The sequence below is a fragment of the Denticeps clupeoides genome, chromosome 20 (genome assembly GCF_900700375.1).
Source record: "Denticeps clupeoides chromosome 20, fDenClu1.1, whole genome shotgun sequence".
NCBI classification, from domain to species: domain Eukaryota; kingdom Metazoa; phylum Chordata; class Actinopteri; order Clupeiformes; family Denticipitidae; genus Denticeps; species Denticeps clupeoides.
This window is the reverse complement of record NC_041726.1, coordinates 8,980,280-9,092,359: the sequence shown is the minus strand read 5'-3', so window position 1 is coordinate 9,092,359 and position 112,080 is coordinate 8,980,280. Positions and strand designations below refer to the sequence as shown.

Sequence of the window (112,080 nt, the reverse complement as noted above, 5' to 3'; positions counted from 1 at the left end):
TCGTTTCTCCGTGAGCCGGCGCGTCTCCTTCGGAAGATCGCGGGAATCTTCAGGTGGGTCTCCTCCCGGACCCGCCGTCGGTGCGTCCATTCATATTCGTACACACCCATTCATATTCATTCACAGCCGAGCGCCAGCGGACGCGCTTTGGGGACTTCGGAGCAAAAAAAAAAAAAAAAAAAAAAAACGCGTCTCCATGGTGGCCGCTGCGGAGGGACTCTATAAATAACGCGTCCGTCCGTCCGTCCGCCGAACTTCTGTCGCTTTTCGACGCAGTTCTGTCGAGCGAGATAACAGGTTTCCTTAGAAAAAAAAATCATCGTCTCCAAATCATCCGCGCGCTAAAAATAGAACCATAGACACAATCTAAGAACAACACACACACACACACACACACACACACACACTCCAGTCCGGAACAGGGATCCCCCGCCTGCTTCCCGATCTCATTTCACACGAGACCTTCTAAGATCTGTGACATGGCCGACCTCCATGGACCGTCCTATTTGGCCCTCTGCTGACCCCGTCTGATAGTCACCTGCTGGGACTCTTAACACGCTACCCGGATGGTAATTCATTATGCACAGGTGCACTGCAATAACCTTCATGTGCCATCATTTTATTTCGTCCCGATCCAGTACTGACCGGAGGAGAATGGGTTCCTCTCGAGGTTGTCTTTCTGCTAGAAGGAGTTTCTTCTTGCCACAGTTGCCTCTGGCTTGCTCGCCTGGGGCTTTGAGTACATGTGACAATGTGCATTGTTAAAAAAAAAAAAGTGGCATATAAATAAAGACTGATTGTTTGATTGAGCTCGATCACGCTTGAGGGAACGTTCTAAAGGGAGCGGGGTTAATGTCACAAAATCCTGCACAAATCAGTGAATTCAACAAAGTGATTTACAACATTTTGGGGTGGTAGGAGCATATTGGCCCAGAAGACCGGGGTTCAAACCCCACTTACTACCATTGTGTCAGGACACTTAACCCCCAGCATCTCCATGTAAATGTATTGACTAAACAGAAATGCCAGATAACTTAGTTTGTTTAGTTGTGAGGCAGCATGGATATTTTACAAATACATTTTTGTTAAATTCCCTGTGCAAAACCTTTACCTGCAGGTGTATTTTGTGTGTGTGTTGCTTTGCAGGAGAGTGGAGACCACATCGCCCCACCCCACCCCGTCTCTGTCCTGCTGCCATGGCGTCTCCTGAGCAGACAGGTATGGCGTGAGAGGGCGGAGCAGGTGGGGACAAGAGGGTCAGAGGTCAAAGTTCTTGTTCCAGAAGGTTATGCTGGGTTTCACAGTTCTCGCTGAGAAAACATTCATATCCCATTTGCCCTTTAGGACCTTAATGGTTTGTAATGCTTTTGTCAGCAGGGATGATTCTGGTGGATTCTGGAAGATTCCCATGTTTCTGGACAAAAATGACCAGGTGACACGTGGGTCACATGCGTTTTAGTGACTGACGTTGTCTTGCCTCCGCGTGTGGATCAGGGAGGACACTTTGAATAAGGGCATGATTTCAGGTAGAAGGCCCCCCCAAGGTGATGCGGTGTTCTGATTGGTTGGTCTCTTCTAGCCCTGCACATCTCAGTAGAGGCAATGTGTCACAGCACAAGAAGTGTACTGTGTTTCGGAGTAGAGCAGTCCTACCTGGGTGGGTAGTACAGTGGGGGTGGTAGTAGCCTAGTGCGTAACACACTCGCCTATGAACCAAAAGACCCAGGTTCAAATCCCACTTACTACCATTGTGTCCCTGAGCAAGACACTTAACCCTAAGTTGCTCCAGGGGGGGACTGTCCCTGTAACTACTGATTGTAAGTCGCTCTGGATAAGGGCGTCTGATAAATGCTGTAAATGTAAATGTACCTGAGGTGGCCAGGGTCGGGGGTTAGAGTTCGGGTGACCAGTAGGGGCCGCTGTTGCTCTGCCTGATGGATGTCTGAGGGCCAATCAGGACGTCACACCTCCCTTTGAACGTTTAACCATGACTGGCCGACAATCTGAAGGATTTGCCCCCTCGCCCCGGGTGCAGGGGTGGGTGCTGATGAGAAAAACTGCACCAGGGACCAACTGCTTTAGCAGCTGGCGCTCAGCTTTTGACGAACTCTGCCTGGAATTAACGAGAATTCCTGTTATAATTTTAAAAAATTGAACTGGTTTTCAAATAGAATCTGGTGAAGTGAGTGATTTGGGTTCTGGAAAGTGGATTCTTCTTTCTTTGCGCGTGTGTTTTTGTTTATTTTTAGCTGTGCCAGAGGTGGCCCTGGTTTCCTCAGACAGCGTCCCTTTGCCATCAGATGCAGACTTTTGTTCCTGACCTATTTCTGTAATGTCTGGAGGGAAGACCGGCAGAACTGTGTGCGTCTGTGTGCGAGTGTGCTTTTTGGGGTATGTCTGCACTGAGAAATAAAGGAAGTCTGCGCTCCCATGAGGATCACTCTTTATCCAGCGACACTCTGCTATTAACTGCAGCTGTGTGTGTGTGTGTGTGTGTGTGTGTGTCGGTGGATGTTTCATGTTAACCCCACCACTTTGTGTGTCTGACGCTGACCTTTAAACAGAAAATCCATAAGATCCTACAGAGGGCCTCCAAAAACAGATCAATCAGATGGCGGTGGATCGAATAGTATATATATGTGTGTGTGTGTTGGTATGTGCTGGTTTGACCCACTTCACGACTGTTGCTCTGCTAGAGAGTTTGTGTTTTTTTAGTTGGTGTGTGTGAGACTGTGTGTGTGTATAGAATGAAGTGTCATTGAGGTGAGGATGAGAACCTCTTGACAGTTTCGGGTTTCTGTGTGTGTATGTGTATGTGTGTGTGTGTGCACAGAAACGCACGCCCATGTAGCATCCCTCCTCTGTAATCTGGGGCAGAACCCTGGTCCTGGTTTTGGGTGGGAATCCACGTCGCTGATGTGGTGTGTGTGTGTGTGTGGTGTTAGAGATGATATAAAACAGAATGAGCCGAGTGCAGGGGCAAGAGAACCCAGAATAAACCCGAGCCCTGCAGAAAGGGAGGAAGTCGACATGAGAAATGTGAGCCGCGAGGAGGAATAAAAACGGAGCACGAATAAGAACGGCCGAGAGAGAGAGAGAAAGGGAGGGAGGGAGAGCACGGGGACGGACAGCTGTGTTTTCGTGTTTCTATTTCGGTCGCGTTATTTCTGTCCTGCGCAGCGCTGCGGTGGGCGGGGCCTGCTATTCCTGCCACCTGAGACTCGGTTGCTGCACTTTCACATGTTAATGAGTCGCACAGCCGCGCCGCCCGTCAGCAGCAGCTCCCCGAGCTGAGGAGAAGAGAAGCAGGGATTCACAGCAGCTAGAAGAGGGAGAGACGTTAGAGGAGAGAGTGGAGAAAGACCAGAGCGGAGAGAGACTGCAGGGACCGAGGCAGATAGAGAAAGAGGAGAGAGACGGGGAGGAGGACCTGCCTGTGGGGTAGAACATGTTACAGACTGTTTATGAAGGCGAGATGCGTATCAGCCCAGACTGGCGGCAGAAGGTCCTGGATGACGATGGTGTGTCCAGGGAGCTGAACGGATCAGGTACAGGGTGTCGCTCCGTCTGCCTGTGGTCTAAGATGAGGGTGGTTTGGTTTTGGGGCGGTGGTCACTGAGTTGGTCTGAGGCTGCGGTGTGTTTTGGTCGGTCATGAATGAAGCAGGAGTGGCATAAATGAGTGTAGATGTGTGTGTGTGTGTTTAGAATGAGAATATCTCTGGATTCATGTATGGTAGGTCTATGTGTGTGTGTATGTGTGTTGTGTGTCGGTGTAGGGCACTGTGCTCATCCTCTTAATCAACACCATCAGTCTATTTTTCGCTCCTGTCTTCCCTACTTATTTATCTCTTAACCTGCTTCTGTCATTGGCTCTGCTGGGGATTTCTGTACTTACACCGGCCATGCTGTACTTTACTGAACCGTGGACTATACTGAATGGTGGACTAAACTAAATGCTGGACTAAACTGTATGGTGGAATATACTGAACACTAAATAAAGGATCATCTTATCTTAATAAACCCTGTAATATACAGAACAGTGGACTATACTGAACGCTGTACTAAACTAAATGCTGGACTATACTGAATGGTGGACTATAATAAACACTGTAATATACAGATCAGTGAACTATGCTGAACGCTGTACTGTACTATACTGAACGTTGGACTAAACTAAATGCTGGACTACTGAAGTTTGGAATATAATGAACACTGTACTATGCTAAATGCTAGACTATACTGAATGGTGGAATATACTGAACGCTGTACTATAATAAACACAGGACTATAATGAATAATGGACTATACTGAACACTGTAATATACAGAACAGTGCCCTATACTGAACTCTGTATTAAACTAAATGCTGGACAATACTTAATGGTGGACTATAATAAACACTGTAATATACAGAACAGTGAACTATGCTGAACGCTGTACTATACTGAACGCTGGACTAAATTAAATGCTGGACTATACTGAATGGTGGGCTAATAAACACTGTAATATAGAGAAAGCTGTACTATACTAAACGCTTAACTATAATAAATGCTAAATTATACTGAATTGTGGAATATAATGAACACTGTAATATACAGAACAGGAGACTATACTGAATAATGTTCTATACCAAACACTTGATTATATTGAATCCTGTACTACACTGGCCATGTTGTACTATACTGAACAGTGGACTATACTGAAGGCTGTACTATACTAAACACTGGACTATAATGAACACTGTAATATACAGAACAGTGGACTACATTGGACATATATCTAACTCTTTACTATATACCAAATGCTGTGCTGAATGCTGTACTATACTGTACTCAGCACTGTCCCAAATGCTTTTCTATAATGAGAGGTATACTGAGCATTGATTGCTGTAGAATACTGTAATATATGATTGCTGTATTACACAGAATGCATAAACTGCACATTGTACTAAACACTGTACAATACTGAACTGAAATGCTGTACTATTATAAATGCTATACTACACTGAACTGTACAATACTGAGCACTGATCTATACAGGGTGCTCTACTAGGTTAAATTTCGCTCTGTACTATGCACAACAATGTTCTACATTAAACACTGTATGGGATGCTGTACTCAATACTGATTGCAGGGCTGAATAGTGGTGCTGCATGAGATGCTGGTTCTGTTGGGGGTGTTCGGTCTCTTCCTTTATTTTCATTCTACTTGTGCTTTGAGAACTGAAGTGTTCATCTGCAGCTGATCCTTCCAGTATCTGTCTGCTGTAGGAACGGTCCTTTGTTCTGGTTCTGTTCTCAGATCTGGCACTTTAAGACAGGGTTTAGTCTAAGATTAGAAGAAGTCTGTGTTCCGTTTATAGAACCTTTAAGCATCAATTAGCAGTGAGACCCAGAGGAAGTGGAGGTGAGTGTGTGTGTGTGTGTGTGTGTGTGTGTGTGTGTACCTGGGAACACACCCCTGCTGTATCCGTGTGCATTTAACAGGGATCATCGTTAATTATCACATCTTATCTGGGTTTCTGGCTCAGTCTGTCCACTTCCCAGAATGGGTCAGAGGTCACGGGAAAACTGTGGGTACAGTACGGCTGGGAGCAGATGAAGGAGGGCCGGACGTTCTGCTGGTTTCTGATGGATGGGGCTCTGACCACCACTCTTTCTTCCACAGAACCCCGGTTCTGTTTATCTCTTGGGCCCTGTGTACGTGGCCAGAATTGCGCTGCGCTCTCTGCTGAGCCACAGCTATTCCTGTCTGGTTATTTTTGGCTGAAGGCTTTAGGGTCTAAGATTATCCCGCTGTCGCTCCGACTGAGGGAACAGCGAATCTAATGCGCAGCCGGAAGAGTTATTTATAATCTCCGCCTACAGCACACAGCCCAGGGAGATCTAATCAGCAGACAGGGATGTGTGTGTGTTGTAAATGTACATTTTTTTTCCCCTTCAAGTGTATTTACCTGCTAATTGGAATGCCTGCCCTCTAGAGATGTGTGTGTGTCTGCATATCTTCATTTGTCTTTACTCATTTGTGTGACCTGTGTGTAAACTTGTGTTAAATTGCCTTTATTAGAGACATGGGTCCGCGTCCCTGTTGTTGTATTTAAATGGTTTTTTTTGGAGCTTCGTCGTTTTGTTTTTCTCAGCAGGTGTACCAGGAGCCACGCGGCGCCGCAGGCGGTGATATTTCACGCATGTTAAAATAGATGCTGGCATGACCCTCGCACGGCATCTGTCTTTAGACGCCTCTAAATCAGAGTGCCGTTGTAGATGTTAGGAATACCTGAGCGCTGGTGGAGTTCAGGGTTCAGTCTCTCAGGCCGTCCTCGGCGCTGTGGGTGGGACCCTCTCGTATTTTTGGCTTGAGATTAACGAGGGAACCGGAGATATAAAACAACAGGGCTGGGATTTGTGATCAGGTTCAGCTCTGTGCACAAAGGAGGGCCTGATTTCATATCCTTATAACATCTAGTCTCTAGCAACTCTAGTCATTCCTCACAAAGGGCCTATGAACAGGAATCTTTTTTGTGTGTGTATAAAGCACTTTTCCAAACATGTTCATAATAGACAAGAAATAAAATAAAGTCTGCAAAACATGAATGTGGATTGATTAAATGTTTTTTATATGAGCTGCTATGTGTTGTTGTGCATTGGTGTGTGTGTTGTAGGTTGGTGGTTGTTGTTTTATGTTTGTCTTTGATGTTTTTGTGACATTTTTGTTGCTTGTAGTTCATGTGTTGCTGTTATTTGTAGCTGGTGTAGCTGATGTGTGTTTGTTATTTGTAGTTGATGTGTGGTTGTTATTTGTAATTGAGGTTGTTGATGTGTGTCTTTTTTTGTTGATGTGTTGGAATTGTTCATGTGCGGTTTGTAGTTGATGTATACCATCCCGTTGCATTTACACCCATCATGATGAAGTGTTTTGAGAGGCTGGTCATGAAACATAAGAAGAAGTTGCTGCCCTCCACCTTGGACCAACTGCAATCGTCCAAACGGACAATGCCATCGCCACCACCCTGCATCTTACTCTCACCTTCCTGGGAAATAAGGACTAATATGTACAAATGCTGTACTTCAGTTCAGCATTCAATACCATCATTCCTCAGCACCTGGATGTGAAGCTGAGCCCCCTGGGCCTGAACACCTCCCTCTGCAACTGGATCTTGAAGTGGATCTTGGAGACCTCAGTTTGTCCAGATTGGGAACAGCATCTCCAGCAGGGAGCACTGGAGCTCCTCAGGGCTGTGTGCTCAGTATAATGCTGTTCACCCTGCTAACCCACAACTCATCAAGCCACATCATCAAGTTCACCGATAACACAGCAAGAACGATGAGGCAGTGTACAGAGAGGAGGTGCAATGACAAACTGGTGTAAGGTCAAGAATCTGTTTCTGAACGTGGATAAAACTAAAGAGATGATTGTTGACTTCATAAGAGAACGGAGGGACCAATGAACATCAATGGATCTTGTGTGTGGAAAGGAGAGCCTCTCCTGGGCTCTCAACACCACCTCAACAGCCAAGAAAGCCCAGCAGCATTTCTACTTCCTGCGGAGGCTGAGGAAAGCCCATCTCTCACCACCCATCCTCACCACCTTCTATAGGGGGGCTATTGAGAGCATTCTGGCTTGCTGCATCACTGTCTGATTTTGGGAACTGCACTGCATTGGACCGCAAGACCCTGCAGTGGATAGTGAGGACAGCTGAGAAGAGAAGATCATTTCAAGATCATGTGAAGATCTCTTCCCTCCATAATGGACATTTACCACACGCTGCATCAGATAAGCCACCAGCATTGTGAAGAACTCTACACTCCACTCACATGTACTTTTCACCCTCCTGCCATCCGGAAGAAGGTACCGAAGCATCCGGGCCCTCCCTGCCAGACTATGCAATATCTTCTTTCCACAGGCCATCAGACATTTAAACACTCAGGGAATTTGTTGATGGATGTTATTTGTAGTTGATGTGTCTGTATTGTCGATGTGTGGATTTTATTTGTAGTTTATGCTTTGGTGTTGTTGATGTTATTGTAGTTGCTGTGTGGGTGTTGTTGATGTGTGGATTTTATTTGTAGTTGATGTTGGTGTTGTTGATATGTGGATATTATTTGTAGTTGGTGTGTTGTTGATGTCTGGATGTTATTTGTAGTTGGTGTGTTGTTGATGCGTGGATGTTATTTGTAGTTGGTGTGTTGGTTTTTTGATGTGTGGATGTTATTTGTAATTAATTTCCTGGTGATGTGTTTGTGTTGTTGGTGCATCTGTAGGTGTGAGTACGGCAGCTGGCGGAGCTGCAGTGCAGTCTGGGATGCGCTGCTGGGAGCGGGAATCAGACGACTGGGAGTGGCAGCTGCAGAAGGAGCTGGCACTGATCCAGCGGCAGCAGCACATCCAGAAACAGCTGCTGATCTCCGAGTTCCACAAGCAGCACCAGAACCTGCTGCGGCAGCACCAGGCCCAGCTGCAGGAGCACGTCAAGGTCAGTCCACCTGCCAGACGGACACTTGCATGACTGGTCAAATGAATGTGTCATTGATGGTGAGCATGTGATCAACTGGCAAATTTATACTGAGACCATTTAAAACCAGTAACATCTCCACATATGGAGACTGTCGAGGTGGTTTTTATGTCATCTGTTCTCTCTTGTCTCAGGCTCTGCTGGCTTTACGGCAGCAGCAGGAGGTCTTGTCGGAGTCGCACCGGCTGGAGGTTGAGGAGGAGCCGGGGCAGGAGGAGCATGAGCATGTGGAAGAACAGGAGCACCAGATGAATGAGCAGCCGCCGCTCCTCACAAATCGAAAGAACGAGCGCAGCAGAGAGAGTAAGGACCAATCAGAGCTGTCTCTCTGTGAACAAATATGATGTGGTATAACCTTGCAGAATTGTTACCATATGAAGTGTGCCCCTCACTGCTGATGTCTCAGACATCATACGTCTCACCATGTACCTTTCCATCATTCCAATCAGTCCAAATCTGGCCTTTTGCCAGTTCTGGGGTCAGTGGGACTGTTGAAGTTGAGTCCTGCTGATCAGATCAGTCTGATCTATTGGAAAAAATGGGAATCAGGTCACAGCAGCGTTGGAGTAAATCTGGCTTTAGGTGTTTGTCCGACCAAGACCTAATTTCTCCTCACCACCCTCATCTGTCCACTGGGTGGGGCCATTTCATCATTTCAGATGAAGCCTGTTTGCTCACTGCATTTTGGTCTTTGTGAGGCAGATCAAACAAGAGGTTTTCTTTTCAGGTGCGACGGCCAGTACTGAGGTCAGACAGAAGCTTCATGACTTTCTGCTGAGTAAACTGGCCAAAGACCCAAGCGTCGGCAGCCCAGGTCAACCTCTGCCCCATCCGTCCAAAATCTGGTACATGTATGTAGCCTCACTTACACCCTCTCTAACATTTTAATGGTAATTAATTTCAATCTCTGGTTGCCCCCTTGCTTATTTTACAGACTAAATTATTGAATTGTATTGAGAGACAATTAAACCTGTTAATGAAAACAAACAGAAAGAACCCTGAGAGCAACCAGGATGGTTTTACTCTTTACTTACTTGACTAGCCTGCTGAACTGGCATTAAAAGCTTAAAAACTAGCGGGGGGCCTTAAATCAGGTCTGAGAGCAGCAGGTAGCCTGGCCTCGTTTCGTTTGAACAATCTCACATTCAGTTCATGAAGCTTCTATGTTTAAATGGTGTTACACGTTCACTTCATCAGGGAGAAATTGCGTAAAAGAAACTATACACTGGCGGTCACTGCCAAGACGACAAAAAAATTACTGGACCAAGGATGGGTACCTGAGGGACTGTTGTGTGATGTAAAAGCTTTATGAGTTGCACCTGAAAATGAAAGATGCATCAGCCTGATGCCTTTTCTCACACAGGGCCACCCAGCACATGTCCATGGAGCAGAGCTCTCCGCCCTTAGGGGAGACCCCCCCTACTTTCAAATCGCCCCTGCCCAGCAGCCCCGAGACAAGGGGTGACTTCCCACTCAGGAAGACCGGTGAGTCAAAGGTCAAAGGTTGCACATAGGAGTGAGACATTGCATTTCAGCAAGGGAACAAAAAGGCATTTGAGTCCATGCTGACTGGTGTTGACTTGATTATCAGCCGTCAGGTTTTGTAGGTTGTAAGGTAAAGGCAATTTATGAAAAATTGGGTATTCAGAGAACCAAAATATTCAGATAAAACTTTTTTTTTTCCCTTTTATCATCACCGATGACCCACAACAGTGATGACTCTGCCTAAATGTTTGCAGATGAGTCCCGACAATATTTAATCACGGAGGTCAGAGTTTGTCCGTGTCACGGCACGTGCTGACCGTGGGTGAACTCTAATGAGCCTGTGTTTACCTTCAGGGGTGAGGATGCCAGCGCTGCATCCCCTCAGACCCTCGGGGCACCCATACCCACTTTTGCAATCAATTATGAGGAGGAGAGGTTAACGGGACGGGGTGCCAAGGGGTAGTGAGGGGGCAGAGACCGTTTCCCCTCATCAGGGAGGGGGAGAAGGGTCACCCTGTCCCCAAAATGGCCACAGCAGGGGTGTTGCTGTGGGCTGTGTGCTGCGTCATTGCGTCTCCTGTGCTCTAAAACTGAGCTGGTTAATGCCGTCAGTTGAACTTTGACCCCCGCTGCGCCCCGGGCCGACTTGCCATGTGCAGCTGATGTTTTGGATTTTTAAACGTGGTGTCTGTCCGATAAGACATGAGCTTTTCTGGTCTTTCTCAGTTGATAAGAGCCTTAGATGCAGCAGGCATGGACATCAAAGCAGAGCAACGTTTCCACATAACTTCATAAATACAGCAGATTTACAGAGAAACACAATACAGCCGAGGTGCAGTGGAAGGAGAAAAGGCCGGGTCCTTTTCAAGGGAAGTTTTAAAAATAGGTCTGGTATCCATCCAGCCTGAGTTTTTATGGAATTTCGGCTGTGGTCTCGGGTTCCTGCTGGAATACCACTGCATCCCCCAACCCATGGGGACGGGGGGGGTCCGTCTCTCCTTTTTGCTTTTTATCCATCTGCTGTAGCTCGGCTGGTTTCGTCCAGACGTCCACTATGGCGTCGCCACAGGAACTCACGAGAAACATCAGCGTTGGTACCATCATGTTCAAATTAAAGTCGCTCACACCTGGTCAGTGTAGAGATGGGTATCAACGTGACCATATGTGCAACCTTTCTTACAAAATCGAGAGTAAACTGTGGAATGGCATATTCTGCACCCTAACACTATTAAAAATTCAATTTCATAATTTGACATTAAAATCCTCTTGAATCTCTCAAATTAATTGTGCTGCATGTCTTTAGATGATCATCATCTGATATTAATAAGAACATGGGTGGGGGTTTAAAATGCAGCTCTGAGACGAGGGCCATATATTGTCCAGATCTGAAGGATTATTCTAATCCTGGTGCTCAGATAAACTGGCTCCTGACTGGCGGCCCTGGGACGGGTTCTTGAGAACCGCTTATGACATCAAGATGGTTCTATAATGACATTACGCACATTTTCTTTCAAACCATGGCGTGCAGGACTGTAATATAGAACAAACGAATTAAAGAAAAAAGAATGGGTAATTTAACGACGTAAGAAAATTAATTCATTAATTAATATTGAGGTGATCTGGCACCCGACTGTGTGTGTCACACGGGCCGGTTGAACTTTAACCCTGCCACTCTCTGGCTCGGCATATGTAAAACCGTACAGGTGTGTTTGCGTAGGGAAGTCGGCCCTTTAATGACCCCGCTCAACATAAACACCACGCCCGGCCGCGTATTTTCCCTCTGAGTTAAAGTCGTGTAAATCCTGCCCGCTAATGGCTGCGTCAATATTTATGTGGTATCCTCACCCCCCAAAACGGTTTTATTTGTCCAGAGTGGGAAGGGCCTGAAACCCGAACAGAAGCTGATCGACGGATCTCGCATCGTCCGTTCAACGTTCCCCGCTCTGCGCACTGACAGCCAGTGAAAAAGGGGGCCGTCCTTCAGTAATCTGCGAATAAAGAGGAACACTAATGATGAAAACAGATTCTAATGTACAATTTCAGCTCCGCCTTTCTTTTGAGTGTGTTTGGTTGGGGTTCATCTCAGCAGTGCTGATTAATATCCTCCACATCTGTGTGTGTGTGTGTGTGTGTATTACTTCGCTTTCATCACTTCAGATTAATGCCTGTGTGTGTGTGTTTGCATCTGTCCTGTAATCATGCTGCTGTGTGTTAAGTGATGTCTATGCTGTTGTTGGAAGTGTGTGTGTGTGTGTGTGTATGGGTGGGTGGGATACACTCCTGTGCCTGTGTCAGTTCATTTCAACTGCTGCCCCTGTGCTGTGCTGTGATTGGCTGACCCTAACTAGAGACTCACCTTCCCAAGCATTGTTGGGTCCTGGCTGATAGAAGTGTGTGTGTGTGTGTGTGTTTCTGCAGCCTCTGAGCCGAATCTGAAGGTGCGCTCCAGGCTGAAGCAGAAGGTGTCGGAACGTCGGAGCGGCCCGATCCAAAGGAGGCGAGACGGCAGCGTTCTGGTCGCGCCACACCGGATCCGCGGACTGGAGCCGAGCGGTGCGACACTCTGCCCAAAAATATATAAATACATTCACATAACACAGCAAATCTTAAATCTGAACAAGGCAGAACATCCTGAAAAGGACTTTTTATTTCAAGAACAGCTGACTTGGGCACATTTGCAAGTGTACGATAAATAATCCTGTTTTAGAAACGTTGCGCACACAAACAGTTTTTTGTAGAATGCTTGCTTGCAGTGACTTTTTTGTATTATCGTTATAAAAAAATTATCACTGCGCGTCTAATTGGTTATTTGGATCTGACCAATTACAGACACTTCAGCCAATGACAGCACACCGGGGTCCGGGTCCAGCTCTCCCATTGGCTTCTGCAGCACAGAAAATGTGACATCACACCGTCCGAGCACCATTCATCTTGAGGTATGGGACAGAATAGTCCTGCTGTGTGATGTGTGTGTGTGTGTGTTTGGCTGGCTGGCTACTGGTGGGGGTTGGAGGATTGGAGGCAGGGAGGAGGAGCCTGTGCCGTTTGGTCGTCTCTGTTCTGTGATGTTCTGCCCAGGCATTTCCTCTCCACAACCCCCAACTCCACAGAGCCGCACAGCTCCCCGGCTCTCGCTCCTCCACCTCCTGTGCTTTTATTCTCTCTCCAATGAAATTATGCAGCTACACAACACCGTTTTTGCATTGCACATATGTGTGTGCATGACTGTGAGTGTGTGTGTGTGTGTGTGTTATGTATGTGTGTGCACGGGTGTGTGTGTATTCCAGCATAATTACTATCACAGCTGTTGGTCACAGTCGGACCCCCCCATGTGGTCCTGGAATTCACACACAAGGAAACAAACAAACACACACTGGTGTTATTATTTTTTGTGTTTTTTTCTGCCATTGTTGCTTTCTTATCACCAGAGGACCTTTCAGGTGCATTATGGGTCTGCAGTTTAATATGCAATAGGATAAGAGCACACACACACACACACACACACAAAGATGATATCATATCAAAGTCTCACACACACATCAAGCAGCTCTCCTCTAGGCGGGGTGGAGACTGCAGTGCAGGCAGCTAAATCCGTACCGTTACCTCTGTTCTAAATCGGTGGCAGGGTCACGTTACAGTGGGTTATGTCACACACACACACACACACACACACATACACACCTCTGAGCTGAAAATTCTGCAGAACTCCAGTGCCAAGCACTGTTCTCAACAGAGTAGCACAGAGCCAGACTAACCCCGATGTGGCACTAAATCCCCCTTAAAGGCCCAGCAGCACATGTCTGGTGTAGAACTGGATCAGAATCACAATTATGCTTATTGGCCAAGTATGTTAGCGCACCCTCAAGGAATTTGTCTCTGGCCAGTGATTTAGAATACAATACAACATACAGTAGAGAGCCATATATACAACAGCCACGGTATCAGTTATATACCATATATCCATATCTATCAACAGAAATACATTTTTTTTCGTTAAGACGGGGTCTAGCCTCAGTATTGCAGCCAGCTTGTTTTGAATCCATTAATCTAATACAAGGCTATTTTTTGCCTATTTTGCGTCATTGCTCACCATCCAGGCATTCAGATCAATTTCAGCCTAATTAGATGTGGCTATAAACACACACAGGATCTGTCTTGATCACATTGGTGTTTCTTTACACAAGATTAAAACGACAGGAAACTGCAACTATTTTTCATTCTTGAAGAGCTACATTTAAGGCATTTGGCCTTATCCAGAACGACTTACAAAGTACTTTCATGTTCTGATCACCCTTAGTGAGCAGTGGGTAGCCATGACAGGCGCCCAGGGAGCAGTGTGGGGGACGGTGCTTTATTCAGTGGCACCTCAGCAGCTCGGGATTCTAACCGGCTACCTTCTGATTACGGGGCCGCTTCCTTAACCACTAGGCCACCACTGCATTATACTAATCTTCATTTCTCATTCTCTTATCGTTCCAGCCGAGGCTCCTGAAGTCGGAGGGTTCTCTGGCGCTGCTGACCCTCTACTCCTCACCCTCTCTGCCCAACCTGACCCTTGGGCTGCAGTCCGCCGCCTCGCCGCCCACTGTGAGTGAGTCATGTGACCAGTACTGATGATGAACGGCCAAACCAGCACTGACAAGTCCTGTCAATTTAGTGCAATTCTAACAAATTTTAACAACTTCAACAGAGTTCACTGTTTGAAAATGGATTTTTCTTTATTTATTTTGCACCTTTCCTGCTGATTTCAATAGACACCAAACAATGCAATAAAATAATAATAAAATTAAATAGAAATGAAAGCATTTAAGTGTTATAAGCCATAAAATAAGAGTTGAAAAATACACACAAAAAAGGCTTAAAATACTAATTGAAAATACTAAACTGGTTTCAGATAAATAAGTTAACATTAAGATAACAAGGTATATATTGATTATTTTATTTTATAATATATTTCTATGATTTGAATTAATTATTGAAATATTGAAATATTTTAACTATTTCAGCAGCCTTTGAGTGGTACTCAATTAGATAACTCTGTGCTTTCTATATCTGACAGCTTGGCTCTCCTGCGGTGGATTAATGTGCAGCCCAGAGGCCTGTGAACTTTGACCTGAGAGTGTTTTAGGCCAGGAGTTTTGGGTTTCAGAACAGGCTCTTTATCACTTCATGTATCAGAGCGCAGTAGTAAATTAGTATGGATAATTACAGACCGTATTTATAAAGCGCGTGATCGAGCATGGCGATCACGTTGTCCAGTTATTATTACCATCGTCTGACGAGGTAATAATCAGTTGAAACCTCCTTCTCTCCTCTGATGCTGCAGGCCGCCACTGCGCTGAAGGAGAGGCCTGGAAAGCCGACGCCGCGCCAGTCGCTGGGTGCCGTGCCGCCTGTTTCCTTGGAAACCAAAGTCAACAACAGTCAGCAGGCACTGCTGCAGCACATCCTGATGAAGGATCACATGAGGCAGCAGAAGATGCTGCCGCCTGGTGGGCCCCATGTCTTATTCTGAAGAGAGGCTGTTAGTGTCATCTGCCTGCCGCTGACACTAACTGCCCCCCTCTCTCACCACCAGGTAACAGTGCTGTCCCCGCCCTCCCCGTGTCGCCGCTGGTGCTGAAGGATCGCTCCACCTCCTCTTCACGGCCCAGGCTGCCGCGTCAGCACCGGCCGCTCAACCGGACCCAGTCGGCGCCATTGCCCCACAGCACTCTAGCCCACCTGGTTCTGCAGCAGCAGCACCACAGCTTTGTGGAAAAACAGAAGCAGCTCCACCAGCAGGTCCACCTGAGCCAGGTAGCCCCACAGTTGGTGCTAAATGATAATGGTGGCAGGCCCACCATCCAGGGCTCTAAAGACTAAAGACACCAGTGGCACTAAATGCTAATTCTGGGTAGGTCCATCCACCAGGGTTCTGAGAAGAAGATGCATCAAGAAGATGAGCCAGGTAGCCCCACCTACTGTGGCTCTGGGAAAAAACACACCACGGTACCAAATCTAATCCTAGTGTACCCCACCTGTACCCCACCTTCCATGGCTCTAAAGACAAAGGTCACGAGTGCCACTAAATGCTAATGCTAATTCCAGGTAGGCCCGTCAACCAGGGTTCTGAGAAGTAAATACTCCAGTGGCACTGTGTGCTATTTATTTAGGCCCCATAACCATATTTATTGTAGCCCTTTTTTTAGGTTGCCCCGCCCACCTAGGAAAGGTGCTAAATCCAGTGGCACATGCTAATGCTAATCCAGCCAACAACAGTACAGTTTGGTTAGAAAGAAGAGGGGGGTGAAGGCTCCTGGTTTCTGTAGCCACTGGGGAAAGTTCTGGGTAATCAGCAGCTGTAAAAAATGAGGCTTTCCAGAGAAAACAACCTATGACCTCTGGGGTTAGTCTGAGTGGTCATTCGCTGTGGAAGCAGTGTGACCCCATGGTGGCGGAGCCGCGGCTCACGGTGCTTTATGGGAGCCTTGAGGTCTTTAGGGCGTCCATTAAAGGCCCCTCGCCGGTGCCGCCGGTGCACAGGAAGTGGACAAATCCCAGCAGGATGTTTACTTAGTCTCCGCCCCCATCGCTCCGTCTCACGTTCCTTTCTCCTCTCCTGGGCTCCTGGGCTTTGATCTCGGCTCTCTTGGGCAACATCACTTTCGCTCCTTCTCTTATTCCCTCCATCCTCCTCCTGCATTCACCCCACCCTTCACAACACCTTCACCCCTGCTCTGCTCGTCTGACATTTTTCTTCATCCCTCTCTCGCCATTCCCACCCTCCCCGAGCCCCTCAGCTCTGTTTCATTTCCTGAGAGCTTTAGCATCGAGCCATTGGGCTTTGACTCCGCCTAAATCTGTTTTTTTTTTTTTTTTTTACTGAAATATTTTACTTCCAGGCTCTAAAACTTGACGCTTTTACTGCCAGTTTTTTCCTCTAGAGCATCGAGAGGTTTGGGGCCATCAGACTGATGAGCCAATCATCATCTTTGCAAGTTAGAATGAACAGTCATGTGTCAGCCAGCTACTGAACAGTATCTTCATCAGTGGTCTGTTCACACAGGGCGGAGTCTAATAATGTGGACACTTTTTTTTTTTTCTTTCTTTTCAGATCCTGCGTCAGCCCAGCACTCACCTGACAGAGGACGATGACAAGGCCACCATGGGAGATGTGCTGCCCCCTGGTGGAGTCATCCGACACCACGGCCTGAGCAGCACTGGTGGAGGGAACAGAGGCCACACCCTCATTGAAACCCAGTTCACTGGCATCAAGGTGAAAGAAAGAGCACCTGTCTGACTCCGACGCAGAGATGGAGGAGGGAGGGAGGAGGAAGGATGGCGAGAATTGCAGGCTCCTGACAGAGATGAAGTCAGAGGCAGAGGAGGGAGGGGCCATGACAGAGGACTGAATGAAAACATGTCTCCACCCATTTTCTTTTCTGACCTTTCCTCTTCTTCTTCTCTTCTTATGTGCAGTAAAGTTCATCATCTTCATCGCCCTGCTCCGCATCTCCAGCACCGCTTTGTCTGTCGCCCATTTCACGTTGAAACTTGTAAATTGCTGTTGTTCCGTTATCCAATCAGTGTCATCCATGCACTTGTTAAGTGTTTCCTGTGAGCACCCATGTGTGTGTTTGAGCGTGACGACCACCAGCATCCAATCGCACGCCTGGTTTACAGCCCCACCCTCCATGTGCATTAAAGCCCCGCCCTGTCTGTGGGCATATTCCGAAGAATGTCTGTCACCCTGCTGTCTCTACCTGTGTGGTTTGGTTCTTCAGCAATGAGGTTCTTCCTTACAGACCCGTGTTGAAAGCACACTCTAACACAAACACAGTTTTACACACACTCATGCTTGTTTAGGCACTGCGGTGGTTCCGGTGGTATTAGTGCAGTTCTCCATGTGTTCGTATTGTCTGTTGGTTCTTGATGTTCCTTCTTCTTTTATAAATAAACTTCAGCTCAGTGTTGCAGAACAACAGAGAGTCCGTGGTTTACTCAAGATTGTGTATGTGTGTCTGGTTAATGTCCTATTCACACCTATAATACACAGGTTATTATTATTATTGTCTGTGTGTGATTTCCATGTTCCCATCTGTGACATCAGACCATCATCTCAATCCAATTATTATTATTATTATTATTATGTCTTTGTGTGATTTCCGTGGTCCCATCTGTGACATCATCTCAACCCAGCAGGTGGACAAAAGCTTCACAGCCTGGTAGGTCTGGGTAGCGCAACAATAAAATTCCCATTAAATTTTAATATTTACAGCATTTGTCAGACTTACCACCTTATCCAAGGTGACTTACAGTCAGTATTTCCAGGGACAGTCCCCCTGAGACACTCAGGGTTAAGTGTCTTGCTTAGGGGATTTGGAAGTTGGGACTTTGTTCTTCTGGTTTATAAGTGAGTGTCCTACCCACTAGGCTACTACCACCCTATAAGACATCATGAACAAATCTCAGACCTTGAAGAAAACTGTAGTATTTGTCGTTTAAGGAGAAAGTGAAGTATGTTTGATGAATCTGTTTTTTCAGAGTTGCCTCTTTTTACCTTATCGGCTGCTTTGTTCTCTATTGTCATCAGCTTGATGAGATGCTCATTATTATGAGTGAACGATAAGAAAGTGTACAGTATAAACCTTCATGACTGTTGAAAACTGTCCCCATTGTCCAACTTAAGGTGTGAAATTGTGCCATCACGGCAAAAGCTCCCTGATTTGGAGAGATGCAAATATTCAACTTTTTGTTTATTACATAACCTCACATTTTATTTCATAGTCCTGCATCTTCAGTTTTGTTAAAAATGAAAAAACACAAGACCCATAAATGAGTAGGTGTGTCCAAACATTTAACACATCCTAGAAATTAAAATATGGTGAAAAAATTATTAATTTACACGCAGGACCGAAGGTCTTTTTGAAATTAATGTTTTTAAACCAAACAACCTTTCACCATCTGCAAAATTTCTTGACTCTTGAGAAGTAGAGAACCATTCTGAACACAAGCGTGTGACACTATACAATCCAGGGTCCTGGTCTATTATTTACGGTTTTGCCTGCACCCCTTAATGCTGGGATTCCAACGGGTCGCATGTGAAGCAATGGGCACTGGGGAGACGCCATTACACTTCCATCATGTCACCATCTTACAACAACCGCTTGTAATTTATGTCCTTTTTGCAAAGGATCCCCTGGTCTCATCATCAAAAACTCCTGATTTAGTTACGCAAAAAGGGGAAATTCTCGGATTTTTTGTATCATGTCTCTGCTGGATCTTGATTAAGCTGGGTCATAATAAATGATGCACAAGATGGGGAGCTTTACTGGCACATTTCAACCAGGAAAGCCTCTTGTTTTTGTATTTTTGTCATTTGTGTGTGTGTGTGTGGATATATATTTAAATATATGTATATATGTTAGTACTTTTGCCAGGACATATATATAAAAACCCCTCCACATCTCAGCGGTGACCTCCTCTCTCCTGCCGCCGAGTTTCCCACAGCTCTCCCAGCTCACCGTTACGCCGGGGAGCGCAGGGTTAACCCCGCAGCATTAGCAGGGATCATGGATCAGGTTAACCCTTGAAGTGTGCTTTGGGCGTCTCGGGCTGCTCTGCGGCATGAACGGGGAGGGTGTGGAGTCGGAGAGTCGGAGAAAACACTCAATACGGCTGACGGAGGCCTGCACTGTGAGAAAAGACTGTCTCAGGCTGCCAGATAGAACAGCGTTTGTTGTTTCTACTGTATTTTTTGTGTTAGTGTGTGTGTGTGTGTGTGTGTGTGCAGGGTAGGTGCAGCTCAGCTGAAGTTTTAGGTTTCTTCCCTCCTGTCAGCCTCCTCGTCTGGAACAGAAAGTGGGCCAGTGCTCAAGACGACAGTTCTTGTGCAGTGCTGGCGCAACAAACTTGGAAAAAACTCCTTTCCTCATTGCCTGGTGCCCCTTGCCTGGTTCCTGGAATGGCAGAACCCGTAGGGTGACCCTCAGGGCCACCTGCAGAACCTGTGCCAGCTGTTATAGCAGAGCTGTGCACACAGGGACAGAGTGTGTGTGTGTATGTTCATTCATGTCAGCATTCCTTTGTAAAAATGTATATTTTTGTGTGCACGGAACCATGTGATTTTGTGTAAGTGTGTGTGTGTGTATGAGATTGTGTGGCCCCAGCAGAGGAAAACCCATTTCCTGTCATTTATTTTAATTGGGCCTCACATAGAGGCCAAGTAGTCCGAACACAGTTTCTAGCTTCACTGTGTGTGTGTGTGTGTGTGTGTGTGTGTATTGTTTTGTGGCATGTAGTCTCTGTGCTCTGTGTGTGTAAGACTCTCTGACCAGCCACGGCAGTCAGGTGAGCTGCGTGACCCTCATTCCACGCACCACGCAAAAGGTGTGACTTTTTTTTTTTTTTATCCAATTGGGATGGTACAGCGGTTTCGAATTCCAATTTGAGTTTAATTTGAGTTTGAAATAAAACGGGGGGCTAAAATACAGAATCGATATGCAAATGTTTATGGACGTGTGAAATATAAACAACAGAAGTGATCCTGTAACTTTTGTTTTATCACCGATTGGTATAATTGGCATCACATTTATGCCCAATTGTCAACCATAATCTCATCCTTCTTAATGACACACTCGGAAAAAATGAGAAAAAGGGGCATTTTCAAAAGTAAATCCCTATTCATTGAACAGAAAGCTTCAAGTGATTTATGTTGATTGATAGAATTAAAGCATGTATTCAAATTAAAAATATTTGGTGGTGGAAAGGTTGTGGGCAGCGGTGCTTCTGGCCTGAATGGCGCCATTTCGCGCCAATGTTCTGGTCGTCCAAAAAAACGACCAACTGCCCACTTTTTTTTTTTTTTTTTTACAAGATATTCATTTTTAAATGTACACATGGTTTGGTTTTTATACATTTTTTACCGGGATTTGGAACATTTTGTTGCGCCCTATGTCTCTTGTGCGCGTCCAGCAGCGGAAAACGCACTGACGCATCCCCCGCGTTCTTTTTACGCGCGCCATTACGCACGCTGGCAGCGAGAGTAAAAGGACCACCCCAGACTGAAAAACACAACGTCCTAGCCGCGGTTTCTCTGGCCAAGCTGGACGGGTCCTGAAGGGCCGTAAAACGCGCGAAGGCCTCGGCATGACGCAACGCCTGCCGCTGCAGAACCGGCCCCAGAACCGTTCCACAGAACGTTCCGGCCTTTTCTCGACATTCCGCTCATTCCCCGCTGCAGCAGGAAGGGGATGAAAGGAATTTGTGAGGGTGGGGGACCCACATCTGCAGCAGGGCGGGTTGATGGAGGTGTTGGGTGTGATGGGCTCCCTGTTATCTAAGCCTCTTGGCAGGATCAGTGCTCCTCTTCAGACCGCAGATAAAACAGCGGCAGCCCTCACCTCTGGGGGGTTCAAAGGGAGGCGGCTTATCTCCCCGCCGGACGGGTTCGCTGCTCCTCTCCTCTCTTTATGACGCGGTGACTTAAGAGTCCTGTCCCGGTGCCCCCCCCCCGGCCTACGGGGCCCCGAGCGCCGAGCCGCCACCCAGCCGCCGCCACCCGCTCGGCTGGATGGGACTCCGGAGGGCGATTAAAACCTCACCCCTCATCTCCACTCCGCCCTCCTAGCAACTGCGAGCCAAGCACACGGGCCCCTCCCGGTTCTGGGGCCGAGAAAGTAACAGAACACGGCAGACTTTTTTAACCTTTAAGAGGCCTGTGAGTGTAAACACAGAGAATGACTCACTAAATGGGGGTCTTGAATTCACACAAATATTATTGAAAGTCGCCGTAATTTAATAACGTCCCGAATCCAGGTCGTCGGCGTATCTCTTGGCGAATCAGACGGGCCGGCGTTTTCGCATTGTTTATTTTTCCTTCCTGGCCGGGCCCACATCAAAAAAGAGCAACTTTTCTCCCCTCCCGCCGGGCCCGAGGCGGGCCGGGCTTAACTCAATATCTAGCGCAAATAGCCGCGGGCCAGCGGCGTGGTGTGGCGCTGATATAACTAATCTTATGGGCCTCGGCGACCCGAGTCTCGGGACCCAACCTCCCTGCCGGGAGGAGGCCTTTTTTTTCCTTCTTTTTACTGCGACTCGCCGCGGGCCGCTTCCTGTTTCTCCTCCGCCTCGGTTTTTGTTCCCCTCCCTGTTCTGATGGAGAGATGAGTACGTTGAAAAGCGCCTAAACCGGGTCTTAAAGGGCCAGTCTGGTGTAAAGTGAAACCTGAGACATATTGGTACCGGAATGTAAAGTCAGTTCGGTTCTGACCACTCTGGACCAGTAACCGGGATTCGGATCGTGACTAGATAAGGCTGTTATAAACGGTGTTACTTGGTCAAGATCTGTGGTGGATTACACAGAATTATACTGAGGGGCTGGTCAGCGCGGGTCGGCGGTGTGACGCGGGCCAAGGTGTTCAGCCCCGCTGGATCAGAGGACACAGTGGCTGTCTGGGAAGTTTGACCCCTCACTTCCTCCAGGTCAGACGATCCTTTAAAGGTCCCCTAGTATGATTTTTTTTTTTGCTTTTATATAGGTTTAGTGATGTCCTGTTACTGTATCTGAAGTCAGCCGTGGTGCAGAATTACAGCCACTTTGATCCAGTCCCACAGTGAGATTTCCACAGGACGCACCATTCCGGTGTCTGTAGCTTTAAATACTATTGAGGAGGAGTCAGGCGGGACGAGGAGGTGAGCGGCCCATAGAAGTGACATCATCAACTCCATTCACCAACCGCAATGTTTGCCACTGACAGGAAGTCGTGTCTGCGTCTTTTCAGAAAAAAATTTAATGAAACCACTGGTTCTTCACAGTCTTATGTGACAGAACTAAAAAAAAATTACATCCAATCATCAAGCAACTGCAAAGCTTTGCACATTTAGAAGCCATGATGGTCGGTGGAGATAACATTTTAGGGGAGGGGTGGAAAATTCTCTGGGTAGAAAAAGCATGAGAAAGGGGAGGTAACCTTTGATGACATAGGGGACAAATTCCAAATCTGATCGTCTGAGCTGCGGTTCTCTGAACGACGAAGCAGAATGACCAAAGCGCTCTTTACACCTATTGCCATTTCACTGCAGGACCATAGACAGGCCAGGGGAACTCGTATTAATGTTAAATAATCTCACAAAGTGAAAAATTCATAATAGGGGACCTTTGAGGGCCCAAATCTAGACGTTGGGATCAGTTTGAGAGAACCTGCTTATCTTACTGCATTTATTTTATCACAGAGTGATACGTCCACTTCTATCGGAATGAAATACAGTAGTTACAGGGACAGTCCCCCCTGGAGACACTCGGGGTTCAGTGTCTTGCTCATGGACACAATGGTAAAAAGTGGGGTTTGAACCTGCCCAATGTATTAAGGTGCCTTGAACTCTGCCGGCAGATGCTAATCAGGTCTGTCTGCTTCTAGATGTTGGAGTGTGTGTGTGTGTCGGTGTGTGTGTGTGTGTGTGTGTAATGACAGGGCTTTCTAATCAGAGCACTGGAACTGTTTTTTTTTTATGAGGCCACAAACCTCCACAGCGGCACAGAACTGAGTGTGTGTGTGTGTGTGTGTGTGTGTGTGTGTGCAGGGAAGGGTGTATTACAGTCACTGCCATTCCCTGTTATGATATTGTCTCAGTATCAGTATCTCCCATATTTCATACTCAGTCCAGCAGGTATTAGTGGCTTCTGTTTATTTTCTTTATAATCATATAAAAATATGTCGAGAATCAGGACATTTACAGGAGAATTATCATTCCAAACAGAGACCCTCCGTGCAGTCTGAATATAGAACCACTGCCAGCGTGGTGTCGGACGGGCTTTTGTTTTCAGTTCTGGAGCCGAGATGCACATGAAGAGCTTATGGAATGTGGCTTTCGTTTGGACCGTGGCTTGTTAGCAACTGAATAAAAAAAAAAAAAAACGCAGTCTAAATATAAAGTGAGTTTTAAAAAAAAAAAAAAAAGAAGTTGAGTTTTTGTTGGGTTCGTCCTCGGGCCGCAGAAACAGACCGTACTAATGATGGAGCTGCTGTGTCCTGACAAAATGAAGGCGTGGAAGAGTGGAGCAGAAGTGCAGTTCTCCAGCAGCACGTTTCTCTTGGCCTCTTCTCCCTTGTCCTGAATTTGAGAACAGAGAGGGAGCAGAACGTCGCTGTGCAGTTTGTGTGTGTAAAAAGAAAAAATTCATTCTACGCACACAACGTGGAATGAATTTCTTTTTTTTTTTTATCTGAAGCTGAATCATGCAGTGCAGTTGCATTTTTCCAGGTCTTCCTCATAGTAAATCGGATCCATCATGTGACGGGGAGGCGGAGCTCCCCTCTTCTCATGTTTTTTTACGTGAGAAGCGATGGGTCCCGCCATTCTGCGGCGGCCGCTGGGCTCTTTGTGTTGTGGTGGTGTCGCCGTCCGCCCCGGAAACCGAGAAAAATCCCTGAAAGTGGAGAAGAGGCCTGTCCCTGATGGAGCTGTCACCAGCTGGGCGACTTCTGAAGACCCCTACGGGTTCTGCTGTCATTTCCCTGGCGGGGGAGTCGGGTTCGGCTGAAATTGATAACAGATTGAGTGATGGTCCTCAACTGGAACCCCCCCCCCTTCAGAACAATCTGGAAAACGCTGGGCAAGAGTGAAAATTACCACCACTGGTCCACCCACCTAGGAGCTCTGGAACAATAAGCTGAAGGCCGCAGTCCAGGACTCAACACGCACAAAGGCGCCCATTGTGACGCCTGGCAGAAACTCAGCAGCAATGGACGGCCTGAGGGTACTGAGAGAGCTGCTTCCATCATCCATCCATTCGTTCGTTCGTTCGTTCATAAAATCGTTCATTCATTCATGGGTGAATATGTTACTTTCATTTATATATTTGCTGGTTTAGTCATGGGTGGTAGTAACCTAGTCTGTAACACTCTGGATAAAAAAAAATCCCAGGTTCAAACCCCACTTACGTACCTGAGAGAGACACTTAACCGTGAGTGTCTCCAAGGGGACTGTCCCTATCACTACTGATTGTAAGGCACTCTTGATAAGGGTGTCTGATAAAAGCTGTAAATGTAAACTTTCATTTCTTTATTTATTGTTGTTTGTCTGTCGTTTGTTTGTTCATTCATTCATTTGTTCCTGAATTAATTGGCCTATCATACAGTCACTCATTTGTTCATTTATTCATTGTTTGGCTCACTGTGGGACATTTATTCATTGTCATTTATTGGTTCATCCAATAGTCATTCATTCGTTCATGAAACTTAATTCCAAAATTCACAATTTTTTTCATTCATTATTCCTTCTTTGTTTGTTCATTAATTAGTTGTTTTGTTTCTTGTTTAATTAATTTATTCATCAATTTGTTTGCTGGTTTGTTGTAACTGAAACATAAAAATGAATGACCATCCCAGGCTTTCAGGTACTGCACAAATCTTTAGTTCTGAGGTTCTGCAGGGTTCTGCATGAGTGTCCAAACTCCCATCAATCGTGAGTGTGACCAGTGGGCGTGGTCGCAGACCATGGTGATCCAGGTCCTGTTTAGTCTGGCCTGTGGCTGGACACAGACTGGCCTGGCACTGTCGTGGGGTTCATGAACAAGAATACAAACATGGCATGACCGGAATGTGTTTCCATTGGAGATGGGTGCTTCCAGAGAGGGAATGTGGAGAAAGACTCTCTATCTCCCAGTCCCCATCCGCCTCCACATCCAGGATTCAGATTCACCCTCCGCAGGTCTCAACATCTAGCTCCGACCCCAAGATACACTGTATGACAACTCATCGATTGTGTTGTTCTATAACTCATTTTTTGCTCATTAATTATTATTATTATAAGTCATTAGTGCTACTAATTTTGCTATAATAATTTTAATAGCATTAAAATTGCTGATATTATTGTAGTTTTTTTAAACCTCAACATGTTAATTGTTTAAACTAAAACAAAGTATCTTTGGCGCTTTCTGTCTTTTCCATTTTTGTCTTTTACTGGTGTCTCTGCCTCTTCCTCCTGTCACTCCCGCTCCTCACACTCCTTCTTCATTCCCGGCGTTCCTCCTGTTCCTCCTCCTTTCCCCATAGCTCTTATCTTTCCTATGTACTGTTTGCTCAGGTGGGCATTCAGGCTTAACAGCACACACACACACACACACACACACACACACACACACATTTATCACATTAATGCATATTTATACAGGACAAATGGGGCTCAACACACACATACACACACACACACACACATAAGTGGTTGTTTTATAGGACATTTCTGATGAGCGAAGTTGATTGATTTGGGCGAGACACTCGTTATCAGCATGTCGGCGACGGTGCGTCACAGGAAGTGCCTGATTAACATGTGACCCGTGCTGGGCACCGCGTCGGCGCGGCCCGGTTTGATTGGGAAACCCGAGACGGGGCTGCACACCTGCGGAGCGCCGCGTTGCCTTTGCCCACAACCCCCCTCTGAGCTGCCGAGATGCTCGGGGCCCTTGGACAGGAAATGAACCCGGGCAGCGGCAGGAACCGGCGCACACCTGGAACCAATCAGCCGCCTTCTCGCCCCGCTGCTGCCGCCGGGCCGAGACTTAAGGGCCCTTTTGTCTCCCTCTGTCCACCAAGCGATGTGGAGGTGCATGATGGGACAGCAGGTCATGGGCGTGGCCTTCTAATAACCTCTAATACCTTTTGTATTAAAACTGAATCAAATGTTAAATGTGTGTTTTATTGATCTGCTTGTGTGTGTGTGTGTAGGTGAGTGTGTAAAGTGTGTTACACCTGTTCATGTTCTCTGTCATGGTGCAGTTATGATCAATCTTGGGTTCACCAACAGCACCGGTTCTTCTTGAAGAACCCAGGAACTCAACTAGTTACCCACTTACTCATTAAGACCCAGTTTAAAGTTCCTCGAATTTAATTCATATTTTAATGTCATGTTCTTATAACTGGAACGGTGGCCATTCAAAATGTATTTGATCACTTAGCAACTTAGGAAACAAAATAACTTTTTCAAACTACGGTGACCATCGTGAAAATGTGGGGTGGAGAGAATTGAACAGTTCTAAAAGGCCCAGTAGTTTTGACAAATTCCATGAGTTATTCCATGAGTTAAAAGCTTAATCCTCCTATGTTTCCAAAGAAAATATTTTTTTTTAGCCCGGAGGTGCCCTTTAATTGAGCTGGTGCTGCTCCTCAGAGATCCTCGGAAGGTTCTGGATGGATGTTGTGTATTTTGACTCTCATTCTTCGGTTTTTATGGGCATCTTTCACACCTGGGTGTTAAAACTCAGTAAAACACTTCCTGGGTTCTCTCGCAGGATAAGGGTCTTTAGGGGGCGACTTGGCACGTTTCATCGCCAGCCACGCCGCAGTTTATGGGCATTGCTTGGCGCGGGCGTGCGAGGGTATAAATGCTGGTGGACTAACCATCCAAACAAGTTTTGTGTTCCAGCACTGGAGCAGATCCGGGGTTTTTACTGATAACGACACACGCACCTAATCTGACTTTCATGTCACATAGCAGAAGTATGTTTACAGTGCAGCATGGCGGCGGGTTAAACATGACGGCAGGGTCATGTGACGTGGTTCTGCATGTTTAACTGGCTACAACTAACTGAGTGTGTAGTACACATCAACGTGTGTGTTTCACTGTGTATGTAGGTATTCTGTGTGTGCGTCTGGACCGCAGCACCCCTGTGGGCCAGTCGTGAGATGAAACAGATAAGTTAATTGGTTCTAATGAATCCCAGACCATTGGAGATGAAGCTCCGCCCCCTCTCTCTCCAGTGGAAGCGGTGTCTCTAATTCAAACCAGGTACCACGCTCCGGAAGCCCCGCCCACACCGGGGCTCCTGTTTGAAGACCCGACTGAGCACGCTCACAGTGCTGCCGACATGCAGGGCCCGTTGCCACAGCAACCCTAATTACCATCCTTTACTGTTGCAGCTTTACAGCACAGGAAAGGAATCATTATGTGTTCTATCCATATTTGCTTCCCGCTTTTTTTTTTTAAGGACGAGGGGGGGTAATGGGGTTAAAGGTCATCTGAGGGAAACAGGATAAAATAAAAGACTTCAAGCCTGCTGAAAAACAAAGGCTATGAATTTACAAAAAAGCGTCGTTTCGGATTTCTGGCAGTCTAGTGCACTAACAACTTTTGCGGACAATAAAGATTGTGCATGAGCTGAAAATTCCGACGTTAGCAGAAATAATTTAAAAGTGTAATGTGTTTGCATTCTGTAAAAAGGTATCAAAGAAATGAGAAACATTCGGAGATATTTATTGAGGTCAGCATGCTAACCAGGTAATATATTACTGTTGCATCAAGTCAAACACCAAAGATTCAGGAGAGGAAAAAAAAAGTGCATTCTGATATTAGACATATATATATATATTATATATGGCAGTATCTAGGGTTTTGTGTGTGCAGGAAAAACATACAAATCAAACATGTTTAATTTGTATTCTCTGGCTACATATATGACATATTGCCATCTGTGCAGTTCTATGTCATTTTTAAATGAAACAGCACCTGGAAGAGTGAAGGTTTCTCCTCCTGGCCCTGATCGGACGTTCTCATGGAAGGTCCTACTTGAGGATGGGATCTGTGTCCAGGTGAGAATACTGTTTCTGCATCCTGTTGGTGCTGAACTACTACCTGCGGGAGAGGGAAGCCAAAAAGAGAGGAAGGACGAGAGTGGCGGGGTAAATTGGAAGAGATTGGAACTCCATCACTACACAAGTATGAAGAGCGACAGGGTCAGAGTGACGGTGCCAACATCCTGAAGTGAAAGCGACGTGGTTGTTATTGTGAAACACTGCAGCAATGAAATGTGTCCTCTTCATTTAACCATCACCCTTAGTGAACAGCCATGACAGGGGACGGTGTGGGGACGGTGATTTGCTCAGTGGCACCTTGGCGGTTTGGGGATTCAAACCGGCAACCTTCTGACTACCTTAACCGCTTCCTTAACCGCTGGGCCACCCCTGCCACTGTCCTGTTGTCGTGGTAACCAAACCAGAAGCCTGAATATCTGCACAAACAGTGTGACGGGTGATTCAGCATTTTGCCAGCATGCGTCAGCAGTCTAATAATTTCCTGAGGTTCTGCCAAAAGGAAAAGGACAGGCTGTGTGGGGTGTGTGTGTGTGTCATGTTTGAATACACCATTTATACACACCTCTACTTAAAGCTTTCTGGACTTTTGAGGTGTCACATGCAGACACCTCCTTTACACACACAACTCAAACAATACACTTAACACAAGGCTGTATTACACACCCACAGCCACCAACATACACACACTCAAACAGCACGATCAACAGTGCACATGCCATTTCACGTGAGTGTGAGGCATTCAGTGTGGGGTTTGCTGCTTAGGGATCCCCAGAGGCCTTCGGGGAGGAAAATAAATGAGGAGGAGGAGGAGCCGGAGGAGGAGGAAGATCTGCCTTTCATCAGCCGGTGGCGTGGAGTGGCGTTGTGTTCTCTCACGTTGCTTTCTGATCGTCTGTTTATTTTCAGACTCGGACTGGTGCCGTGACGAGCCAACAGCAGTCCGGGGTTCCTGTGCGTCAACCCGGCCGCAGCGTGTGAGACCTCGACCGGGTTCTGTCAGCTATGTTTTTAACGATTATCCCATTTTTTTACTCTCTCAGTGTGGCTAAAAAATGAATTATGAAAAAATCTGTTGATTTACCAATAAGAGAATTCACATTTGGTATTATTCCGTGATAATAACAGAAATATGGACATGAACAATTCTAAATTCATATGTTTGAGTGTGTGTTGGCAACAGCATCCTGAGTGTCCTGACTCAGCACCATTCAGAGTCGTGAAAGGCGTGGGATTGGCTGCCGATGCTCTGTGGAGGTCAGGAGGTGGTGGACATTTTAAATAAACGCCACTTCTGGGGAAAAGACGGTGGCCGGCAAAAGTCAAAGTGAAAATTTCCCTGGAGGAGCAGAGAACCCAGGCAGAACCGCGCCATCTGGGAGGGATTCAGGACGACCAGAGGAGCCAGATGATTTAGTTCCCCTCTCTCCTCTTTCAGCTATGGCCATGTGGTCATGTGACGCAGGCCAGAGGGGTCACAACTCAGACTAGAGAAGGACTTCGATCAATTCTCCTCTATTCCATCCAGCAGAGGTGGAGAAATGGGAGGCCGCAAAACATCTGCCTGCTTATTTACAGACAACCGTGAACTTGACATAAAAAAAATCGAACTTTAGAGGAACCTGGTTCTCTGCCTCCTACATCCTTTCATCGTAGAATAGCAATACCACCGACGTAAACACGCACACAAGGACAGCAGGAGCTTCAGCTCTGTCGTCACGTGACGCGAAAATTAATATTCATATTCTTAACAGCGCACGAATATCTCCCTATTATATCCTGTATGGCGTTTAGCTGCTTTTTCTGCAGCTTGTGCTTTTTTTTTTTAATCACGTCGTTTAAACGCGACCTATATATTTTTTTCTGTACATTTTGACGTGACTGAAGGTACGTGTGACGTCACGTCGCGTCTTTCCTGGGTTGTTTCTGGCGCTGAATTCGGTTGCCGCTGCTTTGAAATTTTATTGATTTATTTATTTCGTACCGCACATTAATTAAAATACTCCGGGGTGTTAATACCTCAAACTCGATGAATAAATGTGATCTTAAAATTAAAAACGTCATGGAATTTTTTTATTTTTTTATTTTTATAATACTTTCCTTCATTTGATTATTTTAATTGGTATTATTCTAAATATTGTCACTGTTTTTGTCATTAGGTCTATAACAGTATTTTCTTTATTACATTACATTGCATTATTATTATCATCACTTTTTTTACTGTTGTCGCTTTTATTCTTATTATTTTCTGACTTAATCCAGATTCGTTAAAAAGTTTTTGTGTGTTTGAATTTGGATTATTGTGCGAGTGTGTGTGTGTGTGTATGTGTGTGTGTGTGTGTGTGTGTGTATTCCAGATTTAAAGGCTTGAAAACTCGCCATTCGGCCGCTTCGTCACACCAGAACAAAATCCGAAATATTTCCGCAGGGAGGGTGAAGGCCCACAGGCCTAAAGCCTGTCCACACACACACACACACACACACACACACACACACACACACACACACCATACACCACCATCGCCAAGACCAAGTCCGAGCTCGACACCCCGCACATTCACATTCGCATGCATTTAATTTCATTTAATTTCATTCCGTTTCGTGTCGTTCCACCTTTCTTTCCGGCGCCACTCCGCTTCTCCTCGTCCCGAAAAGTTCCAGAACCGGGACATAAATCCGGGCAGTCGCTCCCAGCCGCGCTCCGCGCGTCTCTGTCCCTGCGCGTCCCGAGGACGACTCTCCACATCTGTCCGCTTCACGTGACTCTCGCGAAAAATACTGAGAACATCTGGAAAAAATGGGCTTCGTCCAGAGGCCAGAGAGCCCCCGATTCGATTCGCTCCAAAACAGACTTTGTTCAATTCAAAATAAACGCAAAAGTAGCTGTAAATTCGATTCAAATTCTTCCAGACACTTTTGCCTTTTCACAAAATGTAAAAAGCGTTTTTAAAGTGTTGGTTTCGTTGATCATTCGATGCAGCGAATAAAAAAGGCCGGAATAGAACAGAATTGAATAGAATTGAAATGCATGAGAACGAAATTTAATTTTTAAATTTTATTTATATCTTTCTTTCAAGAAACGAGTGGGGAAAATTGGGGGTATCTTTTGCAGAAAACCTGCGGCGCACTTTGACCCCTGTGCGCCTCCCGTTGACCCCCGGAGAACGCGCGCGCCCCGTCGCTGCCATCTGGGAATTCCGCGCGCGCCTTCCTCGGATGGATCCGCGCTTTTGATTCCCAAACGTTTTACCAGACCCCCGAACTTCCAAAAAAATAAAATGAAAAAATCGTTCCGCAGATTGTTATACGTCTCTTAAAAAAAAACATTAGCACAGCGAAATGATAAAAAAAAAAAACACGTCACACGAGACGTTTCCAAGATGACCGAACCAGAAAAATACAAAATAAAAAATCCCCGAGGAACCCAGAACCCGGACGTTCTGCAGCCAAACTCAGGTCTACAGGTTTAAAATTCATCATCGTTTTTATTGCAGGTCATTTACAAATATTTACAGCATGGTCTATATAAAATGCACGTAGACACCAGATCTATTCCGCAGTCAATAAATAAATAAATGTAGGAAGGACCATGAAAATGTAAAAAAAAAGTCTCATTTGTGGAGTCTCTGTGAACGCAGTCTTTTGCAAAAAAAAAAAAAATATATAGATAGATATATAAATATGAAATCTGGAGTCCCCCGGTCCGCAGGTCCGACTGGATTCCCGCCACGGTCCCAGCCGAGGACAGGAGCGCGGTTCGAGCCGACGGCTCAGTGGGACGCGGACATGGACCACGCCCCCCTCCATCCGCCACACCGAGAAGGCGTAGCTCAGGCGCTCGTGCGCCGCGTAGCTGCAGCTGGCCGCGCGCGAGTCCAGCTCGTCGCTCTGCAGCACGTGGCACAGGAAGTCGATGTAGCGCGCGGCGAGCTTCAGCGTCTGGATCTTGCTCAGCTTGTCGGACGGCAGCGTCGGGATGATCTTGCGCAGCGACGCGAACGCCTCGTTCAGCGACTGCGTGCGCTGGCGCTCGCGCACGTTGGCCATGGCGCGCTGCGCGTGCAGCTCCTCGTGCGACGGCGGCGGCTGCGACGACGGCGGCGGCGGCGGCGGTCGGGCTCGCGCTCGCCCGCCGGCACCCGCGCTTGGAGCCGGGACTCGCGCCGCCGTCCGTCCTCCCGCGCCGCGGCGCCCCCGCTTCCTCCTCCTCCTCCTCCGGCGGCCGCCGCCGCCGCCGCGCCGGGGCCGCCGCTCCGCCCTCCTCCGCGCCGCTGCCGCTGCCGCTGCCGTCCGCCTGCGAGCCCGGCGAGCTGCACTCCTCCTCGTCCTCCCGCATCGCGTCCTCCGCGAACATGGACTCCGCAGCGTCCGCCACGGAGGAGCCGCGCAGCCTGCGGCTTCTTATAGTCCGCGGCGCGCGGGGCGTGACGTGGGAGGGACGGGTCCCGTTACTCAAAGGCGGAGGAAGAATGACAAGAGATGCGCGCGTGCACTTACAAATGTCCACGACACTTAGCCTGGACTTCCAGAACACACATTTCCCCAACTTTTCTTTAACAGTGTTAAAAAAAATGTCCAGATTAAATAAAAATTGTCCAGATTATTTCACACTACGCAATATCTAAGCGCATCAGCACATGGCGATTACATTTACAGCGTTTACCAGACGCCCTTATCCAGAGCGACTTATAATCAGTAGTTACAGGGACAGTCCCCCCCCCTGGAGACAGTTAGGGATACGTGTCTTGCTCAGGGACACAATGGTAGTAAGTGGGATTTGAACCCGGGTCTCTGGTTCATAGGCGAGTGTGTTTACCCGCTAGGCTGCTACCACCCACATCCTCCTTTCAGACTCCCTCAGTGAATATTATCATTCCTTTTTCTGCCCTTTTATTCCATGGAAAAGCAAAGGGATTTCTTTTGAACGGTTAAAAGAAAAAAAGTCAAAGTGAAGTGACTGTCGTTGTGAAACGCTGCAGCACAGCACACGGCGACACAGTGAAATGTGTCCTCTGCATTATCCCTTAATGTGGGCAGTCCGCGCATGAGAGAGCGACAGTTGTGTATGTGGGTCCAAAAAAATAGATTTCAATGCATGGACATGAATCTAATAGAGCGGTAAATAAAATATGACGTCGCGTCAAGATCGTGAATAATCGTTACTAGATAGCAATGACTGCGAACAGGTAAATAAGATGACGTCACGCGGCGTCACGTGACACCGTCCTCATTATCCAGTTGATTACGGCTCGGACCCCAGGCCGGGTCACGGCCGAAGGTTTTATCTGGAATTTTAACTTGAAATGATATTAATGACGACAACAGCAGCAAATGAACAATAATAACAATTTATTACTGTTATTATTACACGTCGGCAGCAGCACTACCTGCAATTCCACACGCGGTACAGAAGCCGCGTAACTACCGCAGGGGGGCGCCCTGACCCCGAACACACACACACACACACATACACCTGTAATCCCACAGCAGGCCGGGCTCCTGATTCACGCCACACACACCTGTATTCAAATACGGATTTTGATCTTAAATCGAATTAAGATTAACATTCATTTAAAGTACTTCATTTGCCTTCTGGGCTGTGATGAAATCCCGTTAAAAGCCATTTGGAGGCTAAAAATGAGAAGATAATAATATAAAAATTAATAATGTATATATATATAATCTATGTTCCTTTTTTTAAAATCCGTCGTAACATAATAAGATCAACATTACGATGCACGATTACTAAACGGAACAAGTTAGTTGAATATTTATTATGGCGACAATTGTGTATGTAGAGCCATATTTCCGGCCACGACAGTCATTCTCCAGCAGGTCCACCATGAAGGAGATGTAGATGATGGCCAGGCGCAGCGTCTTCGATCCTCGACAGCCGCTTCTCGTAGGCGAACGTCGGCCACGCGCTTCCGCAGCTCGTCGAACGCCTCGTTCAGGCTGAACATCCGCCTGCGCTCCCCGGATGTTGGCGGCGTGCCTCTGCACGGTGCTGATACACCCGCTTCCGCCTGGACCGGGCCGCCTTGCCCGCGGGGTTCGCGCGTCGTTCCCGCGCCCCGGCCTGGGATAGAGCTGCAGCGTGGGGTGGACCTCCACGACGTCCACCTCGCCGACCAAGCCGAAGAGCACGGGCTCCATCAGGGCTCCTTGCATGCTGGCCTGCGGCGTGGTGGGCTTCGGCATGCGGACCGCCGGTCGCCCCAGTAATGAAGCCCTCACCGAGGGTCCGGGTGGCGAAATTTATATCCAGGACACGGTGGTGAAAGAGAGGGGAGGCGACGCGTGGATCCCAACAGGCTCGGAAATCCTGTTAAGGCGCAGAATCCAGTTCCTCTTGGCACCGGTCCATGCGTCCAGAACCCGCTGGTTTAATAAGTCACTTAATTCCGCCCGCTTTTCATGTCTCGGTGTCGGCCAAATCCATTCTGGAGACGGAATCTCACCCCTGGCCGGCGCAGAGCAGCTTCTGCCCGCGTGATTCTCCGAGCTCTCTGGGGCCTTTAATGATGTTCCGGAGGAGGAGAGCCTCTTGACAAAGGGTCACCGTGCCCTGTTTGCTCGGTATCCCGGTGCAATGGGGGGCTAAGTGCTGGGACTTCTATTATTTAAAGAGGGGACAAACGCAGGAAGACCAAATATAACGTTCCCAACAGTCTCAATACTTCAGCTGCCTTTCTTTTGCAAATAAGAGCAAATAACTGGCCGTTCCCATGGAAAGGGGCGTTCCGGCTGGTGGCCTTTCAGTGCTCAGACCTCTCGTGCTTGCCCATCACGGGTCCGGGGGTGTAAAGTGAGGGCGGGGACCACGGTATTCCCTCCAAAGGCATGTACGCTAGACGGACTGGCGAATATGAACTGTCCGTGGTGTGAGTGAACGGTGCGTCCCCAGTTGCCCGGGGATGTGCTCCCACTGCCACGACCCCGAGCAGTGGGGGCAGTGGTGGCCTAGCGGTTAAGGAAGCGGCCCCGCAATCAGAAGGTTGCCGGTTCGAATCCCATCCAAGGTGCACTAGGTGCCACTGAAGCAAAGCACCGTCCCCCACACGCTGCTCCCCGGGCGTCTGTCATGGTGCCCACTGCTCAACCGAGGGTGATGGGTTAAATGCAGAGGACACATTTCACTGTGTGCACCCTGTGCTGTGCTGCTGTGTATCACGTGTGACAATCACTTCACTAAAGAAAAAACTAAAGAGCGGGACTGAGAGATTGTATGGAAAGTGAGTGACTTTTTAATAACGTTACATGGTGATTGTGCGTGGAACTCCGTTTTCCCCGAGAGTGGGCGGGCCCACTGAATTACTGGCTCAGCCCCGGTGCAGTGGTTGGCTGTTGTTTTCTTTTAAGGTGTCCATTTCCAGTGTTCCGGGCACAACAGGGGTTTGGGGAGGCGCCTGGAAGTCGGTGTGGGGCAGTTGCGGAGCAGAGTAGTAGTGCGTGGTTTCGTTTGAGTATTGTGTGCTGTGTGTCGGTCCTGGTCTTGTTTGTCTAATCACCTTCTTGCTAGATTACATCATTCCAACTTTCATTTGTCCATGTCCCTACCCTAGATGAGGACGTGACTATAATTTGACTGCCAGTATGGCCCCTCCCTCGCATTGGATAATGTATAATGGCAGCAGTCCCAGGGGGAACCCCTGTCCAGTTGGAAGTTCTCGGAAAACGCAGGTCACTGAAATCCTTCAGTCTGTCAGTTTCAGGGGCAGTGCCTGGAATGTGGATGTGCGGGCCGTGGTCCTTGCGGCGAAGTCGGCGTCCGGCGTCCGTAGCGTCCGCCGGGACGAGGCCCTGGCGGCGGTGATAGATGAGGTAACGGGGACGCGTCGAGGATAAGGGCCGCAACCCGACGCCACCCCGCTGATAGGAGCCGTCGAGGAATGGCCCCGGAGCGGCGCTTCCTTTGGCGGGAGGTTGCGTTGCGGGTGAAGTGCGTCGCGGCGGCGAGTGCGTCCTGATTTATACGAGGGGAGGATCCTGGCACTGGAGTCAGGAGAAAAGCAGAAATCCGAGCGTTTCGGGGGTGAAGAGTCGGAGAGGGGAAACGACAGAAAATCCACGACCTCTATCACCTCTCCTTTCTCAGACAAGTGTGTGTGTGTTTTTATAGTAATGAAGTGTTTTTCCACTGGAACAGCTCCCATGAATAAATGATCAGTGACAGCTGGGGGAGATGCTTCACGTATCGGGACGTTTCCTGCAGCACCTGCTACAGTCCAGGCACATCAGTCCTGTCTTGCATGCATGCACACACACACACACACACACACACTCACATTATAGGTTTGTAGGTGAGTGTGTTTTAAGCCCCGGGACCCTGGTCTCCGTGTCAACTTCACTGCTTTCCTGCAGGAGGATAAACATGATGTGCACATTCCTGCTGTTGCCATGGTGACGCTGAGAAAGCACAGCTGGACGGGGAGAATATGAGGTAATCCTCAACCCTGGGGGCTGCTGGGTAAATATTGATCTTAAATAAAGAAATAAAACAGAGGGGGAAGAGAAATGGCAAAGAAACAGTAAAAGAGTCTCACACACGCACACACACACACACCACACACACACAACATACACACATATACACACACATATTCTCAGTTCTGTTCTCCCACCTGTCAGACTTTTAGAACCATGATCTAATCCCAAGGACTGTTTGAGGGCTCCTGCTGTGTGAGTCAAACTGTTTTATTCCGTTCCGGGGACTTTTATTTTGTCAGGGCGTGGGACAGGACGCATCCTGTTCTGTTCGTTTCCCACTGGACGCGTCCATCTGGACGGTCATAAAGCACCTCTGAGCTGCACTGTTGGTCTTGGATCTGGGCTCCGCTGTGATCCCGGTGTTCCGCTACTCGGATGCTCCGTGCACAGGAGTGAGGAGGTGGGAGTGGCGCGTGGGGTTCCCTGCGGCTCCGAACGTTACGGACCAACTGTCCTTCATCAGCTGTGCAAACAAAGTGCTTTGGGGTAGCAGAGCAATCGCCAGGTAGTGACCTGCAAAAACAGAACAATTGTTCCACGTGTTCTAGACACACAAGTCTGTGGAACCCCTCTTCTCCTCACTGGGGAGCGTTCAGTGAAAGTGACGTGATCATCATTGTGAAACACTGCAGCACAGCACATGGTGACACAACAAAATGTGTCCTCTGCTTTTAATCCACCCTCCTTGGTGAGCACTGGGCAGCCATGACAGGCACTCAGGGAGCAGTCTGGGACGGTGCTTCGATCAAGGGGACCAGGGGCAGTGATGGCCTATCGGTTAAGGAAGCGGACACGTAATATGAAGGTCGCTGGTTCGAATCCCGAACCGCCAAGGTGCCACTCACGTGGCATCATCTTCACACACTGTTCCCCGGGCGCCTGTCATGGCTGACCACTGCTCCATGGCGGTTGGGGATTCGAACCAGCAACCTGCCGATTATGGGCCCTATTACTTATCAGCTAGGCCTTGTCATGATACGGTCCAGAAGGGGTTACTCCGGGTCTGGGATGTTGTCCAGGAGTTTCCAGACCGGAGTTTCATGTTCGTCCTGTGTAATGTTTCCTGATCGTGTTCACCTGTGTCTGATCGTATAAAGCTGCCCTGTTTGTGTCTGTTCACCATCGGGTCATTGTTAAGTGTTAAGAATTAAGTGTTACATGTTACTTGTTCCTGGATGTCTCTCCGGTCATGTTCATCAAGTATTTTGTGACCTTGTGCGTAAACGTCCTTCTTCATCGTCATGTCCAGTCATCATTTCAGATCACCTGCCTCGCACTGCCAAACCAGCGTGACAGGCCTCCACTCCCCAATTTCAGGTTATCCCTCATTCCTCACTACAACAAATACAACTATTTTACAATCTGAGAGCTGTGTGCTTTCTTTTTTTTGGTTAAAAATATCGATTTCAAAATAAAAAAAACGCTACTCCCTTGAAGAAACAAGGAGTAGGAGGAAAATCTCCTCAACCTGGCTGATTGTTTTGTGCAAGAACTTCTGTGCCAGACCCCGTGGTTCGGAGGGTCAGAGGTCAGCATATAAACAGCATATAGATCAGAAAAACAGGGCCCAGAGTTTCTACTTCCACTTCATGACGAGAGTGAAATGTCTCTCCTGCCGTGGGGGGAGTTGGAGTCATTCCTCCGATAAGAACTACGAGTTTCCCCCTCACCCCTCTTCTCCACAGCCCCTCCACCCCGGTCGGGGATCATTTCCTCTCGCTTTGTTGTAACGATGGACGGATAAGTTGAAGGATGGCTCATTATTCGACTCAGCGGCGGGGAGAGATAATCTAAAGAACACAGTGGCGGCGAGTGGCGTAAAACGATGTCTCGGGGCGAGATGGGCGATATCCATGAGAACAGCCGGAGTGTGAACGGACGCACTGACCCCCGGCTTCCACCATGGCCGGCAATTCCAAAAATCACAGAAATACAAGTTGTTACAGGCATGCGTAAAAATTCTGTTGATTAGCAGGAGCCGCTCAGGAATCGAGTCGTGTCCCTGCTGTGTTAGAAGTTAGAAGAACTGCGGCTGAACACAGACGTCTTGTATGCGGCATCTTGCTCTGGGTCTCCTCCAGACCCGGTCAGTAGCGTCCCCCCAAACTCCAATAAATCTGGAGTAATATATCGCTTTTCTTCTCCCTCCCTCTCTCTCTCTCTCTCACACACACACACACACACACACACACACACACAATTATGACTGATGACTCTCCCTGTGCTGAAACTGTGTGACTGCGTTGGTGTTCTGGGCTTTGGCTCCAACATTAAAATTGTATTTTTTTTCTGTGTGTGTGTGTGTGTGTGTGTGTGTGTGTGTAATTGAGAGACGGAGACGACTGTCTGCCAGGACCAAGGCTCCACGTGTGAAAAAGCGACCCAGTAAAAACCAGAAGGACCAGTAAAATGTCCACAAATTGGCTGACACAGACACAGAGGCTCGAAAGAGGCAGAGTAGCCAACGCACACACATACTTTTACACACACACACAACACACACACACACACCACACACACACCACACACACACACACATTTGGGCAGACTTCCTATCAGAGCCTGAGAAATGAGGGGAGTTCAGGAAGGCAGTGAGGTGTCAGGAGAATGAATACTCTGGCGTTGTATACATGTGTGTGAGAAGGAGAGAGAGGGGCTTCTGCTCCGCTGAGCAAGTCACCTGTCCTGCTGTGTTGTGTGACGGCTCCCTGGGACCTTGGTTAAGCCAGAAATATACTTGTGAGCTACGTATGCGTATCCCTACACAGTTGCGTTCTTAAACTTTCTGCTAACTTTGTGTCCGTACTCCCTTACGATTCTATACGATGCTAAATATATTTCCATATCTGAGAAACCTCCCCAAATACTTGCAATGCCCTTTTCAATATATAATCTAATTTAATGTAGTATATATAATAACTTAATAGTTATATATTATATATACTACAATAACTATAATAAAATTTTTCGGTTTATATAATAATATATTAAATTGTATAACAATGTATTTATTCAATATTTGTTTAATGAAAACGGCAATATATTTTCATATATCCTATTTCATATATATATATTACTTACATATAAAATACATTATTATAGAATATCTGAACATATATTTGTACCATTCACAATATATGAATACACACAAAATATATTGTCACATAATATATTGAGAAATCTATTTTTGTTGCGTATGGGCTGTGCGTTGTTATTTGTCGTTTGTACTCCTTACCACCAGGGTTCAGTGTCCAGGCCGCAAACCAAATAAATGAGTGAATACCTATATCTGTTGAGTGCGTCATCTGGTCTTGCAATGCTGCCCCTACAAATTTATTGGCCAGTGGTGGCCTAACGGTTAAGGAAGCGGCCCCATAATCAGAAGTATCACAAGGAAAATCGCTTCATTTATTTCTTAAATTTACGCAGGTATTGCATCCGTATCCATAAACATTCTGTTAATTTTTGAGTATGTTTACAAAAACCGATGCAGTGAAGGCAGGATAAGGACCGTGGCTGTATTTATGTAGTTAACATCAAGTATATTTCTGCCTTAAGAGTAACAATGACCTGCGTCTCTACCTTGTTCTCACTGAGGGCATCACAGCCATGTTTTCACGTTATTCCATCCACGTGACCGGGAGCAAACACGGAGATGAGGCAACGTGACTCTCATAAATTGGCATGATGGCCACTGCAGCTGCTCAGTCATTGATTGCTCAAGTTTGCCACCGACTAGGCAGAATCACCTCTTACCAACTAAGAAATATCCAGTTTTGTCTCCTCACCTGTCAGCTCTTTCCTCTTGCCTGTCCCTTCCCCAACCCTGCCTAAAACGCGAACGTCAACATCCGTGGGCCGTTGCGGCTCACGCCAGCTCCCGTTCGCATATTAAACCAGTGGAAACTTACCTGCCTCCTTGCGTCCAATCGCTCCGGGGTTCCTTCCCACACACGCTGTGACACCCATGGAACCAGAAGACCACAAATACCACTGCTCTGGTTCCTGTGCCGGTTCCCAATTATGGAACCAGTGCCACTCTGAAAAATCGAAGAAAAGGGAAAAGAAGAAAGGGGGTAAAGTAAATGTGGCAGTGGTGGAGGCCCAAAAGATTACGATAAAATGGCTTTGGTGCTGGATTTCTGTTTAGTGGGCATGGCCTGTGACGTGCAGCTTGTGCTGAGCTCTGGTCTAGTGTAAACGGGACCAGTTCTCGGTTGTTATCAAGTTCAGCACCAGCCAAGCACCAAAATCGGTACCTGGCACCAGCACTAGTTTAGTGAGGTATCAGTCCCAGGTTCAAACTCCACTTTCTACCATTGTGTCCCTGAGCAAGACAGTCTCCAGTCGGGACTGTCCCTGTAACTACGGATTGTAAGTCCTTCTATTCTCAATATACACTTTAGTGGGCATGGCCTGTGACGTGCAGCTTGTGCTGAGCTCTGGTCTAGTGTAAACGGGACCAGTTCTCAGTTGTTATCAAGTTCAGCACCAGCCAAGCACCAAAATCGGTACCTGGCACCAGCACTAGTTTAGTGAGGTATCAGTCCCAGGTTCAAACTCCACTTTCTACCATTGTGTCCCTGAGCAAGACAGTCTCCAGTCGGGACTGTCCCTGTAACTACGGATTGTAAGCCCTTCTATTCTCAATATACACTCGCTCACTTGGTCACATCATCCAATCACATGGCTTCTCCTATCACTCTTATGCTGATGACACCCAGCTCTATCTGTCATTCCCACCAGAAGATGCTACTATAGCAACAAAAATTTCGGCCTGCCTCTCAGACATATCGGCATGGATGTCTGAGCGACACCTCCAACTCAACCTATCCAAAACCGAGATTCTGATCTTTCCGGGCAACAATTTTCCTCAGCAAAACCTTTCAATTCAAATTGGATCGCTATTGTTAACACCCACGGCATCTGCAAAAAGCCTTGGGGTTTGGATAGATAACAAACTGAGTTTGAACCATCATGTTGCTGCGATCTCCAGATCCTGCAGGTTCACTCTCTACAACATTCGCAAGATTCGGCCTTTTCTCTCACAACAGGCTACGCAGCTCCTCGTCCAGGCAATGGTCATCTCCAAACTCGACTACTGTAACTCTCTCCTGGCTGGAGCCTCTGCAGTCACCATAAAACCACTCCAGATGATCCAAAATATGGCAGCCCGTCTCATTTTCAATCAGCCAAAATACACCCATGTTACACCTCTTCTTACCTCCCTCCACTGGCTCCCGGTAGCTGCTCGCATTGAGTTCAAATCCTTGATGCTGCCTACAGGGCTGTAAATGGAACTGCGCCCTCCTACATCAACACACTACTACCTAGCTATACTCCTGCACGCTCTCTCAGATCGGCAAACGAAAGGAGACTAAAAATCCTTCTTCACGGGGTCTCCGATTCCAATCATGTCTGTTCTCCGTTGTTGTCCCTGGCTGGTGGAACAACCTGCCCTCCTCCACACGACTAGCCGAGACTATCACCACTTTTAAGAAGAAGGTGAAAACCCTCTTATTCCAAAAATATTACAGACAAATTTAACACATACACATGCATACACATTGAACAAACAAATACAAAATGTATAAATACATTATAATTTTTCTTAGTCTAGCACCCAACACTCTCCGAGCATGTTCTTCAATGACAAGTCTAAGCCTTATCAGGGCTCTTAGTTTGTATACTTGATATTCTATAGAAATCGAACGAGAATTGCTGGTGTCTTCCCATTGTAAGTCGCTTTGGATAAAAGCGTCTGCCAAATAAAGTAAAGTAAAGTAAAGTAAGTCGCATTAAATGTCCATCATTACTCTTCCTCACACCCTTCACCAATACAAGCATTATTGTGTTGAAGAAGATCATTGCGTGAAAAGGATGACTTATTGACAAAAATCCAAAAGCACAGCCATCACAAAAATGACCAATTTCTGGCCAAAACATTTCTAGTCGTTTTAAATAAATTGTAAAGCAACAGCATTTTCAGATGTATTTCTCCACCGTGCCTCCTGATTTAGAAGGCAGGAGTTCTTCTTCGACTGCCTGATATGATAAGGAGAGTCAGGGATCATGCTGTTGATGATAAGAGTGGGTAGGCAGAGCCAAACTATCCGTCATATTAATACAATTTAATATCTGATTAATGTTAGGTAGAACGCAACCAGAGTAAGAGGAATAAGAGACACCCTGTTTACCATCGTCACCATTGTGCATCACATTTGTTGTCTTGCTGTTAAAGATAGATGCACAACTGGGATTGTGTGTTGATGTACGTGCTTGTAAGACCCCTCCTGTTTGGCTGAAACCAGCCTAGACGTCATTGATGTCCTCATCGTACCCAGTGATTATAATGAATAATTATAATGAGAGATTAAAACCTTGTTTTATCTCGTAACCAAATGGTTGTGGGTTCAAACTGCCAAGGTGCCACTAATGTCCCCAGAATTAAGGTATCATCTCCACACACTGCTCCCCGGGGCCTGTCATGGCTGCCACTGCTCACTAAGGGTGATGAGTTCAATGCAGAAGACATATTTCGCTGTGTCACCGTGTGCTGTGCTGCAGTGTTTTACCATGACAATCGCTTCACTTTCATCTCGGACCAGTATCCGGTGACACGAACACAGCGTGCCTGTTTCTTTGAGACAGATTTCATCTCCTGGTGACAGTGTGGCTTGTTCATTCTTGTAAAAAATGAAACTTGGCGGCAGAAACAAAAAAAAACCCACAAAGATTTACTGGACATCACCCACGGAACACCCATAAGCCAGCAGACCGGAGCCCCAATCAGACTAACTCAGGGCCCTGCCAATCCCAAAAGCCAATAAACACTCGTAGCGAGCCAGCGCTGGCTCCGCCCCTCGCACGGCATGTTTTTGCCCTTCAGCCGCGGCGCCGTGCGTGCCTGGATAGTGTGGGGGCGGTGTCTGTTCAACGCCGGAGAGCTGCGTCGTGCCACAATTCTGCCGAAGAAAAATAAACGAGTCCCGTACGGCATCAACACGGTGCTCCAGACGCGCCACATCTTAAGAATTATTTTCCTAAGGGCCCTCGAGAGACGAGGAGAGAGAGATCACGTCGAACGGGGCATAAATAAATACGCGGCTCTGTTTTTATGGGTTATAAGGGCTCTAAAGAGGTTCCTAAACAGGACTAAAATCCCTATTGGAGGTCCAGTGTGGTGAGAACTTAAGGGTCCACCTGCAGATGATCACCCACTGCACGTCTGGTGTAGAAATGGACCTCTGTTCTGGAACAGAATCCAGGTGCCAGGGCCCTTTGTGACTGGTTGTAGTCTCAGATGAGACTAGTCTGGGGTCTAGAACCCCTCTCTTTGAGATCTGTGGTTTTATTAATATCATTCTTTTATATGGTGGGATGAAACCGTTTGACAGGTTTGACACACACACACGCACACACATGTTGTGTGTTTTGTCAGAGGGGGAGAGAGAGGTATAGAAATCTCTCTTTTTGACTCTTGGCTCTTCTCTCCATGGTGTTTCCGGCCTCTGCGATTCGGGCCCCGAGGCCCCGGGTGCTCGTGCTGGATCGGGCCCTGGCTCTGTCCGGGGAATTGTGGGTCACTGGCAGTGCTCCACGACTCGCCCTTATTGGCCACCTCTCACTGACAAAGCCCTGCGTCTGTTTGCACAGCTGGGGAGAAGCAGAGGGAGGAGGAGGACGAAGGAATCCCATCATACCCTGTACCACCCCCTCCACGTCCAAAGCTCCGCCCCCTCCCCAGTCCCTGGCTTGCAGTGGAGCTATTTCTCTTTCGAGCACCGGAGTGCTGTCATCATCTGTGTTTAGTTTTGGTTTAATGGATTAAAGTTAAATGATTCTGTAGACAGAACATAGGCCACGCCCACCACCAATGGGAACAGAGTCAGGCCCCCAAATGCACAGCAGTCAGCATGATGTCTGAAGAAAGCTGGTGTGGGTGTGTCTCATAGTATTTCAGTGAATATGATAAAGAAGCTCCTTTCCATTGGCCCTCGTCAGAACGGAGTGATGGTAGCATTTGCTCTAGAACCTGCACACCCCTACGCGAAAGCTAGTTGCTCTTCCATAAACAACTCCTGCGGTTCCTGCGGAACGGGTCCTGTTCCAGAGCGCGGACCCTGGAAAAACTAGCGGTAGAAAATCCTGAACAGATGTCCGTTTGCCCTCACGTCCATAACCCACTTCCCAGCGGCCCCCCCCAGCTAATGTTAGGAAGTATTACATCAGCTCAAAATAAACTGGCCGGGTTTAAATATGTTTACGTGGGTGGGTAATAGCCTAAAAATAAACTGCAAATAAATAAATAAAATATAAATAGACTTGAGTTATTAATAAACTGAAACTCGAAAACCGGCGATTCAGGGACCAAGAACGGGTATTTTTGTAATCGGGTTCCAGAGTGAATTTCTCTTTTCTGCATATCCGTGTGGATAGCTGAACCGCTTTTTTGTATCAGTCAAACCTCCAACCTGACCTATAAACCCAAACATGTCATACACAGAACAATGGCGAATAACACATTCAACTGCAAGAAACCTTCCCTACACTGCACATTTCTAATGAAAAGACAAGGCAGGAGACCAACGACATGTTCTCCTCACCACGGAGGAGAACTAAACGCCAAAGAAGGAGAGCGGGCCCAACCTACAGGTGTGGAGGGGGTTAAAACAGCGTTTGAGACATTCCTTGCGTCTCCATGTGGACAACAACATTTCAGATAACGCTCTCATGTGGACGCAGGAGTTTTAGAAACCGAAAATCCATTTTAGAGAAAAGCGTACTCGTGAGGGCGGAGCCTTGGTTGAGTTAGAACCTGCAACTACCCACCAAGCACTTCTTTTTCTGCCACCCAGAAGATGAACTGATGTTTTTATAATATAAGTTAAAAAGGGGAGGAGCTTGTAATTATGAGTGACAGCCCTCACTCACCCTACTTCCTTATCCTGTCCATACGTGAACACACCCAGGTGTAGTGCAGCATCCATCTCCTCCCTTTCTCCTGTTTCCCTCCGTTGCTGCACTCCTAATACCCCTTGTACACAAATGTGACCACGCCCACTACCAACACCAATATGTAGATTATCAGTGCATTAATTCCAGCGTCCTAATGTGAATGTGATTTAGTGAACACACCATGTGTTATGTTTAATATACAAATATGGATTTTTTTAGATTATTTTATTAAACTGAAATGAAATCATTACAGTTTAATCTACTGAAACAGTTTTGGGAGAAAAAAAAGTGCATACAAATCATAATTTTTATAGTGCTGCTGCTGGGATTTGTCATTTTTCCCGTCTGCCGGTCAGATTGTCAGTTTCTCTGGATCGTGTGTTTTGATTTGCATCAGTGGGCCTTGCTGCGGTGACGTAAACGCGGTTCCAAGTATCTCTGCCAATCGATGTTCAGGTTGTTGGGGTTTTTTTGGTGGGAGGGGGCTGTGAAGACAGGAGGAATAAACAGGGGGCAGGGGAGCGATATTTCCAGCTCGAGTGGAGAGAGGGAGACAGGAGAGCGGCCAGCTGTCGAGCCTCACGACCGACTCAGCACCGACCACATCGCTGCCAGCCTGTCAGGCAGCAGGAAATGTTGTTTTGGGCCGAAGCCCCGCCCATCTCCCTCTCCTCTGTCCCAAAACCATTCAGTCGCTCCAACCCCTCTTGCCTCATTCGCCAACACAAACCCCCAAAAGCCACAGGCGCTTCTCTGCTGACGGGACCAAATGAATTGTGAAGGTCGGACACGCTGCAATTTATCATCGGCCACTCAACCTCTGCCGCATGGGAACCTCCAGAAGCCTCCAAGAGGAACAGGGTCTCTACTGGCTCGGGTTTTGGGTTGGGAGAAGCCATGGGAACGCCGTGGAGCACACTGAATAAAGAACTCAACCTCACTCGGCCACGTAACAGCAAGGAGCAGGCCGGACGAGATCTTTGGCCCTCTGTGATCCTCGCTTCTCATCCTCGATCTCTGTGGCCATCTAGAACCCAGTAGTGTTCTAATTAAAACCCACTATAGCAAATTTTCAAAATGTTTCTGATGTTCTGCTGTCCAGGGTTGGATATGTGACCATGGTGGGTCAGCCATGGTTGGTCTGGATGCGGATTTGGTTTGGTCAGGTGTCAGTCGTTGGCTCAGTACATACCGCAGACTGACACTCCTTTAAACAGAAACCTGTCGGAACGCTGCGTTCCTGGTCATCTCTTTCCACCAGGTGTGTTCCCGGCCGTGGCCTTCGAAGGGCCCCAGTTAAACCCCGCCGTCCGCAGGGAGGGGGGTGGGGGTCGCATACACGATCGCGGCCCCCTCCGCTGCTTCCTGTACAGGTGTTGGCTGCGCAGAGCACCCGGTTTCGAGCAAGGACCCATAAATACACTCAATACACTCGGCTCTGGGCTGCAATTTGAACGACGGCAGAGAAATGAAACAGAATTAACAAGAGGAATAAATCCCACCATGTGCATGTGGCACCTGGGCCAGGGCCTGAGGGAGAAATGAACTCAAATGGGAAATGAGGGAGGAAGGAAATTGCTTGAATTAAGCCGTATTCGCAGTTGTTGTGTGGTCGGTGCAGGTTCCTTAGAAAACGACACCTTTAATGTTATATAATTAGAACCAGACAATATGCTACGGGTGGCGACTGGCATTTCTGTGAATATATATTACCGTGGCTAGTCACGGTCAAGATTGAAAGGGGGCCGCTGCTAAAATACAAACAGTGTGTGTGTGTGTGTAGGGGCGGGTGAGGTATGCCAGGTCACTTAAGATGAGAGTAGGGCGAGAACTGATATACCAGCCACCTCCACACACACACACAGACACGCAATCTGGAGAGCTCATTATGACGGCTCTTTAGCGTTGATGTGATCCCCACACAGAAATATTTGGAATAGTTTGAATGTGTCCATCAGTAAGAGCGATAAAAAGTGACCTTATGTTCTGGATCTGTTGTTGTGACCTAGACAGTGAGAGACCCACATCCCCCCTCGCCAATCCACCCCCTCGCAGGGTGACAGTGTCGCGTGTTCCAGCCTGTTTACTTAATTTAAACATGATCTCTATGGTGTTAGCACTTCAACATCATTCTCCAGAGGTCTGGTGCTCATAAGGAGCTGCTGATGGAGGAGATTCACACTCCACTTGACACACACCCTCACACAGTGAAGGACCTGGACAGTGTTGGGACATTGGTAGAATGGTGTTTGGAATGATGGGACAGTGTTGGAATGGTGGTGGAATGATGTGTGGAATGATGGGACAGTTTTGGAATGGTGGTGGAATGATGGGACAGTGTTGGGATGGTGGTGGAATGGTGTGTGGAATGGTGGGACAGTGTTGGGATGGTGTGTGGAATGATGGGATAGTGTTGGGACGATGGTGGAATGGTGTGTGGAATGATTGGACAGTGTTGGGATGGTGGCGGATTAATGTGTGGAATGATAGGACAGTGTTGGGATGGTTGTGGAACAGTGAGTCGAATGATGGGACATTGTTGGGATAATGGTGGAATAGTGTGTGGAATGATGGGAAAGTGTTGGGATGGTGGTGGAATGGTGTGTGGAATGGTGGGACAGTGTTGGGATGGTGTGTGGAATGATGGGATAGTGTTGGGACGATGGTGGAATGGTGTGTGGAATGATTGGACAGTGTTGGATGGTGGTGGATTAATGTGTGGAATGATAGGACAGTGTTGGGATGGTCGTGGAACAGTGAGTTGAATGATGGGACATTGTTGGGATAATGGTGGAATGGTGTGTGAAATGATAAGAGACTGTTGGAAAGGAGTTGGAATAATGTGTGGAATGATGGGAAAGTGTTGGGATGATGGTGGAATGGTGTGTGGAATGATTGGACAGTGTTGGGATGGTCGTGGAACAGTGAGTCGAATGATGGGACATTGTTGGGATAATGGTGGAATAGTGTGTGGAATGATGGGAAAGTGTTGGGATGGTGGTGGAATGGTGTGTGAAATGATAAGAGACTGTTGGAAAGGAGTTGGAATAATGTGTGGAATGATGGGAAAGTGTTGGGATGATGGTGGAATGGTGTGTGGAATGATAGGACAGTGTCGGGATGGTGTTGGAACAGTGAGTCGAATGATGGGACAGCGTTGGGATGGTGGTGGAACGGTGTTTGGAATGATGGGACAGTGTTGGGATGGTGGTGGAATGATGTGTGGAATGATGGGACAGTGTTGGAATGGTGATGGAACGGTGTGTGGAATGATGGGACAGTGTTGGGATGGTGGTGGACTGGTGATGGAACGGTGTGTGGAATGATGGGACAGTGTTGGGATGGTGGTGGAACGGTGTGTGGAATGATGGGACAGTGTTGGGATGGTGGTGGACTGGTGATGGAACGGTGTGTGGAATGATGGGACAGTGTTGGGATGGTGGTGGAAGACATTATTTGACCCTGACGGGCTGCAGACTACAGCTGTAGACTCTCACCAATCATAGTAGAGAGAATGTGCGTGTGAAGGAAAACGTGTGTGTGTGAGGGGGAGGGAAACCGTGTGTGTGTGTGTGTGTGTGTCTTCCCCTGCGGAGTGTAAGCTGAGAGGAGCTCTGGGCTGAAGCCCCTGGGTGTTTTTGTTCTCTCACTAAATCACCTCTAATGAATTAAGGGCCAAACGACCCCGTGGCCCCAGCGTTCATCATCGAGTTCATCTGCAGGAGCCGAACTCACCTTCTTCCAACGTTCCTGGTGCTCCGGGAATCCCTTCATCTTCAGCAAACAGGAATTACGGCCACATTTTAGTTCCTTTAACAGAGGCTTCAGCCTATAAACATTCCTGGAACATCCTTTGAACATTTTTACATACATGCCAATACAATCCACACACCCATACAACTAATTATAATTATTTCAGGTCATCAAATGTTGTTCAGGTCATCAAAAAGTTTATACTCGTGCATCTAAAAGATTAATATTGTAAAATCTGTAAATGAATTGAAGAATGCTACATAGTCACATAATTACAGATGAAGTGAGCTGATGTCTCAAGAAAGTCACAGATCAAGTAGCCCAAATAAAAAAAAAAAGATCCAAAATAGCTAAACTTCTGAAAAGTATCTTCATTAACATACCGAATACCATGTTTTTTTTTTAAATATTAAATTAAGAAAAGAAATTCCTTTTTTCCACCGGATTCTCATTTTTGAGACTGAACATTCTGCAGAACACTGTCAAAAGGTGTCAGAAACGAAGTGTGTGTTAGTGGTTTTATGACACACTCTTCTTTTCCAACACCTACCATGCAGCGTTTTTATGAAGGAGTATTTTTAGGCAGGACGCCGCTGCCGCTTCCCTCTCTGACAAAATTAAGCTTCGTCTAGACGTGTTTAAAGCTGCCGAATTCCCGCAGATTAGAAAGAGCGATTAATCTGCTCGCTGGCCGCCGTACAGGAGTCAGGGGGAGGAGGAGCCGCACTAAAACAGACAGGAACAGGAACATTAAAAGTGCGTTGGGAAACTGCAGCGGGTCTCCTGTTTATTTTCCCGAGCTCTGAGCCGGGGGCTGCTGCAGGGTAACGTTACACTCGGGGGCCTTCGCTCAACCGCTCGGGGGCCCCTGGTGGCCGGGACCTGGAGGTGACAGCAGACAAGCCAAGGCGTAGGCAACGCCCCCCGTCGGTCAAGGAAAACGGGCCCCGGCGGGGCTCTGGGCTCCAGAAGTGCTGCGCTCAGCACCTCGGGGTCCAGGGATCCTGCTGCCCATCCCATGGATTTACGGGCCGAAATGGTGCACTTTCGCGCGGCGCTCCTAAAAGCACATTCACGCCCCCTCGTGAATGGGCCACGGCACTAAAATCGCACTTCCTGCGTGGGGCTCGCTTGTCCAGCAGGCCGTGGGTGAGTCTGGGAAGGGCCAGATCCCGTTCGGAACCCGGACCTGAGCAGAGGAGACCAGAATCGGATGAGCTGAAAACCAGAGGTGCCAACGGCTCCATAAATTTCCCAGCAGCGCCTTTGAAAAGAACCGTAAAAGAGATTTCATGGACGTCAGTAAGCGGCGGGAGGGGCCTTTGATACGGCTCCGCGCCGGCGTTTGAAAGCGGCAGAACGCAGGTCGGCCTGCTAGAGCACTTAAGGGGTTTTTTAACGGCTTTCCAGCATTCGAGGCCTTGAGCAGCAGGCCTGCTGCCGCCCAATTACTAATTGGTATGCGTGTGTGTCATCGTGCTCTCAGGTCGGACGCACACGTCAGGAGCGACGCCCATTTCCCATAAATCCCTGGTCCTTTCATGTTTTTGGTTCAAAGCTCGCCCTGTCTGGAAAATTTGACACAGGATACGCGGGAGAGCCAGAGCCAATTAGCACAGTCATCCCCGCAGAGGAGCGGCGGGCGGAGCTACGCGCGAATCCGGGGCCTGAGGCCTCCTCCCTCGGATTTCTCCTCACCGGCCCCCTGTGTGCCCTGGCTTCGGCTCCGCTGTCCCCGCAGGACGCTTCCCTCTCCGCGGTTTTCTCCCGCCGTCCCACCTACGTCCCGCTGGCTGTTTTGTTTAGACGATCCGTTGCCCGTGTAACCGAGCGCTTGATGTGTGGTGCCTGGAATGTTTGTGTGGCGAGTGGAGAAATAAATTCTGCGTGTGTAAGCACCTGGCGGGGAGTGCGTTGGCGTGAAGAATGTGTGCTTTTATCCGCTCCTCTGGTGCAAGTCGAGAGTCACCTCATGAGAACCGTGATGTCACTTCCTCTATTCACAGACGTTTAATTGCAGCCTCCGTCCACTTGGATGCAGTGCTGCTTCCACAGAAGCATAAAAGTCTGGAATAAACCTGCACGTCCGTCACTGTTAAAATACGCATTCGAAACGTGCAATCTCAACGTGAACACTACGGGCACCAGTGCAAGCATGACAGCGAGGTCACCTGAAGTGGCCCCGTAATCAGAAGGTTGCCGGTTCGAATCCCGATCCGCCAAGGTGCCACTGAGCAAAGCACCATCCCCACACACTGCTCCCGGGCGCCCACTGCTCACCAATGGTGATGGGTTAAATGCAGAGGACACATTTCACTGTGTGCACCATGTGCTGTGCTGCTGTGTATCACAAGTGACAATCACTTCACTTTTTTAGAGCAAGAGTCTAATGGTGCAATGACGGCCATGATTTAGGGAGGGCAAATACCACGCACTAGCTTCATTGACATAGCTTCATTTACAGATGCGTTGAGAACAGCACATCCTTCTAGTCGTGGAGATGCATCAGGTAAGATGAATTCAGGACACAAGTTTCAGCCGATTCATGGATTTTTATTCACGAATGAATGATCACTTTGTCTGGTGGATCCGTTACTCAGTCCAGACAGAACGTTTTCTCAAACATATCGAGGCTGGTAGAACATCGAGGCCTTCGAACAATGAGGCCTGGGAAGCTGTGGGAACGTCTCCTTACAGGTCGAACCAGGAGCCTCAAACGGAACACCTGCCAGCGGTCTGTTTTCCCCACTGTGCTGTTCTTGGTCTGCAGTCAAGGAACATTTCTGAGGTCTGGAGCAGCGCCGTGCGTTTCCTGTTCATGTAAAAATAGAAACGCTACACCTCCATGATGCCAAAGTGTGCGGCCGACATTTACTGGGGGAAACCCCTCATGCTCTGGACTACCTTCACGGTTCCTCAAAGACCTCAGTCACGAACTGCACCACCATTGATGCAACCTATATGACTCTTAGCGTCAAGGGAACATCCAGGGCTTTCTTGTGATGTCACAGGCATAGGGGGCGTGGCCAGCACAGCTCATGCACATTTGTGACAACGGTTACCGCTGCATCTTTAACATTTCACATGGTGGATGAAGGATAATTTTGCACGTATTATTTCTGTATCTGAATCGCTGACATGCCAAATCTGAATCGCTGAAACAAGCAGGTTCAAGTGATTCATTCCCTTACTTTCTTTTAAAAGGCGATTCAAACACGTCAGTTGATTCACAGCTGTCGATTTGGCAATACTGAATCAAATGACTCACGCACCTGGATCAGTTTACTGAGTGACTCAGAGGGAGCCGGATCCTAAAAAGTACCAGAGTATTACAGCTCTAATTAATATGAGAAATAAATCCTTTTAAGAATCAAACACAAAACCCAGTCCTAGCCTCACTCTGCATCTCACATAAACCCAGCTAGAGGTAAAAATGTTGAGGACTTCTCTAAACAACATACACAAAGACTTTCATAAAGAATATTTCATTGATTATTGATGTGTAATTACATGTGAGTTGGTGCTGACTGTCACCAACTCACGAACACTAGAGAGCAGGAGAGAGACTTGGTTCAGGCTGTCCATTACAATATGTCCTCTAGGACGCACCATACAAAAAAATAAGACTAATATTAGAAAGAAGCAGCTCACAAATGCACCTCAGATTTTTTTTTTTATTTTTCATATATTAAAGAGTCACTGTCCCTTTCTTTGTCAAAAGTCACATTCTTGAGAGGAAACATGTATGTCCTGGAAACCTATACATATTTGGAAAAATATTTCACAATTTTTTTTTTTTTTTACATGTTGGGTAGAACCATGCAAACATAGCACTGATGAAGGAACAGAAGATGCAGGACTGGAGTCTAATAAATCCTGCAGCGCCACCTCACTGCCGTTTAAAATGCCATGCTGCCCCCTGCTGCCAAAACCCTTTTATTACACAACATTGACAAATAAAGGGACGTTCAGGGTTACGGTCCCATCCAGAAGTCTTTTACTGGGTAGATGTTAACACTTCTTCTTCTTCTTCTTCTTCACGTTCAGTGTTTCTGCATTGTCGGTCACATCGTCCCTCTCCACCTCCTTCCTCTTCCTGCTGCTCTTTTCGCTGAGGTATCCGCTGGAGTCGCTGCCCTCCACCTTCCGCCTCTTCTCCTTTTTCCGCTTCTTTTTCTCCTGGACAACCGACTCGTCCATCTGACTGACCTCCAGACCTGAGTCGGCCAGTTCCTCCTCTTCCTCGTCCTGTCGCTCGTGCTTTTCCGGCCTTTTGTCCTTTTTCTTCTTGTGCTTCTTCACGCCTTCGACAGTTTCTATCTGTGGTTCTACTGGTTCTGGAGCCTCTGCTGCAGACAGGAGCTCCTCGATCCTGAAGACAGAACAGCAGGTGCTGGATTAGATGAGTGGTCCTTAAATTTTCAGAAGCAAAACTACTTTTTTATTACAATATTTAGGTTTTTAAGGTCCCATGACATTAATATATATATATTTTTTACTGTATCTGAAGTCTCTTTCTGAATTTCAGCCTTGGTGCAGAATTTGGTCCCACAATGAGATTTCCCCACGACGCGGCATTTCTGTAGCTTTAAATGGTAATGAAGAGGAAAGAGGTGGGACGGGGAGGAGCGCAGCCTAAAGAAGTAGAGGGGGCATTCGCAGAAATGACGTCATCACCACTAGGGCTGGACGATTATGGCCAAAATGATAATCCAGATAATTTTGTTTAATATTGTAATCATGATTAATCACGGTTATTCTATAGATTTTTCAGATTGTTGGCGACTAAACCAGCCTGTCAACATTTTCTGGAGAGATGACCGAAGGCAGGTCACTATGAAAATACTTTTATTTTTGTTTATATTTAATATGAAAGATGAGCATCAATTTACTTGTTTATTTGGAAAAATAACTATAGACAGGGCAAATCCACACACAGAGGCTTTTTGTATAGATTTGGTAAGAACTATAGACAATGAACAAACTATGCAATATATTGAGGTGTCAGAACAGAAACTGTGCCTTTCCTGTGGGGTGGGGGGTGGGATAACAGATGATCTGTAACATGAATAACATTTGTTGAACACAACATTTTGTAACATACAAGATGATAAATTAAAACCATACTTATGCATTGATTCTTCATTTGCTCGTTATTATAGTCATATATGGCGCAATGAGCCGTGATTGAATGAGCTTGGAACCCTGTCCAAATATGAGGCCGGTGGCAACTTTTTCCAACCCCAGATGAGGGACACTTTCTTGCTGGTGAACGTGCAGCCGCGCAAGTCTCACTGTCACTATTTTAGTCTATGCTTTCGTTCGCCCCCCCCCAGTGGTTGGTTATTTAAATGTAAATATTGACGACAATCATTTAATTGTGGCAGCCATAATTGGAATCGTGATTAAAATTTGATTAATTGTGCAGCCCTAATCAATACCATTAACCAAACACAATGTTTGGCACTGACAGCATGTCATACATTTTTCCAGAAAAAAAAAAACCCACTGGTTCTTCCGCGTCTCGCATGACTGAACAAAAAATAAATGTGCGCTCATTTTTGCATCCAATCACCAAGCAACTCCAATGCTTCACACATTTAAAAGCCATGACGGTCGGTGGAGTTACTTTTTTATGGGAGGGAAATTCTCTGGGCGGACAAAGCATGAGAAACAGGAGGTGACATTTCCCCTTCTGACGTCATAAGGGGACAAATTCCAACGTGAACGTGAAGTAGAATGACCAAAGCACTCTTTTCACATATCGGCATTTCTAGCCACTGCAGGACCAGACAGGCTCGGGGAATTCGTTTTAATGTTAAATATTTCTGTATTAGAAGAACCTGATTCAGCAGGATCTCAGTACCTGGACTTAGTCAGACGGCCCCGGATCAGGAGAACCCCGGCTGCGTCGGCGTCCAGGTTCGCCACCTCAAACTCCAGGTCGTCCCCGACCTTTAACCCTGAATCCCTCCATGCCTCCACGCTGAGGGAACCGGGCTTCAGCACAGAGGCATTAAAGCAGCCGTGCACCAGGCAGCCCACGTGGGTCTGGCCCAGTTTGTTTACTACGCCCTATGAGAGAGAACCAATCAGGACACAAGATTATAAAAAAATCATTTAACAGATTGATAGCCATGCAAAAATACACACATACAGACCTTGAGTTTCTGTCCTCTCTTGGGTTTGAAGACCACGAACGTGGCCTCGATGTTCATGTGGACATACCCCTGGTCGTCCAGAATGTCTGCGTGTGGCCCGACCACTTTGATGTCATCAAACGCGAGAGGGACACCCTTCATACTAACACACACACAGGCGCCGCGATCAAACACCAACAGGGTCCTCACACACATTTACAAAAGAATTTCCATGACTTTTCAATTTCTCTAAGGCAGATTTTCATGATTAAATGTCATTTCTGTGCAAATGTAGGAAACAAAAAAAAGTTTGCGCAGCCCGAGTAAAATGGGCACCATCAGGTTCGGGTGTAGATCATAAACAGCAAAGTTAGCAGTGAGTTCTGTATCTGAAATATTCCCAGGTCAAACATCCGAGAAATCTCCACTTTCACAAAACCAAGTATGTGAACTAACACACACACACTGCCTCAAATTTAAGGCACTTGCTGCGCTTTTGACAGTATGTATCATTTCAAAGTAAAAGTCTAAAATGGAAAGACAGGGAAAGATTTAAAAAAATATTAATATAGTGCCTTTTGACTGGGGTCAAATTGTAAACAAATTATGCACTTTCACACTCGTGAAAGCCGTAGATAGTAGTGAAAGTGAAGTGTCATTGTGAAACACAGAACAGTGACAAAACGAAATGTGTCCTCTGCTTTTAACCATCACCCTTGGTGAGTAGTGGGCAGCCATTACAAGCGCCCGGGTGAGCAGTGTCTGGGGACGGTGCTTTGATCAAGGGGACCTCAGTGGCACCGTGGCGGTTCAGGATTCGAACCCGCATCCTCCCAATTATGAGTCTGTTTTCTTACCTCCTAGACCACCACACCTTTGAATACAATCAAAAGCGCAGCGAGTGGACAAGCGGCTGTATTATTTCGCATTTTCACAATTGATTGGCTGCAGCAATTAAAAAAAAAAAAAAAAAAAAAAAAAGTGAAGTGATTGTCACATGTGATACACAGCAGCACAGCACACGGTGCACACAGTGAAATTTGTCCTCTGCATTTAACCCATCACCCTGAGTGAGCAGTGGGCAGCCATGACCAGCGCCCGGGGAGCAGTGTGTGGGGACGGTGCTTTGCTCAGTGGCACCTCAGTGGCACCTTGGCAGATCGGGATTCGAACCGGCAACCTTCTGATTACGGGGCCGCTTCCTTAACCGCTAGGCCACCACTGACTGTGTGCCTGTAAGTTCACCGACATACACGACTTTGTGAAAGTGGAGATGTCGAGGTTTTTGTTTAATGAGTAAGAGGAAATCCAGCAAAGCTCTACGAAAAATCTGGAATATGGAAGCAAGGCCCGCGTAATAGGAATCGCCAGAGCACCGTCCCCACACACTGCTCCCCGGCGCCTGTCATGGCTGCACACTGCTCACCCAGGGTGATGGTTAAAAGCAGAGGACACGTTTCGCGAGAACGTGTGCTGTGTTTCACAACGACAATCACCTCACTTTCACTCACTCATTCTCTTTTCAGGCTTTCGACGACAACAGAAGCCAGCGTGAGGACGGAGGTCAGGGGTCACAGACGGGAGGTGAGCGGAAGCGTGTTTCCCTGCGAGTTACTCACCTGTCGGAATACTTGAGCAGCTCGGCGCTCAGCTCCTCCCGGATCCCCCGCTTCTTCTTCCTCAGGTAGACGGGCGGCAGCGCCACGTGTCTCCGGTGGCCGTCCAGCACCAGGCACGAGTAGGGGGCGTCCAGCAGCGCGCAGGCCTCCGCGAACGCCGGGATGACGCACGGGGCCGGGACCGGGACCGGGGTCGGGGTCGGAGCGGCGGGCCCCGCGTTGTCCGGACACTTCTCCTGCAGGCTCGCCATGCTGACGGGGACCAGGAATCGAGGTGCGGAGGGAAGGGGAGAAGAAGCGCGTCTCTGCGGGTTTCTCGGACCGCGCAGCTGCCCCGTGTGGCGGGGAGGAGGAACGGCGCTCGAAATTAAAACCAGATTTAATGACTGACGTGTAAATTCAACAAATAAATAAATTTTTTTATCAAACAAATAAATAACAGTCCAATTGCCTTTATTGTGTAATAAGATGTCTTTGATATATATAATCTATAAATCTATGCATTTACAGATTTTTCTATTTGAAAATAAATCTGAGACCTAATTGGGTTATGAGACTGTCATCTCCAGTCACTACAACAGCCGCCATAATAACGATGATGGTGATCGTACAATAAAGAAGAAACCATGTAAAGAAATACATTTCTGAAATGTCCATGTTAAATGTAATGCAGTTCGGTGTCCAGCAGGGGGCAGACGTTCCCAACGGAAACCGGCCAATCGGCTCCTGCAGCTGGACAGAGAGCCCAGAGATGACACCTGCTGACCTGGTGACGCCTGGAGACGGAGCTGGTGGACGTCACCGGCCAAGATCAAGTGAAGTGAAAGTGAAGTGATTGTCATTGTGATACACAGTACAGCACACTATGACGCGACGAAATGTGTCTGCTTTTAACCATCACCCTTGGTGAGCAGCAGGCAGTCATGACAGGCGCCCGGGGAGCAGTGTGTGGGGACGGTGCTTTGCTCAGTGGCACCTCAGTGGCACCTTTGTGGATCGGGATTCGAACAGGCAACCTTCTGATTATGGGGCCGCTTCCTTAACCGCTAGGCCACCACTGCCAAAATACTCAACTCAAGGGTTGCAGACGATTCAGCAAAGATCAGCAGGACTATAACCACGCCTCGTCTCCACATCCCTGCACGGAGGCGAAGGTCGTGTGGACGGTGGGAGTCCACTTTTGGCCGTGCGAGTTCAGTGTTGTGCAGATGGTGAGGCCTGCCTGCAGGCGACGTGCTGATGAGTCGACATTTCGCCCGAGTCAGCAAGAGCCTCCGAGTTTCTGCTACATGGACAGGTCTCACACTGTACAGGACTCACATGCAACAGAATCCGTAATAACTGTGTGTGTGTGTGTGTGTGTGTGTGTGTATGTAATAAAGAGAGGAACGTTTCAGTCCAGTACATCATTTTATTTATTTTCATACCGAGCCTCTATATAAAAATACAGTTCATTCATATCCAGGCGTTCTAGGCGGTGCAGTTAAATAAAGCATTCAGTTTACATGTCAGCAGAGATGAGGTCAGACAGACAGGCTTCACGGAGGGAGGAAGAAGGTTCTCATGCTCATAAAATGTGCTTCTCAGGTGAGCCGGTCCAGGTCGTCATGGCGATATGCTCCCGCTGTAGGAGATCTGTGGGATCCCGTTACTGGAGTTGTCCAGAACCTCCTGGTGGAACAGAGGCACCATCAATGATCAAAGACCAGGAAGTTCTAGGCATGGAGGGTTTAGTAGCCTAGTGGGTAACACACTCACCTATGAACCAAAAAACCCAGGTTCAACCCTCACTCACAACCATTGTGTCCCCGAGCAAGACACTGAGTGTCTCCAGGGGGACTGTTCCTGTAACTGCTGATAAATGCTGTACAATGTAAATGGAGGGACTGTTACAGGAAAAAAACTTGTTTGATTTGCTGAGAACCTTCACATCCATCGCAGCTGCAGTGTTGCCAGATTGAGCAAAAATACATCAAATTCTAGCTCCAAGACGCCAAGGAAGACAACTTTCCATCTTAAGCCTGGGCGAAAGTGTGAGTTCTGTCTATTTAGAGGTTTTATTAAGAGTCTGGGTTGGGGTCATGGGGTCATGAGGTCATGAGAAATACCAGAACGGGGTTGAGAAGAGCAAATGCAGCCAGGAAGCTGCCGGCTCGGCTGATTTGGCTGCATTTTGCAGGAGTGTAGCCGTAGCGCCATGCCCAGACTCCTTGTCCCAACATCCACTGCCGTGATGAATGTCCTGCAGCTGAGTACGGAACCAGCTGCAGCACTGCAGCACCACACCATCCCTAACGACACTGAGCTCGTTAATCTGCTCTAAAGCTAATCCATATGTGCTGCTGCACATGCAGGAGTTACACCATCGATCCCTTGAAATTGCAACTGTTCTGTGCATCTCTCGCTGAGGGCGTGGTCCACTACCGGTCAGCCCGTGTCCAGCTATCCTGGCCCCCCTCACTCACCTTCTCGGCCATCTCGTGCGAGTGGTGCAGCGAGTGCTCGCGCTCCAGGAACATGCGCTGCTGCTCACTGCTGGCCAGTCGGCAGGTCAGCCAGGTGGACAGGGTGCAGCTGCTGATGCCCAGGCAGGCCAGAGACATGGCCGCCACGTGAAGCGGGCGGGGCGAGCCGGGCCGCCGCACCAGCGCCCGCACAAACTGGAAGTTCAGGATCCCGGAGATCAGACCGCAGATGCAGCAGGCAGAGAACAGAATCATCTGAGTGGGGCAAGAGAAGAGGAGATTCACATTCTTCAGAGAGATTCAGCGAGACTTTTCTGTCTGAGAAATAGATGGACGTATGTCTACGTGATAGAACTGTCACTATTTAGCCAATCATTGAGTCTGAGCGTTATTTCAATTAATCGATTAGTTGGACAGGTTTAGAATGGATATCTATCAAATGCAAATGTTTCTAGATGTATATATATGTGTATATGTGTGTGTGTATGTATATGTATATATATATATGTATATATGTGTGTGTGTGTGTGTGTATATATATAGGTTTAGAATGGATATGTATCAAATGCAAATGTTTCTAGATGCAAAGTCTAGATTTTATATATATATATATATATATATATATATATATGTGTGTGTGTGTGTGTGTGTGTGTGTGTGTGTGTGTGTGTGTGTGTGTATATATATATATTTTAAACAAATTAATAGGGCTGCCCAAATTAATGCATGATTTGCTGCAATACATTTTTAAATACATGAATACTAATTGCATAAAAATATTTTCGGTCGGTGCATGTTTTCGCACGCTTATTTACAGTATTGTCATGGCGACAGGGTGCATGCAAGGATGCATTCACACAGCTTCACAAAACAGGTACATGCATCAGAACAGCACATATAGTCTAAGGGCCAGACAGTGAAGTGATCTGATGTTGCTGTTGGTGGATTCTCACATGAGTTTAGGTTCCTGTTCTCACTGTTTTGTTGCTTTTTATTTTACATGCAAGGTGTTGTGTGAAGTGATTGTCGTTGTGAAACACTGCAGCAGAGCACACGGTGACACAATGAAATGTGTCCTCTGCACATAACAGTCAGCCTCAGTGAGCAGTGGGCAGCCATGGCAGGCGCCCGGGGAGCAGTGTGTGGGTACCTTGATCAAGGGGAGCACGGTGGCACCTTGGCGGTTCGGAATACACCACTGGTGTAGATGTTAAGAGTGTCAGTCCAGCGCTGGTTTGAGTTTTCCACCAACACTGTCCTCTGCAGGAGTGACTGTGGACCAGGTTCATCATTTACTGCACACACCATTAAAAAAGCGGACAAGGTGGCACCAGCACCTCGTCCAAACACCCACAAGCATCAAATTGCGTCACGCTGGTCCTGCCGGCCACTGAAATTCACCCACTCGCCATCCCGAAATAACGGCCAGGGGCGGTCCAGCATCAATCCCACCGACGGGCAAGTGTCAAGCCGCCGTCACACAGGGGATGCAACCGACCACAATCATTACACAAAAGAAACAACACTGATCACTTCAGTCTGAATCGACCCGAAAAACCTGGGGTGGAATTTCACAGAGCACACGCAGGATCCCATCAGAGTAAATCCAATCATCCGGGGGAGAATGGAGGAATGCGGGGAGACACGGGATGGCTGACAAATGGGAAGACACGGGCAGGGGGACAGCCATGAACAGGGGGATAGAGAGAGAGATGCGATGTGATGGGATGATGGCAGGGAGAGCGCTCAGGCCAGGTTTCACTTCACTATTGATTTGCCATTAACACCCCCTGTCTGCTCCATTTCCAGCTGCTTAACCAACAACGGCATCAGCTTCACTCAGACTCTAAATCTCCTGGTGCTGGAGACCGAGTCACGCTTACTTAACCCATCATTACACACGCGCACACATAAGTACACAGACTGACTACTATCAAACTATTTACACACTACCAGTAAAAAGTGGTCATACCTATTCCATAATGACTCTTTATTGCATTATTTTACAGTTCAAGAAAACATTTGCAGGGCTGCCAGTATTTAGGGTTTTCTTTCATGCTTAGTAGCCATCTAATGAAGCCGCTTATATGGGTGTGTGTGTGTGTGTATATATACATATATATATATATATATTGATTATATAGTGATTATTTAAAAATATGTAAGGTGTTCAAATAAAAGTCATGGTTAGGCAGTAGTGTCCTAGTGGGTCAGGAAATGGACCCGTAATTGGAGGGTTGTGTGTCCAAATCCCGAACCGCCAAGGTGCCACTGAGGTCCCCTTGATCTACCGCCCCTACACACTGCTCCCCGACACATTTCGTTGTGTCACCGTGTGCTGTGCTGCAGTGTCTCACAATGACAATCCCTTCACTTTCACTTTTAATGGTGGACGGGCCTGCAGGGACGGCAACCAGTCATTATTTGCGGCTTGAGACACCATAGCTGCGTAACTGCAATGAACTGATCAGCCAAATTGGATTTTATTTGATTAAGTTTGATTGGCTGCCACTGGCTCTGCACTTGAAAACTACAAAAAAAAATTTTTTACATTTTTGAAAGCACCACATACCAACAATTCAATTCAGCGTTGACGTCATTCCATTAAAAGTGGAAGGGAAGCACCTCAGATGATCACTTCAGCAATTAATCAAGATTACTCATTATTAAATTGAACTAATTAGCCATGTATCAAGCTAAATTAAAAAAAAAATCTATTGACAGGTCTAATAAAATTCCAATTTCAAGAGTAATGGGTTCGTTTCATTTTACTGTGATGCGTACAGGAAAACTCCAACTCCAATGTACTGGAGGTGACACACATTTCCTTCTGTATTTATAGAAGCTGCTTTTACTCACAACTGGTCCGCTCCTCTTCCTCGCACACAGCATCCCGCAGAGTCCGCAGACAAAGAACTGGGAGAGACGGCAGGACAAAGTCCTCATTAGTGGCTGAAAAGCTTCAGTGGCAACGATTTTCACATTAAAACCGGATCACTTTATCTTCGAGGCATGTTCAGACGTCAGGTTAGCTACACACTGAATGGAACAATTGTGTATTTCAACTCACAGCTGCTTTACATCATGTGCATCTATGCCACTTTGCTTGCTGTATGCTCTATACACTACACATCTAGATCGTTTTTTGAAAATTTGCAGGCTCTCCTGACAAAAATGAGACCGAAGGAGGCAGGAGTGTCCAGTGTGGGTGGACAATGCCCATCCTGCAGGAAGACCAGGTTAACAACACTCACACAAGTACACACAACTCTTGTAGTTCCAGAAAGCCTCTCGGGGCTCCACCTACTCCAGGTTCATCCAATCGGAAGCCTACCGACCATCTAATTGTTGTTCACTCCATATGAAAAATCATCTCCATCTTCACACATCAGGGGTGAAAGGGTGTGTGTTTTAGTCGCACAATAACGATGGTGAGTACACACACACACTGCACTAAATCACATCAGTACACACACAGACACTGCAAAACAATACACAGAAGAAGACAATTTATTTCTGCTTTACAAGCAAAAATTAAATCTGATCGAATTCGTTGTGATAAATGAATTATTTGCCAATTACCGCAAAAGCCATTAAATGGTGCTGAAGGGTGATTAAGAGACCGATTAATGAAGTATTGATCTTGGGAAAAGGCAGTCAACTTTCTTAGGAATATAAGAGGAACGTACACACACCCCGCTCCACACCGGAGACGCGTCCCCCTGCTGCGTCTTCTGGCCGGCCGGGACCCGGCTGACGCCCACCGCCCCCAGCGCGACGCTGGCGACCCCCAGCCCGACCTCCAGCACCGACAGCACCAGCAGACTCCAGATGATCTTCCGGCTGCTGCACATGCTGCCGCGGGCATCGTTCCCGGCTGCGGAGAAGGGGGAGGTTCACCGCATCCCCCCCCCCTCGCTGCGGAACGTCCCTCCGACCGCCGCGCAACTCCTGGAGAAGCGGAGAAGTTCTGCAGGAGCGAAGACGCGCTGCGCGCCGCCGCTGTCCACGGTGCCGAAACTAGCGCGCGCTCTCCATGGCACGCGCGCGCGCGCGCGCACACACACACACACACACACACGCACACACACACACACACACTTCTACAGAATGTGCAGCGTATCCGAGAGACTTTCCGCTGCTCCACGTGACACGTCTCTCCAGTTACACACACTCACACACACACACACGCAAACACTGACCCGTCCGGGGTGGGTCAGATCTTCCCGCTTCTCCGTCTGGATTTATCGTTCGGGGATCCGGGCTTTGCTGCTTCAGCGGTTATATTGTCTCAGATTCGCTGATTTATAGCAGAGGGACGTTTTGTCTTTGCGTTTTAAAAAAAACAACAACTTCTGTTCTGTTTTTCCCATTGCGCGTTAAAAGTCGGAGAATCCCTGTGTTCGTTCCGTCCTCCTTCTGCTGTCCTGCACAGAACCTGATGCTCACGTTCTCCCAGCAGAGTGTAAGGTGATGCCGTGATGTTGTACTATCTGTGGATCTTCACAAATGTGATCCGATAGACTGGAGGCCACAGGAGGAGGATTCTGTTTCAGGTGAAGGTGTGACTGGTCTGCTCTCCCCAGTCCTGTAACACGTCCCTCGGCCACACTGTTAAAAGGGTCCGGATTTCCTTTCCTCGTTAACCTCCATGTGTCGTTTTACAGCGGTGATTTATCGCTGGGCCCTTCCGAGCCCCCCCCGGGGCTCAGATGAAGAGATAAAGAGAGCCCTGCATTGACTGAAGTAACACGTTACCACAGCTCTCTCACGCACTCTGCACGCTGGCCAATCTGCCTCACAGGTCAGAGGTCAAGTGCTTTAATTGGCTGAGAGTTGGCATTAGATCAACGAGCTGATGTGATTGAGGACGCAGGGCCTCGGGGGGAAACTGCGGAACAGCGATCGGAAGCGCCTGCGTCGCGGGGTCAGCAGCTTCACCCTCCAGGTCTGGTTGCCTTCGGGCGTTTAGAAGGGCCGGCCGAGCGCCATTCGGTCTCATCGTATTTCGGGAAGTCCGCCGGGCACTAATGATGCTGGCGCAGCAGCCGGAGCTGTGTTAGTGGGTTGACCCCAGAACGGGGATAAATCAGGATCCACGTTGTTGTCCCTGGGTAGGCCCACCAGTTCCCATCGACTGCATCGCACGAGTCTCCCGTTCGCAGGAACACGCAACGTTTTGTAAAGGTTATCGAAGCGACGCGGTGGTTGAAATCGGGTGAATCAGCATGTGTGTTGTTTATAGTTAAGATGAGATGAATCTTTATTGTCATTGTCACATTTCAAGGAACAACAAAATTTGGATTAGATGGACTGCTTTTATACTTTTAATATCACATGGTGTTCCATGCAATTTGTGACCGATTTCGATTGGAGATGTAACGTAAATGTAATTCCTCTGAAAATCAGCAATTCATCAGTAAATGTGCAACTCCGGACCTACAACTTTTGCAAGTTGAATTCATCAAAAGTGTAAAATTATGAAAAAAATCGTCCAAACCAATGAACATGTTCAGTGTCTGCCATACTCCCCTTTATAATCCTCCAAATCTCAGAAACTGCACACCAGTCACATTAACTCGAATCCAAGAGCCCGATGTGCCTCACCGCTGAATGCTGGTCGTTGTCTCTTGGATTCTGGAGACAGCGAGTAGTTCTGGGAGGTGGGTGAAGGTGTCATGTTGCCGCTCCCGTCTGCGTTTGATGACGGGGAGAAAGTCACTTAACCTGAGACGGCAGCATCTGAGAGGATGAAGGCAGCAGAGCCTGGGATCGATAGCTGGTCCTCAGCTCTGATCTCTACAGGGGAGGCAATCGATCGAAGCCCATGCCAGTCCCCACACCCGACCGCGCCCGACCAAATTGGATTTCAGGCACCAGAGCGACCGGTTCATCCCACCGCGCCACAAACCTGCAGCCATAACCCAGAGAAAAAGCTGGGACCAGCTGATGACCAGGAGCATCTGGATAGTCTTAACTCACCCAACACCACTGATTAGAGCATCGTCTCAATATAGAACGTGCTCATGATTCCGAACGGAAAAGGTCACGGCAATGAACACAAATCCCATGCTCAGTGGTTTGGGTTCTCGCACAATGCTGATACCTGTGACGACAGGGTGCATGAAGGTGAGAGCAGAACGTTCTATGGAGCCGCCGGGGCCAGAAACTCTGAGCGGCACCACTTGCTGACTGCGGCGGAGGACGACCTTGTCACCAGAGACGTGACAAAAAGTGTGCTGCTGTCCTGCAGACACGGCGACGCTGGGTGACGTGACAGACACACCACAGTTTCATCCGTACTGATGCCGCAGAACCTAATGATCCGAACAGTGCTGGCCTTTGACCTCTGACCTGTTGCTTAACGATTCTCCACGATCGGTACTACCTCCCCTTAACCCATAAACAATTCTCAGGCGTGCGCGCTCTCTCATTATACTATTGTTGTTTTTAATACGGCGAATGCATGCGGTGTTTATTTCGGCTCGAGGGCAGAGGGGGCCATGCCCGCCCGTCCCCGCTCGATCGGCAGCACCGGCATAAACGTCCGGCTCTGATCAGCAGAAAACGAGCCCGAGTGTTTTCACAGTGCCTGCTCATCAGAGCCGGGCCGCCAGGAAAGCGCCCCAGGCCGGGATTTGGCTCGGATCCGCCAATCTGGAGCCCCCACCCCAACCCCTGCCAACAGCAGTCATCTGGGTGGAGGGCTTCCTGGGGGACGCAAAACTGGAGATTCAGCTCTCAAGTGCAGGTTATTAATAATCGCGCGAGTGCTTGTAAAAGCATTCCTTACAGAACTGGCAGAATTTATATCTCTTTTCAGGGTTGGGAAGAGGGGACATGAGGGTGTGGGTCTCGAGTAAAGTGGCCAGTGGGTGAGTAGATCTATTGAAACAAAAGCCATCAATAGCTTCATAGAGACTATTGATGGACGACACGCCATTAGCGGTACCACAGGGACAAGCGACACAAGCGACGGGCAACAGATTCGCCATCGATTCCAGGCTCTGCAACAGTACTGTGGTCCTGTAATTTGGACCCTGAAAGCACCTTGCTGCGCGGCCCTCAGCTGTGAAGTGTCCGGGTCAGGCCTGATTTCAGCAGAAAGGAGTGGGTGGCGGCAATCGGCTGTAATAGTCTGCGCCTCTGGACGAGAAGAACTTGTTCCTATCTGTTATTCCACAAGATTCTTCTTACATCAAACACATGGTGGTTTTCCGGGCCTATAATAGAATCAATTGACAGTGGAGTGAAGCAGCAGCGGCGCTTTGGCTCTACTATCAGATCAATGGGTTTGAAAAAATCTTGTCAATAGGTTAGATTAGCAAGGGAATGTAGGGTTTCTTCCAGGAAGCACCAACTGTTTGGGTTTTTAGCAGAAGTTTCCTTCTTTCATGTCTCAGGCAAATTGTACTAACAAACCCAAACTATGCTCCCAAGCAAAGATGATCAAAGATGGTGGTTCGAAATCAGCCCAAACCATCATGGTTAATCGTCCAAGGCAAACCCATGCTAGCCCTATATCTATGATGGTACGACTCCCTCAGCAGCATTTACGGTCTGATTCATGAAGGTGGAAAACCTGACCAACCCATAATGGCCTGAAGCATTTGCCAGACCAAGCCATGATGCTCTCACTCATAATGCAATTCATTCTTTAGAATCTTTGATCTTTGATGGTTCAGTCTCCAAGAAGGTCTTACAGTTGATGCAATGACCATCCAGACCCTTCTCATCCAATACAGAATTATCCAGCCCATGATGTTGCTACTAAAAATGCTTTTCTTGATCAAGCCATTATGAAAACCTCATGGTTTACAAATATTTGTCATTGGAATGCTGGCAGTACTTGGCTCAGCAACTGAGCAACCTGGACATTTGGCCAAAGCGTGCCAGACCAATGAAAAATTAATGACTCGGCCAAGTGGTTTCTGTAGATTCTATTTTCACTTCTTTTTTTTTTTATGTGTTTTGTCAAATTTGTTAACTGTGACTTTCGCTTAACACGGCAGGATGTTTTCAGACCCAGGAACCCATGTCAGGTTTGAAAGTGTTTTCACAGTGGAGAAGGACTGTACCTACTGATCTAAAATTCTGAAGAAAGTGTTGGCGACTTTATTATAGAAGTCCAACCTCTCTTTAACCCAGGATCTCTTTCTCAGTGACTTTTCAGATCAACGTCATGTCGGGGCTGTTGATAGCCTGTTGCCTGTTGGGAATTCCAGGTTGAAATGTAATTAAGGATTTAAAATGGTTTGACCACAATTCAGACCAATTTGCTTTAGTTTACTTATAATTCAGGACTACATTTTGTACCTACCTGGAAAATGAGTCTCCATTCTGCACTAAATAATGTTTTCGTAATTAACAATCATTCCGAAACCATTTCATCATTTGCAATGAAGCAGCATCCTTATAACAATGAATCATTGCTGTTACTTAAACACACACACACACACACACACACACACTCCTGCTTCCTCCTGCACCCTCTACAATGACAAACACCCTCTGTGTTGGCCGGCGCTCAGAAGACTTCATTAAATGGACAGCAGTTCTGTGGGACGGACGGTTCTCACGGCGGCTTTTAGGGGGGAAACAGCAGCGTTCGTACACTAAAGGGAATAACCTGGAACCCGGAATAACCTGGCACCCGAATCTCCTCTGTTCCACCTGTGGGATCCGAGATCTTCCAGGATCCGTTTTTTTTAAAGCGCTCCCTTTCTCTCGCGATGTCCACACCACAAATGTGTATTCAATGGCGCGCCGTGAGCAATCCGAGGCTCAGCGGATTCACAGAAATGAACAGGAACAGGAAGGAGATGCTTGCTGGTTATCACTATGTTGGAGAGGAGGAACTAACTACAAACCCAGAACTTTTGCTTGGGGTAAAATTATCATCCAGAAGTTGAACTTTATGATTTCAAAAAGTTGAGGAGCCTGTAGGCCTGATTGACATTCTGGATGATTTAAGCCCCTTCCTGTTCATACGTGACACAACCAGGTGTAGCGCAGCATCCATCTCCTCCGTTTCCCTCCGTTCTCTACACTCATAATACCACTGTGTCCTTGAGGCATGCCGATGTGCAGATGACGCCATCTAGAGGCAGCAGGAGAAACAGTTACATTTACAGCATTTACAAGACGCCCTTATCCAGAGCGCCTCACAATCAGCAGTGAGAGGGACAGTCCCCCCCGGGAGACACTCAGTGTTAAGCGTCTTGCTCAGGGACACGATGGTAGTTAAGTGGGGTTGAACCTGGCACTTCTGGTCTTCTGAATCTTAGGTGTGTATTTTACTCACTAGGCGACACACCCATAATGTCTTCTTATCAAGCAAAAGGAATTACACTCATAGACTCTATACACTAGACAAATTTCCACCACCAACTCTACCCTACCATGAATCATGTTCCACTGCATGGTGGAATCAGCAGACTCACAGGGTTTTCAGAGGAACTATTAACCACCTTGGCTTCTGACTTCTAAATTACAGCCACACTGGCGGCCTGTAGGGGGTGCGGTGTCGGAGTTTTTAAAAAGTCTGTTTGAGGAATCGGATTGCTTTTAGGAGGACCTCTTTTTAACCTTCATGTCTGCTCTGCTGCCATGAGCGGCGCTGGTTTCCAGCAGTTTAAACTTAAAAACAGAGCAGGGTCAGACTGGACAGAGGGTACACAGATCACACATTGTCGACAAAGCAGACATAGACCACACCAAAAAGACATGTGAACATGGAGAAACTTGTGTTTGGTCAAGGGAGATCCATCTTTGTCAATCTTTTCTTCAATCTCATCACCTGACTTTGTAAGTTCGAATCATCTCAAGAACAGGAACAAACCTGAACTCTCCATGTCTCCTGTCCAATGATGATGATGATGAATGATGTCTGTGTCTTATGTTCCCCTTGAAAAACACAAGTGAGATTTTACAGGAGATGATCTAGCATTGCTGGGAGTTACCACAGTGCCATGCCAGTCTTTGCTGTTTTAACCTCTTTGTTTGGTGGTGGGGACTGGATTCGAACCCATGCATCCTCAGATATATTTATAGAGAGAGTGTTTTAATCCACTAGCCCATCACCACCAAACAATTATTATAATTATTTTGAATGCTTTAAAAGTTAAAGAAATAAATAAAGAATTCTCAGTAATTGAGTCTAATGCTGAATGTAAGTGAACCTGCTCTCAGAGACTCTGCAAGTAGATTTATCTCTGAGAGTTGATTGTAATAAACTTTTTTCTAATTTTATGATTTGAACCTCTTCAGGAATTTGTTCAGGACTTTTCATGTTAATGTTCAATCAAAAATTACAGGTGTTTTTTTTTTTTTTGCAAGATTATCCATCTCCACAAACCCTGCACAGACTTAAAACCAAAAATCTTGTAACTTAGACAAGCGCTTTATTTGCGGTGTAACCAGGATCATCAAAAAACACAAGCGAGATTTTACAGGAGATGATCTAGCATTGCCAGGAGTTACCACAGTGCCATGCCAGTCTTTGCCGTTTTAACCTCTTTGTTTGGTGGTGGGGACCAGATTTGAACCCATGCATCCTCAGATATATTTATAGAGAGAGAGTTTTAATCCACTAGACCGTCATCACCAAGCAATGATCATAATTACTTTGAATGCTTTAAAAGTTAAAAAAGTAGTTAAAGAATTCTCAGTAAATGAGTCTAATGCTGAATGTAAGTGAACCTGCTCTCAGAGACTCTGCAAGTAGATTTATCTCTGAGAGTTGATTGTAATAAACTTTTTTCTAATTTTATGATTTGAACCTCTTCAGGAATTTGTTCAGGACTTTTCATGTTAATGTTCAATCAAAAATTACAGGTGTTTTTTTTTTGCAAGGTGATCCATCTACATAAACCCTGCACAGACTTAAAACCAAAAAATCTTTTAACTTAGACAAGCGTTTTATTTGGGGTGTGATCTGAATCATCAAAAAACACAAGTGAGATTTTACAGGAGATGATCTAGCATTGCTGGGAGTTACCACAGTGCCATGCCAGTCTTTGCTGTTTTAACCTCTTTGTTTGGTGGTGGGGACCGGATTTGAACCCATGCATCCTCAGATATATTTATAGAGAGAGTGTTTTAATCCACTAGTCCGTCACCACCAAACAATTTAAGTGATTGTTTTGAATTCTTTAAATGTTGAATAAAAAGTTAAAGAATTCTCAGTAAATGAGTCTAATGCTTAATGTAAGTGAACCTGCTGCTCAGAGACTCTGCAAGTAGCTTTATCTCTGAGAGATGAATGTAATAAACTTTTTTCAAATTTTATGATTTGAACCTCTTCAGGAATTTGTTCAGGACTTTTCATGTTGATGTTCAATCAAAAATTACAGGTGCTTTTTTTTTTGCAAGATGATCCATCAACATAAACCCTGCACAGACTTAAAACCAAAAGATCTTGTAACTTAGACAAGTGTTTTATTGGCGGGGTGACCAGAATCATCAAAAAACACAAGCGAGATTTTACAGCAGATGATCTAGCATTGCTGGGAGTTACCAGAGTGCCATGCCAGTCTTTGCCGTTTTAACCTCTTTGCTTGGTGGTGGGGACTGGATTCGAACCCATGCATCCTCAGATATATTTATAGAGAGAGTGTTTTAATCCACTAGTCCATCACCACCAAACAATTATTATAATTATTTTGAATGCTTTAAAACTTAAAGATAAAATAAATAAAGAATTCTCAGTAAATTAGTCTAATGCTGAATGTAAGTGAACCTGCTCTCAGAGACTCTGCAAGTAGATTTATCTCTGAGAGTTGATTGTAATAAACTTTTTTCTAATTTTATGATTTGAACCTCTTCAGGAATTTGTTCAGGACTTTTCATGTTAATGTTCAATCAAAAATTACAGGTGTTTTTTTTAGCAAGGTGATCCATCTACATAAACCCTGCACAGACTTAAAACCAAAAAATCTTTTAACTTAGACAAGCGTTTTATTTGGGGTGTGATCTGAATCATCAAAAAACACAAGTGAGATTTTACAGGAGATGATCTAGCATTGCTGGGAGTTACCACAGTGCCATGCCAGTCTTTGCTGTTTTTAACCTCTTTGTTTGGTGGTGGGGACCGGATTTGAACCCATGCATCCTCAGATATATTTATAGAGAGAGTGTTTTAATCCACTAGTCCGTCACCACCAAACAATTTAAGTGATTGTTTTGAATTCTTTAAATGTTGAATAAAAAGTTAAAGAATTCTCAGTAAATGAGTCTAATGCTTAATGTAAGTGAACCTGCTGCTCAGAGACTCTGCAAGTAGCTTTATCTCTGAGAGATGAATGTAATAAACTTTTTTCAAATTTTATGATTTGAACCTCTTCAGGAATTTGTTCAGGACTTTTCATGTTGATGTTCAATCAAAAATTACAGGTGCTTTTTTTTTTGCAAGATGATCCATCAACATAAACCCTGCACAGACTTAAAACCAAAAGATCTTGTAACTTAGACAAGTGTTTTATTGGCGGGGTGACCAGAATCATCAAAAAACACAAGCGAGATTTTACAGCAGATGATCTAGCATTGCTGGGAGTTACCAGAGTGCCATGCCAGTCTTTGCCGTTTTAACCTCTTTGCTTGGTGGTGGGGACTGGATTCGAACCCATGCATCCTCAGATATATTTATAGAGAGAGTGTTTTAATCCACTAGTCCATCACCACCAAACAATTATTATAATTATTTTGAATGCTTTAAAACTTAAAGATAAAATAAATAAAGAATTCTCAGTAAATTAGTCTAATGCTGAATGTAAGTGAACCTGCTCTCAGAGACTCTGCAAGTAGATTTATCTCTGAGAGTTGATTGTAATAAACTTTTTTCTAATTTTATGATTTGAACCTCTTCAGGAATTTGTTCAGGACTTTTCATGTTAATGTTCAATCAAAAATTACAGGTGTTTTTTTTTAGCAAGGTGATCCATCTACATAAACCCTGCACAGACTTAAAACCAAAAAATCTTTTAACTTAGACAAGCGTTTTATTTGGGGTGTGATCTGAATCATCAAAAAACACAAGTGAGATTTTACAGGAGATGATCTAGCATTGCTGGGAGTTACCACAGTGCCATGCCAGTCTTTGCTGTTTTAACCTCTTTGTTTGGTGGTGGGGACCGGATTTGAACCCATGCATCCTCAGATATATTTATAGAGAGAGTGTTTTAATCCACTAGTCCGTCACCACCAAACAATTTAAGTGATTGTTTTGAATTCTTTAAATGTTGAATAAAAAGTTAAAGAATTCTCAGTAAATGAGTCTAATGCTTAATGTAAGTGAACCTGCTGCTCAGAGACTCTGCAAGTAGCTTTATCTCTGAGAGATGAATGTAATAAACTTTTTTCAAATTTTATGATTTGAACCTCTTCAGGAATTTGTTCAGGACTTTTCATGTTGATGTTCAATCAAAAATTACAGGTGCTTTTTTTTTTTGCAAGATGATCCATCAACATAAACCCTGCACAGACTTAAAACCAAAAGATCTTGAAACTTAGACAAGTGTTTTATTGGCGGGGTGACCAGAATCATCAAAAAACACAAGCGAGATTTTACAGCAGATGATCTAGCATTGCTGGGAGTTACCAGAGTGCCATGCCAGTCTTTGCCATTTTAACCTCTTTGCTTGGTGGTGGGGACTGGATTCGAACCCATGCATCCTCAGATATATTTATAGAGAGAGTGTTTTAATCCACTAGTCCATCACCACCAAACAATTATTATAATTATTTTGAATGCTTTAAAACTTAAAGATAAAATAAATAAAGAATTCTCAGTAAATTAGTCTAATGCTGAATGTAAGTGAACCTGCTCTCAGAGACTCTGCAAGTAGATTTATCTCTGAGAGTTGATTGTAATAAACTTTTTTCTAATTTTATGATTTGAACCTCTTCAGGAATTTGTTCAGGACTTTTCATGTTAATGTTCAATCAAAAATTACAGGTGTTTTTTTTTAGCAAGGTGATCCATCTACATAAACCCTGCACAGACTTAAAACCAAAAATCTTTTAACTTAGACAAGCGTTTTATTTGGGGTGTGATCTGAATCATCAAAAAACACAAGTGAGATTTTACAGGAGATGATCTAGCATTGCTGGGAGTTACCACAGTGCCATGCCAGTCTTTGCTGTTTTAACCTCTTTGTTTGGTGGTGGGGACCGGATTTGAACCCATGCATCCTCAGATATATTTATAGAGAGAGTGTTTTAATCCACTAGTCCGTCACCACCAAACAATTTAAGTGATTGTTTTGAATTCTTTAAATGTTGAATAAAAGTTAAAGAATTCTCAGTAAATGAGTCTAATGCTTAATGTAAGTGAACCTGCTGCTCAGAGACTCTGCAAGTAGCTTTATCTCTGAGAGATGAATGTAATAAACTTTTTTCAAATTTTATGATTTGAACCTCTTCAGGAATTTGTTCAGGACTTTTCATGTTGATGTTCAATCAAAAATTACAGGCGCTTTTTTTTTTGCAAGATGATCCATCAACATAAACCCTGCACAGACTTAAAACCAAAAGATCTTGAAACTTAGACAAGTGTTTTATTGGCGGGGTGACCAGAATCATCAAAAAACACAAGCGAGATTTTACAGCAGATGATCTAGCATTGCTGGGAGTTACCACAGTGCCATGCCAGTCTTTGCCATTTTAACCTCTTTGCTTGGTGGTGGGGACTGGATTCGAACCCATGCATCCTCAGATATATTTATAGAGAGAGTGTTTTAATCCACTAGTCCATCACCACCAAACAATTATTATAATTATTTTGAATGCTTTAAAACTTAAAGATAAAATAAATAAAGAATTCTCAGTAAATTAGTCTAATGCTGAATGTAAGTGAACCTGCTCTCAGAGACTCTGCAACTAGATGTATCTCTGAGAGTTGAATGTAATAAACTTTTTTCTAATTTTATGATTTGAACCTCTTCAGGAATTTGTTCAGGACTTTTCATGTTAATGTTCAATCAAAAATTATCCACTAGTTTTTAGTCCACTAGTCCGTCACCACCAAACAACTATCATAACTAGAAGCCAAAATTCCAGGGGAAATTTTGATGGGTCTGTCCAGGCATTGGTCACAGCTGCGGGCATGGGATTTGTAAAATGGGGCTTCTTTACTGTGGTACTGCAGTATCACTTCAAAGAAGTTTTATTTTACAAATCCGTTGTTTCTTTACGTTTGACGGTCTTCGCGTGGCGGTCTTTAACGTAAGACATGTTCTTTTTTGCCATTCATAGCACAATAATAAATGGTCTGTCTTCCTGACAGACCCAATTACTTTGAATAATTACTTTGTTAAAGAATTAGTTAATGAATTCTCAGTATTATTAATCTAATGCTGAATTTAAGTGAACCTGCTGTTCAAAGATTCTACAAATCTTAGAATTTAATCATTTAAAAAAAAATTTCATTCAGCTTTTCAAATGTAATGATTTTAACATCTTCAGGAATTTGTAAATGATTAATCAAGTTTAACCTAAGATGAAACTGTTATTAATGTTATTAATAAATGTGAGGTTGTTCTGTTGTTTGTTTTTGTTTCCAGATATATTTTTCACTTCTGCAGCATGAGAAGCGAGCAGAGCTTTTTTGCTGTAATAAGATAATGTTTACAATTAATATTTTAAAAGTTCCTTTTTTTTCTCCCCCTGTATTATCGAAAATACTATACAGTACCAACATTAGTGTCCCTATCGAGTTTCAGTATTGTGAATAGAATGTAGATAACGAATGATCATTGGCTGTAGGGTTTACTGTCCTTGTTTGTTGCAGTTCCAGGCTCATGGAGCAGCACCCGGAATCTCCAATACCAAATTCAGGAGGAGACCTTGTCCTGTTGGTCAGCAAAATACATGAAAGGAATAAATAAATTATCCCAAACCCTCTCTGCTCTCTGATCAGTTCTAAAATGTAATGTGTGCTGCGTTGTGCTAAGCTCACTTTCATGAAAAATGTATCTTTATTTTTTATTTTATCATTTATAGATTTATGTATCAAGTCTGTATTTAATCTTCATTTTTGTGTTTTCTCTGCATCTCCTCCAGCAGGTGCACTTGTTCTGCCACATGAGAGCGCTGCTGCATTTTAGGCATCCACTGAATTAAATAATAATAATTATGCTTTTTATTTATATAGAGGTTTTTATGAACCCAGAGAGGCCTACAAAAGTCAAACGCACATTTTTGAAAAGCATTTTTTTATCAACATGAACTTAAATTTCCTGTTTTCTATTTTCTTATTTCATTCCCTTTAATTTCCCTCCTTTTGTTTTTGAAACAGTGAAGCTCCACAGCTTCTGGTAACTTCATCCCTGAACTTTCAAAATCCTGCTTTTTCTCACGTTATTGCACTCACTGGCAGACGTGTTCTGATATCTGATTATCTGATATTACTGAATCAGGAATAGTGAGCAGGGAAAAGTATGTTCTTACATTTATTTTTCTAAATTCAAATCAATACTTAACCATAAATTGCTCCAGGTAACTATTTGTAAGTCGCTCTGGATAAGGGCGTCTGATAAATGCTGTAAATGAAAATGTAGGATGGCACATCAATGCAAGCTGTACCAGAGCATGGAGCCATTACCAGGAGACAGGCCAATACATCAGGAGACGTGGAGGAGCCCATAGGAGGCCAGCGTCCCAGCAGCAGGACCACTACATCCGCCTTTGTGCAACACACAACATCGTGCAGCACGTTTGCCATTTTCCAGAGAACACCAAGATTGATAATTTCTCCACTGGCAGCCTGTGCTCTTTACAGATGAAAGCAGGTTCACAGACCTGACAGACCTGAATCCAATTGAGCACATCTGGGACATCATGTCTCGCTTCATCCACAAACACCACGTTGAACCTCACACTGTCCATGCAAGTTGTCGGATGCTTTAGTCCAGTTTTGGGAGGAGATCCCTCTGAGGACCAACCGCCACCTCATCAGGAGCATGCCAAGACATTGTATGGAGGTCATACACGCACGTGGAGGCCACACTCATATTTTGACTTTGTTTTAAGGACATTACATCAAAGTTGAATCAACCTGTAGAGTTTTTTTCCACTTTATTTTTGAGTGTGACTCCAAATCCAGACCTCCATGGGTTGATAAATTGGATTTCCATTGACAATTTTTGTTTGATTTTGTTGTCAACACATTCAATTATGTAAAGAACAAAGTATTTAATAAGAATATTTCATTCATTCAGATCTAGGATGTCTTATTTTTGTGTTCCCTTTATTTTTTGAGCAGTGTATGAGGGGGCACACGGATATCTGAAAGGGCCTCATGGTGGCAACAGAGGACAAACCCTCCTGACCATGACAAGTTGGCAATTCCTCAGGGGGAAAACTAACAATTTTAATTTCCTCATCAGATTATAATTTAACAGGTGTTAAACATCTGCTTGCTGGTTATCACTATGTTGGAGAGGAGGAACTAACTACCCACCCAGAATTTTTACTTGGGGTATAATTATCACCCAGAAGTTGAACTTTATGATTTCAAAAATTGGAGGAGCCTGTAGGAATGATTGACAGCTCTCACACCCCCTACTTCCTCATTCTGGATAATTTAAACCCCTCCCTGTTCATTCATGACACCCCCAGGTGTAGTGCAGTTCCCTTTCTCCTCCATTCTCTACACTCCTAATACCACTTGTACACAAACGTGACCATGCCCACTACATACACCACCATGTAGGTCAGGCACTTTAATTCAAGCACCCTGGTATGTGATTATGTTGAAAAAAGAAGTAGATACTTCTGTGTCCTTGAGGCCTGCAGATGTGCAGACGATGCCATCTAGAGGCAGCAGGAGAAACATTTAAATTTACAGCATTCAAATTTTATTTGTCACATACATACACGGTATGATATGCAGTGAAATGCTTTTAGCGACTGCTACAGACCACAGGATTGGAAATGTTGCAAGTATACAAGGAAAAACAAAATGCAAATATTGCTAACATAACCAAATATTACACTTTCACGTCATTAATATAAAATATGTGTAGCAGGTAGGGTGAAGGTGTGCAAATGAGTGAAAGTCAATGTATAAGATTAAAAAAAGCAACAAAAAAAAGAGTAAAAAGAGCAGAGATTTTGTGCAAAGAGTACAGAGTGACTGAAAGTGAAAGTGCTGGAGTGTAATGGAGTTATCAGACGCCCTTATTTATCAGACACCCTTATCCAGAGCGCCTTACAATCAGCACAGTCCCCCTGAAGATGCTCAGGGTTAAGTGTCTTGCTCAGGGACACAATGGTAGTAAGTGGGGTTTGAACCTTGAACCAGAGGCGAGTCTGTTACCCACAAGACTACTAACACCCTAATAGTCAAAACTTCACTGAGCAAGCGAAGACTTTTCTTCCATTGCGTTCAGTTCAGCACGTGGCGTAACCTTGTTTTTTTTTTTTTTTTATTTTGTTGACGTCTGAGAAGCGAAGTCTCCACCACCAGGCTGCTGAGTCAGCAGACGGGTATTTTTCGATGGGAAAGACACGGCCGAGTTCCTGATTTTGCTGTGTACGAGGTCTCAGGCGGACGCGGTCCAACCACATGCAACTTAATCCCACACATGCAGAATAGGCCTCGCCTTGCCTCAGTGTCGCAAGGAAGGAGCCAAACGCGAGACTCCCCCATCGCAGAGCTGCACATTTCCTGCATGGTAACCAGGCCGGGGAGGGACGACCACTAATCATGGTGTTTGTCAGCGAGGGCCGGGCGTCTTTGGTCGCACTAAGGTAGTGGGTTCGGGAGAAGTTTCTTGTAGCTCCGTGTGAGGGTAAAAGCCATCATGCAGCCTCCCACCTCTTCGGCGCTTCAGAGACAAGGAGGAGACACTCTGTCCTTTTCCGTGGTTGTGGCTCGATAGAGCTGAGCCTGGGGCGGCCTTGCTGAAAATAGGCTCACCTGAGCGAGTAACGTCAACCCGCTGACCCCTGTGCTGACCCCCGAGCTAACCCCTGCTCACCAATATGGTGACGTTACTCATCTGGCCACAGCATCGCCGGGGACTTTCTCTCTTCGCTGCCAGACGGAAGAAGTTGTGGTTTGTTTGTAATGTCTGGATGTGTGTGTGTGTGTGTGTGTGTGTGTGTGTGTATATGTGTGTGCGTAAGTTACTTTACATCATGCGCTCAGGTCAGTGTGTTTGTTGCAGTGTGTGACTTTGGCTTTGAATGACGTGCTGCTGGGGTCGGTGTGTGGGAGAGGTTCTGCTGAATTCAACAGAATTCTCAGCAATGAAAGCTCTGCGGTTGTGTGTGTGCTCACTGGGGGAATTCAGTGGTAAATAAATCAGATTCTCTCTGGTCCGGGACTCCTGGGTCGTGTCACTGATGACATCGTGGCCTCTTTTTTCTGGTTTTCCAGGCCCACGTACAGTTCTAAAGTTCCCGCTGCCATCGTAGAGCGTAGCTGCCTTCCGTGGGTGGGGACTTTATGACCTTGTAATGATAATTTCACTTCACACAGCGGATCCACAGCTGAAAACAGACAAAGAGCGACAAAGAACAGAGAGACCGGGCTCGAGTTATGGCCGAGTGTTTTCTTCTTTTCCTGATAGGAGAGGCCCTAGAAGGCCCTGACTACCTCCAGTGTCCAGCGTTGACCAATAATCATGCTGTCCCATTACACACTCAACAGAACCGCACAATACCTAACATCAGTTCCTAGCTCACTATTGAAGAGTCGAGCGGACGGGCGCCTTCTTCCATACAAACCGCCTTCTGGTTCCGTCTGATGTTGTTATGGTGCAGGATTAGAGAAGGTCACGCCCGGGTTCCGTGTTTAATAAACAGTGCTTATGTCAGGTGGACTGCTGAGGAGTAGCTGTCAGGGTGGAGTCACGCCGGCGGCGGCCCCCATTGATGACCTTTGACCCCCAAGGACACGCAATGGACTGCAGGAATGTGGACAGTAACCCGCAAGTTCTCTCATCCTTTTCCACACCAACAAAACTGAATGAATGAGCGTAGCACTCTCACTTTCGGTAGGAAAACACCAAACACTGACCTTGTGTGCATTTCACAAGACAAACTGAGCGTGTGTGTGTGAGTGCAGGACAAAGGGAGGAGGGGTTTCTGGTTGATTAGGACTGAGAGCCAAATGTGACGGACTGGAAGGGAATTTAGACCAAGCGGGCTGAGCAGAAAAACAAACACAAAGAGCCGAGACAAAAAGAGATTTTTTTTGGTGCTCAGCTCCCCACCCCCACCCCCAAACTCCAACTTCAGTTTACAAAATGTACACAAGTCTCACGGCTCACGTTACAGATCTTTACTGTTCAAGACAGTGATGGAGGCCAGAAAAAGACATTTCCATTTGACACATTCCCAGCCCAGCCTGTTTCCTGCACCCCCAGCAGCAGTACGAGTGTTTTCGGTGTCCCAAAAACCCAATATCAGCACTCTCAATAAAATGGGAGATCAAGCGATCAAACGTATTAAAAGCTGCTTTGGTTGACGGATTTAAACTTCCTGAGGAGTTCTGATTGCATCAGGCAAATGTAATGCCTGGAATCCCTGGATTAGGACATGCATTTCAACACTCCTGTACACAAAAAAGGCCTATTCCTTTACTCACGCTTTTATTTGTTGTTTTGGGGAGGGGGGGAATCCAAATATACTAGTAAGCAATTTCTTTATCTGTATTAAAGTCATCAACCATAGCCTGAAGGATGTTTCTTCCCTGACACATGGAACACAGAGTTTTTGCAAACTTTACTTTGATGCTTAGAATAATATTTTTTAAAGAGCTTTAAGTTTCTCCCATCGCCTCAGTCACTGCCGCCGATCAAAACATGGCACATGGTATTACGATCCATCCAATCATCATCAGCTCTTTCTTTGTGGCCATGACACCCCATTCCAAAGAAACGAAAAAAAGCAGGATAAAAAGTGAACAATTAAACTTTTTTTTTAAAGTTTCCCTCAATGATGGGTCATTTCGAGGTCATTGGGGGAAGTGTTTACATTTTACTACTTTTTATGTCTGGTGTCTGGTGGCATTTTGACTGCTTGTAATGTCACCAGCAAGCAACGGGAATCAAAAATATCAAATGTCGAAACTTGGATTTATCGGTCAACCACCAGAAATGCATATGTAAATGGAGATCAGATAAGGAATAAATGTCTTTTTTCTTAGAGGAATATTTTCTCAGCATCGAGTTCCATTCATGATCTTTCTGCCAGGGGGTTGTTTCGGGTTTTTTTCTGGCTCCAGGCTGGAATTTGTGGGAAATAAAACCCTGCAGCGTCTTTTTCTCACGTTATCCGCCATTCACGGCCGGCCGTCACCCTGAAGGCCCCCACTGCCGCAGAACCTTCTGGTCTGGACCGAGTTCCTCTCATCCTGGGGAACAGGGAACCGCATTGTTCCATTATGAGCTTGGTTTGGTTTATAAAAGTGAAAGTGAAGTGATTGTCATTGTGAAACACAGCAGCACAGCACACGGTGACACAACGAAATGTGTTCTCTGCTTTTAACCATCACTCCTGTTGAGCAGTGGGCAGCCATGACAGGCTGGGCAGCTGAGTGGCTGAACGGACTGTGGCCCTTACTTGGCGCCCCGGGAGAGAAATTCCTCAAGGGCCGCACACGCAGGGTTGCCAGATACAGCTGGTTGTTCCCGACCAATATGTGTTCGAAATATTGCCAGAACACATTTGCGTTTCCTTCTATATACACACATATATAAAGCGTCGTGAAAACAATTTATTCAACTGTATTATCTCTTTGCTCGCCATTACAATCCGCCCAATCTGGAAACGCTGGAAGCGAACTGGCCAATCAGAGCGGTCCCCAGCGCGTCCGTCGTCATGGCGACCTAGCGTGCTGGTATCGGCTTCGCTAGCCTCATTAGCCAGAAAGCTAAAGCAAGGACGCGGTGGCAGGAAAAGAAGTCCCACAGTGGGACTCGCTGTGCAGGGAGCTCATGAAATAGTAAGAGGACAATAAAGGTTAAAAAAAAAGATAAAGATAAAAAAATATATATATAAAATAAATAAATAAATAAATCGGTCCGTGTGCGTACAGGACTCACAGATGATGTAGAGATCAGCAATGTTTACCGTGACACATTTTTTCAATTTTATTACAGAAGACTATATTTATATTGATGACGTGAATGGGTCATAAGGCGTAAAATGACAGACGGATGAGTGAAGTCGGGAGTACGACTGTATTTGTAGGCGTGTACCGCGCTATTATGAAGTATTTGTGGTGCGTGTACCGCGCTATTATGAAGTATTTGTGGTGCGTGTACCGCGTTATTATGAAGTATTTGTAGGCGTGTACCGCGTTATTATGAAGTATTTGTAGGCGTGTACCGCGTTATTATTAAGCATTTGTGGTGCGTGTCCTGGCGTAACGTGGACGCGCGCAGGAGCGGAGTATCTGCTCCGACCCAGATCTCCCGCCTACTCTCTGGCTCCGCTGACCCGGCAGTGTGGGCTGCGGCGCCGCATAAAAAGCGAAAGGCTCGGCGCGCCCGGCTCCACATGAAGCGAAAGCGCGTACAGGTGACTCCGGGCCCCGCGGGAAACGCGGAGCACCTGCGGGCCGGAGCGAGAGGCGGACCCGGATTAAGCGCTCGTCGGATTAGGAGGGGGGGGCGAGTCGCGCCGCCTCGCGATGCGCGCCCCTCCGCGCCTTTTGTTCGCGGAGCCGCCGCGGGCTGCTGCTCGGCGTCCCGGATCGCAGCGCTAGGGACCCGGACACGGCCGGGCTGTGCCGCTCCCGCCTCCGCCGCGCCGCGATGACTTCCTGGCGACGGGAGCCGCTGGTCCCCGCGCTGCTGTCGGTGCTGATCGGCGTGATCGCGTCCGGTGAGTGAATCTGCACCACACGCACCTAGACGCCGCTCTCAGCCCCACTGGGTCCCTCTGCGCCCTCGATCCTGCTGTCTGCATGCAGTGGCTCCTCTGTCCCCAGGATCAGAATTGTCACAGGGTCTGTCACAGGGTCTGTGGCAATTCTGCATTGTTTTTTTTTTTTTACACACATTTACATTTATGGCATTTATCAGAAGCCCTTGTCCAGAGCGACTTTCAATCAGTTGCTACACATCACACATGGAACGGCGTGGCCCCTGGGCGCCCCTGCCTGCGGCCGGGACCGGGGGCCACCGGGTGGTTCCTGAGCGCGAGTGGCCCAGCAGATTCTTGTGGTCTGTGCGGCGCCGGTCGGGAGGAGCCCATTCATGTGCTAATTATGCCTGTCTGTTTGTTCGGCAGCGGAGGACCACTGTGCGTCGTCGGCCCTCGTCTCCACGTGTCCCGAGTGCCTGAGCCGAGGACCCGCCTGCGCCTGGTGTTATCAGGAGGTAGCTGCTCTCGAGTTAAACGCCTGCGAGCGGGTGTATGACCCCTGGCCTCACCCCTCACACAGAACCCTGGGCTCTTAAGTCCCCTGCCCTCGTAAAGGGTGGTCGTTGCTGGTTTTAACGGCCGCGGGAACCGGCGGTAAACGTCAGGTGCTTTCCCAGCCACTCCCGGGCATTGGAAATCCGTAATCAGCAGAAGACGGAGAAGGTTTCCCAGGGAGGAGATATTTTTTCAAGGTCCGGTAGGCCGGAATGAATGTTTTCTAGATGGGACAGTGTTGGCCTGTTGTTTAAGGAAGCGGCCCCATATTCAGAAGGTTGCCGGTTCGAATCCCGACCCGCCAAGGTGCCACTAAGCACAGCACCATCCAAATACACAGCACCGTCCTCATGGCTGCCCACTGCTCAATAACGGTGACAATGGCAATCACTTAACTTTCACTTAGATGGTTCTTGTGGTCAGACGAGTTCTTCGCTCTGACAAATCACAGTTCTGATCTCTCCGGTGAACAGGACTTCCTGGACGGAGCTCACGCGAGCCAGAGGTGTGACTCCGCCGCCAACCTGCTGAGGAAGGGCTGCTCCGAGAACATGATGGCGAACCCGCAGGTGAGGGTGGAGGTCAACGCCACCCTCAGCAGCTCGCAGGTGGCACCCAGGGACGTCAGCCTCCACCTGCGGCCAGGTAGGTCCAGGGGTTAGCGGACTGGTTGGTGAGAGTTCCCCTCCGGTCTCGTCTCTGATTGGTCGGTTCAGGTTGTGGGTTTTTTTGTGTCTCCTTTCAGGGGCCGAGAGCAGCTTTGTGGTGGAGGTGCAGCAGTTGGAGCGTTACCCCGTGGATCTGTACTACCTGGTCGATGTCTCGGCCTCCATGCAGGACAACCTGGACCGGCTGAAGAGTGTGGGCGTGGCCTTGTCCCACAGCATGAGGGAATATTCCAGTGACTTCCGTGTCGGATTTGGCTCCTTCGTGGACAAGCCAGTGTCTCCGTACATCAATGTGCATCCTTCCAAAATCCAGAACCCGTGCAGGTACGGCACTGGCTGACAGAACATGACATGAGAACACAGCCAATCATAACAAGTAACAGTGACGTCAATGGGACTAAACTGGTGACTTAATCAGCAGCTTTCCCATAATCCATCTGAACCATTTTCTGAAGGGGTTATTGTGAGTTTCCTGAGGGTAGTAACTACACTACCAGTCAAAAGTTTGGACACTCCAACATTTCACACTCTTGTCTTCTCTACTCCACCTTAAGTTGGACAAAGGAAACGGTTTCCAACAGTCCTGAAGGTTTCTGCTGAACACTTTCTTATCATTCACTCATGTTAACAAGCATCTCATCAAGTGGCTTTTGATGTGACAAGTGTGAACAAAGCAGCCATGAAGGTAAAAAGAGTTAAAAACAGATTCCTCAAACATACAACAAATAATAAATATGTTTATTACATTGGATTCTTACAAAATGGCTCAAATTTAGTCTCAGAGTTGGGGCATCCAGACTTTTGACTGGTAGTGTAGAAGTAAAAAAAAAACACTGTAATTTGTACAGTAGCAGTTGAAGCAAACAGTAGAAACAACAGTACCACTTTACAGCAAGTGTACATGAAATTGCATGAATTCATATGTAATTCATGTACAAAAATCAATGAATTCACACATGAACTGCATCATGAGTTTCTATATAAATGCATGAAATAATCAGGTCTCGTGTATGCTTTAATGAAGGAATCGAAGAGAAATCAAGTCTAATGGGGCAGTGGTGGCCTAGGAAGCGGCCCCATAATCGGAAGCTTACCAGTTCGAATCCCAATCTGCCAAGGTGCCACTGAGGTGCCACTGAGCAAAGCACCGTCCCCACACACTGCTCCCTGGGCGCCTGTCATGGCTGCCCACTGCTTAATAACGGTGGTGCTTAAAAGCAGAGAACACATTTTGTTGTGTCATCGTGTGCTGTGCACCACAATGACAATCACTTCACTTTCATGAGTTATTAATCATGTTCATGCAGTTTATGAAGTATAAATGACTGCAATTTCTGAAATAACGTTTGTGTGTGGAACTGGGTCATTACTGGAGCAGTCAGTCTGCAGGACCATTTTTTCTGTTATATATGGGTCGCGGTATGTCACACAGCCGTTACCCAGAATCCTTTGTGTGTCTCTGCAGCGATTACGAGGTGCAGTGTCGTCCGGCCCACGGCTTCATCCACGTGCTGCGGGTGACGGAGAACGTGACGGAGCTGACGCGTGTCATCGATCAGCAGAGGATCTCTGGGAACATGGACACGCCCGAGGGAACCTTTGACGCCATGCTGCAGGCCGTGGTGTGCCAGGTGAGAACCAGAGACGCACACCTTCTCAGAACATTTGGCGCAACAAAGGGTGTAACAGGAACGTAAATACCGGCACGCACACTGGGTCAAAGGTCGCTGAGAAGGTGTGCACGTTGTCTGAATTCTGACAGAAGGACATTGGGTGGCGTCCTGAGGCAAAGCACCTGCTCCTGGTGATGACCGACCAGCCGTCCCACTTGGCGCTGGACAGCAAGCTGGCTGGCATCGTTGTACCTCATGACGGGAAGTGCCACCTTGAAGGCAACACCTACGTCCAGACAGCTAATATGGTGAGGACACGGTTACATCTCTACCTGACCACACCCCCCTCTTAAAGGATCTGAGATCTACTGGTACATGGTTTCTATTCTGGTCTCTCAGGAACACCCAACCATTGGCCAACTGGCTGAGAAGCTTCTGGAGAACAACATCTACTCCATATTCGCAGTGGACCAGGTGCAATATAAGTGGTATGAGGTAATTTGTCTTATTCCCGCATTGGACTGAATGGAACACACACACACAGATTTCACTAAGCTCACAGGATCATTAGATCAGGTCAGTAGGACATTTTTTTTTACATTAAATGCAACTTAAGTTGCTTTGTGTAATGGCAATAACATATAAAAGTGTATATAAATAACAAACCAATGAAAGAGTATTAAACCAAAGAAAATGGTCGTCATTTTTTTATAAACCGAAAGCAATTTTTTTTTTCAAAAACACATTTATATGTTCCAGAATGCAGTAAAAAAAAATCTGAATCTGCTCCCCAGGATCTGGTGGATCTGCTGCCAGGCACGTATCTGGGCCGACTGCTGCCAAAAGCCTCCAACCTGAAAGACCTGGTGGTGGAGGCGTACAAGGTGGGTGAGCTTTACTCAATTAGAGCTTTACTCGTATACTCCGAGCCTCCAGTACTGCTCGCCTGGTCTCTCCATCTCTGAAGGTACGAGGAAGACACTCATCTAGACTCTTCTCTGTCTCGGCCCCTCGGTGGTGGAATGAACTTGAGGTCAGAACAGCTCAGTCACTGAGCACTTTCAAACGGCAGCTCAAGACCTTCCTCTTTAGAGAACATTAAGATGAACTTGTAACCTTCTTATTGTCTGACTTCTGTATAGAAACTACAACAGAGTGAATAAAAAGATTGTATTTATAGTTGGGGGTCCTAGTGAACCAGAATTGATCACTTTATTGATGGTAACCTGAAAGCACGTTGTAAGTCGCTCTGGATAAGGGCGTCTGCCAAATGCATTAAATGGAAATGTGAATGGAAATGTACTCTGAAATGAGGCATGATGGAGACGTCACTGCTGTCATCGCTGCGGTTGCCCAGGTGCTTTCCTTGCCACTTATTCATGGGTGAAGGTCACCATGGGCAAACACTCAGACGAAACTGAAACCGAAAACCACTGGCACATGACTTCCTCTGCTCACCGGAGGCGGAACGTTCCGTCCGTGCAGGACCTGTAGAACCTGGCAGACAGAGCATCGCTTTATTCACGGCCGGGGATCGACGTCGACCGACACAAAGCGCTGCTGAGCCGTTTCAGACAATGGAGCCTTTCTGCTGCCGAATGCCTCATTTACATTCTCCTCCTCTCCCTCCCCCCAGCTCTCACACTGGTCTTACACACACACACACACACACACACACACGTTAACACACATTTATCTGCCGTTTCGTGTGTGTGTTTGTTTGGGTGTGTAGAATCTACTGTCGGACGTGGCGGTGGAGGTGACGATGGACAGCGCTCATGTCCAGAGGTTCTGGGTGAACGTGGCCACAGTCTGTCCGGACGGCTCCAGCAGGGCTGGGAGTAGCAGGTGCAGCAACGTCCAGCCAGGCCAAACGGTACAAACACACACACACAACACAACACAAAATACCTCCGGACCAATCTCTGTCGCTGAGTGTAAATCTCCAACTAAGGACCTTAAGGCCTTAAACCGATCTGGAATGGGTGCTGCTGGACTCTGGCCCCGTCCTCTTTGTTAAGCTGACCGGTGTGTGTGTGGCACAGTGCAGGTTGGGAAAGCAAGAAACAGTAACAACTGTCATGTGACCTCTCCAGATTCCGAAGGTCCCAGACGGCGGTCGTTCGGGTCGTCCCCCCGGGCTTTTATTTTGTGCTTGTACAACATGCCGCCTCCATCAGCCTCACCCGTGCGTGTCAACAGCGGCGCTTCCTGTCGAGCTCCCGCCCCTCGCCGCCACCAATTTACATTTCTAATGAGCCTTGAGGAGGCATTTCTCTGCCAAAACACACACGGCCTTCCAGAAGGGCCTAGACCTGACCGCAACGTCACTCCTCCCCCTCTCATAACACATCTCCCATCTCCCGTGGCGTCGCATATTACTCTCAGGAACCAAGGCCATGAACTGGAGGAACCACCGATATTATAAAACACATCAATATTTCAAATATGTTGTTGATTCCATTTTGCAGAACAGTTTCTTGTCAGTACGTACGAAGTGATTTTCTGTTTGTACTGAGATGTATTCTCCAGATCTAATGTTTTTGTGTGTGTGTGTGTGTGTGTGTGTGTGTATGTAGGTGTTTTTTAATGTAACCGTAGGGATGACTAGCTGCCCTGCAGACGATGTGGACGAAGACGTGCTGTTGACCGTACAGCCCGTGGGATTTAACGAGTCAGTGGCCGTCCGGGTGAAACAGACCTGCGGGTGCGACTGTGGCCTGGCGGGCCGTTGCCACGACAACGGCGAATCCGGCTCCTGCGGTGCTGCCGATGAAGAGGCGCGGTTGGCGGGGCACCGGCAGTGCCAGGCTGAAGGTTCCGGAACCGTCTGTAGCGGGAGGGGGAGCTGCGTGTGCGGGATGTGTGTCTGTCACCATGGCAACCTGGGCGCCGTTTACGGGAAGTTCTGCGAGTTGGACGACTTTTCTTGCCCCTATCAGGACGGCCTGCTCTGTGGAGGTGTGTTGTGATGGTGACGTCACTCTGACAGGGAGGGTCTCTCAGCTGGTTCTCGTCCAGACCTGAAGCCTTCTGTGTGTGTGTGTGTGTGTGTGTGTGTGTGTGTGTGTGTGTGTGTTGCAGGTCGTGGCCAGTGTGTTTTGGGCGAGTGCCGCTGCCAGACGGGCTGGACTGGTGAGAGCTGTGGCTGTCCCATCTCCGCGGAAACGTGCCGCTCGAACGATGGCATCCTGTGCAGTGGCCACGGCAGGTGTGTGTGTGGCAGCTGTGTGTGTGACGAGCCGCAGCGCTCCGGACGCCTCTGTGACAAGTGTCCCACCTGCTACAGCTCCTGCCAGACACACTGGTGAGAGTCGCGCGATGAAAAAGACCGCAAATCCGTCCAAATGTCACATTACGGTTTGAATGTTTGTCCTTCTACTATTAATCTGTAGCCCACCTGTTCGGTATTCAATTCTAATTTGAATATAACATAATGATGTAATTCTGTTACAATAATCATCATAGTTGTTGTTTGTAAGTGTTGTGTTGTGTGAAAGTGAAGTGATTGTTAAACACTGCAGCACAGTACTTGGTGACACAACGAAATGTATTCCCACCTTTTAACAGCACCGACACAAACAAGTCTGTCAGTGTTATCAGAAAAAAATCTGTGTCAAACATTGATCAAATATTGATTTACCTAAAGGTTTTTTTTTTCATTTTCATCAAACAACGACATGATGTGTGTAGAGAAAGAAACTCTGAGCTGCAATACAATATTGTTCTCCATCTGTAGAAGATTATTCATTATGTTACAGAGTTGGTAGAGACCGACAGCCAGTTCTTCAACCACCATCACTACATATCAACATCAACATTATTAACTCTTTCACTTTTTAATCTGGGAGGTTTTTTTATACAGTCCCTCCCCGAACTATTTCACAGTTACTGATGGGAAGATGAAAACTATTTTCACTACTGACTAAAACTCTTCCACAGTGCAGCACATCTCAGATTGATCTCATTGTGCATCTCTCTCTCTCTCTCTCTCTCTCTCTCTTAGGATGTGTGTGAACTGCCACCTTTCCTATGGCCTCGGGCAGGGCAGCTCCAAGTGCAACAGAACCTGCTCCCCATTGGTGGATTATGTGGATGACATCACAGGTAGACCACCTGACCAGAGCTACATTCAAGATGAAAACAGACATCTGTTTCTATTTTTTTTAAACTTCCTCCTCTGGCTGTGTGTGTGTGTGTGTGTGTGTGTGTGTTCTATGTTATTAGTGCAGGTGGGCGGGGCAGATGAACCCTGTCTGTACCCCAGCACCCATCGCTGCCACTACAGGTTCCAAATGGGCCGGAGCCAAGGCAAGGGCGTCCCGCAGCTACTAATCAGTAGGCACCCAGGTGACTCATGCAGGACTGGTTCATCACACCCACTATGTGGGCGTGGTCTTTTATTCAATTTACAAAGGGGGTGAAATTTGAATTAGCTATGTGATTTGTAACGAAGGAAGCTGATTGGCTCGTAAGTGATATGGCCTGAAGCCAGAAATACACACACACACACACACATACAGGTTCATTTGTTTGATTATTTTGGAATTTGTTGAGAATTATTATTAGATTAGAATCTCAGATCTGCACTAAGCACAGACGTGATTAAAGCTCTTCCTGCAGGTTTCTGTGTTCCGACACACACATACACACTACACACACACACACACACACACACACATTCTGTACTGTACACTGTACTCACTAGTTTTGCCCCGCCCCCTCCCCGCCATTTCGGAACAGCTTTCTCCATTGTGTGCTGCCTCATCACATCTCCCACAGAGACACTGTCCTTCCTGGCCACTCCCACCTGGCCAGACTCCATCGGCAGGTTGTCATGGCAACGTGCTGAAATGTCAACACGCAGCTCTGGCCTCCATTGTGCTCGAGGTGCGTGGCGCGCATCCAAACCCACTGTGCGTTATGCAACGGCACCGATGAGACGATCAGCAGAGGGACCCCGACACCTGAAACCTCCAGGAACTTTACCGGCTCCGCCCGGTTTTTACATCAGCCGAGCACTTCCTGTGCGGCTCAGCACAACATCAGCTGCAGGGTTTCCCCCAAACGCTGCCAGACCTCAAACAGCCTACACACCGCCCTGCACTGAAGCGCACTGCAGAGCGACCTGATAGGTTGGTTTGCCTAGCAGAAACCGCCGAGCTGCAGGTTCTCCTCTTCACATCTGACAATCAGTAGGCATGTTGCCCAGGCTACTACCACCCTAAACTGATAAACTGAACGCGAGCACACTTTCCACCATCCGTTCTAGTGCTAAAGCTTCTAGAACGGATGGTGGAAAGTGTGCTCGCGTTCAGTTCATCAGTTTAGGGTGGTAGTAGCCTAGTGGGTAACACACTCGCCTATGAACCAGAAGACCCAGGTTCAAATCCCACTTACTACCATTGTGTCCCTGAGCAAGACACTTAACCCTAAATTGCTCCAGGGGGGGACTGTCCCTGTAACTACTGATTGTAAGTCGCTCTGGATAAGGGCGTCTGATAAATGCCATAAATGTAAATGTAGTTTATAAACGCCGTTCTGGGGAAATATAGTTCCACAGCGGTATCAGTGCAGTCAGCTACAGGATTAGTGACGTGACAATTAGTGATTGTCATTGTGAGCGCAGCACGCGGTGACACACAACGAAATGCATCCTCTGCATTTTAACCATCACCCTTAGTGAGCAGTGGGCAGCCATGATTGGTGTCCAGGGAGCAGGCTACCTTGATCAAGGGGATCTCAGTGGCGTTTCAAACCGAAACCTTCTGTTTACGAGTTCGCATCTTTACCTGTTAGGCCACCTCTGCCACCAAAAAGATTACCATCAGCACTATTTCTTTTAGATCACAGGATCAGAGCAAGTAACCTAATGGGTCACCTAACTAACATGCCTTTGGACACCGGGTGGAATCCGGAGGAAACCTACGCCTATGTGGGGAGAGTTGGGGAGAACTCCACCCAGACACAAGGACCGAGCCGGGATCCAAAGTCACAGCCTTGGAGGCGTGAGCCCATGTCACTATTCGCCGCGTCACCGTGTGGTTCAGTGTTTATAAAGGGTGTTGAAATTAATCTCATATTCGATGCAGTGCAGAACATAATCGATTATTTCATAATTATGTTGCTTGGTGTTTTTCTGGTGGCGGTATATAAATTCTAGATAAAAAGTAGTGCAGCAGTGCACTGTTGTGGTCTGATCTGAGTACAGAGCGAGACCTTAACTCTCATCTCAATTATGTATTTTAATACTTAATGTGAAGTAATATAGAAAAATAGATGGGTTGCATCTTCTATCTCATTGGTTAAAATGAAAGAGTACTCCTCTCTCTCTCGCTTCTGATAAACGTGCTCGGGCCGAAGTAATCTCCAACCAAAATCCAGAGTCCTTCCATTGTTTAGAAGATTAAAGCTCCATGCCGTTAAAACTCCTCCCAGTAATTAACATGGACAAGTGAATTATTCATAAAGTAAATACTTTTATTATTTGTAACCGTCATTACGATGAAACACTCTAACAGAGTATTCGATTAGGTGTGGAGGTTCTGCAGTTCTCCACGTGGCCACCAGGTGCCGCCTGTCGCTTATTTCTACTGACTGTCAGTGGGAGTGAAATACTGGTCAGCGTTCCGAGGTTGGTGAGGCAATCCCAACACTCGAGCAAGGCGGTAAATGGAAGTGAAGTCGTGTTTGCAATCCGGACAGGAAGCGGCGTGTTTACTCAGGGCTGAGTGCCGGCCAGCGTGGAGTGGACGAGTGGACGACGTCTTGTTTGTGTGACTGGGATATGAAGGGAAACAGAGATTAAGGTGATAAAGGTCACAGCGAGGTCACATCTCTCTCTCTCTCTCTTTCTGCAGATTGCCTGACCAGTCAGAGGTACTTTGTGACGTTCCTCAGCGTGTTCCTGCTCACTGTGGTCCTGGGCCTGGGAATCCTGGCGGTGCTGAGGATTCTGCTCAGACGCAGAGACTGGCCGAACATGCCCGGCCGGGCGGAGACGTTTGACCGCAACAACAAGGTTGGTGTGTGTGTGTTTATACAACTGTGCATTTGGGGTCATGTCACACTTCCTTTGTGTCTCCACACAGGACCTGTCGTTCATTCCCACGGCCAATGAGAAGACGATTACCTACCGACGGGACGGCCCCTCGGACCGGCCCCTGGAAATGCACTTTCAGGGGCAGAAGATTCCACTCAGTGAAGTTTGGCAGTGAGGTCAGGGGTCAGGATGCCTTCAGCAATAAGAATGTGTGTGTTTGTGTGTGTGTGTGTGTGTGCATGCGTGTAATTTATAATGTTGGCTATACACTACACTGCGGAAAATCTGGTCTGTGCTGCCATCTAGTGGCAGATCCGGGTTACCACTGCAACCGACAGATGCAACCTTGGTTTTATTTTATTTTATTTTATTTTATTTTATTTTATTTTATTTTATTTTATTTTATTGATGAAGCTCTTACTGTAGCCTCCGTCGATGACAAGCAATGTACTGGAGCATTAGAGTGGCAAATGACACATGTCACTTGTCACTCGACGTACTACTGACACCGGCGCTGTTGCTGCTGGGAGATGAACGGCAGGAGGGCTGGTCGGCCTGCCACTTTACTGCTGCAGAGGAATCAGTGGATTCTGTTCTCTGGTGGAAAACACTAATCTATTGTGATTTTTTTCTTTGTAAATCAGGTACGAACACCACTGAGAACTTCCTTTTAGTTCGAGTCCCAATTCCCGGCTATTTATTTTGGGCAGAGAATTTGCTCTGAAGGCCAGTAGTGACTGTTTTTGTAGTGATTGTAATAAAATGGTCAAACAGAAGTAACTTGGTCCTGTCCTTCATGGCACACAAGGTTTCCGTTTTCTTCTAGCGTGTCTAGCACACAATCCTGTGCGTTTGTGTGTTAGGTTTTATTTTTTAGGGCCTCGGCCAGGCGCTACTTGGGCCAGAACCGCCACTGGGTCCTGGGGGGAAAATTAATTCTCAATAAAATATCAATAAGTAATTTACTTGCAGAACACAAACTTTATTAAAATAATAGTAATTCTAATGGTGGATGCTCTTATCTATGGATGCGTAGGTGCGCTGGTTCAAATCCGCTCATGACCACCAAGGAACCGGCCGAGGTTGCTAACAAGGGACTGGCACTGACTAGTGGAGAAGACATGACTATAGGTCATGTACGAAATCAATATGTCTGGCTGGGTCTGGGTTCTGGGTTCGAGTACCAGTAAGGTGCTGGGATGTCACCTGTGGTTTTTGATTGACGTTCTGATCGTTTCGCACAGCTTTTTCCTGATTTGCATAATTAAGGATTACATTGAATTGCGTTCAGGCCACGTTCAGTTCCATTCCAATTGATCTTTTCCATCATGCAAGAAATCTTACTTGTCTATGTGATTAAAATCTCGGCATTCGCTGGTGTTGTTATATCTGTCTAGTTGACGAAACCTGGGAAGAAATGTATGCACTGGCCGTGTCCATGATGAAATTATGTCAATCACTTATCAAAAGCCAAAACAGGTGCTGAATAAAAATGTTAGAGGGGAACGAGGTGATGGGCTGCAGAGGTGAAAGGTTAATCGGCCCCTGCAACACCCCTCAGTGCGCGAGACGGTGGGTTGCTGTTGACCAGCAGGGGGCGCCCTGCAGTCGTATTGTTCATTAAACTATTTTTTAAAAACCCGATTCTTATAAATAATAATACATGTAGGGGCATCACAACAAGCTAAACCGAAATGTAGTAAATTATTGTTTTTTATATTGAATAACCTTTTGATCTTCATTTAAAATTTCTTACAGACAGCGGGCATCTCTTTAGAGGATAATCGGGGGAATATTTCCAGTTGAAGCATGAACTTGAATCATATTTAATTCATACCAAACTATTAGGTTTAACTGCACACATTTTATACATTTGACTGATTACAATAAATTCATAAAACGCGATTTATTGTTTTTCCCTGTCATCTTTAGTGTAGTTTTGCTTCGTAAAACTTTACTGCCAATAAAATGCAATTTTTCTTATTGTTTGCTTCTCCGTTGTTGAAAACAATTATAGATATTTGTTTGTTTGAAAATGTTGAACAATTTTTATTACATGATTTGGTCCATTTGGAATTGGTGACCAGACTGTGTTATCGGTGTGTTTTTTTTTTTTTTTTAAATGACGTGCAGAATGAATTCCTCTGATTTTTCCTTTCGGAAATACATTAAAAACAAACTGCGTGATGCTTCATTCGGCAGCAGAATCTCTATATATATATTTCACATCACAAGGAGAAACTAAGGCCCTGCGGCTGATTGTGTTTCTCACTTTTTTTATTGTTATCGTTATTATTTCTGAATCTTAAAATAAACACTCAGTTTGCACACATGAACATGCTTTAAATTATCGACCAGACGGAACACGCGAACCTCAAATCATAAATATCATTTTCAAAGTGCGACTCAAAACTTCAGAGTACAAATCGACGGCTTGATAAATAAAAAGGCGCATTTTGTCACATTCTCTCCAGCAGAGGAAAAAGAAGAGAAAAAAAACACAAGAGAGCAAAATACTTTACAAAAGAAAAAAAAAAGATAATAATCGTCACCATCATCAAATTCGATGAAGAAGAAACTTTACAAACTTTCACCGCCGCGCTCCTCCGGTTAATTCCACCGCGACACAGGCCGCCCGAAACGCACCCTGCGCATGCGCAGAAGCGGCGGCGTCGAGTCGCGTCGCGTCGCGTCGCGTCGCTCGGAGGTGTTTTTCCGCGGGCTTGTGGCGCAGTAAAGTGCCGCCGAAGCAGTGTCTCGGATTCGTCTTTACGCAGGGGGTGGGGTGGGGTGGGGTGGGGTGGGGGGACAAGTCTCTCCGCCTCACTGGCCGTCGCACGCCGGGCTCCCCGGGACGCTCTGCTCGCTGTCGGTGTCGCTGCCCTTCTTGCCGCCGCTGCCCGGGTCGCCGGCTCCCCCGGCGGCGCTGTGCGTCTTGACGTGCTTGCTCAGGTGGTCGCTGCGCATGAAGCGCTTGTTGCACACCGGGCAGGCGAAGCGCTTCTCGCCGGTGTGCGTGCGCAGGTGGCGCTGCAGCTCGTCGCTGCGGGTGAAGCGCTTGCCGCAGAAGAGCCAGTTGCAGACGAACGGCCGCTCGCCGGTGTGCCAGCGCAGGTGCGCCTTCAGGTGCGACGTCTTGCCGTACACCTTGCCGCAGCCCGGGATGTGGCAGCTGTGCAGCCCCTTGCGCCGCAGGCTGGCGCCCGCCGGTCCGAGCCGCTCCGCCTCCTGGCAGTTGGGGCAGTCGCAGGTGGCGCGGCCGGAGTAGCGGCGGGCGGAGGAGCGCGGGGAGCCCGCAGCCAGGGGCACGGCGGGGGCGGCGGCCAGGACGGCCCCGCCGGGCCCGGAGTCCTGGTAGGGGGCGGGGAGCACCGGGCCGCCCGCGAGCAGGTGCGGCGAGGGGCTCGCGCCGAAGGCGGAGTAGTCGGAGGCGTAGCCGCCGAGCGGGGAGGGCAGCGCGCCGCCGCCGCCGCCCGCGCCCTGCACGTCGATCCACCCGGCGCCCACGTCCCACCAGGCGGACGCGCCGCCGGCGCCCACGTCCCCCGCCGGCTTGAACCACGAGTCGTAGGGGTGCGCCACGCCCATGCGCGGGTAGATGCCCTGCAGGCCGTCCACGGAGGACGAGTGGACCTTGGAGATGAAGAGCGGCTGCGCGCCCGCGTCCTGCGGCGGCGGGAAGAGCGGGTAGTCGTTCCCGAAGGGCGCGCCGGCCGCGTTTCCGCCGCAGTTGGTGTTGTTGGTGAGGGAGAAGGCGCTGGACACCGGGGAGTCGCGGGCCGGACCGGACACCCCGAACGAGCCCAGGCTGCAGCTGCCGGGCGCCGCGCGCTTCCACGGGTGGAAACTTTTCCCGAAGGACGCGGCGTCCGGCACCGGCGACGCCGACGGGCTCGCGCTTCCGATCTTGTTGCAGGTGGCGGCGAGCATGGCGAGAGGCGTGGATCCCAGTCTCGGCTCTTCCTGCGTCACAGAACAACAGCACAGTATCAGAAAACGCGTCCCGACGCGCGGCGGACGAGGGGCGAGTGAAGTCCGAGTAGCGCGGCGCGACTCACCCCCAGAAGCGAAGCTGCCATCGCCGTCGCGTCTCGCCCGCGGCCCGCTGCGCGCTTTATAAGTCGGACCCGCCGCGGCTTCTGCGGACGCGCTGCGCGCCGCGCTCGCGCTTTGAAGCGCCGCCGGGGGCCGCGGCGGACCAATCGGGGCTCGGGACGGATTCGGGAATGCCCGGATTCCGGCGTGACGTCACGTCAGCGCTCGCAACTTCTCTTTACTTTGCAAGAGCCCATAACGGATGATAATGTTAACGGTTCGTTTTATTGATTATTGAAACGTGTTGGAATTCCATGGCCTGGGTTCCTGGAAGAATTAAGTGCAGGAGGGGGTTACGTGCAGCCACCTCGACGACGATGGTGACGGTGACGATGCGGGATGAAGGGTGTTGCGGGGTGGGGCGGGACGGGTCGGCCCCGGGGTGGAGAGGGGTGTGCGCGCGAGGCGTGGAATGAACTTCGCCGCGAGTCTTCCTCCATCATCCTCTTCCTCTCCTCCCTTCCCCGTCGGAACGACTCAGTAATAATCCAGCCACGACTGAACATTTATTCTCATTTCATTTTATTCCGTTTTTTTTTTGTTTGTATTACACACGCAATTTAGAGAATTTTATTGTGTTTTTTTACTGCGTCTCATTTGAAGTTCTGATTTAATAAAACGGTTTAATGCGGTTTTACTTTAAAAAAAGAGATAAATTCTGACTGAGCGCGTGTTAGATCTGTACGAATTTGCAAATAGTTTTTATTTGATAAACGAGCATGAAAATGTCCGCAAAGCGCCGCTTGTTGGATTGCTTTTAATCTCAACGAACGAAATTGTGATTTCGAAGTAAATCAAGTGCCCCTAAATATCTGGAATTAAATTTTCTCCTCCCAGAACGCGGGGCGCGGGTTCTGTCGCGGGCGGGCGAATAAAACGCATCGATTTGCTTCTCCGGACGAGTTCGGCGGGTGTGGATCTGGGCGGCAGATGTCTCCCCCTTTTCATCGCTCCTGTTCCCACACCGCGGTCTGAACCCGGTTCCATAAAGAGCGCATTAACCCGGACCAGCGCGCGCGGACAATGCGTCCCCACCCGGCTCCGGTGTCACAAAACTGCGCCCCCACATCAGCTGCTTTTGTTTTTTTTTTTTTTTTTTTTTTTTTTTTTACCCCAGCGCGGTAATTATCCACCACGGCAATTATCAACCCATCAAAGAGAAATCTCGCGTGCGGATTCGGGAAGCCGAGAAACGCGAGAAGTTTCCGCTTTCAAAAAAAAAAAAAAACTTTTATTCCGTGTAGGAGGATTTAAAAAAAAAAAAAATCTGCTGTGGCAGGCCGGGGGTTTAAATTATAATAACGAAACCGTAAAAGGATGGAGCGCGGTGCGCATGCGCGGCGGAACGTACAGCTGCGCGGACGAATCGTTCCGTGATCACGCGACTTAGCGGATCATACGACGTCTCATAATTGTATAATTCGCCTTTACAGCAGACGTAGGTTCAATTATAACCCATAACTCGTCACATATATATATATATATATATACATAAAACAGAATCCCAAGGGCGTGCAGACGATAAAGACAACCAAGCTACAGCCAGCATGCAGCAGGTTTCTTCCAGTCACCCTGCTGAAGAGTTCTATCCGGTGATCTGAGCCACTTTTCCTCAGCTGTGATTCCTGTTTAATTGAGGGGCTGAGCTGCCATCACAGCAAGTGTGTGTGTTTGTTTGTGTAACAGGTCGGGTGTGTGAGTGGAGTGTAAAGTGGAGTGTCTGGATTAGACCCAACCTAAAGCTTCCTGTAATTATCCTCTCCGGGGGGTTCGGCCGCATCCAACAGCCCGAGGGCAGGAGAGGAAGTTCCTCAGAGGTCTGTCAGCGCGAGACCCACTCAGTGCTGAGTGCTGAGTGTGTGTGTGTGTGTGTGTGTGTGTGAGTGAAGGAGAAGGAAAAAAAAGGAAAGACATGCCTGCGCATGGGATGTTTTTAATCTGTTTGATGACTGGACACTGGATTAATATTGTATTATTCATACTTTGAACGTTGCTTGAACATTCTTCACAGGTTCTACAACACCGGGGCATTACCATAAAAATGTGGGACCCATGAATTACCATCCTAGATACAAAATAAATTGCCAAAGGGTTCCGTGGGCAGAAATTCCCATTACTAGGCGATGGAGGCCGGAAACAGAACCATAATCGGAAGCTTGCAGGTGCGAATCCCGAATCTGGGCAAAGTACCGTCCCCACGCACTGCTCCCCCCGGGCGCCTTTCATGGCTGCCCACTGCTGGTGATGGTTAGACGTGTGTGCTGTGCCTTCACTACTGGTCCCAGGAGACCTCACATTCAAACACAGCCATGCAACAACACATTTCATCTGGCATTTTATCAAATCTATGGTGGAATGCCCGAGGACACGCAGGCTTCTGCTGTTGCCCTCGCTGCCCCCCGACTTAAACACCAATTAAACACCAAAATTCTACCGGGTATGAAGTGTCTAGACTTTTGCTTCAGGAAAAAATATTCAAGAAATCCATAAGCTTTAATTAAGCATAGCTTCTTTTTATTGTTATCACATTAACTTGCAATTTTGTCCGATCTCGGCAACCTCCCCGCAGGTTTTACCAGAAACTGTCCATTACAAAAAAATTGTGTGTACGTATGTATTCAGTACGCAAACCACTGATCAAACGATGATATTGGATTTTTTGAAGACAGACAGGTACAGTGCATACTGTACAAAACATACTGTATGGAAGAATATACTGTTATCAAATCAGCAAAGGGTCACGTCCGTGACAAAAAACACTGGGATTTATTGTTGACGCACTTATTAATAACGTAATCTGGTTGCCAGACAATTGAAGGCCGCGACAGTCACTTTCGCAGGCCACCACGTCATGACGCCCGGCGCTCAACAGGTCCCGTCTGGCCCCCTTCTCTCCTCTCGGCGCGTGTGTGTGCGTGTCATCGTTTTAATCAGCCGCCGCCGTATTTCACCACGCCGACAGGACGGCGGCGCGCCGCGTCTCGCTCACAGGTCAACCGGGGTCAGCGGTGATCACGGGCGTTTATGAATATGTAAAGCGCGCGCCGCAAGGTCACAGGCGTTTAAACTAATTACACGAAGTCGCCCAGACGTTCCGCGCGGCGCACACTCATGCCCTATTCATTAACATGGAAACGATATGTATACCTCTCCATGCTGCGTGTGTGTTCATCTGGTTAATGGACAGAATGTTGTGTGTGTGTGTGTGTGTGTGTGTGTGTGTGTGTGCGTGTGTGTGTTGTTCCAGGATCTGTAGAGTTTATTTCGGTCGGACAGTGGGGGTTCTAGTAACGGGTTCCAGATCAGCGTCTGATGCATCAGCTTCCTAGTCGGACGAGGATCTCTCTGACCTCAGGTCAGTCTGGAAAACGCTGGTGTCGTGTATTACGATAGAGAGCGTGTGTGTGTGTGTGCTTGTGACAAAGTGCGTGTGTGTAGAGGGTGGGGGATTTTCATTACTGCTCATGTAAATGTGTGCATCTGATCAAGATTTATTGTGCGCGTCTGCGTGTCTGAGAGGGGACAGGGTGAGCGAGATGGAGCGAGAGATAAGAGGCAGAGAGAGAGAGAGAGAGAGAGAGAGAGAGAGAGAAAGAGAGAGGAAGATGGAGGGCGAGCGGCGCGCTCCGCTTTAATCACAGCTTTCTCTCGGCGTGGTGACAGTGGTCCCGCGGAGGCCGTTAGCGCTGCAGTCCAAGGTTAAATGAAATTGCAGTTTGTCAAATTCTCTCCTGAGAGAGCGAAGGGACAGAAGGCTCAGTGCACTGATGAATGTGTGTGTGTGTGTGTGTGTGCGTGTGTGTGTGTGTGTGTGTGTGTGATGAATGCGTGGTGCGATCAACACAAGAGCTTCATTAAGCTATCCATCACAGCGCCACTTTAACATGTCACCGCATCTGCTGTCTGGACTCCTCGCTGCACCATGACTCTCTGTGTGTGTGTGTGTGTGTGTGTGTGTGTGTCTGTGTGTGTGGAATGAGAGTCAGGAGCTCCCTTCTGTGTCAGCAGGTGAGGTATTTATTGAGGGTTACGTTAACAAGCCCCAGTGTGTCGCAACATGCTGATTTTTCTCTGTTCACATAATCAGCTGACACACACACACACACACACACACACACACACAGCTCTGCTACAGTCATAAGTGTGTCTCTAGGGCTGAGCTCAGAGATAATATGGGTAATGAGTTGTGCTGATTAGACTGACAGGCTCCGTGTTCAGACCCATCGATTCTCATTGACACACACACACACACACACACACACCACTCAGTCACGTCATTAAACCGCCACCACCAATCACCGCTCAGAAGACCCCGCCACTTTACACCTGATTGATTTAATTTCCTGTTCGCCACTCATCACGCTGTCTCCTTCATACACACACACACACACACACACACACACACACACACACAGCCCTTTTTTTAATCACTCTTGGCTTCTGACGACTTGTAGCGTCGGCAGCTGGACTCGCATAAATAACGGTTTGCTAACGACACCCGGGCATTGTTTATTATCGCACGAGCAAACGAGTGTGTGCGAGTGTGCGTATTGTGATGTATGCATTATTGTGTCTGGGTGTGCAAATATACCCCATAGAATCCGGATGCCGGTGTTTAGGTGCGCGTGTGTGTGTCATGTAGTTTATGTGCCGCCTATAGTAATACTTCAGTACGTATACGGTATAAATAGAAGGCGTGTGTCAGTGCGTGGGTGGGTCCTGATGCGTACCTGAGAAAAGTGTGTGTCGAGATTTCCCCAGTGAGTTTTTACACACGTCAGGGCTGTCAGGCGGCCCATCTGTGAGCGGCTGGCGGCCCGGGGGCTGCGGCCCACGGCGGGGGGGGGGGCCAGCGCGTCGGTGACCGATGGCGCGCGACATGATCACCGTGAACCGCGATTAAACGCGCACCGGTTCAATTAACGCCCGCCGATTAACATGAGCGCCAATGACGGCCACAGCTGGGCCTGTGTGTGTGTGTGTGTGTGTGTGTGTGTAGACCAACCCGCCCAGGGTCCTCAGTATGAGGAATGCCAGAGGCCTGCGTTTTGTCCAGATGTGCGCTTTAACGCGAACGAAGTGTTATAATGTTAAACGACATTGGAATCTGGTGGCGAGCCACAGACGGGTAAATAGATATGGAGAAAGCAAACCGCAGCAGCAAAGCGAGGATTAAAGAGGAGCCACGGGTTCCGTACGGATCTAAAGCGCCATCCGTAATTTACATAAACAGGCCCTCGTCTGTGGTGGATAGATGGAACCTTAAAAAAAATAAATTTACTGCAAAATATTCCCCTGTAGCTCAAATGAAACGGCATCATCTCAGAACGTCCCTGATGGATCCATTTGTCAGAGGGTTGGCCGGTCCGGCGCATGAATAATGGATGCTTTTGAGATCCATTTAAAAGTCAATATGAAGTTGGGGAAAAATGACATTATGAAAAACACAAAGTTACAGGAGGCAGGTTAAATCAGGGCCGCGGGAACGGCTAGCGACACTTTTCACACTTCCTGTGTCACCGGCATAACGTGAAAAGAAGAGAAATGAACTTGCTAGCGTCGTCACGTGGTTCCTAAAGCCCCCGTTCAGCCAGTTCAGATTCCATGGAAACTAAATCCGAAAACGCAGTTAAAAAAAAAAAAAAAAGACTGCTCTTTAACGCACTAAAGCCCACTAACAGTTGGTAGGCAGTTGTACGAATCCTGAAATCAGCAGAAAATCCCAATTTCTGTCACAGGTTCTAAAGAATAAATGCCAAAGGCTCATATACGCAAGTGCCGTTTGGTCCCATTTGTGAAAGCTATCAGCCATGATCATTGTTGTCTTGTCTTGAGTGTCCAACATATCCACTTACAGGCATCCTACATGATGTTGTCCTGTTCATTGTACAGAAAAGTTCATCTTTTCTCTTATAGCGATCTTTACAGTATTTAAGTTTTAGTTTCGGTTAGTATAGTTTAGTTTACTGTGTAGATATACATATATATTTTTCTTTTATGATTGCATTACGGGGGGTCTGTGTGAAACATTATTTCAATACACGGAATACCGTGAATACTGTTGTACTGACAATAAACCAATCTTGAATCTTGAATCTTGAACACCTGAAAACGGTTTTGACGTTTGACTGAGTCGGGAGCATCATTTCAGCGTCTTATCCAGTAACAGCTAGTACCACTAGTAACATGTCACAAAATGATAGTAAAATGCTAATAAAAACTAACCATAGACTTCATTTGTACAACAAGAACGTGAAAATGTTCTTATACCCGGTTGGCATCGAACTGGCTGTACACAGCTGTATTGTACTGTATTGTGTGTAACAGGAACAATGTTTTTTTTTTTGTGTGTGTCGAGTTACGGCTTCATCGAGCCGCAAGCAGAGCGCAAGGTTTCACTGTACCGTGATCATTCACATTTCAATAAACTTTTACTTTGTCCACGTCTGTTTTCAATAAAGTTTTGTGATTTATTGCGGAAGCGTCCCTTTATCCTACCCGCTGATAATTGGATGCTTCTGAAAGGATGAGTTTTATTGATTGGGCCCGTAGTCGCGGTGGTGTGCGAAGGAGTTCTTTTTTTTCTCAGAAAGGCTTTCACCGGCGCGAGTTTGGCGGCCGGATCAATGCCTGTGAATCAGCCGCCGCTGCCCGGTTTATTTGCCCACGTCTGCTCTGATGGATGGACAGACAGGAACCTGTAATAGTTCACAAGATTTTTGTCACTTGTGTCACCGGCTCACCAATTAATCACTTCCTCCCGGGGATCCAATAATATCTGCTCTGTCGAAGGGGGCGGAGCATGAATAATTACGAGTGGCTCTTTTATTTGTTTGTTTCTCCACCTGTCTGTCAGGGCCGATTGTTTATTATGTTGTCCACTGCAGCCCATCGGCTGGTTTACTGCTGAAGTGCAGCCGTCCAGCCTAATAAATAAACTTATAAACATATGAATGGCATGAGGGAAGTATATATAAATATATATATGTGTGTGTGTGTGTGTGTGTATATATATATAAATATATATGTGTGTGTGTGTGTGTGTGTGTGTGTATATATATATGTGTGTGTGTGTGTGTATATATATATATGCGTGTGTGTGTGTGTGTGTATATATATGTGTGTGTGTGTGTGTGTATATAGTTCTCCCCCATTGTTTCTCTGTGTCAGTACAAATTCAGATCGCTGGATCAACAAATTTACAAGTGATACAGATAATGGGGCAGTGGTGGCCTAGCGGTTCAAATCCCAATCCGCTGAGGTGCCACTGAGCAAAGCACCGTCCCCACACACTGCTCCCCGGGCGCCTGTCATGGCTGCCCACTGCTCACTCAGGGTGATGGGTTAAATGCAGAGGACAAATTTCCCTGTGTGCATCGTGTGCTGTACTGCTGTGTATCACATGTGACAATCACTTCACTTTATTATTATTATTATTAATTTATAGGTAAAACAAATAAAATTACGTAACAGGCGTCCCCTGGGCGAATAGGACCCAGCACACGTGAAATGGGTGCCACCTTGCTAGCTCACGGGCACCCAGGAGCCACGTGAGGACTTTTGAGGAGCCTTAATTCCGTAGATAGGTTAGAGTAGTAAACCATGTAGGATAGCGTACCGCGTAATGGTCACAAGGGTCCTGTCCACAGCTCCCCAGGGCTTTGTGGGTAATAAAGTGACTGCAGCAGATGGGATTGGGGCAGTTAGGGACAGTTTGATTTTCCGGAATGCTTTCTGGTACAGCCGAGTCACGTGATGGTGGTGTCGGTGTCCTGATCAACACACGGAACTAGTAGTAACGGAAGTAGTAAGTACCGGAAGAGATGCAGTGTGTGTGTGTGTGTGTGTGTGTTATACATGCATTTTCCCCCTGGAGGAATGTGTGTTTGCAGAGCGCTGATTGGTGTGTAATGGGCCGTATGTTTGTAAGAGGCTTACGGGGGGCGGGAGGTCGCGTCTGATGAAGTTCTGGAACGAAGCCGTTGTTCTCACAGGAACAGGTGTCAGCCGATAGCCTGAAATTAGCCGCTATTGTCACTAATCCTCCTCCTGGGCCAGGCCGAGGGGGCGGGTCGGGTCAGGGTGGGGCCGCTGTCCTTCCTGGACGTTTATTTATACAAGGACCTGCCCACAGAGGGTCGGCCTTTCACCATGCAAGTGTCTCACATCATGCACGGTATTTCCGTGTCATTTTATCAACATTTCCACAAAACAACAACACTAACTCTTATTGGCCAGAAACGAGAGCTCCAGGTGTGACGCTGTCGCGTGTTTACTGGCCCGGGGGCGTCGCCGGGCAGGAATTGACAGCTTCGGCGCGGCGCTCTTTATTTTGTTTCCGCGGCGGGTGGGCGGCGGCTCTCTCGCACCTTCACCAGCCGCTCCCTCCGTGAGGCGCGATGGAGGAAGCACATTAAGGCTAATTGTGAAAAACAGTGGCAGGCCGCGCCCGCCTGTCATCACGTCGATACGCACGTTGTCAATTTCCTCCGCAACTTTGTACTTTTCTTCACTCGCTGCTACACACACACACACACACACACACACACACACACAAATCTTTTTTTAGAGCTGTCGAACACACGCAATGTGCCACCGGGCTGAGGGGGAATTTTCCCAACACCATCCGGCTCCGGCGGAGGACACGGGGGGCTCTGTCCTTCTTCGGATTCCCAAGGGAACGCTTGTAATCCCCATGAGCGAAGCCCCGCGCGGCCTTTTCCTCCGACTTCCTCCAATAAAGGTGGCCCGCCGAGGTTAATTCCCGCTGTGACCAAACCGATTATCCGACAAAAACCGAGGCGGCGGCCTCCCGCCGGGCGGCTACTCAGGCCAGGTTATCTGCCGCGGAGCGCGGCCATTGTTCGGCGTGAAAGAGGCCGATCTGAGCGATTAGCCCGCAGCGACCGCCTGTGATCCGCCTCGTGTGAAAATCTCATCAGCGCCCACCCCCCCCACTTCCTTTCTCAGGGCAGGATCTGCGCCCTGACGGACAGTGATGGAGTGGCGGCGGGAAAGGCCCGGCTTGTGGCCGCGACGTGTGTGTGTGTGCGCGGTGGCGCTCCTCCGCGAGTAAAGGACAGGAGGTGCCGGCTGCTGTGGAGCTGGAGGCTCAGCTTCTGTCAATGTTTATCCTCCCCCCTCCCTCCCTCCCTCCCTCTCTTCTTCGCTCTCGCCCTTGACTTCCACTTCAGAAAATTGATGCCCTCTCGAGCTGCGCGGGGACGAGTTGGCAGGTAATACTTAGCATGATAACTGCTCAGATTTCATCAGACGCCTGCCTCCCGCTCCCTCTCTCGTGGAGATTGCTTGTCGGGCGGAGGAGCGGGCCGCACCTCGCTGGCCCGTGATGAGGGAGCCAGGGGGGTCGAGGAACTGGGAAAAGCAAAAGGTGCCGGAACGATCGGGTCATGGAGTTGGGTTAAGAAATGGCGGCCTGACTAAACTCTGCATGGTTGTCATGGTACCAGTAGAACACACACACGCACAAACACACACAAACACACACAAAACTTTCTAAAACCCACACTGTAAAAGTGGAAGGTGCACAAACTGTTATTAAGTGCTATTTACCAGCCATGCATGGGCATCTCAGCGTGAAAAGGAAAATCGCGTCTCTCCCACGATGCACCGCGCCTCCGCGAAACCCTCGGGCGCGCGGAGTCAATAGTGGACGCGCACGTGAATAATGGCGTAATAATTACGCTCACAAAAGAATCGCTCATCTTTTATTTTTTTTTGTCCGCGCGCGCTGACGGATCGCGCTGCGAACGACGCGCGGCTATTGATCGCGGTCGCCGCGGACGTTTCCTCTTCTCATTTTCTTTTCTTGTTGTTGTTGTTGTTGTTGTGTGTGTGTGTGTGTGTGTGTGTGTGTGTGTTTTGTTAAGAGTCTGCAGCGTGGGAGCTGATGCATCATCGCAAGAGGCGTTTACAGGTTTACAGGATCCGGAGGAAGAAGGGTCAGAGGTCACGATGCCGCCCGCCATCGTTATAAAGACGCTCGTGTCGACTGGTGGGACAAGAATGTTGTACTTTAAATGAAATGAAGATCTTAATACGTTGCCAATGGGAGAATGGTGGCTGACTGACTAGTTTTTGTGAATCGTTAGCCACAAAAGTTTCCTCATTCAGGCACCCAAGCAGCATCACTTACTGATGTGCATCGCACGAAAGGTCAGGGGTTGCGAAGCATCTTGGGTGGAGAATACAACACTATATACAGTACAGGCCAAAGGTTTTGACGCACCTTCTCATTCAATGTGTTTTCTATATTTTCATGACCATTTACGTTGGTAGATTCTCACTGAAGGCATCAGAACTATGAATGAACACATGTGGAGTTATGTACTTAACAAAAAAAGGTGAAATAACTGAAAACATGTTTTATATTCTAGTTTCTTTGCTCTGATTACTGCTTTGCACACTCTTGGCATTCTCTCGATGAGCTTCAAGAGGTCGTCACCTGAAATGCTTCTCCAACAGTCTTGAAGGAGTTCCCAGAGGTGTTTAGCACTTGTTGGTCCAGCTCACCCCAAACCATCTGGACTGGGTTCAGGTCCGGTGACTGTGGAGGTCAGGTCTCCACTTTTTTTGTTAAGTACATAACTCCACATGTGTTCATTCATAGTTTTGATGCCTTCAGTGAGAATCTACCAACATAAATGGTCATGAAAATAAAGAAAACACATTGAATGAGATGGTGCGTCCAAACATTTGGCCTGTACTGTATATATAAAACGATGTACACAAACGCATCATATTTATTTGTATCTAATATCATTTCCACTCATTTTTTAAATTGATTATGTGTGTGCGCGTGTGAAATATGGCCTTTGTCTTGAGAGGGTGGAGTCCGTGGTTAATTAATGAATGCCAGGGCTCGTCGGTTTGTTTATCTGTTTGTTTATTACTGTAATGGATTTGTAATTTTCCGGATTGACCACATGAGCCCAAGAAGATTCCCGTCACACACACTCATACGTGTGTGTGTGTGTGTGTGTCCCAGTTGTCGTCATTTTTGCCACAGCCTGTAGAAAATGTCAGAGTAATTGCCGTCACTCCCGTGTTAAAGGACGCTGGGTAATTTTGTGCAGGTTGCAGGTGCATCCATCCTCACTTCCTTTCATCCCCCATCAGCCTGAGCGTTGTTTCTCCCCCACCCATCGTCTCTGAAAGTCTGTCTGGCTTGCTCTCTCTCTCGCACTTCCATTTTATTGCTGAACATGTTTTTTTTCTGCACTTATGTTAATTGTTGGCATTTCCCAGGGCATTCTGGGAAGTCCGGGTGAAGAATCGTGGGGTGCCCTCCGCCAGTTCGTATTTTCAGCCCTGGTCCATTTGGCCCGTAGAGCCCAAGGCAGGTAAATTGCACCCTTTCAGACGCTCTCATTAGCGGCCAATTTGCCAGTGGCCGGCTGGCCCTGTTCTGCGCCGATTACCCTCCCGGGGCATCTCATGGTTATCGCCTTACCCCTTCACCCTCCGCTCCTAGTGGCTCCTCACCTTTCAGCTCCTCATCTTCGTGTTCTCCACGAGATGCTCTGCGGCGGATCTCACTTTTAAATTAAACAAGCTTTTACCTTCTAATACCATCGTACTCTGCAGGTCTCTCTGCCCGTCTCATTCTCTCTCTTACCTGTCTTCCTGTCTTCCACGCTCTAACACTCTCTGCTCTTTCCTCTCACGATTGTTATTTCTACCCATCCCTCTGTCATCCCCTATGTCTCTCTCTCTCTCTAATGATGGACGCTCTGTATTCTCTCTTGAGTAGGGCGGGTGGTGGGGGACTTGACAGTCACCATTTTCTTATGAGCCATTTTAGAGGTCTGTACTGGAGGCGTGGAAGGTCCTGGTGGTGCAGTGATCACCGAGGCTGGGTCCTGGACCTTGGGTGCTCGAGCAGACTACTGTCCTTCGCCATGGTTGGTGGCAGCTGGCTGGGTTGAATTGGGTCACATTTCGGGCTCCTGTCTGGCCAATCTGAGTACGAGAGTGGTTGTGGCATCAGTTTGCTTGCTGGGGCAACCGGTGGTGCTGGCATGTGGACGTGCGGACCATCTTGGTGGATCCTGTAGCAGAAGGTTGCCGGTTTGAATCCCGATCTGCCAAGGTGCCACTGAGGTGCCACTAAGCAAAGCACCGTCCCCACACACTGCTCCCCGGGCGCCTGTCATGGCTGCCCACTGCTCACCAAGGGTGATGGTTAAAAGCAGAGGACACATTTTGTTGTGTCACCGTGTGCTGTGCTGCAGTGTCTCACAATGACAATCACTTCACTTTCACTTCCGATGCTCAGGATTTTTTGGGCCGGACTTTCCCCCCAAAGGCTGGTGGACACTGTACAAAACATGGGACATACTGTAGCTACAAACAGACATGTGGTGCAACTTGATCCGAGTGTTGTGGTGGGTTGTCTTTTTTTGGCAGGCGGATGAGATGCTTCCTCATTTCTTTGTTTTGTGTCCCTGGATGTTTTTTTTTTGTCCCAGTGGTTTGTAGCACTGGGTGAGAGTGTTTCTTTTATGACGTTTGTTTTTGGGACAAAATACTCTGCAGGGTTGAAAGATCGGACAGAAAAATAAGAGGATTGGCCAGGGTACAACCAATCTCACCGCTGTGTTTAGTGGTGGCACGTTTGCATGTGGAGTATGAAGATCTACAAATTGGTTGGGAAACTGACTGCTTTTTTTGGACATTTCAGGGGTGCAAGAGGTGCACACTTAACAATCTTGGAAATCTCTGAAAATAATTATTTTTTTTTACTTTTACTTTCGTTGGTTTTGTTAAGTCTTTGTTTTTGTAATTTCACTGTTTGGTAATAAAGGAGGTGACACATCTAGGCTCACCTGGACTAGCTTGGTGATGCCAGTTGACAGGTGTGTGTCTTTTTATATTTCATGAAGGCGATTCGCCTTTATGTCCTGTTTCTGTGTTCCCGGACATCGTGGCATTTTTGTTTTTTTCTGGTGCCTGTTCCTTTTGTACGTGACAGGAGAATTATTATATTTATCTTGCTACCTGTACCTCTTTACTTGTATTTCTCACAGTCGCTATCTGTCTCTCTGCTTCTATCTCTATCTCTACCTTTATCTCTCTCAGCTTCTGTCTGTCTCTCTGCTCTATCTTCACTTGGATCTCTCTTTCTTCCTGTATCTCTCTCAGCCTCTGTCTTTCTCTCTCTGGTCTTTCTCTCTCTATCTATATTCCTCTCAGCCGCGGTCTGTCTCTTTGGTCTCTCTCTGCTTGTATCTCTCTCTCTACCTGTTTCTCTCTCAGCCTGTAACTCTCCCTGCCTTTTTGTCTCTCTCTCCCTACCTGTATCTCCCCATCACCTGCTTTTGCTCTCTCTTTCACCTGTCTCTATCTTTCTTCCACCAGGTGAGACATCCTCTCTAATCTGACTTCCATAAAATGTATGTGTGTGTGTGGATTATGTGGTGTGAGTGAGTGCACGTGTGTGAGGATTGATGGAGGTACAGAATAATCAAAACTCATCCCTCCAACATGACATCTGATCAAACCATGATCTGAACCATGTGTGTGTGTTGAGAACAGATGACTGTGTCCTCTGTAAAGTGTTAGTGTGTGTATGATTTATCCGGTCTTGCTGTCCTCCGCCCTGACTGTCTGCTGTCTGTGGGTCATTAGTAGGTTTTGGTCCCTGGAGGCGTTGGCCCCACGGCTGGTCCCAGTGGAACAGACTTACAGATGAGCTTGCAGGGGCAAAAGGTCAGATGTGTGTGTGTGTATGTGTGTGTGAAAAGGAATTGCATTAAATTGATTATTTGTACTTAATTAGGCAAATTCCCTCCCTTTCACTGTGTGTACTGTAATTGAATTGTGTGTCTGTTTTACAGTCCTCAGAGGAACACTGAGGGTTCTAACAGAGTGGTTCCTGTCTGGAGGATAAGTGGGGGTCATATAGCTGTCTGCTGGTACAGTATCCCACTGAATTACGACCCCGGTGTGACCAGTAGTGACCAGTAATGACAGCCGAGTCTGACCCGTCTGGCCCTCATGAGAGAACGCTCTGCTTGTGCTTCTTGTCGAGATTTGTGGAAGGTTTTTGGACTAGGAGAGTAGAAAGCTGGTTCTACGTGCTCGGAGCAGCAGTGAAGGAACGCTCCCCGTGTCCCCTGGGAGGTGGCAGTGTCTGCAGGTGGTTGTCACGTCTCTAATTGGCTGATGTGCCCCTCCGTGGCGTGAAATTGTGTTCATTAGGAAGCCGAGGGTCAACACAAGGACCCCTGGGAGCGCAGGAAGAGTGAAAAGCCACTCACATGGTCCCTCTGGTACGTCTCAGTTACCGCTGCCCGGGGGACGGCGGCGGGTGGGCGGGGCCGAGAGCGTTCCACCCGACTGGGGTCTCCATGGACGTCAGCGTGCGGGGCCCAAGCAGTCGGGGCCGTAAAGCACAGCTTTAACCCCCTTAACCCCCCTCCAGTGCCACAAATTTAATGGGCTGAAGAAGTCAGTTGCCGTCGCTCCTTGAGTGTGTGTGTTGTGTGTGTCGTGTGTTTGTAAAAACTTCCGACGCCCGAGGGCACGGCGCTACAGGAAGCAACAAGTGGGATTAGGAGGGCAGGGAGGAGAGGGGAACAGAGGGGGCGGGCGGAGCTGCCGACGGATTAGTGTTTAGATGCTGCAGAGGCCATTGACGGGGGGAGGGGGGGGGGGAAGAGGAGGAAGAGGAGGAGAGTGGACGGGCGGACGGGTTCCATGCTTGCGCGCCCCGCAAACGATCCCCATCTCCAGCGCTGCACCAGAACTCAGATGCCGTGCCTCTTTGTGCCCCGCGGGTCACAAACTCAGAGGGTCTCTGGTATCAATCAACACCCCCCACCCCATCCAATCCCATCCTTCTCTCACTTTCGGCAGCAGCTGAATGAAAGAATGAATGGGTGAGTGAGTGAATGAATGAAAGCAGCCTGTGAAGCGACAAGCCGGCCCGCTTTTCACCGCGGGACTCCCATTCAGCGCGTTCCAAAGACCCCTGCCCCCTCCGACATTCCCTGCCAGGAACCTGCGGGGAGGGCAGGTTTTTTTTTTTGATGGGGGGGGGGGTGACCCTCCGGTCCCCTTCTTTTAAAAGAGGAGAAAAGTCACGTCTTCTACAGCCATGCAGAGCATCTCCACTGACATACTAATGCATCTTGACAAATTCCCGATAATAATATTATTGAAATATTATTTATCTTGATGATTATGGCTGGTGGCTCATGAAATCTGGAATACAGTTGTATATATAAAAAAAATCTGTACAATAAATTTTTTTTATCCATATTCTCATTTTGGAAAC

The 112,080-nt window shown here is 47.3% G+C and overlaps 5 protein-coding genes across 8 annotated transcripts; 2 read left to right on the top strand and 3 right to left on the bottom strand.

Moving 5' to 3' along the window:
- The first annotated feature begins 3,392 nt into the window (after nucleotides 1–3,392).
- On the top strand, nucleotides 3,393–17,279 carry LOC114770604 (histone deacetylase 9-B-like). The gene is made up of 11 exons (XM_028964642.1): nucleotides 3,393–3,548; nucleotides 8,262–8,473; nucleotides 8,647–8,815; nucleotides 9,240–9,363; nucleotides 9,876–9,997; nucleotides 12,416–12,550; nucleotides 12,827–12,933; nucleotides 14,477–14,584; nucleotides 15,324–15,489; nucleotides 15,576–15,796; nucleotides 17,094–17,279. Exons 1-11 carry the CDS (start codon nucleotides 3,449–3,451, stop codon nucleotides 17,277–17,279), a joined length of 1,650 nt encoding a protein of 549 aa, XP_028820475.1. The 5' UTR covers nucleotides 3,393–3,448.
- Nucleotides 17,280–53,420: 36,141 nt separating this feature from the next.
- Nucleotides 53,421–57,799, bottom strand: LOC114770432 (DNA-directed RNA polymerase I subunit RPA43-like). Its single transcript, XM_028964367.1, has 4 exons — nucleotides 57,524–57,799; nucleotides 55,926–56,067; nucleotides 55,631–55,839; nucleotides 53,421–54,136 (listed from the first exon to the last, which is right to left on the bottom strand). The coding sequence occupies exons 1-4, from the start codon at nucleotides 57,772–57,774 to the stop codon at nucleotides 53,776–53,778; spliced, it is 963 nt and encodes a 320-aa protein (XP_028820200.1). The 5' UTR covers nucleotides 57,775–57,799; the 3' UTR covers nucleotides 53,421–53,775.
- Nucleotides 57,800–59,128: 1,329 nt separating this feature from the next.
- Nucleotides 59,129–63,987, bottom strand: LOC114770522 (transmembrane protein 196-like). Of its 2 annotated transcripts, none has more exons than XM_028964517.1 (4): nucleotides 63,678–63,987; nucleotides 62,848–62,904; nucleotides 59,989–60,243; nucleotides 59,129–59,194 (listed from the first exon to the last, which is right to left on the bottom strand). In XM_028964517.1, exons 1-4 carry the CDS (start codon nucleotides 63,840–63,842, stop codon nucleotides 59,129–59,131), a joined length of 543 nt encoding a protein of 180 aa, XP_028820350.1. In that variant the 5' UTR covers nucleotides 63,843–63,987. The 2 variants fall into 2 exon arrangements, with proteins under 2 accessions (XP_028820350.1, XP_028820351.1); XM_028964518.1 differs by having other exon boundaries at nucleotides 63,696–63,987.
- An 18,444-nt stretch (nucleotides 63,988–82,431) lies between these two features.
- Nucleotides 82,432–93,460, top strand: LOC114770048 (integrin beta-8-like). Of its 3 annotated transcripts, XM_028963652.1 has the most exons (15): nucleotides 82,433–82,824; nucleotides 83,233–83,321; nucleotides 83,835–84,006; nucleotides 84,107–84,353; nucleotides 85,495–85,660; nucleotides 85,792–85,950; nucleotides 86,042–86,137; nucleotides 86,437–86,526; nucleotides 87,375–87,518; nucleotides 88,222–88,603; nucleotides 88,727–88,949; nucleotides 89,649–89,749; nucleotides 89,870–89,992; nucleotides 92,503–92,663; nucleotides 92,734–93,460. In XM_028963652.1, exons 1-15 carry the CDS (start codon nucleotides 82,755–82,757, stop codon nucleotides 92,857–92,859), a joined length of 2,349 nt encoding a protein of 782 aa, XP_028819485.1. In that variant the 5' UTR covers nucleotides 82,433–82,754; the 3' UTR covers nucleotides 92,860–93,460. The 3 variants fall into 3 exon arrangements, 1 of the variants encoding a protein (XP_028819485.1); XR_003743299.1 differs by lacking the exon at nucleotides 92,734–93,460 and having other exon boundaries at nucleotides 82,432–82,824; nucleotides 89,870–90,777; nucleotides 91,489–92,641; XR_003743300.1 differs by lacking the exon at nucleotides 92,734–93,460 and having other exon boundaries at nucleotides 82,432–82,824; nucleotides 89,870–90,777; nucleotides 92,503–92,557.
- Nucleotides 93,461–94,531: 1,071 nt separating this feature from the next.
- sp8a (sp8 transcription factor a) lies at nucleotides 94,532–97,036 on the bottom strand. Its single transcript, XM_028964050.1, has 2 exons — nucleotides 96,743–97,036; nucleotides 94,532–96,647 (listed from the first exon to the last, which is right to left on the bottom strand). The coding sequence occupies exons 1-2, from the start codon at nucleotides 96,761–96,763 to the stop codon at nucleotides 95,508–95,510; spliced, it is 1,161 nt and encodes a 386-aa protein (XP_028819883.1). The 5' UTR covers nucleotides 96,764–97,036; the 3' UTR covers nucleotides 94,532–95,507.
- Nucleotides 97,037–112,080: the final 15,044 nt, after the last annotated feature.

What these genes read in the sequence shown, in the direction of transcription:
- LOC114770604 (XM_028964642.1), top strand. Translation starts at nt 3,449, where the DNA reads ATGTTACAGACTGTTTATGAAGGCGAGATGCGTATCAGCCCAGACTGG. An exon ending in CCGCCGCCTCGCCGCCCACT is followed by an intron (nt 14,585 to 15,323) that starts GTGAGTGAGTCA and finishes CTGATGCTGCAG; the next exon opens with GCCGCCACTGCGCTGAAGGA. An exon ending in AGCAGGTCCACCTGAGCCAG is followed by an intron (nt 15,797 to 17,093) that starts GTAGCCCCACAG and finishes CTTTCTTTTCAG; the next exon opens with ATCCTGCGTCAGCCCAGCAC.
- LOC114770432 (XM_028964367.1), bottom strand. Translation starts at nt 57,774, where the DNA reads ATGGCGAGCCTGCAGGAGAAGTGTCCGGACAACGCGGGGCCCGCCGCT. An exon ending in AGAGAGGACAGAAACTCAAG is followed by an intron (nt 55,840 to 55,925) that starts GTCTGTATGTGT and finishes TCTCTCTCATAG; the next exon opens with GGCGTAGTAAACAAACTGGG. An exon ending in GGCCGTCTGACTAAGTCCAG is followed by an intron (nt 54,137 to 55,630) that starts GTACTGAGATCC and finishes TTCTGTCTTCAG; the next exon opens with GATCGAGGAGCTCCTGTCTG.
- LOC114770522 (XM_028964517.1), bottom strand. Translation starts at nt 63,842, where the DNA reads ATGTGCAGCAGCCGGAAGATCATCTGGAGTCTGCTGGTGCTGTCGGTG. An exon ending in CGGTGTGGAGCGGGGTGTGT is followed by an intron (nt 62,905 to 63,677) that starts GTACGTTCCTCT and finishes CGTCTCTCCCAG; the next exon opens with TTCTTTGTCTGCGGACTCTG. An exon ending in CGCACGAGATGGCCGAGAAG is followed by an intron (nt 59,195 to 59,988) that starts GTGAGTGAGGGG and finishes CTGTTCCACCAG; the next exon opens with GAGGTTCTGGACAACTCCAG.
- LOC114770048 (XM_028963652.1), top strand. Translation starts at nt 82,755, where the DNA reads ATGACTTCCTGGCGACGGGAGCCGCTGGTCCCCGCGCTGCTGTCGGTG. An exon ending in ACGTCCAGACAGCTAATATG is followed by an intron (nt 85,951 to 86,041) that starts GTGAGGACACGG and finishes CTGGTCTCTCAG; the next exon opens with GAACACCCAACCATTGGCCA. An exon ending in CGTTTGACCGCAACAACAAG is followed by an intron (nt 92,664 to 92,733) that starts GTTGGTGTGTGT and finishes GTCTCCACACAG; the next exon opens with GACCTGTCGTTCATTCCCAC.
- sp8a (XM_028964050.1), bottom strand. Translation starts at nt 96,763, where the DNA reads ATGGCAGCTTCGCTTCTGGGG. An exon ending in TGGCAGCTTCGCTTCTGGGG is followed by an intron (nt 96,648 to 96,742) that starts GTGAGTCGCGCC and finishes TCTGTGACGCAG; the next exon opens with GAAGAGCCGAGACTGGGATC.